At 42.1% G+C, this 144,179-nt stretch overlaps 1 protein-coding gene across 40 annotated transcripts; it reads right to left on the minus strand.

The window, feature by feature from the left end:
• Positions 1–27,048: 27,048 nt before the first annotated feature.
• On the minus strand, positions 27,049–117,640 carry ZNF644 (zinc finger protein 644). 40 transcript variants are annotated; one of them, XM_075936471.1, is made up of 11 exons: positions 117,312–117,463; positions 116,624–116,735; positions 115,276–115,406; positions 75,950–75,999; positions 71,046–71,266; positions 68,726–68,872; positions 43,805–46,845; positions 43,011–43,613; positions 40,322–40,444; positions 29,205–29,307; positions 27,049–28,649 (listed from the first exon to the last, which is right to left on the minus strand). In XM_075936471.1, exons 6-11 carry the CDS (start codon positions 68,773–68,775, stop codon positions 28,457–28,459), a joined length of 4,113 nt encoding a protein of 1,370 aa, XP_075792586.1. In that variant the 5' UTR covers positions 68,776–68,872; positions 71,046–71,266; positions 75,950–75,999; positions 115,276–115,406; positions 116,624–116,735; positions 117,312–117,463; the 3' UTR covers positions 27,049–28,456. The 40 variants fall into 40 exon arrangements, with proteins under 40 accessions (XP_075792586.1, XP_075792570.1, XP_075792577.1 ...); XM_075936455.1 differs by lacking the exons at positions 68,726–68,872; positions 71,046–71,266 and adding exons at positions 74,739–74,803; positions 113,450–113,536; XM_075936462.1 differs by lacking the exons at positions 68,726–68,872; positions 71,046–71,266; positions 115,276–115,406; positions 117,312–117,463 and adding exons at positions 74,739–74,803; positions 113,450–113,536; positions 117,557–117,638.
• Positions 117,641–144,179: the final 26,539 nt, after the last annotated feature.

The raw sequence follows: 144,179 nt of genomic DNA on the forward strand, positions 1-144,179 counted from the left end.
CAAGCGAGAACATTCCGGTTGCAGGCTGACAGAGCGGAATCCATTGATTTCAACGGATAAAAGGATTATAAAAGCAGGGTGCTTTGCTAGGAAACTTTGGGTTCATCTTGCCACTCCAGGAGCATCGGATCAATTGACCGACAGAGCCTGGCTCCCCCTCTGTGTTCGATTTAGCTGGCCACTAGATCGATACAGACTTTGGACTGGTAACTATAACATCGTTTGGCAAGACTGTGTGTGTGTGTGTGAGAGACTGAAACGCATATGCAACTGTTGTATTCTCAATAAATGCGGTGTACTGCCGTTTCCCCTATAAAAAGGTCTCGTGTGCTTCGTTTAAGCAGATAACACTAGGGTCCATCCTGTAAGGTATTGACTAAATGAGAATTAAGGGTACTCAGCAGCTTGCAAATGAGCCATTAGGATCTGATCCTGCAAATCTTACTCATGTGAGTGTTCCTCACTGAGAGGGAGAATGTCTCACTCCAGCAAGTGCTTAAGACTAGGTGTAACTACTCATGTGAGTAGCCCCATTGAGTAAATGCTTAAGTGTTTGTAAAAGAATAGTGCTATATATAGTATTGTCCACCTAGCATCTTCCCTAAAAATCATGACTTAAGGAAAATCTAATTAATGATTATCTGGCTTAAGATTGCCTTATTTTAAAATCAAACCACAATTATTCCTTTATAAACTGAGTAAATCCTTCATTTTATGAAGGAATGTAGAGTAACGAGTCCCCTTTAGTTTCTTGTTGGCTGAACACAGGTATCACATAAACTTGCATAAATCAGGAGAGTCAGTGGAGATACAGCCAGGCAGTACATAGGGCAGACTAGAATCAGGAAGGTTGTGGCTGGGGGCTACCACATAACTTTTTGCAGAAAGGATTTAAAGGCTTTTGCAAGGGCCAGAATTTTACTTGTTTCTGCTAAATGAAGCTCCCTTTAAAGAGAGAGAGAGAGAGAAAATCAGAAATATTGATCTTGCAGATAAGCTTAATTCAGCACCTAATAACAGTTGTGACTTGAATAGCTTTGTAATCCTGGTAAATAATTAATGTATCCTTGAGAAGGAAATTTCTTCTGCAATAATTTCTCAGTCATCTGCTGTAATTTCTCCTTACTGGCCTTCCTTACTGGCCTCCCATTCTGTAGTCTTTGTTCCATCCACACAAAGGCTGCTCCCAATATTATCTTTAGCTACAACCTTTGTGACAATGAACCTAGCCCAGCAATCTGCTTAGCACCCTCAATCAAGGAGAGGAAGCACTCAGCATTTGGCAATATCATGGCTGTCTTGCCCCACTTTTTCAATTCTTTCCTATCTTCTTTCTATATTATTAAAACTTATATTCCACCTTAGACAGCTCCAGAACACTGGTTCTGCCAGCACCCAAACCCTGACTTCTCCATTCATCTCCATCCTCTGTTCATTCCCTCAATCCTGATCTCTTTACGTCTTGTCTTCACTACATGGTGGCTCGACACTGCAGTGATTGATCCATTGAGGATTAATTTATCCTGTTTGCTTAGACACGATAAATTGAGCTGAGCGCTCTCCTGTTGACTCCGGATACTGCACCAGGATGAAAAGAGTAGCCAGAGTCGATGGGAGAGCAGCTCCCACCAATCTTACCGCATGGAAAACACCATAGTGAGTATGTTGACTTAAATTATGCTATTCATGTTGCTGAAGTTGGGTTGGGTGGTGGTAGTGTAAACTAGGCTTCACAGTGTTCCTTTTTGGGCCTGATACTGCAAGGTTAGGTATGTAGCACCTGAGAACTGCTGAGTGCGTCAACTCCCAATATAGGCCTTAAGAGTACATCTAATGTGCTCAGGTTCACATCTTTTGACAATCTCTCTTACTATGAATTTAGTCATACTGGCCCCCAATCTTGCAAACACCTCCCAATTATGTACTCAATACCTTTTCCTTCTCCTTGCTTCTGTTAAGCCAACCAGTGATCACATTTATTCACTGCTCTCTGTTTAAGTGCAGTGTACCCACACTAGGGATGTAACATTTCAATTAATTGGCTAATCGAATAGTTGATGCAAATTGCATTAACTATAGTAATTCCTCATTTAACACTACAGATGTTTCAGAAAATGATTAAGGGAAAACGTGTTATGCGGGGTTAATTTCCCCATTGAAAATAATGGAAAAGGTGGGGGTCGCGTTTCAAGCAGTGGTGTCTGTTGGGACCAGGACATAAGATTGGGGGAGAAAGGGGACAAGGTTAGAGCAGGGAGGAGAGGTGTTTGGCTCTGGGGGAGGGAAGGGGGATTGGGCTGGGAGTATGCCCCTGGGACGGGTCTGCTGGGACCCACACTGTGTCTGGTGGGGGGAGTCAGTGGGGAACGGCGCAGCGAGCGGTGAACTCTGCCACTTTGCAGGGAAGCAGGGGAAGCCCTGCGCAGCCACTGGCCTGCAAGCAGAGGCAGAGGAAAAGGGGGCAAGGTGTCCGGCGAGGGGGAGTCAGTGGGGAATGGCGTGGTGAGCTTTATAGGGAGGCGGAAGAAGCCCCGCGCAGCCTCCAGCGATGGGCTGGCTGGGAAAATCGTGTTGTTCCGGGGACGGTCCTGTAATTCAAAAAACAATCATGCTATTGCAAAAACGTGTTAAATGGGCACGTGTTAAACGCGGAATCACTGTATTCGATTAGTTGATAAGGGCGCCTCCACCTTTGAAGTGTAACAGCCTCAGGGCTGACCCTAGGCTGCATGCGGCGTTTCAAAGCGGCAGCACTGCATGGTGCCCGGGGTCAGTGGGGGAGTCCCCAGCTGATGCTGGGCTGCATGCAGCATTTTGAAGCAGCATACCCCGGGCTCCACACAGCGCTGCTGCTTTGAAATGCCTCATGCAGCCTGGGCCAGCTGGGGGCCCTGGGGTCTGGCCTCATTCTCCACACGGCACTGCTGCTTTGAAGCACTCCCTCCTCTTCTTCCCCCTTCTTGTCTCTTTCTGATAGAGGCAGCAAGGCAAGAGTGGGAGGGGCAGGGGGAGAGAAGAGAGTGACTGGCCAACTAGCATGTTGACTATCCAATAAGCATTATTGCTTACTGGATAGTCAACTAGTCGTTCATATCCCTAACCCACAAGTCTTTTAGGGTATGTCTACACTACCCCGCTAGTTCGAACTAGCGGGGTAATGTATGCATACCGCACTTGCTAATGAAGCCCGGGATTTGAATTTTCCGGGCTTCATTAGCATAAGCGGGGAGCCGCCATTTTTAAATCCCCGCTGCTTCGAACCCCGTGCAGCGCGGCTACACGGGGCTCGAGCTAGGTAGTTCGGACTAGGTTCCTATTCCGAACTACCGTTACTCCTCGTGAAACCGTTACTCCTCGTGAAATTTGTTATTTAAAACTGACGACATGCCAACCACCAGAACTGGAAAAAAAAAAAACCAAAACCCTACATTCTGAACATTTTAAAATACAGCAAATTAACAGGAGCCCAGTCCATGACTCACCTTTACTTAAGTAGTGCATTCATTATGGTCTTCAGTAGTTTTGTCTCCTGGCTTTTGACCATCTCTTCCCCTAAGACACCTTTTTCTCATTCAATGATTTTAATTTAGTAGTTTTACTGCCACGTGACAAATCCAGCAACAGTGAAAGCACCTAAGTGCAGTAATTATAAGAAGAAAAACATTGTGTATTCTTGTGTCCCTTGTGTGTTCTTGTAGCATTTGACTTTTCTATGCTGAAGCAAATCTTAACTCAAACAGTAATCTCTTTTCTAGTCACCTCACACACTACAGAATTTAAAACTGCTCAGTTAAGAAACTGGCTGCAAATACTTGCTAAAATTAATCATTGAAAGTTTGCTTCAAATCACTAGAACTTTTAGATAAATGAAAATCTGATTTACAACTAAATCCCTCTGCAAAAGTATTCAGTATGAAATCAATCACCTTCCTAATTTCTATTAAAGAAATTAATAGAATACTGTCTTTCATTTAGCTTCAAATTAGTTTAAATAGATATTATACATTGAGCCCGGCAAATTCAGGGATATCTGCTTAATATCTGTGGGTATCCATAGCTTCACAGTCATGCTGAAAGGGCATAAGTGAGGGTATGTCTACACTACAGACTTTTTTGGGGGAAAAACAGCTGTTTTCCCCCCCAAAAACTTCACTTATGTCCACACTGCAATCACGTTCTTTTGAAAGATAATCGAAAGTACAGAGGGGGTTTTCCAGCATTGGTAATCCTCTTTCTACGAGGAAGAAGCCTCTTTCTGAAAGAGCTCTTTTGGAAAAAGGTATGTGTGGATAGGGAAGAGGGAGCTCTTTCAGAAGAAAAGGGGAAAAAGCACAAGTGCCCTGGTGGCCACTCTGTTCACAGTAATCACAGTTTAAATGAGAGAGAGAATCCAGACTGAATGGACACTATCTTTCGAAAAAGCAGATTGCTTTCTTGATGAGCTTTGGCAGTGTGGATGTGCTCTTTTGGAAGAAGTTTTTTCAGAAGATCTCTTCTGCAAAAGCTTCTTCCGAAAGAAGTCTGCAATCTAGATGTAGCCTGAGATTCCATAGGGGTCTGTTTTGGGATTGGTTCTATTCAACATCTTCATCAATGATTTAGATGATGGTATAGAGAACACGGTTGTTAAGTTTGCAGATGATATCAAGCTTGAGAAGGGTTGCAAGTGCTTTGGAGGACAGGGTCATAATTCAAAATGATCTGGACAAACTAGAGAAATGGTCTAAGGTAAATCGGGTGAAGTTCAATAAGGACAAATGCAAAGTACTCCACTTAAGAAGGAACAATCAGTTTCTGCACATACAGAATGGGAAGTGACTGTGTAGGAAGGAGTACTGCTGAAAGGGATCTAGGGGTCATAGTGGACCACAAGCTAAATATGAGTCAACAGTGTGACACTGCTGCAAAATAAGCAAACGAGATTCTGGGATACATTAACAGGAGTGTTGTGAGCAAGACACAAGGGCTGCATCTAGATTGGCAAGATTTTCCGGAAATGCTTTTAACGGAAAAGTTTTCCGTTAAAAGCATTTTCGGAACAGAGCGTTTAGATTGGCACGGAAGCTTTTCCGCAAAAGCACTTTTGCGGAAAAGTGTCCATGCCAATCTAGATATGCTTTTCCGCAAAAAAGCCCCAATCGCCATTTTTGCAAAAGCTTTGCACAAAAGGGACTTTTGCCTGAATGGGAGCAGAATAGTATTTCCGCAAGAAGCACTGATTTCTTACAGTAGGAAGTCAGTGTTTTTGCGGAAATTCAAGTGGCCAGTGTAGATAGCTGGCAAGCTTTTCCGGAAAAGCAGCTGATTTTCTGGAAAAACTGGCCAGTCTAGACACAGCCAAGAAGTAATTCTTCTGCTCTACTCTGTGCTGATTAGGCCTCAATTGGAGTATTATGTCCAGTTCTGGGCTCCACATTTCAAGAAAGATGTGGAGAAATTGGAGAAGGTCCAGAGAAGAGCAATATAAATGATTAAAGGTTTAGAAAACATGATCTATGAGGGAAGATTGAAAAAACTGGGCTTGTTTAGTTTAGAAAAGAGAAGACAAAGGGGACATGACAGCAGTTTTCAAGTTTTTAAAAGGGTATTACAAGGAGAAGGAAGAAAATTATTCTCCTTGGACTCTGATGATAGGACAAGAAGCAATGGGCTTAAATTGCAGCAAAGGAAGTTTAGGATGGACATTAGGAAAAACTTCCTGTCAGGGTGGTTAAACACTGGAATAAATTACCTAGGGAAGTTGTGGACTCTTCATCATTGAAGATATTTAAGAGTAGGTTGGATAGACCTCTATCAGGGATGATTTAGACTGTACTTAGTCCTGCCATGAGGGCAGGGGACTGGACTTGATCTCTTGAGGTTACCTCCAGTTCTAGAATTCTATGATTCTATATTCTGTGGCTGCAAATGTGGATATCCATGGCTCATTTTTACAATATGGACACATACAAATGTATCTAGAACCCTACAAATGTGCGGATAGCCATTTTATATCCATGGATGTGAATGTAGATATCCACAGCTCATTTTGCAGATGTGGATACACATTTTCTATCTAGAACCCTTCAAATTGGTGGATATCTGCTCTATATCCACAGGTAGCATATCTGCAGATCATTTTTGCAGATGCGGATACACATTTTGCATCTACACAGGGCTCTAACCATACAAAAACCAGTATTTTGGACAGGAGTTTGCCAATTAAACATGAGTTATACATTTAATTGTCATAGGTCCCCATCCTTGCAACTGCTCCCATGCAGGAAGACTCCTGTGCCCAGGGAGAGCTTAATGAGGATCCTTCCATTGAATGCAGTTGCAGGACTGAAGCCTAATTTTGTAGAGATCTTTCCTCTTACAAAGCCCAGGATTTTTTCTTTGCAAGTGGCTATGAGTACTACAAACACAAATCCCACTTAATCTTTATAAACACATTTTGGTCTTTACCTCAATTACTCATCTGATCAGTTGTTGTCTATCTAAACTTCCTAAGACTTTTAGTAGAATTTCCTATGCTTGGTAATTACTTTATCCTTCCTATAACTTTTAAATATGATATGGCACAAAAGACTCATTTACTTCCTGACCAATTTGTTAGATTTGGGAGTAACTAATCCCAAATCTATTAATCTTAAATTGTATAGTGTTAAATATTAAACAAATATGATCAAATTACCAATTCTATACTTTCCACTGAAAAAGAAGGTAAGCATGGTTTTCAAATTATGGTTAACACTCACTATTCTCCAACTGAGATTAGCACTAAAGAGACAAATTAAAATCCTTTTCTAATGTTAGAAAATTTGGCACTTTCTGCAACTTTGCATTTCTTGTTCTATTTTAGAATTATTCTCTATTACATCTTTCTTTACAGAGCAAAGTCCTTCTTAATTCAATCCTTGATCTGCTGTTCCTAGAAGGCAAATTTATTATCAAGCATTGCTAATAAACACACTTTCATTACAATATGAATTCAAGTGTTTCTAGGCATTTGATAACTGTTTGTTAGAGCCAACCTCAAAGGAAATCCTAGACCAGTGGCCACCTGAAGTCCCAATTTGAGAAGGGGGCTTATTAATTTAAGAGTGCTATGTGCTCATTTGTAATCAACATTTTTAAAATCCCTATTTTTGTCTAGCTTTAAACAGCCTCTGGCACAACATATGTGGAATAAGAATTTTGGCTTGTAGGCCTTTTATGCTGATACTCAGGCTTCAGCAGAGATCAAGGATGCATAGGGATTGCAGCAGCAGAACACTAAGCAATATTTTTCACCTTAAAAAGTTTACAATCTAAATATACAAAGGGTTGAAGGAAGGAATGCAATATATATGTAGAGTGATCAGAGTGCCAATCATCAAAGTCTTAGGAAGAGAATAGTATTTATTTCTGGATCTTTAATTTCAGCTCAACTTTACAATGTTATTTTAAAAGGGGAAACAGCACTATCTATAAAGTTAGATTAAACTACTGAAAATAATTAATTGTGATGTAATTTCTTGTTCTAGGGAATAAAAAATTGTCAGTCAAGATACAATTTGATATTCTCCTCAAAGGAAGAAAGCATCTACTTTTTATACTCATGTAACTCAAGGGAAGAATGTAGTTGCTAATATGAGTTTCTTATAGATGTTTTTCTGTTCACATTTTCACAAGGTTTTATTAATCTCTCAGAGAGAGAGAGAGATGGGCTGAAATGGGAAGAGATCAGTTCTTCCCAGGGTATTTTCATTCTTGAATAGTAGAAGATCCATAGGAAGGGCAGTTCTCATGTTATTTTGACTCCACAAATGGTTCTATGCTTATGAAAGCTCATGGTTAGAATTTGTGTTTGCACTTATCAGGTTTATTCAGGTTCCAAGGATTCCAAATGCACAGTAGCTCAGAGAGGTTACGTAATTTATACACCATAATTGTACCTCAGTGGAATAGCAAAACCCAAACCTACAGACCCATTCCTTGCAACACTATGGCTTTTTTGTACCATTCAACTATACAGAGGCCTCTGAAGCTGGCTAAATCAGTCCCTTCAAGAATCTTCTTAAGCAAGAAAACCCACATGATGCACCACCACTGTTGCACTCTGTACCAGCATCCTTCTCAGGCCTTGGCATAGGCAGCATGACTAGTGTGCCCCAGCCCTTTGGTACTGTTGGGTTCTGTACATAAAATAGCCTTGAGTTTACATTTAAAGCCTTGCATAAAGTTGCACCAGAGAACAAGCCTGGCTGGGAAGGAAAGAGAAGGGTGTAAAAGTGACATTTTTCCACGCTCAGAATACAGCTCTGGCATGGCTCAGGATCAGGGGCTAGGAGTCTTAACTACAAACTGTGCCACACTAAGTTAGTGATATCTGACTGGCATCCTTTGAAGTGAAGTATAAAATATAAAAGCTTTTATTGGTTAGTTCAAATCCCTGCTAAGAACTCTCCTATTTTTTACCCCATATGGGGCACTCTTAATTTAGTCTCACTGGGAGCACCAGATGCTCTAATTACATCATCCTTGTATTTTATAAGTTCTCTTAGACAACAAATGGGAACATTTTAATTTAACATTGACAAGTATTATACTTTAATAGATCAACATTTTTTATATCACAACTCAAAAATCATCCTCAGCAGGAATATTTTATAATTTAACACTACCCAAGAGCAGTAGTGAGGAATTCTGAGGATGCACACACTTGTATCTGTTTTGAAAAGACTGAGGCACATAATGCCATGAATATTTCTTGCCTATCTGCTCCATATATTTTTCTGTAAGGCTTCTTTGTAGAAAACTGTAAATGAGTTATACTTGGGTCAGCTGTTTCTTCCCATTTTTGTTGCAGTTACTTAATCTGTTGCAAATAGAACCCATTTCTGCATCAGCCTGTTTGATTTCCTTTACATTTAAATGAAATGGTTAGACAGGGCATCTGAATTACTGTGTGTGTCATCTCTTAATTATTCATTTATTTTAGTAATATTTACAGCTGCCTGGAAAGGATCCATGACGCTGTTGCATATTATTATCCTATAACATTATATAAAGGGAAGTTTTCCCCCAATCAGATGTCTAAAATACAATATAAGTTTAAAATAATAAGCTGGGTAGAATGATGGTTGCACTCTTATCCATACTTTTCACCACTTATTGAGGCTACCATTGTTTTGTCTTCAGAATTGAAAAATGTTCCTTTTCTATTCTCTTCTATACCCTCTGAAGGTATGAGAGCTCATCTTAAAGATTTGGATTAAGTGCCATCAGGAATAGCAGACAACAGGGTGCATGGCTGTTATGAGATAAGCATACATCTCAAGTGGGTGCTGAACTGTTAGACTGAAGGCCAAATGCCTTTAGAATCTGAGAAGTGCAGTTTTCTCACAACCATTTAAAATCCTGAAATGTGTTTTTTTTTTTTTTTTAAGGTATGTAAAGGAATAAGTGGCTTTAACATGAGGAAGGGAACTGCTAAGCCCCTGTTCCAAGAAGTGTGGCTGTTGTCACGTATCATGCAGGCTAAGAGCTTAGGTAGCCAATCTGATGTCTTGGTTTGGCCTGTTCTACAACATTTGTTATGCTAGGGAAGGGAGATGACAAACAATGAAATATTCTGGAGAAGGGACAAAATATAACCTAAAGACCAGGGAGTTAACTCTGATTTCAGAATGGAGTCAGCACTTCCAGCCTTCCCCTCACCACCATACACAAAGATGCTTAACCTCAGCAAAACATTTTATAAACTGGATTTAGGGCAAATAAAAGGAACAAGAATAAGCTTATGTGCCTTCTGACTCTACAAACAGTGCCAGCCTCGGAGGACTAGACTGCTCTTTGAGTGCTACGCTGAAGGAATACGCTGCTTGTTTTAGCATAGAAACTGGTAAGGATAGAAGAGGCTCCAGTGCTTTCTCCCCCCCACTAATTCATTTGTACAGCAAAGATCAAGCCCTTAGGCTGTGTCTACACTGGGCCACTTATTCTGGAAAATCAGCCGCTTTTCCGGAATAAGCTGCAAGCTGTCTACACTGGCCCTTGAATTTCCGGAAAAGCAACAATGCTCTACTGTACAAAATCAGCCACTATTCCAAAAAACTATTCTGCTCCTGCTCGGGCTTTTCCGGAAAAGCAGCCTGCCAATGTAGACGCTCCTTTTCCAGAAAAACTGAAAACGGAATAGTATTCCGTTTTAAGCATTTCCGGAAATTCATGCCAGTGTAGACACAGCCTTACTGTATTTCTCTGTTTCAATCTTCTGGCCAGAGACTTTGTTTAATGATTTAGTCTGAGTATCTTGTTCTGGCTATCACTTGTAACTGACACTCACTGTCATCAAGAAATGCACATGGTAAATCTTTTGCCCAACTGGGTACAGATCTAGTTTTAGGAGTGAGCAAAGGAAAACTTCTATGTTAAAAAAATACTTGGCTTGCAAAACCACTCTGAGTACTGACTAGTATACAGGGGAAAAGATCATTTAAGTCTCTATTGTCATGTTTTGGCATTTATCTTGAATTATTTCTGAAAGGTTAATTTTCTATAATTCATTTGTTTTACTCCTTTTAAATTTTTTTCACTTTACTCTTGCAACAATGATTAATCAATGTGATCTTACTTATTAAGGACAAGATTGCCAGAATCTATTTCTTTAATCATTTAAAAAAATATGTAGCGTTAAAGGGTCCCATTATTCTTGAAGGCATTTTGCAACTATTAAAACCAGTGCATCAGAATTAGTATTGAAAATAAGTCCAGATCCTGGGAGGCCTGAGTTCATGTCCTAGCTTTGCCACAGACATCCTATGTCAATGATTCTCAACGGAGGTAAACGTACCCCAGAACTCTTCCAGGGGGTGAGTCAACACATCTAGATATTTGCCTAGCTTTAACAGAAGGCTACATAAAAAGCACTAGAAGTCAGTACAGACTAAAATTTCATTCAATTACATTTATATTACAATTGCTTTATTTTATATGGTAAAAATGAGACAGTAAGCAATTGTCCAGTAAGAGTGTGATACTTTTATATCTGTTTTTGTAAGCAAGTAATTTTTAAGTGAAGTGAAACTTGAGGGCATGAGACAAAAATCAGACTCCTGAAAGGGGCACAGTAGTCTGGAATGGTTGAGCGCCACTGTCTTATGTTACCTTGAATAAGTCATTTAATCTCGCTATGCTTTATTTCCCCATCTGTAAAATGGGGATATTTCTTATAACACCTCACAGGAGGTTGATGTAAGGCTAAATACAATAAAAATTGGGAAGCACTGAAATACTACAGAATGGGGCCAGATCAATCACTTTACAAAGATACCAAGAAAAGAAAAGAATGTGCCAACAGGCTTGATCTCCATAACTAGGACACTCACTTTCTTGAAATCAAGGATTGGTAGTTGGGATGAGATTTCTGAAAGAGTAGACTGCTGTTTCTGTTTAAGGAGGGGTGTGCAGTATATCTATATAAATCCACAGTGTGTACACACAACCCAAACTTAATTTGAAAGCATTCAGATGTATGGTGGGTCAGGTTAAGATGAAACATAACTAAAACACCTTAGCATTCCATTAATGAACTAATAGTTTCACTATGGGTAGTGGGGAGAATCAGAACCCCAGGAATTACTCTTAATTTGATTTTATTCAAGATGCAAAGTACAGGCAGTCCCCGGGTTACATGGATCCAACTTACATCGGATCCCTACTTACAAACTTTGAAGTAGGAATAAGATCCTCCGGTTACATGGATCCAACTTACGGGTTACATGGATCCAACTTACATCGGATCCCTACTTACAAACTTTGAAGTAGGAATAAGATCCTCCGGAAAAGGGCGCTTTTTCCGGAGGATCGGGGCCAGTGTAGACGCTCTTTTCCGGCTTTTCTAAAAGCCGGAAAAAAGCGGCGGACAATTTTATTTAAATGCCGCGGGGGATATTTAAATCCCCTGCGGATTTCCCTATTACGATCTCTGAAATTAACATGCCCCTTTCGGAAAAGGGGCCAATGTAGACGAGCCCTAGCTGTTTCCCCCCAGATGACCAGGGAGACGCGAAGCTAGCACCCCCCCCCCCCCCCCCCAGCAGACCAGGGAGACGCGGAGCGGCTTTTCTCAGCAGACACCTCATCTTGAGAATAAAGGACTGAGGGAAGTGAGGTGTGGGAGAATAAAACTGAGCTCTGGAGAAATGTTTGGCTAGAGTTTCCCCTACAATATGTACCAGTTCCAACTTACATACAAATTCAGCTTAAGAACAAACCTACAGTCCCTATCTTGTACGTAACCCGGGGACTGCCTGTACAAGGAAATCTTGAGCTCATGAAACTATTAGTATATTTTCAAAAACCTATAATGGAAGTTATCTTTGACTATCTTCCTCATAAGGGTGAAACCTTTCTATGAAATCTACATAATTAGTAAATGTAATTTTTTCAGGTACAACTGTAAACAAGTGTAATGAACAAAAGGCTTAAAAAGCATGCATCAAGGAGACATTGTCCTTTAATTTTTTTATGACGTACTTCCATATAATATAAAATTAAGGCCATATCAAGCTTTTGTTATGAGATGGTGTGCCTATATTTAAGCAAATTTGGTACATCCCCTTGGGTTATGTGTCATTCATTGAGCTGTGCTTAGAGTCTGAGCCAGATGGCTGATGCAGAAGTCTTTTGGAAGAACACATCTCTATAGAGGATGATGTCGCACTGTACGTGGTGGCCAGGCTGTCACTGAATGCAACTCCGTCATGGTATTTAAATCACATTAAAGCTTTCTTTTATTTATGTATCCCCTTGTGATTTTGTCTGGATATATTCTAATTGCTAGCCTCGTTGCACTGTACTGATGTCCCTTTTTATTCTAGGGAAAAGAGCTTCCATCTCCTGCACAATGTTCACAATTCTGTTGAAGATACTATGATCATATAACACACTTCTGTAGAAAGGCAAAGGAAGTCCAGTTTCCTTTGCTTTCAAACACACATGTGCATTTGTTATGTTTTAAATTATCTAGTCCTTCTCACTAATGGAAAGCACAATTTATTAGCTAGACGGATGGTTGAAAATAAGATGTGTGGTTCATTTACTTCTGATGACTGATTTTATAAGAAAGTGCAGCAAAATTAGAGAGAGATAAATAGTGCAGCACTATTCTATCTACTTACCCACTTCCCTGCACAGAGTGAATAGGGAAGGGCCACTAAAGTTTAACATGGAGAACTTAAAGATCATGAAATCAAGAGACATGAATCAGTTGTCCAGTCACTCATACATCTCTTCAATCAAAGCCTGAAACAGCCATTCCAGTCTCAGATCTCTTCCTGAGTATTATGTCACTAGGAAACAGCATGGCAATTCCATAATCTGTCCATCACTCAATAGCTGTCTATGTGAAGGAGATACCAGTCCAAATTAGTGTGGGTAAGCAAAGTAAAACTCTAGGGTGGTGAAAAGCCAAGTGTATATTTAAATGTCTCAGGCTTTTTCCTTAAGAATAAAATTGAAGTGGACAATGAGAATGAACCAAAGCATATGGGAATTTCAATCTGGAAAGTAAAAAGTTCAGACCTACTTAGACAAAGAGAGGAACAAGTATCCAATCTCAGCTACACAGCTGTATCTGCATCAAAACCTAGACTTTTCATGAGAACCATCTTCATTAACATTCACACAACTAATACCTCTTGCAGGAGTCCTAGAATCCTAGAACTGGAAGAGACCTCGAGAGATCATCAAGTCCAGTCCCCTGCCCTGCCCTCATGGCAGGATCAAGTACAGTCTAGATCATCCCTGATAGATGTCTGTCTAACCTGCTCTTAAATATCTCTAGTGATGGAGATTCCACAACCTCCCTAGGCAATTTATTCCAGTGTTTTACCACCCTGACTGTTAGAAAGTTTTTCCTAATGTCCAACCTAAACCTCCATTGCTGCAGTGTAAGCCCATTGCTTCTTGTCCGATCATCAGAGGCTAAAGAGCACAATTTCCCCCCTCTTCTCTGGCTACGTCTAGACTACAAGCCTCTTTTGAAAGAGAGAGTGTTTAGACTGCAACCACTTCTTTCGATAAAGCACCCAGGCAGTCTGGATGCTCTCTTTCAAAGAAGCCCTGTTTGCATTAAAGAACACCTTTTTTCGAAAGAGCACTTTCGAAAAAAGGCGTTCTTCCTCGTAAAATGAGGTTTACTGCAGTTGAATAAAAACACTGCGTTCTTTCGATTTAATTTCGAAAGAACGCAGGGGAAGTTTTTTAGAAAAAAAAAGACCACTTTTTTCGAAAAAACCCTGTAGTCTAGACACACTCTAGGTGACACCATTTTAGATACCTGAAAACCGCTACCATGTCCCCTCTCAGTCTTCTGTTTTCCAAACTAAATAAGCACATTACTTTCAGTCTTCCCTCACAGATCATGTTTTCTAAACCTTTAATCATTTTTGTTGATCTTCTCTGGACCTTCTCCAATATCTCCACATCTTTCTTGAAATGTGGTGCCCAGAACTTGACACTATACTCCAGGGCTACGTCTACACTGGCATGATTTTCCGTTAAAAGCATTTTTGGAAAATCGCGTCTAGATTGGCAGGATGCTTTTCCACAAAAGGACTTTTTGCGGAAAAGCATCCGTGGCCAATCTAGACGCGGTTTTGCACAAAAAAGCCCCGATTGCCATTTTAGCCATCGGTTTTTTTTTGCGCAAAACAGTACTATGCTGTTTACACTGGCCCTCTTGCGCAAATGATTTGCGCAAGAGGGCTTTTGCTCGAACGGGAGTAGCACAGTATTTCCGCAAGAACACTGACGATCTTACATGAGATAGTCAGTGTTCTTATGGAAATTCAAGCGGCCAGTGTAGACAGCTGGCAAGTTTTTCCGCAAAAATCAGATGATTTTGCGGAAAAACTTGCCAGTCTAGACACAGCTGAGCTGAGGGAAGGGGCAGAGGCATAGCTCAGTGGTTTGAGCATTGGCCTGCTAAACCCAGGATTGTGAGTTCAACCCTTGCAGAGGCCATTTGGGGCAAAAATTTGTCAGGGATGGTACTTGATCCTGCTATGAAGGCAGGGGACTGGACTCATAGACCTTCCAAGGTCCCCTCCAGTTCTAGGAGACAGGCAATCTCCATTATTAAAAATTGACTTCTTGGGTCTTGCTCAACACTCCTGTTAATGCATCCTAGAATCCTGTTTGCTTTTTTTGCAACAGTGTCACACTTTTAACTCATATTTAGACTGTGGTCCTCTATGACCCCTAGATCCCTTTCAGCACACTCTTTCCTAGATAGTCACTTCCCATTCTGTATGTGTGAAACGGATTGTTCCTTCCTAAGTGGAAAGGAGCTAGCAGAGAAAATACTGGCTCTGTGATGAGTTTCATAGTGGTGGCAAATTGAGATCTTTGTGGGATAGTAATCAATACAAAGCATTGACTGTATACAGATAACATGTGTCGTTCCCAGACAGCTGCGATATGGAACAGTTGATGCTGAATATACCTGCTTTAATGTTCACTCAGTACTGGGAAACTCAGACTATTCTATCTACGTATAGACATAACAGGATCACCACTGAAGGCTTGTGATAGAAATGTAGCCGTGTTAGTCTGGGGTAGTTGAAGCAAAATGCAGGACAATGTAGCACTTTAAAGACTAACAAGGGGGTTTATTAGATGATGAGCTTTCGTGGGCCAGACCCACTTCTTTTGTCCTTTTCATATTTGTTCATTTTTTTAATTGTATCCTTTGGTATATATGGTTGTGACTATTTTCTTCCACTATTTGATCTGAGGAAGTGGGTCTGGCCCACGAAAGCTCATCATCTAATAAACCATCTTGTTAGTCTTTAAAGTGCTACATTGTCCTGCATTTTGCTTCACTGAAGGCTTGTACAATTAGGCCAAAATTTTCAGATGTTGGGAGTCTGAAATGAGATACCTAAGTTGTCTGATTTTCAGAGATCCTGAGCCCTCATCAGCCATTAATGTGTCTCTGAAAAATCAGGACACTTGAGGTAGCTAACATTTAGACATCATCTGTGATCAAAGAAGTTTGGAAAAGTTAATAAGTTATAAACTTATGAAAGCTGAGACAGCAATATAGGAAAATATTATGCTTCAAATGGGAACATGTAAGAATCTGCCTATTGTAGGTGTGGGCTGCTATGGCAGTAAATCCTGTGTACATCTATATAAAGATATAAATAGCCTTCCTTTTCAATATGCTAACTACTTTACATTTCTAAGGCTACACAAACTGCATTTCTTTCACATCACGCCATTCATAAAACAATCCAATGCCCAACACATTACAGCAAATGCAGCCTTAAAGTCAGTGCTCCCTCTGCCCTTTATTAAATTATGTGCCAGCTGTTATGTATTGCAAAGAAATTATGTTAAACTGCAGGCTGCTGATTTTGTTTGCTGCTAGCAGTGGGGGGTTCAGGTACTTCTGGCACATTTCCAGGTAAAATCTGAAATCACAATTTAATTTTGTATGGAGAGTTTCATGACAGCTACAGCATTCATTTTTAACAGGTAAGGTGTCATTATTCAGGTTCTTCAGTATGTTTGTATGCAGCATATCTGCCTGTGAAGTTATCAGTACTACCTTGCTTAAAAAGCTAATCATCTGCTTGCTCGCAAACAAGCATTCAAGTAAAATACTTAATTTCCCAGTTTCCCCTGTTTTAAAATTATACTTGTCAGCAAATAATTTTACAGTTACGTTAGGAAACCAGAACCATAGCACAGGAAAAAGAGAATATTCCATTCAGACAGACTCAGCTTATTATACATAAAATAATTCAAGAAGAGGTATCTTGATCACAAAACTGAATAGAAACAAAAGTGGCTTTTGACTAGCAAGATTTGGGAGAAATTGTTATAGCTCTAGCCTCGTTATTCCTTGTTTCTCTCATATGCTCAAAAACATTTTTAAACATTAACAAAGACACCTGGGGTCTATTTATAGGGGAGACACCAACTTTGACTTATAGAAACTCCAGATCATGAGTGTGAGAAAATATGTACCTACTATTAAGTTACAGGTATTCACACAACACATTCTGCCAATCTTTTCCAGTACAATTAGGAAGCAAAGCTGGAGCTCTGAGGTGGCAGAGGTAAAACAAGACACAATGGCTACGTCTAGACTGGCATGATTTTCCACAAATGTTTTTAACTGAAAAGTTTTCCGTTAAAAGCATTTGCGGAAAAGAGCGTCTAGATTGGCGTCTAGATGCTTTTCTGCAAAAGCACTTTTTGAGGAAAGCGTCCGTGCCAAACTAGATGCACTTTTCCGAAAAAAAAAAAGCCCCGATCGCCATTTTCACGATCGGGGCTTTTTTGCGCAAAACAAATCTGAGCTATCTACACTGGCCCTTTTGCGCAAAAGCTTTGCGCAAAAGGACTTTTGCCCAAACGGGAGCAGAATAGTATTTCCGCAAGAATCACTGATTTCAGACAGTAGGAAGTCAGTGTTCTTGTGGAAATTCAAGCGGCCAGTGTAGACAGCTGGCAAGTTTTTCCCACAAAAGCAGCTGCTTTTGCGAAAAAACTTGCCAGTCTAGACACAGCCAATGGCTGTGTCTACACTGGGCCACTTATTCCGGAAAATCAGCCGCTTTTCCGGAATAAGCTGCGAGCTGTCTACACTGGCCCTTGAATTTCCGGAAAAGCAACGATGCTCTACTGTACAAAATCAGCCGCTATTCCGGAAAAACTATTCTGCTCCCGCTCGGGCATAAGTCCTTATTCCGGAACACTGTTCCGGAAAAGGGCCAGTGTAGACAGCCCAGTAGTCTTTTCCGGAAAAAAGCCCCGATCGTGAAAGTGGCGATCGGGGCTCTTCTCCGGAAAAGCGCATCTACATTGGCCACAGACGGTTTTCCGGAAAAAGGACTTTTCCGGAAAAGCAGCCTGCCAATGTAGACGCTCCTTTTCCGGAAAAACTGAAAACTGAATAGTATTCCGTTTTAAGCATTTCCGGAAATTCATGCCAGGGTAGACACAGCCAAGAGGTATGGACCTACCAAATTCACAGTCCATTTTGGTCAATTTTATGGACATAGGGTTTTAAAAATTATACATTTCATGATTTCAACTATTTAAGTCTGAAATTAATGGAGTTGTAACTGTAGCGGTCCTGATCCAAAAAGGAGTTGGGATCTGTGAAATCTCAAGGTTATTGAGGGGGGGGGGAAGAGCAGGAACAGCAGCTGCAGGCCAGAAGCCCAGCTCTGAAGGCAGAACCACCACCAGCAACAGAGCAGACATAAGGATGTCATGGTATAGTATTGTTACCCTTACTGCTGCCTGAAGAGCTGGGCTCTCAGCAGCTATCACTATCTTCTGCCACCCTTACTTCTGTATAGTTGCTGGCAGGGTACTGCCTTCTGAGCTGGGCACCCAGCCAACAGCCACTTAGCTCCAAAGTCAGCGCAGAAGGGGGGCAATACTGCAACACCTCTAAAATAACACTGAGATCCCTCTGCAACTACCTTTGGGACAATGGAATCTCCCATAAAATCTGTACAGTACAGGACAGAAACACAAACCAGATTTCATAGTCCATTATGCATTTTTCATGTCTGTGAAATTGATAGGGCCCTTGCCATAGGACAGGAAGAGCAGAAAGGTCAAACACTGTAGAAAAAAGAAAAATGACCAGAATTAGCCCTTAAGAACATAGTGGGCCACGTGGTAAGAGAGGGAGATAAGCTAGTGAAGGAAGAGTGAAAAAGGATATATGAAGACAATGAAAGGGAGGGAGCAGGTGAAAGGACTGGAAAAAGAATGAGAAAAGTGAAGAATAAAGGATGAGGAAAGGAAAACCTAGAGAAAGAGGAATGGAAAAAAGATGTTCAGGAAATAAGTGATAGCCAGATTGGCCTGGTGAAAGCACATAACAGTTGTGTGTCCTGGACTTGAGAATTAAGAGAATCTTTATTTCTGGAGACTTTGGCTACATGGGAATATAGCATGCAGTAGCAATGTCTTCTGCTGGCTAGATCACTCAAGAACCCCCTTGTCTTTTATAGGAAGGCCTGCCTCTATAGTTTCAGTTGGAGAAAAGGTCACAAAATGGCAGATATGTGAAAGACCATTAAGAAGGAAAATAGACTTAATAGGAAGAGGAGCTAGAAAGTTATCAGTAACAGGCTTGTGATTGAGGCTAAATATGGTTGAGACACAATTCATTATATGACTAATCATTCATGTGTGCAGATTGAACCATCATATTAAAAACTGACAGTGAAATTAGTTCAGGTGGCAAAGTAGAATGGTAGCTTTTCAATTTATGGTAATTTGGATTCAAAGCCCATATTCATTCCTGCAACAAACCTATGTCCTTTTATATATTTTATCTGGACAATCAGATGGACCACATTAGTGATCCTTGTCTTGTAAAGGTATTTGGAGAAGATCTGAAGTATCTGGGAAATTCAGTAATCAGATTTCATGGAATACAATCAAAGTAGTAACAATTATAGGGTATTTTCTGCTATTTCTCAGAAGCTGGGAAAACTTAGGAAATCTTTTCTGTGTCCTATCAAGGACACTAAACTATTTTACATTCTGTAATTGGCTCAGAAAAGAGGAAGATGAAAGTCTTGTTTACAGTGAGCAGAGTTTATACCTAATTGTCATGCATTCTCATATTCAGTTAATATATAACTTAATCGTAACTCACACCACTTTGTCAGGTGTTCCTCTTATACCAAACAAATGCAAGAAATCATCACTTCAGCATTCATTTCTGCAGTGACTTATACAGGCAGTCTCGGGGTTATGTACAAGATAGGGACTGTAGGTTTGTTCTTAAGTTGAATCTGTATGTAAGTCGGAACTGGCGTCAGCCGCTGCTGACACTGATCAGTTTCAACCGCGGCTGAATCTGGACGCCAGTTCTGACTTACATACAGATTCAACTTAAGAAACCCAGGGGCCCCCAAGTCAGCTGCTACTGAAACTGATCAGCGGCTGATTCCAGGAAGCCTGGGGCAGAGGAACTCTGCCTCGGGCTTCCTTTAATCAGCCGCTGGTCAGTTTCAGCAGCGGCTGACTTGGGGACGCCTGGGGCAGAGCAGCTGGGGTGCTGCTGGGTTGCTCCAGTAGCGCGGCTCCTTGGCGCTACTGGAGCAACCCAGCAGCACCCCAGCTGCTCTGCCCCAGGCGTCCTGATTCAGCCGCTGCTGAAACTGACAAGCAGCGGCTGAATCAGGACGCCTGGGGCAGAGCAGCTGGGGTGCTGCCGGGTTGGTCCGGAGCGGCGCTGCGGGACCAACCCGGCAGCCCCCCCCCAGCTGCTCTACCCCAGGGGTAGGCAAGAAAAGCCTGGTCTGCTGGAGGGGGGGGGGGGGCACTAGCTGCACCCCCGCCTCCCCAGTAAACCAGGGAGACGGGGGTGGCGGGACCGCCCAAGTCCTCCACGGCTTTGTTCTGTCTCCCTGGTCTGCTGACTTGGGAGACGCGGAGCAAAGCTGCGGAGTACGCCCGCAGCCGGACAGCCCAGGCGCGCTTGGGCTGTCCCACTGCTGGCGTGCTCCGAGGCTTCGCTCCCCATCTCCCTGGTCTCCCTGGTCTGCAGGGAGACGGAGAGCAAAGCTGTAGAGCACGCCCGCAGCGGGACAGCCCAAGCGCGCCTGGGCTGTTCCGCTGCCGGCGTGCTCCGCGGCTTTGCTCCTGTCCCCCTGGTCTGCTGGGGGGGGGTCCAGCAAAGCCGCTGGACCCCCCCCCAGCAGACCAGGGACGCCAGAGCAAAGCCACCGCCTGGGCGGCTTTGCTCGGGTGTCCCTGGTCTGCTGGGGGGGTCCAGCGGCTTTGCTGGACCCCCCCAGCAGACCAGGGAGACCGGGAGAAGCTTCTCGCCCCAGAGGACACGGGCGGTGAGTCGCCGCCCGTGAGCTCCGGGGCGAGAAAAGCCCCGTTCGTAAGTGCGGATCCGACATAAGTCGGATCCGCGTAAGTCGGGGACTGCCTGTATTACGCTGAATTTGAATGTTTCACAAAGACACACATTAACTGGCTTGTAGCTGTAGATATCTAAAAGATCCATTATCAACACTACCTTGTATAGATACCCCATGAAATTCCAAAGACCACAAATCATTACAAAAATATACAAGAACAAAGATCATATTTTTGTTTTTGAATTGGATGTTTCAGGTCACTCCACTTCAAAATACTGCATTCAATAAGATACAATTAGTCAGGTAACTTGTTATAAAGATCCAGTTTTCAGAGATTAAAAACTTATCTTGCTAGTCTTGGTTACAGGATGCTGATGCACATTAAATGCTATGGGATTGGTTCAAGTGTAATGGAGTTTTCCAGCATTTTGCTATCCTTCAAGTTTCACTCACAACAAAGCTGTTCCTAAAAAAGCAATTCCAAGATGCAATCCTACAATCATCAGGAATACTTAGGAAAATTTACCATGATCTTGTGAGAGTCTCCCTACCACACCTGTAACCTCTCTTCTATACTAGTGCTGCTAGTGATGTGTATCCATGCCAAACATCTTTTGAAATAGACATGTCTCAAGGCATGTTAAGCACTGTGTCAGTCTCCTTTGCCACCATGGACATAATCTGCCACTGTAACAACACACATGGTGCAAATAGTTCTCTTCCATCCCAGAGCATTCTGGTGGCCTGTCTGGTTTAGGTTCTGTGCTCCACTGAGTAGAAATCAAGATGATCAGACACCACTTACCTGTACAAATTTGCAAAAACACATGGACTACAGATGCAAATTACTTAAGACTTCAAGTATCCTGTGCTCCAAGCACTTGAATATTATCTGTATGTCACAGAGGAAGTCTTCGCACAAATGGCCTGCCATCTGGTTTGAGGTCAATGTTCAGGCCCTGGTTTCAGTCTGGGGAGAGGTGGCTATGAAAGGTAAGAAAGGTAACCTAATTAGAATTACCCTGTTTTATGGACAGGTGGCAGAGTTTAAGATAACCAAGACTAGCAAGTAATGCTGGGGAATTAAAGGTCTTAAATTACAATATAGCAAGGCTGAGAAAAAAATAACAATTGGTGGAAAACATGCTTATTTTAGCATGAACTAGATTGGCTCCTGGGCATTTGCTTCCCTAGTGAGCCTTAAAAGTTCTCGGGGTCAGCAATGAATCCCTTTGTGATATAGTTGTGAGGGCTCAGAACTGCCAGCAGGGAGGATCAAGAGGCTAAGGAGATGCACCGAGAGATGCCTGTTATACTGGTAGAATCTAAGGATCATAGGATCTATTTCAGGTGGACTCAGGATCCAAATGTATCTGGTTACCCAAAGGCCAAGCCAGTTCTGTGACAGAGGAGTTAGGCGATCTGGGACCTCTCTACAGGAGATAGGTAGCTTCTTATGATAAAGGTACCAATGAGATTGAATTTGGCAGGCTTAGGGGAAAAGTTTTCCAAATTCTTATGAACAGTACCATTATTATTTGTGAAAGGATGGACAAAGCCTGTCCATACACTCTCCCTGCTCTACCAGTTTCATAAAAACATAAGAATGACCATACAGAGTCAGATTAAAGGTCCATCTAGCTCAGTATCCTGTCTTCTGACAGTGGCAAATGCCAGGTGCCCTAGAGGAAATAAACAGAATAGATAATCCTCAAGTGATCCTTCCTCTGTTGCCCATTCCCCGCCTCTGACAAACAGAGGCTAGGGACACCATTCCCGCCCCATCTTGGCTAACAGCCATTGATGGACCTATCCTGCATGTACCTGTCTAGTTCTTTTTTAACCCTGTTAAAGTATGCCCCATTCCCCAATTACACCACTGTGGCACAAGATCTGGCTGGACTCTTCCTAGCATACCCAATTCAGGCCCCTCAGAATTTCCTAGACCTTGTAATTCTCTTGCTCCCCTTCATCTGCATAGGGCATTGCTCCCAGTGGAAGCAGAAGGGCCTGGTTTGTCATGTATAGCAGCTAACTGAACCAAGTCACTGACTGAACTTGGAAAGGAGAACCACTTAGGAAAATTTTTCAAGAAGTCACACAAACTGCAGTGTTAAAAGGCAAAACATATAAATATTTTATTGCAAGAAGTTACATATTGGGCACTATGGCTAAAATATATCCATTACATCGACTTTGCTAGCCCATGTGCCAGGCAATGACATCTACATCACATGCTGAGCTTATACACCTGAAATCACATAAAATTAATCTGAGTTTCTATGAAAAACTACCCTAAGCATATTCTTTCCTGCTGGTTAGGCAATGCCTTTAAAATGGTATAAAACACAATTCTGGAATGTAACTGATGTGCAAGTAACAGGTCACTCAGTCTAGTGGATAATTCTATTAACTACAGCCCTTATTTCATCCCAATTGCTAATTACGGTTTCCAAAAACTGTTCATAAAAGCAAATACTCGCTATTCATCATTACTATTCTGCTCAGTGCACAGCTGAATTTTCTTTTATATATGTTTGTGTATGCAGGAAAGGGGTTAATTATGAACACACCTTGGAAGATAACAGCAGATCACAGTGGAATTACAAACGCCATTAATGTCAACATAATTTGGTGGATTCTACACTACTCACTCTTCCAAAGTTTTGAAAATCCTGGAATTATGCATGTTTCAAGCCCCCAAAGTAAATATACACGAACTTCTCATTAAGACCCAAGAAGGCCTGCACCACAATGGAGAATAGCTCTTCCAGTTAAGCGTATTCCTGAACTTGTTGGGAAGATGGTAGGTAGCATACTGAATGGCTACATGGGTTCTTCCATCAATAGCTCACAAAATCCAACTGCCTAAAATACCTTGATAAGCACACATTCCTACACTATTTTATCTTGCACATTTTCACTTCCACTATTCTGTTTTAACCAAAACAGTGGACTACCACTGGCCTCAGACTGACTCTCTCCAGATGACTGGCAATGAGGATTCCACAGGATGACCGCTACTCTTTTCCACAGAAGTCTTGCACTGCTGTATTGGGACAAAGTTAGCACAAGAGTTCCAGAACTGTTTCTTTTTTCATCCCAGGGTTCTGGCCATCCCAAGTCACCTCAACTACTCTGTCCCACAAGCTTGTAGTCATAGTTCATTGGGTGCAATTCAGTAAAGAGTTAAAGCAGCAGTAATTGCCTGATATGTGTATTTATATAATCCTGTCTTTCTGCAGGTATTATCTGAACCATTCCATCACTCTAGAGCAGCTTACTTAGATGCGTTCTAACACCTTTTTTAAAATTTGACTTTTCCCATAATTCTCCTGGCCCTTCCACAATCTTCCAGAAGCAGCTGCTTGCAAGAGCTGTATCAGAAACTAGGATAGTTATTGGGAGATCAGTACAACTACAGTGCTGTAGAAGAGCGTAATATAAAGAGACAGTAAAACTACAACAGTCTTTTAGCCTGAAACATGGCCATTGTGGGGACACTGCACCACTGATGGTCATGTAAGTGCAATCTGAATGGTTCAACTTCCTAGTGAAGACACTGCTTAAAGCCTCTGAAACACAAAAAACATCCAAAGATTCAACATTTCTATACTTAGAGGATTGCACCTTAGAATTTTGTCATTTGTCAGCTCCAGGAAAAGTGACTAACAAAAGACAAACATTTTGGAAAATGCGTGGCCTGATTTTCAGAGGTGTTGAGTACTTGCAACTAGATTTCATGGATTTCCATGGCAAAGCTAGCACCTCTGATAAAAGTCAGATCATCCTTATTGCTTGACATCCATGATAAATGATCCACTCTTATCCACTATAAAACTGTCTTGTACTTCATAAAACTCCCTATACACTACCCCTCTCTTTGGTGTTCCTGTCAGATCTTTCCAACTTTATGGAAAGCTGAAATTCTTCTTTTACATATAATATATTTACATAAAAAGTCTAATAAACGCTTTTAAACAACAACAAAATTCAGCCTTATCAGTTCAGGCTGAGCATGGTCACTTAAACTGGCCACAAAACAACATCTTTAAATACGTATAAAGTAGTAGAATGATTTATGTTAAGTCCGTCATCTCCATTCAGCTTCTAATGGAAAAGTGTCTACAACAGGCCCAGCATGAAGGGTGAAAATCCATATTTTAGAATCTACATAAAGTGGGCTTAGAAGATCTGAGCAACTTTGAGTCAATGGAAGCACTGAAGTCAATGAGAGGTGAACAGGTTGCGAATGCTAAAGCACTTCTGAAAATCAGGCCTCTTATCCAGATGCTTAAACATGGAATTAGATGCCCAGTTTTAAAATTCTAAGTGATTTAACTAAGCCCATTCAATCAGATTTTACATTACCTCAATAATACTGGAAATTGGGATTTATGGAATTTAAGAGCAAACACTGATGGGGATCAAGACTCGCAGCAACACTTCCACGAGGAGACTAGAGAAATCCTAAAATCTTGGGTCAAACAGGGTTATTTTAAAGACATAGGAATAGACAATTTAATGAGCAGCCTTTCAATAATTCATTTCAAATTCAACGTAGGACCCACATGCAATGAGTTTAACTATTCAAAGAATGCTACGGTTGGCCTATATTTAAAAAAATATTGGCAGGAATTCAAGACAAGCATAGCAGGATGTCATATTTTAAGACAGATACGGAGTAACAGTGAGGGTATATTTGAAACATTGTGCACCTCTGGCTCACACTACGCTGAATTCTAGCCATTAAAAGCAATCAATTTTCTCAAAATTTAAGGCCTGATCCTAGAAGTCGCAGAATTCCTCCTTCACAGATTATAGAATTAGATCCATATGCTCTACAAACTTGACTTTACAAATGAAGATGTCACAAAATGGATTCACTCAGCAATATTACACACTACATGGTTTGCATGAATTAAAGTTATTTATTTTGTTGTTAGATTTTTCTACTACTGTTAAATTCTGTGGGGTATGGTTTTAACTATCAGAGTATTCAGCAATGTTAGATAAATATCAGTGTATCTTCACCGAGTTTATCATTAGCTAAACAGCATAGAATATAGTTGTGAAAAGAAAAAATATTCTAATAAAACATTATGAACTTTTAAAGCAATGTCACTTATCTAATTTACATAACTTTCTCATGAAAGTTTTTTCTAATCCTCCAGCTTCACTTACAAAGCAAGTTTTCTATCATAAGAGCTCAAAATCCCAGAGGTTGCTTGCAAAGACCTAGTTATTTTTCAGTATCCATAATAAAATACCATTCCTATGCAGACAGAGTAAGGCTCTGGTACCACACTGTCTAGTGTGTGGGTGTACTGCAGCACTCAAGCAAAGCCCAACTGATGTAGCTGGAGCTCTGCATGGGCACAGCAGTGCACCTGTGTGCTATACAATGTAGGATCAGTTCCTAAATCATAAAAAAAACACCTTAGTTTTATGATAGATTAAAAAAACCAAGATTCAGTTTTAGTATATCAAACCAAAAATCTGTAAAGAAATGCTCAGGTGTATTGCTGAAAGTACCAGGAGGCAGCATTCTTTCTAAACAACAAGAGAAGCCCTATAACATTATAGTAGGATATTTTTGTACTACCCAGACATATTTCATTTACCCTATTTTAATTTTTTTTTCCCGCAGCCAAAAATTCTATAAATATTTTGAAGTATATTTTTGATTCAGAAAGGTAACAATATAATTGGACATGTTAAAACTTCAAGTTATCCACAGGAGTTACATAAAGAATACATTACAATGCCTCTTTAATTACATTAGCCTAGACATACAAACACTACTTTTGCAAGGTATTAGCAAGCCCTAGTATAGATATTATTTCAATTTTATATAAAAAAAATCCTGACATTTACACCAATCAGATATTATGCATCTTGTGTACAAACCACATTACGTTGTGAGTAAATGTATTCCACTCTGACTCACTAACGAGAAGATTCTAATCTCAAGCAAGACAAATCAACTTCTCATGAACTGTTACTTCATACATAATACAAATAAGAAATGCTTCACATTATAGAGACATTTAGATTTTCTTTAAACCTTTTTATTTAGAGATTTTTCTGGTAAAGAGATATACCATAGGAAAGCAATTTCACTGGCAGTGAGGTATGTATATACTCTACCAAAATACTCTTGGTTTTAACTGCTTTTAACTTTATTTACATATAAAGAAAATATCAATGCATATTCTTGATTTAACTACAGTTTTAGTTACCCTACATGAATAAAATGTTACTTGCATACAAAACTGATTTGCAAAGGAATCTGATTTACTGATTAAGAAATTAAATCACGTTTGGATGACAATTTTAAATGAATAAACACAATTAATCATGATCAAGACACCTGCACCATATATTCCATCCTCACAGCACATTTATTTCAGTAATTCTGTAAGTAGGTCCTTAGCATGAGCATAGTGTTACACAGTTTTCATACATATAATCACATCCAAAAGAAGTTCTAAAATTTAAATTGTAAACATTCTCTTCATATGTAGAAACATTTCAATCTGTGTTCAAATTTGTTAAAATGATCAAAATATTTTAAACAGAATTATAAATGAAAATTCTAGTCCTAAACCGTGTAGTGAGCAATTCTTATTAGTACATTTCTACGGTGTTAAATAAAGTAGTAGAGGCAAACTGTTCTGTGAGCATGTGAGACTAAGTAAAACATCGTAAGGAAACAAACTTTAACAAAAAATGCTTTGCAATAAAGAAAGTTAGATCTGAATCTACTATGATACAAAATGTAAAGGGTAAATACCATCTTTGTTGACAAAGTAGGAGGTAGCATGGATGCACCACATTATTGTCAGTGAGAAATGCAACTGAAGTAAAGAATACTTTCTTACCACAAATAATTTCCAGTACTATGTACATATTTCTCTTACAAATATTTGTTTAAACAAGTTTCCCTCCACTTTTTAGTACAAAAAGCCTCATGTAATTAAAAACAAAACAAAACAAAACACGTACACACATAGATAAGAATAGTACTAATTGCCCTATTTGAATGAAACAGTTTCTTGAACTATGAAGTACATGATATTTAATGCCCTAAGTTGAGTAAGTTGTATTAGCGGTTCTTGTATTATACAAAACACTACATACATACAAACAAAATATATCTTATTTTACTATGCAAGTGTTTTTGTGGGTTTTTTTTTCAAATAAACAAAGCCTTGATTCTGGTAACACTGCAGAGGGCATGATTTGTTATTAATAAAATCTAAGTACCCATGTGCAACAATTTAAAAATGGCTGCTTACATGTAATGATTTTGTATTGATAGTGAACACAGTAACTGACAAAAACATAGTAAACCTTAAAAACACATCTCTCACCTTATATAAAATATAAAGACTACTTACTGTAACTGTTAAGTACTCAATTTGTTTTGATGTTCCTGTAATTCACTTTCCCTACTTCTCTTGCTTTAGGATTTATAAACATAATTTAGTGTAGCAATATTTTTTAAAAAAATGACAAAGTATTTTAAATTTACATCCAATTCAAATTTAAAATGTTTCATTGTTCTATGATGCTGCTTCTGCCATCAGTAAAGAAAATGAAGTTTCAGTAATTGAAGCAGGCTTTTTAAGTAGTGATGTGACTTCAACCATGCCAGCCCCAGTCCGTGGAAGATTTGCATTGACGATGTGTCTCTGCAAGTGCTTTATCCAGTCTTCCTGAACAGACAATGGTCCTCGAAAGACCAGACCACAAAACCTGTGCAAATTTTAAAATCATGCCATCAAGAAGATATATTTATGAAATAGAGCACAAGTCAGCAGACATTGCTAAGGGTAAACAATTCTACAGACAGTACATTTTTCTCTTAAAAGCTCATCTTAATAAAATTCTAATGGTTTCATGGTTAGTTCAACAATACTCAATAACTGTTTCAAACATATAAACATAAGATTAAGTTTATACAATAAATTATACCTTCACATTTGTAATGCTATAGATAATGGCCCATTTCCATTAACAGGCTTTTGTTGTTTTCTGTAGGGGAAGAACATTGCCAAAATAGGAAACACAGAAAACACATTTTAATCCAGGAGAGGGGGAAAAAAAATCTGTTCAAAATAAAATACTATTTTATGTTTTATTTTGTTTATGTTACTGTAATATTTAACTTAGTTTTTTTTGCTCAACATTGATTTTAAGATCAAATCCAGTTACAAAATATTCTTATGTAATAGCAACTATTTATAAATTTTTATTAAAACAATCCAGACACTAATTTAAATTAATCAATTATAAAAACACTGCGCGTACCTGCATCGGAGAATGTAAACTTCATCAGCACTATGAGGTAATGGCAGCAATTTTTTCTTGCTTCCAGATCTCGATCTTGACTTTTTTTGCTTACAATCTAAGGCTAAGGAGGAAGGAGAACATTTTCCATATATAAAAGTGAACAATTAAAGGTAGTCCTAAACCAAAGCAGAAATATTCTAACCTTCATTTATTATAACCACCCTGAAAAAGCCATTTAATTTCTCTTACTCTGCCCTGTTAAATTACAATCTAAATTCCAAAACTTTCAATTACCCAAACTCTAAAGAACAATTTGCAAAGAAGCAAATATATAGTCTTTCCTTACTTTTTTGTATTAATCTTTGTTCTCTTCTAAAAACCACAGGACAAGCATTAAGCTATATACATTATTGTTCTGGCAAGCATTAGCAACTGTTATTGTAGAATTATCTGAACTTCTCAATGACAGTTTGAAATTACCTTTCATTCTTAAAATTTTCAGTCTTCAAAAATTTATTGATAACTATAACTCAAATTATGTCACAAAAATACAGTTATATTTCAAAATGTTGACGCATTCAAGGTAATTTGATATATTAAAAATATGAATGAGAATTTCTATCTTCTACCACAGTGAGGAATTCACAGTCATCTGTTCACACCATACAAGTGCCAAACAAAAACAAAAGTTTTACTCCTGTCCTGTCTCTTGGACCCCCTACTGAAGCTTCTTTACCATTTCTGTCTAGTCAATGGTTAAAAAGTAATAAGAAAACAATGATAATGAACCTCTTGTAATAGATTGACAGACTTTATGACAATGCCTAGAGATGCAGAGCCATTTAACTGAATTACTGTCTTATCAGGTGTTTAAACTATTCATGAAGGTACAGCATAATTACCACTGAAATATACTAACAGGTGGATTTGATTAGGATTAAGAAGAGCTGAGCCCTCTAGGAGCAGAAGAAACTCAAGTTTGCAACAAAGAAGCTTTACAGGGAAAAACTCTACATCAGCTATGGTTGGGAAATAAGTTTAAACTGTACTTTACATACATTGTGCAATGATTTAGACTTACCATGAAGCTAAACCAGAAGGAGAGTCTGGAGGTAGGTGAAAACTTCCAACTATTGCTAAACGTGAACACTAAACACTAACTACCTAGTGCAGGGGTTGGCAACCTTTCTGAATTGGCGTGCCAAGATTTAACCCTCTTGCCCTGGACTGTGCCGCTCTCTCCACCACTTGGTCTCCTTTCCTAGGCTCCATTCTGGCTTTCCCTGTGGGAAAAGGTAGAGCAGCACACACGCATTTCTCCACAAGTTGGATCCGGTGTGAAGCCTCGGCTTCCCACTCCAGGAAGCTAGCTTTGCTAGCACAGGCTCCCCATTGTGGGTTAGAGGGAGTGAGGGGGAGCCTGTTCATTGTGTGTGCCGCTGAAAATCATCTTGCATGCCACTTATGGCAAGCATGCTGTATGTTGCCGACCCCTGACCTAGTGTTACAATAATAAAGGAAAAGGCATTAGCAGCACTAGGGAAGGTCCCTGTACACCAGAAGTTCTAAAACAATAAGGCACAGGGGTTGCCTGCCTTTTGGCTAGGAGTTAAGCACACTCTGAGCAGAACCAGAGCTCTGTTCTGCCTGGGGGCAGGGCAGAAAGAACAAGAGCTCCATCCAGAGGGAAGTGCTGGGACAAGAGCCAGTCAAAGGTGTGTGGACACTAGGGATATAAAAACTGTATAATACCAATACCATGTAATGATCAAAAATTCTGTCAATTACACGGTTAAATGTTTATCTGGGAATACAGGGGAAAGATGCTGGAGGATGCCCCTGCACCCAGGGTTCTGGCTGCTGTCTCATGCCTTTGGTTCTGCTACTGGCAGGAATCCCAGCATGCACGGGTTCCCAACTGCTGGCCCCACTTCTGGGATGCCACCGAGGAGCAGGGCTGACAGCCTGGAGAGACCTTGAGGTTCCAGGATGGTAGGCAACATCAGGACTTCAAGGTGTGATGGCAGCAGAGCCTCAGATACTAGGCCGGGCACAAGGAAGAATCCTGGGCACAGATCCAGTAGGCAAGACTCAAGAAGCGTTTAACTATTAACAGAAACCTATAAGCATCAGCTTTTAAGTTAAACGATTACAGTTATACATTTCTAAAGGACACCAGGGAAGCAGCTTGCAGGGGCTCCCCTGTGCCACTCCCAACTTATCCCTGCCTGCAGCAACACAGAGATTCCCCTGATTCCCCACCTTTCCTGCAATAACACAAGGCGTCCCATACCCTCCCCCTATCTTCCTCCTATGCTCTGCTCACCAGCTCAGCTAAGGCTCCTCCATCTCCCAGGACTCTCCTCTTTGACTGACGCACCCCTGCAGTATCCCCAGGGCTCTCTTCTATGCTCATTCAACTAGCTCAGTTGTGCAATATACCCAGGGCTCCGCTTGTCCCCTGTCTTAGCCTTGTAATATCTCCTCCATTTGCTACCAAGCTGCTGCTCATCCCTGGCTTGTGATGCTGGATGAATTGGGCTTAGCAAAAGGATTCTCATTCTGATCTGCTGCAGCTGTCATCTCCAGCTGGTGTCTGTATTATGGCAGCAGCTCTTGTTCAAAGAGGGCTCTTAGCTATGCAGAACCTATTCGGCACTGTCTTCCTTTCCATCCCTGGTGTTGGAGCTTCACTGCTTGCAACAGTGATAAGCCACCATGGGCATGGAGTGAATCTGTGTGGCAGTGGGGAGCCAGGACCCTGCCTGGTTACTGCCTGAGGTGATACACCACCTTCCCAAAGACACCAGTGCATCTAGACAGTAACCACCTTGTTCTTGCCAACAGCAACCCAGCTCAGTCCCAGCTATCAGGTAAGTACTCTGATGAACTTCCTGCTGCACCAGACTTATGCGGAATTCACAGTACTGGAGTACATCTGATTGCCATGATCTGACCATCCAAGGATCCCGCTACCTAGATTAAATGGGGGACCATGTTCCCTGCCCATAAGCCAAAGACCCATGAGCCCAGAGGATGCTGGGGAAGATTACGATCAATGGTGTTATGATTTCCTAAAATGTTTGTGCAGTTTTATTTTAGCTGCCACAGTTTGCAATCTTTTGAAACTACTGAGATAGCACCGAGAAAGATAATTTATGCAATAAAATTAGTGCTTTTGATACCCACAGCACATTTTAATTATATTGAGCAAACTCTTCTACAATATTATTCATATTCTTGCAAAGTATAGGATTTTCAGCTCTTTATATATTGCTACATGGGGAGGTGCAATTTTTTCTCTCCCTAAGCTGAGGGATGTTCACTGTGGCAAAGTTTGAGAATCCCTGTTGTAGACTGGTGTTTCTGAGATGCATAAACATTAGGATGTAAAATCATATTGTTTCAATTCTCAGACATACCAGGCAAGAATGAAGGATAATGACACAAAAACAACTGCTCTCAGCACTGAAAGCCCCTTCTGCTTTGGCATTTATGTTAAGAGAAATGAAGGAGCATCACATTGCACCTTTGAATTTTTATTCTGCTGTAGGTGAGTGCTCTGGGGAGCAGATGAATATTTGATCTACAGGTTTTAATCCATTGGGCCAAACTTATTTTTAGAGGCCTTGATTCTGTCACATAGAATAACTATTTACAGATTTCTGTTCCTCTAATTATTTCCAGATAGAACCTCAAGGCCATAGTGTTCAGAGGCTGCCACATAAACCAGCTCCTGACTTAGTACCAAGATGTTCCCTCTATCATTTTATTGTTGTGGAAAGACAACAAAGGAGAGGAAATAAAAGAGACAACTGCCAATTTTCTGATCCCTTTTATGGAAATATAGGCTCTAGAAAAATGACAAAAAAAACCCAACAGAAAACTCAGATGCTTCCACGGCTTCAAGATGAGAGGAATAAATTCAGACTCCAAATGGGTACAAAACAGGCTTATTTACACAAAGTTGAAGGAAGTCTCATATTAGCATAAGGCCCCAATCAGATAAGGCTCAATGGTGTTCTCTTTGACAGCAGTGAATAAAGGGATCTGGACACAAAAGGTGCTGACAGCAAGGACTTTGTCAAGATCCTCTTGGAGAAAGTGAAGGATGAGATAAAGGGAACAGGAAGTGGCCCTTGTTTCATGCCAACATACAAAGAACAGGTTTCATTTTCTCTAATGGAGTAAAGATCACTTCTTACAAGCTTTAGGAAAGTACGGATTAATAGAGCAGAAACCATTAATTTGGTGGCTTGACCTTTCCCACACCAGTGGCATCTTATCTTCAGGGAGGATCTTAGGATATGGAACTGGAAAGGATCTCCTGGGTCATTACATATTGCAAGCAACCAATTTTCCCTCGTTTTTTCCTCATCCATGTCCAGAATAAATTGTATGTACACCAAGGTATGTGCAGAAGTGTGCCACCAATAGAAACACATGCTATCGGCTGTGGGCACTCTGCTAATCAGCTGGCAGCCCCTAAATATCTCCTGGTTGGCTGTCCAAACACTCATCATACAGGCAGCATTGCAGGCAACCCCATTATATAATCCCATTCACAAATCCCATTCACTGCTCTGCTAAGGAGCTTTGAGATCCTCAAGTGAAAGGTGCCTAAAGCACAAGGTACTAATTTTCACTACTTTGTGTCTTCTAAAAGGCATCAAAGATCCCTTTTCAGCCTTATTTATCTATATAGTATTTTATGCAACTGTCATAAATGCAACATCTGAGCACCTTCCATAATTATGGAGTGGATCTCTGTGCACAATCTTTCTTCCCAATAAGAACTGGGCTTAATTCATGTTGCATTTTTCATCCTTTTAAATCTAGTATTACTGATGGATATCTTGATCAAAGAAGTGAGGTTTGCATTTTGCTTGGAAGATAATGAAATTTATGGCTATTTCTTCTCACTGTACAACAGCCTTCTGAGAGACGAGATACGGTACATGAAATCTGGTTAACAGTGTGCCTTTGGAGAGCTATTAGCACAAAAGCAGATCCATCTGTCCAGGTGAAAATGATGGTCACAACAATGGCTTTGCTCTGTGGAACCTACAGAAGACCCCATGAAGGAAAACTGGAGGAAACGCAAACAATAGATCCATTACATTGCAAAGGCAACCATGTGAAGTTCTTTCAAGATCAGTTAGCACTTACAAAATCAATTACATTAAAAAATATGAAAAAAGGTCTACGAAGTAGCAGCCCTATTTGTACAGCTGTCTTCAAAACACAGAAGGATGTTTTACAAGCACTTACTCTTGTGAGATAAATGCTTTGTGGCTCAGAATTTCTTAGATCAGCTTTCTTTGGATATGGACTTCAAGGCTAGAATCCCCACATCCCCCATCAAGAAATTGGGATTCTTCTAGGCAAATACTCCAAGATTTCAGGGAGGCTATACTGTCACTTGCATCCTAATTCTAGCTTTTCTAATAAAAAGTTCCTGAAGGCTAGTAAATCTAGGACACTGATGTGCAATCTTCTGAGAAAAAAAACTTCCTGGTCATTCCATGCTTAACTGAGCACTAACACAGGAAAATGGAATTTGGCACAGTGCACCAATAAAGGCGACTTTGCAATAGTTAGTCAGGGATTTTACAGGGGTGAAAGAAAAGGACAGATAGAAATGGCAACAATTTTTCTGTTGTGGCTAGTACATAGACTCTAGATAGAACTGTAAAACATAGGACCGAAGAACTCATCACAAGAGTTCCAGTGTATGCAGCCCCTCTCATATAGGATAACAGGACTCAGATTAGAACACAAGGATCAGTTTACATGAAGCAATAGTAACAGTAGACTTAGAAAAATTTGATAGCAATCCAAATGTTAAAACTTGCATGAGTTGAAGTAGCATTCCACACAACACATTTGTCCTTTTTTCTTGTTTTTTTTTTTTTTTACTTTGAATACATCTCTTTACTTTGAAAGGCATAAACCAACATGAATGTGCTTTCAAGTCACTACAGGAGAGAAGGTAAGGTCAAAACTTTTGGTAAAATTTGACTGAAGCTTTTATCAACATTCAGATGTATAATTCTCCAAACAGATTGGTATAAGTGTAACTGCAAAATTGTCATCGAATTACTAACATTCAGGAGCAGTAAACTAACTTAAAATAAAGCCGGGTATGCACAAATACTTCTGATGCTTATATATAGTACTGACAGAATACTAAAGTAAGCAGTACTGACTAAAGAATAACACAGTCTCATCTCTAGATTATTTGTTCCAGCCAAGCACCTGTTATGACCAAATATGGCTATTTAATAACATCAGTATGGCGGATTCAACCTAATTTCTAGTGGATAGTTCCCACCTGACAAAATATCACCCCCACAAGCAGCAGGCTCACTAAAACTCAGCAAAGAGACCTAAATCCCATCTAGCTTCATGAGCTTTAAGATTAGGGTGAGGCACATCGTTTAAGGGTATGTAAGCTCAGATGGACACTACCTAGATATGGGGCGGACAATAATTTTCTCAAGGGGGCACTTAATGAATTTTGGTATGTAGTCATGGGCTGGCTCCACCTCCCCCTCCTCAGAAGAGGCAGGGTCTGGGACAAAAGTGGTGGGGTTGGGGACTAGCCTCGCCTGAAAGTTGTCTGGGCTGAAGACTTTGAATTAAAAAAAAAATCCACACACAGCAAAGGGCTCACAGTTCCTGGCCTTGCCACTACCGCTTTGCCTGGCCGCTGACCACAGTTGCTGCAGATATTTAAAAGGCTTGTGGCTCTAGCCCCTGCTAGAGTAGCGCTGCGACCAGGAGCCATGAGCCATTTAAACAGGATCTTACTGCCTTAGCTACCACCTGAAAATTTGCTGGCAAAGGCAGCAGGATATAAATAGAAAGCAGACAGATGTAGTCCATGGGCCAGATACAGCCCCCAGGCCGCATCTTGCCCAGCCCTGACCTAGATCCATATTGTAGATAAGAAGGTGTCAGTCCCCACAGCTGTCAATTACCACCTTTTATGAACACTATATTCAATACAAAAGTCTCTATGAAAGATAACTTTTCCCTTAAATCTTGACTACTTGCTGTCTGCTTAGTTGCTGCTTCTGAAAGCTGTGTGTGACTGACTGGGTTTACCACTCATCAAAAGCTCTAATTCAGCATGGCAGAGAAGAGGAACCACCCATTGAAAATAGAAGATTGAAAAATCTTTGGAAAGAACACTTTGAGGAGCTCAGATTCCATTGAAAACACACTATTTACGAAGTATACATGCTTTAGATACATAGGCTGCATATACACAATTTTACAGCACAGTGATTGCATGTTGGGAAATACCCCAGTCTCATGGAAGAGGCAGATTAAAATGTATGCCCAGTATGTGTGTGCAGCAGCGCAGATTATGTTGGAAACTGTAATCAACAGTTCTTTGCTGCATGTCTTTAGGTCCAACCCAGGCTCTGAAATAAGTATGTATGTGCACTCCGACTTAAATTTGTGTTTTCTGCTAATCCACCATTCCCAAAACAGGAACACTCTTTACTTCAAGTGCTGAAGCAAGGTGTGTTTTTATTAGGACTTCATTATTTCTGCTACAGAACGTTTACTAGTACACTAAACTCAGGCAATACAACAGTTAAGAGATATATGATTATCTTTAACAGTATTTGTTTGCTTACTTGCTAACTGGCCACAATAATTTGTCACCTGTTTCACAATCATTAATGCCCATGTGTCAGGTTTAGCTATACCTCAAAATATTTTCCTCTACACTATTCTTGAAGATATTAATATATTTGCATAAGGTCTGCTGGTTGATCAGTTATGGATGTAAGACAGCATAGAAAAAAAGACTTCTCAGCTATATCGCTTGCTCCTCCTAGCTTCAAGGCCACTTCCCTTGTTATGTGCAGCACAATAGTGAGCAGCAGCTGAGAAAGCACATGGATCCTCATTTATAGGGGAACAAAAGAAAGGATAGAATGGTAAAAGCAAAAGAAAGCAGGAATGCCAGGGTGCAAGAGAGATCAAAGAAGCCCAAAGGAAAAAGAGAAAGTTGGAGAGGTCAAAGATAGAAATGGATTCTGGAATACAAGACCTCAATAGGGAAAAACCAAGAGGAGCAAGATGTATTTTGCAGATAGTGGGGAGGTCAGTCTATAAAGTGACAGGGTGAAAGAACAAGCCTCTCATCAGCTCTGCAAAACCTCAGAAGTGAACAGTAGTTCATTAAATCTTTCACCAAAACAAGAAGGAAGAAAACTAGCATCTGTTGGACACAGGGGATTAAAACAATTGTGCAAATGGGCATTATACAGCCTGAAAACTTGCACCAAATTCTGGAACCAGCCTTCTAAAGTTAGACGTGTAATTTCACAAGCAAAACTGTGGGTAACTGTGCACACAAATGTACGTAGTTGGTCATTTATGCATATAGTGACAGTGAACAGTAGACCCATATTGTATAAATTAAGTTTGTCATTATATATTAAATGTGGCATAGCCAATGGCCAACAGAATCTTGCCTTTGCTTGAAAATGTGTTCCTTGAACTGTTATTCAAATATTGGCAACTACATTTCATTTTTTTTCTTGCTAAATCATAACACGTGACAGCATAACTCTCCTGTATTGCTCAGCGTGCAAAATTTGACTGGAAGTTATTTCTTGTAAACAAGCATGGATTCTACTAGAAAGTAATGTTGTAACAGTTAATACTGAAAATACACACAGTAAATGTAGTGGGGGAAAATAATTACCTAAAAGAAGGATACTTCAGCTAATGCAGCCTGAGAAAGCTTTCATTTCTGCTTCAATTACTTGCATAGATGATTTTATTTCTTGTATAAATAGTTCCCATAGCAATTGCCACATCATATAAGAATTACAGCAATCACATATGCATACAATTATGTAATTAGAGAAAGGAGCTAGAATGAGTACTGAACTGAAAGAATTACCTATTTCTTTACAAAGATAGAAGGAAGTAAAAGAGTAAGTTGAGGGCTTTTGTAAAACAGCAAAAGTTAACAGATACTCAACGCCTCTACACAGTTCAGAAATGGAGGCCAATGAATTTCAGGGCTGAAGACCTCATATCATAATTTCACTAAACAATGGCCGTCTTCATCTAACAAGACAAGAAGAACTGGGATTTTCCCAATGTGGGAGATGCTCATTAATATCTGTACTCACACAAAGACATCTCTTCTCACTTCTCAGAAAAATAATACGAGCTCATAATTATCACTAAGACCTTATCCTACATTTTTACAAAATGTCTAGTAGGGTGTGTGTGTCCCCCGCTTCTCCCCCGCCTCTTTCTCATATATATATATATAAAAATAAGAATTCCACCTAGCTTTCATATAACACTTTTCATAGTAATCTGAAAGGACTTTAAGACATTAGTATAATCTGTTTTACAGATTGGGAAATGGAGGCACAGAGTGCCTTGCCCAAGATTACCAAATTCAGGTCTCAGGAATTGCAGACAAGTGTTCTATACACTAAGCCCCACTGCCTCCCTCTGTTAACTTTTGAGTCTAATGAAAATATTTAAAAAGCAATAATTTCCAATAGATGCACAATTGCATTTGTTAGTTATCTGGCACAATCATAACTGTGTGCATAAACTGAATAAATAAATTAGCAAAGGGGCCAAATACCCCCAAAACAGCAACGACAGTACCAAACCCCCGTGAATCATCTTTTCCTCACTAAGTGATACTGCAAACAGTAACCTTATGAAGTGGTTCAGAGGGGTAGCTGAGTTGTAACAGGACAAACTTAAACAACAAATAGTCTTGCACCACCTTAAAGACTAACAAAACATGTATATGGTATCATGAGCTTTTGTGGGCACAACCCACTTCTTCAGATGATAGGAGTATTAGAAGTCTTTATGAAGTGGGTTTTACCTATGAAAGCTCAGGATATATTTGTTAGTGTATAAGGTGCCACAGGACTGCTCATTATTTTTAAAGTTACAGATTAAGGGCTACCTCTCTGGGAATTCTTAACAACAAAGTTAATTATTAGGTTAAGAATCATAGTCTATCATTCACAGTCCTTGTCCTAATCTCCAATTGTTATTAATGGGTGATCCACTGTGAATCAAGGTTTATATGCAACCCAACCTTCATAGACTCTACCCATAAACTTGAATTAAAATAATATTTTAACTCACTTTGCAGAAAGTTTGAGACCCCTGCTTTACCTATGAGTTGTACTTTATATAACCAATAAGTTCTACAGCTAAGAAAAAGGAACACTACTTTTACCAAAGTAATATGTAGATTTCCTGTACTTGTTCCTTTATGTAGTGACAAGACAGCTTCACTCCCGTTACCTACTATGTCTATTCCAGGCTCTCCACCTTCCAACTGTCTTGATATGTCCCCCTTCTGCTCTCCACCCCTCATTCTGCCTACTACTATAGACCATACAGAGTCAGATCACACTTACATCAGTGATACTTTATGCAGCTACTGGGGGATGCATGCAGAGACCCAGCTACAGAATGAAGGCCTGGGATCTGATTTCAGATTACAGCATAAAATGGTAAGGGATGCCAACCTGAAATCTAGTTTATTTTAATACAAATGAGTTAAAAGTTGTGGTGAGTGTGGTACAATCCTGACACTTAGTCCCACTACCAAATTATAGTCGTCTTGTAAATCACCAACACACAGAGCCATGAAATAAGACTATACACAAAGTGCTGTCAGATGCATAAGCTGAAAAATTAGTTATTTTTGCTCATTTATTTAAACTATAGTACTTTTAAGGGTTATTTGTAATAGTAAGTAGGTAAAAAGTGTTTGGACAGGCATGATTTTTTAAAGTGGTCATTTCCCTTTCATAAAAAATAAATAGCTATTTTTATTTTGGGGGTGAAGAATGAAAGTTGCTCAGTTTGCAGCTTTGTTTACATACCTGAAATGCTGGATCAAAATGAGTGAGTAAGTATGAAAAACAAACATGAAAAATGGACAACAGCAACGCCTATATTTTTACAAGTTGCTGAAGTTCAATCTCTTACTTCAACTTGTCTATCAGAGAAAGTGTCAAAATTCATTTGGATTAACATATAAGTTTGTGCAGTTTGATGAGGAAATGCATCATACACAAACTTGCTTTTACATCTGTAACAAAACATACCTGTCCCAGTCAAAAGTCCAGCACTCTTCTTTCGTGCATAAGCGCGTAAGTGGTTGGACAGACTAACAGCACTTGTAAACGTCGTATTGCAATGCACACACGTTCTAAGCTTCACAGGCATACCTATCATTCAAAAGAAAACTATAATCCAGTTCTCTCTTCAAAAAATGAAATTCTCAAAGCGTTGTAAAAAGTTTTCTGTAATAAAGATGTTTAAAATATATTCACTGTATTGATGCAATCGTTTAGTATAGTAGAAGGATCCAAATTAACCATTATTAGCTTTGCATGTAGAGTTCAGAGCCAAACCATGTTATTTTGAAAAAGGGGAGTAAAGCTTGAACCCCCAAGCTTCTCTGGATTTAACACCTATTATCACTTTCCTGCAGATCTCCACAGTATGCAGATCTTTTCCTAACCCCAAAATACAATCCTGTGATTTGAATAGCACAATTCTGTTGAGAAGTTTCAAAGCCTGCAACATTCCCAATAAAGAGAATTAAAAAGTCTAGTTGACAAAGTGGTAATTAAAGTGTTTTACCCACAAGACTGTAAAAGGCTCAATACTAAATTAGGCTGCTGATGAAGGCTGGGAGAAAAGGTGGTAAAACACACCACTGAACAGCTGTTAGACAAAACATTTTATTCAGTGCATTTTATGTTCATTACTTTGGATGCGCAATCAATAATGAAAGTTAATGATTTGAAGTTTTTTGCTAAAATCTTTGTGCTAAATAAATGATCAACAAACTAACATCTTATTTATCACAGGAAAAAACACATAGTGAAACAATAACTAAACTCCTCACTTACCAGAGAAACCATTATAATTGGTTTCTTCTCAAATCTGCTGTGATACCACATCAAAGTGCTTCCCTTCCCTGCGTTACACATACATTATCTTGCTCAATGATGTCCACTAATATTATAGAAAACTTAAAATACGTTAGTTTAAACATTTCTACAGCTATTATGTTGGAAAACTTCTATTTGCAGGATAGAAAGAATCCTATTTTCCAGCAGCCCGCAGAAGAAAGGCTACTTTTCAGGCAAATTACAGAACAAGACTGACTGGTTGATAGACACCTTTTTTAATTGAAATTGTATTAAATATATTTGGAGTATCTTAATTTTTGCTTAATAAGCAACTTACAGAGATTTTTTTTTAACTCAACAGTCATACTGAGTTAGTTGTCATATTCTATTCCGTTAGCCACCTTAGCTAAAAGGGATTTGTTTATAGCTATCAGTATTATGCAAGTATAAGTTATTTTCACTTGATATTTTAGTACAGCCAAATAGATATGACCTAACATTCAGAAGTAAATGTATTAAATACAAAGAAATACACATGGTCAGGTTTGGCAAGATATACTTCAGCATGTTTTTCCAAACACAGTGAAATCTGTCAAAGAGACACTTCCCTTACTAGGCAACTTCTTGTTTGAAGGGACCACCAAAAATACCCCAATGCACTGAATACAATACTATTCCACTTTTGTTAGTCCAAATTAGAAAAATCACCTTAGTTAAACTGAGTTTTGTCAGACAACTGAGTAGTCACTTAAGACAGATTTTACTTCACAGGCAAGATTTTTAAAAAAAGGCAAAAACACAGGTGAACAAGTACTGAGCACTGCCAAATATGGTCTACTGCACTTGGAATATTGACAAGAAAACCAGGAAAAACAAAACAAAAAAACTGTTACAGGACTAAAATAAGATCATGTACTTCCGCATCTAGGTAATTGCAGTACCAGAAACCAGTGTACAAACTATGAGCAAAAACATACTAGCTATAATTCTCTTTACACAAGGGTGTTATCAAAGGGTACTAGTAGAGAGTTTCCCTGACCAACAGAAATACTTTTTTTTTTTTTTTGGCAAGAGCTGCATTAAGAACATCATTCTAAAATTGGGCTAGAGACTATGACAGAATTATTTTAACAGCACAGTTCTCAGGGAAAAAAAAAAATCTTTGCCCACATCAGTTCAGGGACTGTGTTAGAATCCTGCTGGCAACCACTGCGTTCAAATAGTGCTGTAACTAGCACAGTTCTTCTCCCAGAGTAGACAGGGCTAAAAGGAGAACAGCAGTTACCCATATCAGCCACAATTATACAACAAACATGCATTAATTTATGCTGAAGAAGCATGTTTGCCTAAAACGTTGGAATTATTCAATAGTTGTTCATAGTTTTAAATATTATGCCTTTATAACACTGAGAATAGTTCTGTCATCTTGAGTCAATGCTGCTTCTGCACATGTTGGATTATGTTTTAGCAGGTCTAAGATTGTACCCAGACACTATTTTCATTGAGGAACTGCATATTTTGCTATCAGAGGTTGTGCTTTGGTCTAACTTTTTCCTTATTTTCCTTAGCTCCTTCTAAATCACACCACAACCACATGCTGAAAAAGTGTTATATTTTGTGCAAGATAATTCACTGCTGATGGACGTTAATGTTGGGCAAGTTACATAAGTTTATTGCACTCTCTTTCCCCACTCAGGAATATTTGCACTCTCTTTCCCCACTCAGGAATATTTGCACTCTCTTTCTCTTTGCAAAGAGAACAAGGGGTAAATGAACTGTATTCTAGAAAATATATTCTACTCTGCTGTAATGTTTCTAACAAATGAAAGAATTATTTGGAATCATAGTCAGACATCTATAAACAGCCTCTTACCTGACTGCATAGTCAAGTCCATTCTTTGCGGCTGAAACATCAATGGACTGTCTTCATTTAATGGAAGAACACATTTCTGAACAAACCTCTTTCTTGCAGTTTGATTATGGATCTTTTGAGGAGAAATATCAGGATTTCTTTCTTCTCCTAACCTTTTATTTTTCAGAAGTTCTATCAGTGTAAGTGACTGATTTTTTTTTTCATGTAGTACTGTTTTTGTTTCATCACATTCATTTAGGAAACTCAGACCATCTTCTTCCGATGCAGACACTGATATATCTTCAGTCTTTAGGCCATTATGGTATGCTTCAAGAGGTATTACATTTTGAGATAAAAAGTCATCATTTGAAGCAAGTTTCTGAGCAACAAATGGTCTGGGAATAATACGGCGGCTGTTCAATGCTTTTAGGATTTTTTCATATTTTTCTTCATTTTGCATCATCTCATTTAGAACACAAATTGGAGACTTGTGTGCATCCCACTTGGTTTTACCAAGCCTTTTCAGGTGTCCTCGCACATGATTAGATAATCCAATTTTTGTATCAAACCAACCACCACAAAGCTGGCACGTGTGTTCAGAAGACGTTTCAGATTTCTCAATAGCTAAAAAAGAAAAAATAATGATTTATCTATTTTCCCAAATATTTTTGAAATCTTAACTTGTGTTTAACTCTATAAACTTGTAATCAAACAACCTTTCGTAAAGGCAAGAAAACATTATTTACCTTCTTTTAATGATTAACAATTACATCCTCCCCTATCCCCCATTATACACCCAAATTAAAAAATCATACCTTTTCTAACTCGCTTAACAGGGGTTCCTGTTACAGTTCTTTTGAAATGTTGCATTTTGTCACTTGTCGCTATCTGCTCTGGTGAAACAACATGGCGGGCTTCATAGCTTAATCCAGCTCTGTGAAGATGCCCTCGGACATGATTAGACAATCCAACTCCTGTTTCAAATGTTGCTGGACAGTACGGACAGGACTTCTTCTCAAGTGATAAATCAGTCCAATGGAAAACCGAGCTATGCTTTGGCAATGCTGTTCCTACATTTTCTAAATTTTGAGGATCATGTAATTCATGCAGGAAGTTATTACTCTCTGCATCTTCATAATACTCAAAATAAAAACCATCATTCTGCTCATAATGAAGAGAGGATTTATCACCAGCTTCTTGATCCTCTATTTTACCTTTGAATAAAGGGAAGAGGTTTACATGATCCTGATTAATATCAGTGTAAGAATCATCCTCCATAGATTGTGCAGTGTAATCACATAGTTCAACATTATCCCATGAACTTTCGTCCTCCGTTTCATAGCTGTCTTTTTTTTCAGCAGAGTTAAGTTTCTGTAAAACAACAACAGTCATTTTATGTAGAAAATCTGGATAGCAATCCAAATCATCTCCTGTAACAGAGCCTTCCCTCTTAGACTCTTTAACCACTCTTTTTACAGCTACACGCCTATGGTCTTTATAGCCTTCTGACCTTTTGGAATCAAGATTAGGAGAATCCATGATAAAACAATTATTATGGGGACTATTTGATGATGAAAATAAATGTAAAGAACTAACAGAGCTGGACTCTTCCTTTTTAAAATGTAAAGGATAAGGATCACTAGATTTTTTAATCATTCTGTAGTTTTCATATTTGTGTCTATATAAATAATTACTGCTTGTTTTGACACTAGCTTTTTGTTTTGCTGTTTGATGGAAATATTTAGGTTTTTGGTCAATGCTATTTTTAATCAAAATAGTCTTGTTTGGAGATTTTAGATTGCACACACTTACAGCTGACTGTGAAACGCTTTTCCGAGCCTTCTGTATCCTGTGGGGTCTCTTGTGAAGTTTTGCAAAGTTACTGGATTGTGAAGCTGAGCCAAATGATCTTTTTACATCTTGCTTTAAAACAGAATTCTTTGGAAATGTAGATGATTGTTTGATCAATTGTTTAGTTCTGCTGCCAAAATCTAAAGGTTCTTCAATTATGCTACTTTTCCTTTTTTCTAATCTAAGATGGCTACTAAATGGACTAATACATGATGTTGGATGTAAGTATTCCATGTGTTTTTTTAAAATGCTTCTGGCTGATGTAGTAAATGGACACATTTTGCACATATATGTGGTTGACTTTTTTGATGACCCTATATATGGATCTTTCACTGAAGTCTTTTTCTGTGTTTTTCTCTGGGACATATCACTACTGATAATTGAACACTTCACCATTGCTCCATGAGCAATCCCTCTATGGCATTCCAGTTCATTTTCTGTTACAGCCATGAAATTGCATTCCTCACAACAGTAATATCTTTTATCCTTTTCATGGGTTTTAGCATGCTGCACAAATGTTTTGGGACAATTGGTACCAAAAACACATTGTGGACACTGTAATCGTGCACTTCTACCCTCATCCTGAAGTTCTTTCAGCTCTCGGATTTCTTCCATCAGTTTCTGCCTTCTTTCCTGGTGAATTATCATATGTTTAAGAAGTGAATTACGATCTCGAAATGTCCGTCCACATTCCCTACATGCATAGGGCCTTGGGACATTGAGATGACGGAAGTGACTATTCCCATCCAAATGATACATCATATGTCTATGCAGATGTTTCTTCTCCCTAAAATTCACATTGCACTTAGTACAAGGATAAAATGATGGCTCATCAGTACTAAAAGTAGATGGTGATTCTGAATCATTCTGTTCACATTTGCTTTTTAAAGTACTAGAAAGAAAAGTGCTAGTGTGAACCGGAGAAGTATCTTCTGCACATTTGTTAGTAGGACTATAAATCAATTGTTGGATAGCATCAACAGCTTCTAACTCCTCATCCATTGATTCAGGCTTCACTTTTGTTAATGCATATTTATGTGGTTCTACTATTTCTAGATCCTCACTCTGCTCTAAATAGTCAACATTTAGTAATTTTGATTTACTGGGAATATAATCTGTATCATAACAGTCCTCTGTATAACGTGTTATCTTGCTAACATCCATTTTTCTTTTTCGCTTTTTCTCTAGACCTACTTTACAGTGAACTGGAGACGTCTCTATTGTTTCTTCATTTGTCATAAGAAACTGTATGAACTCTTTTTGTGGATCCCAGTTTGTATCATTTCCTGATCTGAAACCACCTGTACCTGAGGAAATTCCTGTTAATGTATTAACACAATCTTCATCTACTAGTAAACTTTTGCTATCCTCACACACTTCTACTTGGTTTATTAAAGTGCTATCTGATTTCACACTATTTCCTATAGATTTCTGTGTATCACAACCAACTGAAGCAGAGGTAGGTAGATTTTTAATGGAATGAGTCAGGTTCTTAGCCTGTGCTACATCAGGTAACAAAAATAACACTTGGTGTTGACTTGATTTCTGTGTTGTACTCTTTGCGGGCAGCTGAAGATCATGCATGACTGGCAATGTTGAGCAGGAATCTGTATGACTCACAGGTTGTCCAGTAGTTAATGAAACATTGCCTTTATTCATAATGGAAGTTTTAGTTAAGGTGGAGTGTGAAACTGGTCCATTAACAGCAGTTCCTGTAGGCAAGATAAAGTTTTCCGTAGAAACAGTAGGAGCACCAGTATGTATAAATAGAGACTGCTGGCCTCCACTTAAGGCTTTTTCGGATCTGTCCCTTGACAGGTCTTCTGACAGAGTCAATATATTGTTTTTCTGAAATGAGGTTTCACTTTCTTGTGATTTAGGAATGCCTCCTTTTCCCTCAGAGATGAAATTGCTGTCATCTAGGAGTCCTTCTTTAGCACCAGTAATCTCAGTATTTATCTTTGAACCATCCATATTGCTGGTCTGTCTATTGAGCACATTTATACTAAAAATAAAAAGAAATACAGTAGTTAGACATTCACTAACATAGCTGAAAAAAGCAGCTTTAAATTGATATTATTTCTGAAGAAAAGTACTGTATTATGATCAGTGGTTTAAAGCTGAAAACATTATTTTAAATGTGTTAATACAGTTAAGTCTTTTCATATAGGAAACTTAGGGCAGACTCTTTCCATGCATACAATTACATCTCCCTAATTTGTGCAACATTAAGAGTTTAAGAGAAAGCATTAAAAACAAACTAAAAGTTCAAAAGGTTGTTTGATAACAATAGTAATGTAGCCACATTGAATAGCCTGTGTACTTTAGGATGTACATTAACACATTTCAAGGAAAAGATATAACAAATACTATCTTAACTTTATCTTAACAGTAATCTTAACTTTTGGAAATTACACAAGTGCTTTTAACCTGATCTTGCATCCTTGATATCATTTCCCCCCTTCTAATATCCTACAGTTTATATTTGTTTAAAAGGGTAAAAACATGGGAAATGAGAAGTAATTGGCTTGATCAGCCAAAAAGTTCCAGCAGAACTTTTTAAGGTCCCAAATCTTATGCAAACACATTCTTAACTTTACTATGGTGAGGAGTTCCACTGATTCTAGTGGAACTACTCATAGTACTCAAGAGATTTCAGAATCAAGGCCTAAATACCATGTTCCACATCAGTTGGGTGTGCACACCTTACAAACTCTATTGGCTTTACCCATGTCAAGCTGACAAATATTCTATTATATTCAGTATATAGTTTTAGATCCTACCAACTTGAAAACAAAGAACAACAGAGATCAATGATAATATTTACAGGTAATTAAAAAAAAAAAAGATAGAAAAAAGGATCTTCCTAGTTTGATTTTTCACCCTCTCCACATTGTCCATCAGTCATCCATTTACACAATATTTAATTTCACAATTAAAAAATGAACTAGTACATGTAGGTAAAAAGGGTAGGAAAGTATCATTAACAAATAAAATGTATTTTCAGTATTTTAAGTACCTTCATGTGGATTACAAACCCGCCAGAGTTCATCTTTAGCTGTTTACTATAAACATTTAATCTACACATTCGTTATTAGATATAAAACTACAGTTGGAAAAGAATAAAGGATTCCAAGATTATTATGTTAGAATAATCTCAATGAGCATGCGTCATCAGAAGTCAAAACCCTCCATTTCGGATCTGTAGAGTTAATCCAGAGAATTTTTTTTCTGTACCTCAAAGCATCACTTATTCCAAGGTGTTTGCCACATCAGGGCTGACACTTACTATAGAACAACTTATTACAACTTTGTTCTGATGGTAAAGGAACTCCCCAGCACCAGAAAGAACAACCCTCCCCCCTAATTTCTAGTCTATGAGCATAGAGGTAAACATGGCAAAGCACACTGGGTATATAGACAGACCTGGGTTATTTAAATCAGTTAATGAATTTAAATGTGCCCTGCAAGAAAGAGGAAAAGTTGAAAGTCTGCTTTTCACTACTTCCTTATACTATATAAACGTGGCCTGAAGGATTTTCCTTCTCCTTCCTCCGCACCCTCCTCATCAACTCCAAAAAGATTTTCTTCTTCTGCTTGGTTTTACATTAGGATTTCCAGTCCCATTTAGAATGGAACACTATGTCAACTGAGAGCAAATGTACTGTGACATCTCAACAGTGCAAAAAGTGAAAGTTAAGCAACTGAATGTGCGAGAGAATTGTAAAGGTGCATCTAACTGGGAAACCAAAACTTGAGGCAGCACAAATCACTAAGCACTTCTGAAAAAATTGATCTTTGTTATGTTTGTTAACACCTCTTTAACTTCAATTACTAATTAACATTTTGAATAAATATCCTCTTAAAAAATCATCACCTACACTCCTTCAATTAAAGTGTCACAACAAACACCCTTGGCTCCTCCTAATGGTCCTTCAACAAAACCAAGGAAGACCGCACTTAACATTCCTTTTTCATAAAATTAAAATTAGAAATCAAGCAATAAGTCAAAAAATGCATTTTCAGCTAATGAACATATTATAAAGTAGTAAAACGGGCTCATATTGTCTTTTTAAAAAACCCTTTATACTTGACTGTAAAGAATCTCCCCCAACACAGATCTAGCAAATGTCAGGCCTCATGGAAATGCAGCTGCTATACTGCTTATACTGGAGCCAATTTACAGAGACAGAAAAGCACAGATTTACCAAGCCACACTTAATTTTCTCCCTCTTCCTTCCTAACACATTTGTACTATCTTATTTTCCTGGCATAGTTATTCTGTATCACTCTATAAAAACTAAACTGAGCTAAAGAGTCTGCAGAAATGATAATACAAATACAGTACTGTTTTATAATGAAAATAGCTTTTCATTACAAGCAATATATAAAAAAATGCTTTTCTTCACTATCAATATTCAGAACAATTACATTTCAGTAATATAGTATTTACTTAGTGTGCTGTCACAAATACATTGTTTAAAGAATGCCTTTAATGTATATTAAAGTAAGACAAATCTAGTTTAAATTGATTTATGCCATATTCTTAAATTAATCTAACTAGACAAAACATCCATTTTAATTCTTCTATTTCTTCAATTTCCAAAATTCTATTAAATATTGAGATTAACAAATTTTCACAGTAATTAAAAGACTAATAATAAGATCATATTCACTGTTATCACCCTAAAATGGCGATAATGCAGCACCCAGCAGGAGTCTTTACCTCACGTACACAAGTTAAAAATGGGTAGCACAAACATGCACTAAAGCAGTAGTGCAAATGTCAGTTAAAAGAAAAGCAATCTCTATGGATGTACCACAGTTTCCCTGTTAAATTTCTCATTGAATAAGTATAAAATATTGAACTCTCAGAGTATTCAATCATTCTGAAATAGAATTTAGGATTTTGTCATTTTAAGTTATTTATTCTTAAAATATTTGCTTTTTTTCCCATTTTACTATATTCACAGAGGTAGACAAATGTATGCTCAGTCAATTTGAGAGCCTATATTAGTTTTTCTCAACAGGAAGCAATGTTGCTAACGAAGTGGTAAATTCAGTGTTAATGAGTGGCTTCACTGTTACCACCTCTTGAGGTAAAACCTTCCATGTTCCATGTTCCATCCATCTGTTCTGGTGTTAGGGGTTCAGAGGAAGAACAGACGCTTCCCATTTAAAGCAACTTCATTGGTACCCCCTGAACAGCAGGGTGGCAAACTGAGAATATCATGTCGGCTTGGAGATTGCAATCCTCATTATCAAAATGGCTTCATGAAACTTTCCACAAGTTCACATGAAGAGACAAAATTATACTGTTGCACATGTGAAATTGTAAATGCATTAAAACTGTAGTAATATATAGAGTATTTAATTGTATTCAAATTATGGAACATGGAAATATTACACTCCAACCATCTCCAACTAGAAATTTACTTTAATGCTATGATGAACAGCAGTTTAATATCAGATTTTTTTATTTTTCATAAATTACTTCAGGTATTATAGGTTTATGAAAACGGAAAATGAGCCAGAGAGGTCTCCTCAAGACTACTGAAATTGACATAATTCTTTCCACACAGACTTCAGCAGACTTTGGATCAGGTCCCTAATGCACCACTCCAACTAAGATATATCAGATCATTTTAAGCTAGTTGTAGCATTCTCCCACCTATGAACAAAGTGTTGGAGCCAATTAGCTGGCACAAAAAGATGAAGTAATTTTATGTTCACAATGATTTTAAATGTCTTTTTGTGAGTGTATTAGGAGGCAGAGATTTGAGGCTGAAATTCGATAAGTACAATCCAATAGGTTTATGTAAGTGCTACAACATACAAATAATCTGCTCAGATATCCTTCAATTTATGCAATAAAACAATAAGCAGGGTTAGATGGTTTTAATAATGTTTTACCCTGAGCTTTGAATGTTCTTATTTTTAAGAGAATGTTTATGCTTGAACCTCAAGATGAATGATCTATTAAAGTGTAATCAGTTTCAGAAGGCACTTTCATAAGGCATTTTCAAAATAGTACAGTAGTTAAGATTGTATATTATTCTTAATGTGCAAATATAGCACACATGTAAAAGCTTAATGCTGTACATTGTACCATTAAAGCATATAATACAAACTGATCCAAATGCACAGTAGTAACCTTTAAAGATACTGTACTTACACAGCATCAGCCACTTCACTGTCAGGGTTTAAGTTAACAATTTCTTTGTAAATGCTGAATGTATATAGTATTCCTTCCTCATGTTAAGCATCATTTCTCTTTCTAAAATAGATACTTTTAAAAATAAGTTACGACTCCTGTCCTGGTTAAAAACTAGTATAACAAGGCATTTAGATTGTACGATAATAGCATATTTCAGGCACTACTGCAAACACAGAACGAAAGTCCCTGCCTTGAACAGCTTGCACAATATATACCTATAATATCTGGCTAATAAATACTGATAGCACTACTGTGATGAATTATCATCCAAGTGTATACAAGTAAGGGCCAAATTCATTTACACCAGGAATAATTCCACTGCTAGTATCAATATTACACCTGCACACACTATTTATTGTATTGAATTACTCAAGAGTGCACCAGTACAATCAAAACACAGTTTGCCCCCTCTATTTATAAATGGACATTAAAACCCCCTCCCCCCACACTAATTCTTCATAAACATCTTATTTGAAATATTTAACATAGAACATCTTATTTTCTAAAGAATCCTAATGAGTTCTGCAGCTATAACTGCCTGTAGCTAGATACTATAAGCCTTAAAAAGGTGCAAAGGTCAGATCTGTCTTCAAGATGACAGATCATCACTTAAATGCCTCAAGCTAATCTTATTGTCTCAGAAATCTCAAACATCAGTATTTCTGCAAACTATCAGCACTTGCTATAACACCCTTACTACACTACATCTTGAGGTTACTACAGAAGAAATGAGGTGATAATTGCATATTAACATAATTATTCTGTAATCCCTCTAAGCAAGCTTCCTAGGTCACTCAGTAATTCAGATTAGATGCAACCTTCCTGTCATCAAATCTATGCTGTCCACTTTCTGTTCATTAATAATTCTTTTTGATAGAAAAAGCACTAAATTTCATTCTTTTATGTAGATTATTAATTGTATTTATTACAAGTAGGTTAATATTTCTTGCCTACTTATTTCATAATGACAACCTTTGCCATGTAATACTGACAAACCAAATGATAATATTGCTCTCATTCTAGGCTAGTTCACTACAGAACTAAATATATGATACTGTTGCTTGCTAGTACTGTTATAGTTAGAGGATTGTAATTTTTTGTTATAACCCCTTTCTTTCTCAGGCATTTGCAATTTAAAAAAAACCTGGAAAGTCAGAGTAATAGGATTTAAACAAATTTGTCAAGAGCATAAAATGCTTTCCCACAGCCAATATAAATGTTCAAGCAAAAGCTGCAAGTACAAACTCAAATGAGCTGAAACCATGCATATTAAAGTAATATTAACATGAGACATTTTTGATAAGGCTATAGAGATTTGTTATTTTCTGAAACCCTGATTAAAAAGGACACTGGGAAGTAGGTGACAAACATTTTAACCAATGTAAAGGTGAGCTAATTTTACTCATCCTGTTTCTACAATATCAAAGAGAGAAAACAAGCCTTTAAGCAGAGTTTTAACCCTATATAAAACCAGCACCTCTGATTTTTTTAAACAGACACATTAATGATTTTAGACAGGAAATATGGATCCAACATTCAGCACCAACCTGTTCACTTGTACTTCTGCTGTCACCCAAAATGTGAAGCCTTGAAGACAAAAGATTGCTGCTACTAATATATCAATTGACAATTTTGAATGTACTTACTAAAATGCATATTTTACATACATAAGCTTTCATAGAGTAATTGCCCCTCACGTACACAACCCATATGTAATTGGGAGAAGAGACTGAACTAAAGCATAGTTTTTCAAGAAAGGGCAGTAACAGAAAATCCAGTCTGCTGGCTCTTTGATTCTTGTATGAGACATGACCAAAAAGTCAGGCTAACAGATTGGTTTAGTAGCCATGCAGAAAGAGGGGCTCTATAAAGTCACAACAAAGACAGAAAAGTAAAGGTGGTGAGTGATAGAAGAGAAAGAATGACCAAGAGATAAGGAGACATCGCTCCATTCTGGAAGCTCTTTTTTCTCTAAAGAAAAAAGTATACAGGAGAACTGGGGAGAAAGGAAGAGCCACAGCAGGCAAGAAATCATGTTGTTTGAGGGGGGTTGTTTTAATGAAGCAAATTGCCACATCATGTTTAAGCACTGGTTTAGAACATGTCTGAAAGTTTAAGACCTTCCAAAAAAAATGAAAGGAACAGAAAGGAGCAGAGATGATAATAAATTGGTACTAACTTGCCAACAGTCAGCCTGGAGGGAGATAGCCTGCTCTACCATCACAAACAATGCTAGCAGAAGCCAGACAGTCACCCAACAAAATATCCAAATGTGGTTCAAGCAAGGTCACCACCTTTTTTTAGTAGATTATGTTGTCACTCATGAAAGCTTATGCTCTAATACCAAGTCCACCAGTCTCCTTCTTGTTTTTGCTGAAACAGACTAACACAGCTTTCTCTCTGAAATTTAGCAGTTCTGGTTCTCTGCCTGTTAGAGCCATTCTGACCACTCTTTGAGACAGAGATACTTTATGTAAAGCTTCAAAGTGGTTTCCCCCATATTGCTGCTTGTATTTACAAAACAGATTGTTGAGACTGTCCTCCTATACTTGTGGCATAACACTATTGATCATGACATCTCCACTATTACGGGCTTGCCTTGTTTAGAAATCCACAATTTACAGAAATCCAGTAAATGCAGACATAACTGTTTAGCACATGGTCTGACCCCTTTCTCCTTTGGCTACTCCTGTTGAATTTAATTAAATACATACAGAGCATCCTATAAAATTTAGTAAAAGAGTAATGGAGGAAGGCTCCATTAAGCCTTTACCAAAGTAAGGATGTTAAGAAGCAGGTAATTGGCTAATCATGTAGTTAATACAATTTGTATAGGGGGTAGTCCCTGGAGCCAGGACTGTGCAGTCCTGGCTCACACTGACTCCAGGACTGTTGCAGCTCTGCCTCCCCCCCATGGGAAAGGTGCTGGGAAGAAAACGGCTTTTAAGCCAGCTCCCTCCAGCACTGGCTCCTGCTCCCCCCTTCCACGCTGCCTCTGATACAGAGGCAACAAAGTGGGGGGGGGGGGGGGGATACACGAGTAGTCGACCCAACTACCTGATAAGCCTATCAGGTAGTCGACTACTTTACTAGTTGCTTACATCCCTATACCAAAGCTCTCTTTTTAAAAGGAAAGAGAAAGCTGGAGTGCCACTGGTTCTGTGTGATATCTACATGGTTCAACTATTTTGAGTATGTGTACTAAAATACATCATCTGACACTCAAATTTACTTTTATTAATTCACGAGTGTAGGGTTTTGAAACAATTATGATTACTGGTTTGTAAACAATTCCAACCTAACTACCACTATAATGAATTGCTAAAATTAAGTTTGATAGGTGGTCTTGTGTAGCACTACTCAAATCAGAGAACAGAATCTAAGTCCTTGTATATGAGTCAAGCGCTCCATGAGTACGCTCAAGAAGCAACAGCCACAGAAAGAAGGAAAATGGACAACTGATTTGTTAACAAGTGACTCTGAAGACTGACATATTGTACAGTGACTTCCATTAAATGGTTTGGAATCAGTTTCATTCAGTTCTAATATAACAGCATCATATAAAACTTTGGCTTTTTCCTGAAGAAACAATCAAACTCATTGGCATCTTTCATTGTGTTTGGTCTGCAATTCACATAGACAATCTCCTCTCCATATTTTTCATTAGGTTAGATCGTATACAAACAACCTTCTTAGCACTCACTGGTGTTGCAGTTTTGCAACTTTCTTTAATTTTCTCAACTTGAGCACGGATCGTGCGCACACTAGACTCATGCATATTCAAAGCGTGGGAGATATCACAATTGCGTTCACCTTTTTCAATTCACTTAATCACTTCAAGTTTCTCTTCTAATGTAAACGATTTTCTATGCTTCTTGCTTGCAGAAGCAGATGTATCACTTTCCTTACGCTTTCCACCCATGATAAGGGATAACACACAGCAAGATATCTAGCAACACAGGTCGCCGTGGTTTGTTAAAACACAAGATAAACACATGAGTGAGCGGAGGAGCTCTGTGACCAGATGTATGCATCCGCTCATACGCATTACCATTGTTTTCACCAATAATCAAATGGTGAAGTAGTCCACCACTTCATTATTTTCATGTTATTTCAGGGACAGTAGTGTTAGTCGAAAAAAGTTCCCCACAAAAATCGTGCTATTGCAAAAACGTGTTAAGCGGGCACGTGTTAAACGAGTACAGTGGTTGTACACTGTACAGTGGTTGTAACTTGGGTCCTTAAAGACATATTCTGGCTTGCTGGAGGCAAAGTTTCCACCAGACAGGAGGCTGTAGTGATGCAAAGTATTCACACTATTCTTTCTGTTGGGAGTGTGATCACAGCCCACAGAGTGGGTAGTATAGTCATTGCATGGATTTTGGCATGGCAACCAGAAAATGTGTCAATTTAGTATACTACCATGACTGCCTCAATTAGCAGAGCTTGTGAGATCCAACACTAAGCACAAAATAAAGCTGGGCCTGATCAAACTTGGGATGCTAGAATGTAGTAGTACACACGATTAACTGATAAGCCTGGGCTTATTGGTTACTCATAACTACACACACCCTCCCCCTTACTGCGAGGGGGGAAGAAAGGGGCAGGTGGGAGCCATTATACATGGGGAATTGGCTTTAAAGCCAGCTCTCCATGAGCACCAGCTCCTACCTCCTCACCCCTAGTGTGTAAATGTGTGTGCGCTGAAAATTTCAGTGGATACATGTTTACACAAATAAATTTATTCTTACATCCCAAGATCAAACCATGACCAATATTCAAAATGCTCCTGACCAGTGGACTCCTCCCAAGATCTAAGGTGGAAATAATGTTTATCCTCTTTAGATGTTAATCCTCGGTTATGTGCAGTGGGTCTTGCTAAAGATGGAGAAGTGTAATTTAGACCTATATCCAATAATTAGAATATATCCAGCACACTTTTCAATGTGTGATCTCAGATTCAAATAAGCATACCAAATGCATTTATTTGAATATGCACTCCTTCATACCTGGTGCCATGCGAACTCTCACACTACATTTAAGTAGAGAAGAGGCTTTGGTCTTCTTTAACATTAATTACCCCTGACAGAAAAATTACTTTACACCTGATTTGATTATAGAAATCCAAATTTCTACCAAAACTTTTTCTAGAACATGTCACCTTCTTATCCAATTCTGAAACAACTTAATGCATTAAGATGTGCTGCATTTAACAGAAAATTATCATCTCAAATCACTTTTCAGACAGTGTATTAAGATAGCACTCTTATGAGGTACAAATATTATTCTCATTTACAGAAAAGTGAACAGATTGTGTCATGGCCAAGGGGAGAGGAGGGGTCAAGGAAGGAGAGGAGACTGCAACTAGCTACAATTTGGTAACCAAAATTCTTCGAACAAGACAGAAGGCATTAAAAGTCATACAATTCAAGAAACAGAAAAAGTAAGAGGGTGCAAAAAACCACACACACCCGAGCAAGTTTCTGAACTGGTAAAATATATCAGTGATTTACAAAGTACTGGGTTGCGACCCAGTACTGGGTTGAAGAAAGCCAGGCACTGGGTCACTTTGCTGTAGGGTGACACGGAGACCAGCAGGGGTGCTACGGCCAGCTTCCTGCCTGTTCTGGCACTGTGGATTGCCCTGTACCCTGGAAGCAGTCAGCAACAGGTCCAGCTAATAGGTGGAAGTGAGCAGCCAACTCTCAATATAAAATAGCAAAACAAGCCCAAAAAAAAAAAAAAGAAGCCAATCCCATTTCAAAACAAGTCCAAAATGAGCTCCGTCCATTTTGGTTCAGCAATGCCTGGGGACAAATCAAGAACCAATCAATGGGAGCCTGAAACCAAAGCTTGGGGCTGGGACAGCCTGTGGAGCTGTCCTGCTGCTGGCCACTTCCAGGGTTCAGTGCAGTCCACTATGCCAGGACAGGCAGGAAGCATGCCTTGCTGGCCCACTGTATCACTGACTGGGAGCTGCTGGAGATAAGCCTGTGCCCCAATAATCCCCTATCCCAGCCCTGAGCCTCACATATCCAGAAATCCCTCCTGTAGCCCAGACACCTCTTCCCATCCCATAGTCTGCACCCCTAGACCGAGCCCACACTCCCGGTTATCCCGCCCCCATGCCTTAAGCCCAGAGTTCCCATCCACATACTGAACCCCTCTACTCCCACCCTACACTGCACCCCAAAGTCCTCATTTCTGGCCCCACCTCAGAGACCACACCCCTAGATATAGCCTTCACCCCCTGCACCTCCCCTCACCCAAAACCCATCATCCCTGCAGCCCACCCTGGAGCCTGCACTCTAGTCAAAAAATATAATTATGCTGAATCATGGGCATCAACAATTTTCTTCAACTACATCGCAAGAAAAAAAAGTTTGAAAGCCACTGAAATATACCACATCCTCAGGCTCAGATCCTTCAGGAATGGCAAAGTGGTTTTTTACTAACCAAATAACAAAAGAAATTCACCTTTCAGTGAGAATATTTATGAGAAATTTAAAGCCCAAAACAATGATATTTTCAGAAAGTTTTAAGTATTGGAAAATAGGTGCTTATATTTGAGGAGGCAGTTTCATTATAACTCTCAGAATAATGTATATTTTCTTCTGAGAGTGACGGAATTGAACAATTTGCCACAAGTACATTTCTGAACTTCCATTTTCACTCAGGATGAGGTTGTGAGATTTTTACCATCTATTACCCTGAAAGAAAAGCAGATTCATCTTAGGTCAGAGTTGAAGCATGCTTATCATATAGTTATAGAAGTCAATACATATGAATTCAAGATTCCTGATAACACTCTTCTCTTGATTTTTGGAAGCAACAATTGATTAGATAAATAAAAAAGCGTCATGAATTTTTATCTGGTCGTTTAATTTTAAAATTCAAGTTTTTCTCCATGCATTATTTGTATTATGTTAGCATATAGGAACAGTAGTCACAGATCAGGAATCCATTGGGCTATTAAAAACAGGATGATTTCATTATGAACGATAAGTTTTTTATAGTGATTTTAGTACCTATTAAAGATTCCTAAATGACAACACTGGAATCTGAATTCCTATTTGACTACAGCTTGGATGGCAACAGTGCAAGTTTCCGAAGCCACAGAGCAGGGGTGGGCAATAATTTGACCGGGGGAAGGGGGGCACTCCAAGATTTTAGGAAGTGGGTGAGGCCACATTCTTCCATGATATTAGTGGAGGAGGTGTGAGGTCTGGATGGAGGTTGGGTGCAGAAGGGAGTTTGAGATAAGGGACTGTGGTGCAAGAGGGAGAGTAGGGTCTGGGAGGGAGTTTGGGTGAAGGAGGCAGTTGTGACCTAGGGCAGGGGACTGGGGTGCAGGGATTTGGTTTGTGATCTAGGAGAGGGAACTGGGGTGCAAGAGTCTGGGTTGTGACCTAGGGTAAGAGGGGATTGTAATCTGGGGCAAAGGATTGGGGTGCCATATCTGCAAGGGGACATGGGTACAGGAGGGGGGCAGAGGGTTTGGGTATGTTTAAGGGGTGGGCAGTAGTCTGGGGAAGGGAGGGGCCAGGGTGCCAGAGGCAGGCTCTTGCCAGGAGACTTACCAGTCAACAGCTCAACCAGCCTGCTTGCCTGCAGAGCTAAATGCTTGCAGAGCTTAAAACGTTTCTCAGCCAGCCTGCCTGCCCCGGGCCTGCACACGCTGAAATGCCATGTGCATGTGTGAATAACTGAGCTGGAGGGGAGGAGGTCATGGTTCTTTAAACAGGCAGCTCCCATTGGCCACTTTCTGACCAGAAACCAGCCAATGGCATTGTGCTGAGGGCGGGGGCAGTGGCCTGAAAATCTTGATATTTGAATACATAGGATTGGTAACACTGAAGAGCATATCCCCATCCTGTTGGGACCATAAACTGATAACCAAATTAGCTGTAACACAAACAACTATTTCTAAAGGTTTGAAAAGACAAAATCTAGCTAAGTCCAGCTAAAGCAACTTTTCACAATAAGTACAATTGCTCCCATCTCAACAAAGTCAGAACCTTTATCGTTTTACTGTAAAAACAACAAATTATTTGTAACTTAAAGATGTCTTGTGTATGCCCCATTAAAAAAAATCAAATTATTTGTAAAGGTAAGAGAGCCTCAAGGTAATCAATACTATGGATTCAGTTTCAAATAGTGAAACTTCAGAAACAGGAAATTTGCTTCTCTGCACTGAAACTTGTTTAGTACTCACCTTTGTCACATGACTATCTTTAAAATGAATATATTTTTGCAGTGGAAAATAACCAGCAGTTTCCTCTAGCTGTGATTCAACACTCATTAAAGCTGTTAAGTTTTTGCTTATTACATACTCAGTTTCAGAGTTCCATTTACTATTGCAGAGACATCCGTTTAGTATAAATTTCAATAATTTAAAAGCCACATTAATGTATTACAGAACACAGAGCCAGGAATCTTCCATTCCTCCTATTTTTTTTAATTACCAATGTGAGCTGTATTTTTGTGTGGTATTTGTCAGAAACTGATAAAACACCACACACTAGCAAAAACCCTCAAGTTCTCTCAAGAAAACAATTTGTCCAGTACAGGTATAATGCAGACCATCTAAGGCCATGGTTCCAACATGCTAGCCACTAGCCACGTGAAGCTATTTGGCCAGTTTAGTGTGGCTAGTTCTTCACTATAGTGGCTACTGTTTCAGAACCAGTTGGACATCATGAATCTAAGGTGTACAGAGGTAGTGTACATTTGAGGGAGAAGTGATAAAGGAGATATACATATGCATTTGATACGGTCTCGTATGATCTTATCAATAAACTAAGGAAATACAACCTAGATGGGGCTACTATAAGGTGGGTGCATAAGGAAGGAACAATCAGTTTCATGCATACAGAATGGGAAGGGATTGTCTAGGAAGGAGTACTGATGAAAGGGATTTACAGGTCTTAATGGACGACAAGTTAAACACGAGTCAACAATGTGACACTGTTGGGAAAAAAAGCAAACATGATTCTGGGATGCTCACAACACTCTTGTTACTGTAAGACATGAGAAGTGATTCCTTCACTCTCCTCTGCACATATTAGGCCTCAATTGGAGTACTGTGTCGAGTTCCGGGCACCACATTTCAAGAAAGACGTGAAGAAATTGGAGAAGGTCCAGAGAAGAGCAACAAGAATGATTAAAGGTCTAGAGAACATGACCTATGAACGAAGAACGAAAGAACTGGGCTTGTTTAGTTTAGAAAAGAGAAGACTGAGAGGGGACATGATAGCGGTTTTCAAGTATCTAAAAGGGTGTTATAAGGAGGGGGAGAAAAATTGTTCTCCTTGGCGTATGAGGACAGGACAAGCAGCAATGGGGTTAAATTGCAACAAGTGAGGTTTAGGCTGGACAGCAGGAAACACTTCCTGCCTGTCAGGGTGGTTAAACACTGGAATAAATTGCCTAGGGGGGTTGTGGAATCTCTATCACTGGAGATATTTAAGAGCAGGTTAGACAGACACCTGTTAGGGATGATACAGATCATGGCTACTCAACTTCGGAAGCCCTGGGGCCACAATAATACTCAGAGCACATGCTGAGGCCCGCAACTTAAGTGTGGGTGCATATATACACAAATATATGCATATAGCTCCTTTCACACTGACAGTCATGAATACAAAGATTAAGGCAAGACTACATAACACACAGGCCCCATTTAAGTCAGCTCTACTAACATTAATAACATCCAATATTTATCCAATTTCCACCCATATGACAGCACTTTTAATGAGCCAGGAATTCAACTACTAAAGCACATATCAACCCAAACCTCACAGTAAACCCAAACCACACCATGGGCCTCAAACAAATGGGCTTGGGCTGCATGTGGCCCACGGGACACGTGTTGAGTAGTCCTGATCAAGACAGTGCTTGGTCCTGCCATGAGGGTAGGGGACTGGACTCAATGACCTCTTGAGGTCCCTTCCAGTTCTAATGTTCTATGATATTTTAGTTTGTTTTTTCACTTTTAAAATAAAGTTCTATTTTCCAGAAAAGACAGCTCTGCAATATAAATCAGCCATACTTCCACCTGCTCTATGTAAACATTCCCTCCCCAAGATGTCTTTTCTTCAGTCATGTCTATGCTACCATTTATGTTGGCAAAACTTATGCCACTCAGAAGTGTGGGGGAAAAACCACATTCTCCTAAACAACAAACGTTTCACCAGCATAAGTGGCAGTGTGAACTATGCTATATTGGCAGAAGAGTTTCTCCCAAGGACATAACTACTTCTACTTGTTGAGGTGGTTTTATAATGTAAATGGGAGAGCTCTCTCTTGTTGTCATAACAGCTACCCAAGCGAACTCTGTAGGCTCACCAGCATAGACCAGTCTGATCTCTTGTTCTGGTTCATGTGTTCCTGTCAGATGTCGGGCCAAGCAGGATAGATAGCCTCAGTGGAAATCTCAGTCACCAAGAACCTATCCTAATCCTTTATACTTTGCATCTTCTATGATATCATTGATTTACTATCTTCTTTGATAGAAACTGGAATCCTACCCACTGTAATCCAATCCTATCAGCTCATACGTCTGAGTCTTCCAGGTATTACACTAAAAAAATGAGAGCATGTTACAGTGCAGAACCAAACACTATGGATATCGAAGTATTAGGGGACTGATTAATGTATCTCCTGCTTCAGTCCTCTCATTCTAATTCCTTAATCTAAAAATATTTTATTTGGGTTGACAGCTGCGCTGCCCAAGATATTTTTTTCTAAAGTTAAAAAAGGACTCCTTTATGGAGCAACACTAAATTGAAAAACAGCTTTTAAAAACATTTCCTATGTATTTCATTGCTACTGAATATGCTGCACAACTCACTTCTTGACAAACTATTCTTCCAAATCTAAGTTTTCATCTAAATGAAGTTTTGTTCCTAGCTTTCATGATAGCAGGCAGTCTGAAGAGTCTAAGATAGATGAGAACAGTCTCCATTTAGCTTTATGGAGTACATTATAATCACAGAAGTGTAGGGCTGAAAGGGACCTTAAGGAGCCATCAAGTCCAGCCTCTTGTGTTGAAGCAGAGCCAAGTAAACCTAGACCATCCCTGAAATGTTTCTCTAATCCAGCGGTTCCCAACCTTTTCCAGAAGGGGACCCATTTTGACAATTCAGAAAGACTTGGTAACCTAAGGCAATCCAAAAATGGGGAGAGTGGGGGAGGGCAGAGCCACCTGGGGAGACACTTGGTGACCCTTTTGAAATGTAATAGATTGGGAAACCCTGCACTAATCTGTTCTTAAAAGCCTGCATTGGTTCAACTTCCTCATTTGATTTCAGAATCAAAGGTCAGCATTTTTAACCATTACTGGTAATCATTTCAATATAAACATCCAGCCAATATGTTTATCCCAGCAACCCAAACCACCCAAATCTTCTCTATCCAGCTGCTAAAACATCTAGTTTCCCAATGATCCCCACTGAAATTACATGGAAACTCACAAATTTTGTGGAGAGTGTTATGTGTATCAAACAAATTAAATGCTAACCAAATGATTAATACAGAGGCTGAAGGTTTTGAGAGCAATATTCTAAATTCATGGTGTCCAACATGCTAGCCACTAGCCTCAAGTGGCTAATTCGCTATAGCAGAATATTTACAACAACCATGGTGTCCAAGCCGTTTTGAAGCAGTAGCCACCACACACACACACACACACACACACACACACACACAGAGAGAGCGTGCCCGAGCATGCGCCAGGGCTCAACAATCAATGTAATCTACTTGCCTGTGGCGAGTAGATTACAAGCCGGCACCAGCAACGCAGCGCGGTTAGCGCATGCGCAGTGTGGTCTGCACATGTGCAGCGCCCCGAACCGAGCGGCTGGCGAGCAGGGCTCCCCGCGGCTTGGTGAACCCTGTATATAGCTATATAGTTATACATAACTACAGTGGCTACTGCATCAGAACTAGTTGGACACCATAGTTCTAAAATATATAAAGATGTAAAGATGTGTACAAAATACATTTAAAGTACTGTTGAGACTGAGGCCACGTCCCTACTTGTCGCGCAGGATATCAGTCTTCTGGCATTCTGAGTTAGAGGGTCTAGTAAAGACTCGCTAAACTGAACGCTGAGGGTGGCCCCGGTCAACGCCATTACTCCTCACATTTGCAAGGAGTAAGAGAAGCCGAAGGGATCATTTGCTCCTGCTGACATCCCACTGCGAAGATGGTGTGAAGCTTGGTTTAAGGACACCAACTACATTATTTTGTTCAGCCTTAGGTAAGGTCTAAAGCATTGAACCGGAGACAATGTTAAAGAATTGTGAAAGTCTCCCCCTGCTTTCTTGTCCATTCAAATACTAAGTAGCACTAATTTTAACAAAAATAACATCTTATTGGCAGAAAAGAAATTTTTTTCAGTATTTATAATGAAGATTTGTAAGAATTTTCAGCAACCAACAGTGCCCACTGAAGAAAATAGGAATTCAACACTTCTGAAAAATCTGGCCACTTTATTTAGGTGCCTAATCCTTCTCTTGACATTTTGGTTCAAATAGGGGGTGTAAAGTGCTTTTTCAAAATTCAGCCTCTTTTACATAAAAATGTGGATTTTTAAAAATATTGCTTTTATTTAATTATGAAGCAGTTTCAAATGTTCTATGTCAATGTCACACAAAGAATAAAGATGATTTATTTTCTATGTATCAAAAATGTTTAGTCTATTCAAGGTTTACTTTCTACCTCAACCGACCCCCCCCCCACGAAAGATTGATCATTCTTAAATGGTTTGGGGCTGGTTTGTGTTTAAGTTTAGTTCTCATCTCCATCAACTCTGACACTTCCAAAATAAAGTCTTATTCTCTTCACTATATATTTAATAGACTTACAGATTTTTCAGGCCAAAAGAGGCAATCACAATTCAGTACGATCCCTCCTCCCATCTAAACACAGACATTGAATTTCAACCAATTTTTCCTGTATTGAGCACAATAACTTGTGATTGAACTAGAACATATCTCCTAGAAAGACGTTTAGTCTTTATTTAAATATTCCACGGGATAGAGAATTTATCAAGAACCTTAACAATCTGTTGGTTAATCAACCCTTTTTGTACCTTCTTTCCTGTAGGCATTTGTCCAATTTCAACTTCCTGCCACTGGATCTTGTTATGTTTGTCTGCCAAATCCTCTAGTATCAGACATCTTCTTTCCGTGTATGTACTAAGCATGATCAAGTTGTATCAAATATTTTTTCAATATCCTAAATACACCAAGCTCCTTAATCTCCCACTAGAAGGCTTCACAGCCCATGATTCATTTTGGACAATTCTGACTTCAGTCCTTCATAGCTCTTCTTTATTCGTACACTTGATTTATCCTCCAAACCTCTCTTCTGTTCTCCTCTGCCTATGTAAATTCCTTTCCTTCACTTTGGCTGTGTCCAGACTCAGGGGTTTTTTCGAAAAAAGTAGCCTTTTTTCGAAAAAACTTCCCCTGCGTCTAGACTGCAGCCACGTTCTTTCGAAATTAAATCGAAAGAACGCGGCTTTTCTTTCGATGGCGGTAAACCTCATTTCACGAGGAAGAACGCCTTCTTTCGAAAGTTCCTCTTTCGAAAGAAGGCGTTCTTGAATGTAAATAGGGCTTCTTCGAAAGAGAGCATCCAGACTCACTGGGTGCTTTCTTTCGAAAAAGCAAGCCGCTTTTTCGAAAGTTCCACGTGCAGTCTAGACGCTCTCTTTCGAAAGAGGCTCTTTCGAAAGTATCTTTCGAAAGAGCCTCTTTCGAAAGAGGCTTGCAGTCTAGACATAGCCTTTGAGATTCTGAAGCATCCTCTTTCTTAATATACCATGTAGTCTGTCTTTCCTCATTATAACCTAGCTCCTTGCATTCACACTTCCAATATTTTTATTTTACTTATGTCTAGAGTAACTGGCAGACAGATCAGTATTGTGGCTACAAGTGACTTTTTATCATTACAATTCAATTTTATTAAGTATTTGCATTTCAAACAAAAATTACATTCTTTTGTTGCTGTCAATTCTTTCCTTCCTGTAAAATTCTCACCCTTTTCAACTTTTTTTAATTAAAACTCTGCATTTTATCAATTCCTAGAAAATTCTAGGTTCACACACACCACTCCTAACATTGGCAATATACAAATGAAGGAATTTTACTAAAAAATTTCCACTGATGCTATCACCAGATGCAGCTGCAGTTAAGCCTCCTGAGCATATTAATCACTCCCCCCCCCCCCGTGAACAAAATATTATAGGTGTATGGAGATAACTATTTTATCTTCTCCATTATGCATATGTCACTATGAACATCACACCTATTATGCTGCTCACCACCTTCTTTAGACCTCTTTTAGTATTAGTATTTTCCAGATGTATCTCATTAAATTGCTCTTTTTGGGATTACTCCTCCTCCAGTGTATTAACTTGCATTTTTCTATGTTGCAATTTGACATTTTCTATTAATATTTCTAATATTCATGTTTTCCATTATTACTCAATTTCATGGATTTAAGATCTGTAAATTTCACTATTGTTCTGTGGCTTTTACCTTCCTCTAGGGCAAGACAGCTTGCCTGGACTGCCTTCTGATTTATCATGCTTCAAAGGAGTCTACCCAATGTATTGTTTGGATTTTTGGGGGGTTGAGGAGACAAAGAGGTAGCCATTTCAGCTCCTGTTACAAGGGATGAGAATTCTCCCCACAGGAGGCACCTTTGTAAGGATGCTGCAAAGGGTGTGTCCTCTATCCCTGCAGACCTCAACCCTACAAACACAGTCTTCATGGAACAAGCAATTCTGAAAGCAGTTTTCCCTTAAAGCCAAAAAGTACTGCAATTACACCAGTGTGAGGGGATATCCTTAGGAAAGTAGTCCTTGTCCTGCTGTCTGGAGCCATAGTCTCCAAAATACAAAATAAATTGTGCTCTTTCAATTGAAGTGACTGAATAAAAAGAAATATTATAGATGAACAAGTGATCACAAGACTAAAGATTCCCTTAGTGACTAGCTATATAAACAGAGGCACGCACATTTCTCTAAATGTACAATGTCATCATTTAGCAAAATTAACAAAATTACAGTGTGTTAGAATTCATTAAGTATGCCATTCCCAATACAAGTAAAACATTAAGGTAATCAATAGGTTATTATACAATGAAAAGAATACCAGTTATTAAGCTTTATAGTTAAAATATTGCTCAAAGCCAACACTTAAAAAAAAAATCACATCTTTTTAAGTATACATTTTAAATATTCTAACTTCTCCATAAAATGGTCTTTGGGACATAAAAATGAAAAGCTTTTCTGTACGTTAAATAAAAGCCTCTTGCAGATCAGTCTTTCCCTATTTTAAAATAAAATACATACAATTCCCTGTATACTCTCTAATTTTAAAGAGAATTAAAGCCATTTTCCTTTTGAAGCCAAGTACTGCCACCAAGTGGTGGTCAAATTCTTTAACCAACAATTTGTTGGAATAGACCAAAAAAACCAACAACAACAACAAAACAGAGGACTGAAAACTTTTTTTCCCCCAAAACCAGCATGAAAAACTATTAAAACTATTCAATTACCACAGACACAGTGGATTTGTTAAGTGTTTCAGAACTAAACTTTCCTTTCAGTCTCAACTAAAGCTTTTTTTCTAATACTAATTTTAAATACAGTATTGTTTACTGTAGCTTTTAACCAGTATTCAAAGCCATGAACAAACATTTTTTTAAACTCTTATATTTATACTGAAAATTAATAATATGATAGAATAGTTATATCCTGCAAAGGTTAGAGTAAATTTAATTTTAGAACTAGGAATGTGAAAGTTTAAATTGGTAAGAACCGGTTCCAATTAACTGTTAGCTGGTAGGGGCTGGCACAGCTCCCCAATTGCCATGGGCAGCAGGCAGCTTTAGCTTCACTGGGGGGCCTGCTGCGGACCAGTCCAGCATCCGGAGAAGCCTTTGTCTGTGGTGGACCCACGCCACTGTGGACAGGCTGCTCTGGCAGGGGCTGGCATCCAGCAGCCCTGTGGGCAGGGGGCTGCTCCCAGCTAGGTTGAAGTGGTCCCCCACCCAGATCCTGCTTAATTAGTTCAATGTTAGGTTAGCTTAACGTTTAACCAGAATTTTACAACCCTATTTAGAACAGCAGTAACAGTTTGGTGAATTTTGATTTCTGTAAGAATTTACATGTTAAGCTAATGGGACGGACGCTGTCTTCCTCTGATCTGTGCTAAGGATGTTAAGTATCAGGTAATTGACTAATCCAATAGCCAATGCATTTTTGCATCAACTATTCGATTAATCTATAGGGTACCTCCGCCCCTGAAGTTTATCAACAGCCCCTATGGCTGTTACTATACTTCAAAGGCAAAAGCGCCAAAGTCTGGGGTCAGCTGGGGAATCACCAGCTGATCCCCTGCTCCACATAGCGCTGACCCTGGGCTCTGTGCAGCACTGCCACTTTGAAGCACCCCTCTCACTGCCTCCATCTGATAGGAGCAGCAAGGCAGGGGGGAAGCATTTGCTTATTGGACAGTTGACTAGTCCTTCACATCCCTAATCTGTGTAGCCCAACCTGGATATTGTCAAAGTTTAAATAGTAAAAAGGCTTAGAATCCTCTAGCAACTCTAAGGGTACGTCTAGACTACATGCTTCTGTCGCCAGAGGCATGTAGATTAGGCTACCAGACATAGGAAAATGAAGCGGCGATTTAAATAATCGCCGCTTCATTTAAATTTACATGGCTGCCGCGCGATAGTCTGGACAGGTGGGTGTCGATATCAAAGGTATTTGTCGACCACTCAGGTATACCTCATCCCAGGAGGCATACCTGGGTGGTCGACAAATACCTTTGATGTCAACACCCGCGCGTCCAGACTATCGCGCTGAGCCAACAAACAGCTGATCAGCTGTTTGTCAGCTCAGCGCGGCAGCCATGTAAATTTAAATGAAGCAGCGATTATTTAAATCGCCGCTTCCTATTCCTATGTCTGGTAGCCTAATCTACATGCCTCTGCCGACAGAGGCATGTAGTCTAGACGTACCCTAAGAAAGAACAAGATTTTCCTAGAACAATCCAGGCAGGGCTTGCTTACATATAAAGCTAGCACTCAGCCATTACTGAAACTGTTTTAAAAGTATTGTGTTTATATATCATCCTCTCCTGTAACTTGTACATCAAAGTTTTATGGTTCTTTTCAGTAGTTATTATTACATGATTTCTCTTCAAGTTGCTTGATCATGCTGCTGCAATCAACAGGCAGTCACACATAAGGCTTATTCTCACAGTGGTTACAGATTTTTATTGGCAGTATGAAATTGAGTTTTCACAGTGCAAATCATTAATACTCAAAATTCCTAAGAGTTTTTTGTTTACTGAAAAATTAATCAAATAGAATTTAAGTTATTTTATATATTATAGTGCCTAAAGGTCACAACCCTGTTGGTCAGGAAATGGAAGAAATCAGTTCATTTTGATTACTGACCAAAACATCTTAGATTTGTCAAACTTTGACATCAGCTTGTGCATTAGTACAAGAGTACAAATTCTGAAATTCACAGAAAATCAGGAGCATAAAGACAGAGAATTTCCACATCCATAGCATGTTGCCTCAGTATGAACTTAAAGTCCAGCTTCCCTACAGTCAACTTAAGAAATTTTTAACTCACTTTAGCTGACGTTTGTCATGTTTTTGGGATTTTTCAAAGGGACGTTCCATTAAGCTCCAAACGAAAATTCTTTCTTCAGTTCATATTGACACATATCTAGTAACTTGATACTTTCTTTGGTTGATACTGGAGTTATGCCATTTTGCTCTTTGAAAACAGATTTTTCAAAATGAAAAAATACAGCTCTAGTAATGTGGTCCATTAAATATTTTATAGGTAACTTAATATTGTAGGTACAATTTATAAACTTAAAGCACAATGAAGTATAACTGAGGAAACCATCCACCCTATCTCCCCAAAATCCATCTTCTCTAGATTAGCAAGACTTTCTAATCTTCAAAGGAAAATGGCAATGATCAGCACTTTTATTTTCTTCTATGGCTCCTCACACACTACCAGAGGCTATCCTTTCTAGTTTCCTGATGCATCTTTCAAACTTTAAGGGCAAGCCCTCCCTTCTCTACCCAACTCTACTATACTGGTCAGTGATTGACATTTAGGGAAGTTCTTTGCACCTGTCCTGGGGCCTGCGTCTTATGCTCCTAATTCAATAGCTATGCTCTCCAATGATCACATGTATTTTTAAATTATAAACAATAAAAGCCAATTCTAGGCCATGCCAAGGAAATAAAGACTGGGAGCTAAGAATCTGGCTGTTTGGGATGTGGAGAGAGAGGATTCTCTTTTCGAATATTAGCCAACATACTGAATGACAGGAAAGGAACCAAATTTTTTTTTCCAGAATAAGAGAGAGAGCTACCACACGTCCAATGTGCAAATTACAGTAAAAGAAGAATACCAGGCTGTAAAAGTGGAATAGGATACAAAACACATAACACCTAATTTTTCTTTTCATTGCCCAATAGGCATCTGGACTATATTTAGTCTAATGTGAAATTAACTGCATAAATCAGTTTATTTGTAAAACTATTTAAATTCTCTCTCACTCTCACACACACACACACACACACACAATCTAGTTGGAATCTTCCAGAGGAAACAAAAACACACTTAAAGTTTTTTTTACTGTTCAAGTAAAAGAAAAGTTGGAAATTCAGAATTCTACATCAAATTACAACGATCACGACTTTAGGATACATGAATGCGCAGAACAAAAACTGAAAAAACAAGAAATAGTCTAGTAGCACATTAAAGACTAACAAAACATGTTGATGGTATCATGAGCTTTCGTGGGCAAAACCCACTTCCTCAGATGACTGGAGTATAAGCAGCCCAGATCCAAAAATAAATAAGGGGGAGGGGGAGAGGGGAGTAAGGAAGGAAAAAGGGGAGGTGAGGAGGAAAAAGGAAAGACAGTGAGTAGATAGTTCAAATAGTTATAAGAGGCTGTTAAGAACCATTAGCACCTCCATTGGTTGGTTAGTTGGTTGGTTAAGTCATTAAAAGGTGGAAGATAGTGTATGAGCCATCCTATATCCCGGTTCAGAGCATTTGCATAAGAATTAAACTTGTGAATGAGGTTGAGTTCCAAGCCTTCTCTCCAATCAAAGGCTCATTTAACTGCACATCCACTAATGTGATCTATGCCATCAAATGCCAGCAATGCTCCACTGCAATGTGTACTGGCCAAACTGGACAATCTCAACAGGAAAGAATTAATGGGCACAAACCAGATATCTGACAAGGCAATACAGAAAAACCTGTTGGAGAACACTTTAATCTTCCTGGACTTTCATTCATGGATTTCCAAGTCACCGTTTTGTTTCAGACAAATTCCACAAGCCAAATACACAGAGAAGGATTGGAACTTAACTTCATTCACAAGTTTAATTCTTATGCAAATGGTCTGAACTGGGATATAGAATGGCTCCAACACTTCCACTTTTTAATGACTTAACCAACCAAACAAACAATGGAGGTGCTAATGATTCTTAACAGCCTCTTGTAACTATTTGAACTATCTACTCAATGTTTCCCTTTTTCTTCCTCGCCTCCCCTTTTTCCTTCTCCCCCTCCCCCTCCCCTTATTTATTCTTGGATATGGGCTTATTATACTCTGGTTATCTGAAGTTGTGAGGTTAGCCCACAAATGCTCATGGTACCATCTACATGTTTTGTTAGTCTAGTATCACCTTAAAGACTATTTCTAGTTTTCAGTTTTTCATGTTACAGATTAACTTGACTACCACTCTGAAGCTTCAGAACAAAAACTCTTCACCAAGTCCATCCTCTGCTTTCCAGTAAATATATCTTGCAATTTGACAAATATACCAAACTAAGTAATTTATGTGTCATAATTATACACTGCATTAGGTAAGCCAAATCCGAGAGACAGATCTAGAAAACAATGGTTACTTACCTTTAACAGCAATGGCTCTTTAAGATGTCTTATCCATATTTGATTCCACCTCTGGTGCACACAAATTATGTGCACAAGAGCCAATTTTTTTTTTTTGACTAGCCGTGTCTCCTGGAGTCCCACCAGTTTTACAGATGTCCTCACAGTCGCTCCTCAACTCCTTCAAGGCTCCCCATGAGTATTCACTCCCATGGAGCCACCTGCTCCCTGCAATGCTGCCTCTTCACCAGAGGCAGCATGGGTAAAGAAGTGGGGAAGATATGACCCAACTATTTCTCATTTCCTTTAAGGATACAGAATTCTGTGGCTATGAGGCATGAAAGCAGGGAAGGTAGACAGTTTGTGGAACTCTATGTAGACACAGGCACTCAATAGGCAGTGAGCCACTACATAAACTGGCCCTGACCCACAATAACCAATAAGGAGCATGACTGCGGAGCTCTGTCTGTACAGCAAAGGATCCTTCACAGAGACCCATGCCAGTCCCAAGAACATACCTTCAGATCTTGTGTGTTTGGTTTTGGGATTTTTGCAGTCTCATTCATCTGCCACTAAACCATGGTACTCATCACACCCCTCCTCTCCATGCTATCACCCATCCTCATCCTCTTGCCTCTTCCCTACCCCTCCCACTGGCTCCATCTTCCTTTCCTAGTTATCTTAACCAGGGATGTCAGCATGTAGTCAATTACATGATTATAATGTAATTATATCAACTGCATGCAACTCCCCCTTTGGTGACTCTGATACAGAAGCAACAATGGGGCGGGGGTGGAGTGGGAGCTGGTGCCCATGGGGAGCCAGCTTTCAAGCCGGATCCTGAAGAGCCACCTGCCCCCCCTTCTGCCTTCCAGAGATGCAGCAGTGCGGGGGGGGAGGGGTTGATGTGTGAAGAGCCCACCTGTCCCCTTCCAACTGTCCCCCCCACGCTGCTGCCTCTATGGGAGGTGGGGGGGAAGCAGGCAGCTCTTCAGAGAGCCGGCATGTGCAGGGAGCCAAATTAAAAGCTGCTGGGGAGTCAGCTTAAAAGCCAGTTACCCACGAACACCAGTTCCTGCAGAACTGCCTCTCTCTCCCACCCTGCCACCTGTGCTGATAGATACACAGCAGTGTGGAGGGTTAGTGGGGCTGGCAGGAGCTAGTACACATGGGAAGGAGGTTTCAAGCCAGCTCCCCAGGCGGATTGGCTCTCATGGAGCCACCTGACCCCTGCAATGCTGCCTCTTCATAAGAGACAGCGGAGGTGGGGAGGGAGAGAAGGCAGGAGCCGGTGCTCGCAGGGAGCCAGCTTAAAAGCCAGCTCCCCCAGAGCACTGACTCCTGCCTGCCATCCCTGTGTGTAAATGTGTAGCCACTAGAATTTCCAGCAGTTACACGTTTACACAAATAAACAATAGTTAACATCCCTAATGTTGACCCCTCTACAATACTGCCTACACATCTATCCCTGCTCTTTTCTTCTCCAACCCCAACCTGCTCCCCTCCTCCTGCCTGCACAAATCTAGGTCTCTCATACAAATCCTCATCATCTTTGGTGACATTTGCCCCAACTCTGACCTTCCCTCCACTCCTCATCTCCACCCGTCTTGCATTACCATCCCCAACCTCACACCTGCCCCCTTCCTCCTCTTGCTGTGATTTCTAAAAAGAAGAGTCATTCAGGATCTCTTCCTCTGTCACTCGTTCTAGCTCCTGGCTCTCTCAGACCTCATTCCCTTTGTCTGCCTCTGCCTCTGTAGATGCCCTGATATGGAGGCCCATCCTTCTTTCACATACTCTCAGACCATGGTAAGGGTGGTAGGATTCTCTTCTTCTGATCCTGATGCCATTTTCAGCAACTTTTATCCCTTTCCAACTTCTTCCTTCTTTTGACCAAAACTATCTGTCTCCTCTTCTCTCCCCCTCATGTTGCTGCCAGCTGCCATCAATTTAACTCCTTCACATCAGTCTTCTCCTCTGATTTCAACTCCTAGCTCTCTCTTCTTTTCCTCTCAGACTCCCACATTCATATATAGTGACTCCAACTTCTGTATTGACAACACATCCCACTGGGACCTACTCACGTCTTTATTCTGACCTCTTCATTTGGCCTGCAGCCCTAATTTACTCTTCCTTTCACCAAAAGGACCACTTACTTGTCATGCCTCCAGGCAGTGGTCTCTCTGTTGCTGAATTCTCCCTCCCTAACAATCATCTATTCTCTTTCAGCACACCCAACAGCTTCCATGCCTTTTCTTCTCCTGCCCCGCCTTTCTGAATAATTGCCTACAAACACAAATTCAACTCTATTATGAGGTTTCATGAATCTACCTTTTGCAGACCTGTCTCCTTCCACCCAAACTAAAACCCCAGGCCCTATCTCTGATATCTCCCCATGGATGGCTAGCCATCAGTCCTAACTAAACATGGCTAAAATGATTTGTCACCGTTCTGTCTTTGTCACTGTGGACAACAGCACCTTCCTGCCTGCCACTCAGCCCCATAATGTGGGTATCATCTTCAACGGAGGCCTCTCTCCAAGTCCTCACATCCAGGCTGTGTCTAAATATTGGAAATTCTTTCTGCATAACATCTGTAAGATATAGCCTTTTGCGCCCATCCAAACAGCTAGAACGATTGCTCAGTCTCTTGTCATCTCAATTATTACATGTTTTCTGAGGCCTTGAAAAGTACAGTTTTACCCTACTCTGATCCATTCAGAGTGCTACTGCAAAGATCATTCTCTAAGCCCATTACTTTGGTCATGTCACCCCCTCTTTGAATCCTTCCACTGATTTCTCCCTTTTTCTTTTGCATCAAACATTAGCTACTTTTCTTTGCTTTCTAGACCTTTTACAGCCTACCCCTAAACTGCCCACTATCTTACTCATCACAACAACCACCACTTCACACTTGGGAAAGAGCTCTCTGTAAATGTCATTATCCTCCTTCAAATACCTGCTTTTGTCACAAGACATACAAAATACTTGACAATACTTAAACTGCCAGTATGCTGAAAACTCTATCACACTGACCAATATTGTTTCATTGTTTCCTTTTAATTCCATCTATATCTGTTTACTGTCTTATTGCCTCGATAGTAACTATAGAAGCTATTTGTTCAGTGCTTATACAAAACCTAGAACAATGGAATCTGGGTCTGTGAATGGGGCTTCTGAATACTATGGTAACACAAATTAATAATAATCTCACAGAACCACAGTTACTGAATGCAATAAAACATTCTTTCATCTTTGAGTGACTGTTCATATGGATCCATTTCTGTTAAAGTAGTGATCTCAGTTACAGTTGGGTGCTAGGAGTCTTATTTCAAAAAGGATCGTCAGATAGCTCTACCAATGTGGACATGTGATCCTGAGGTCTCAGCTAAGAAGCAGTTCTAGTAAATGTGTGGACTGATACCCACACAACCACCATACACATTTCTGAAATAGGGATGCTGTTTGGAGAAGTCACAGAAGCGGCGTGAGACCAAATAAAATGGGTTCTAATTTGCATGGAGGGATAGAATTTAGCAATCTTGTAACATGATTTAATTCAGATGGATGCTCCTATAGACAGCTTTTGATTAGTTATGTCTTGACATGTAATCTCATCTGCAGAGACTTGACTCTTGTTTGGCCCAGCAGTAATCTTCAGTTAAAAAAAAAAAAAAAAAAAAAAGAGTCAACCTGCTTGTATGCTGCATTTTACCATGAGATTTCCCACTTGCTGCATAGCCAGATCAGGTTCACTCTGAAGCAGCATTTCATTCCAGCCTGTTTCAAAAAACAAATGGTCCTGGTCATGCCCTTGGTAAAAAAAAGCTTATCTAACACAAGTCTTGGCCAAACTCCTACTGCTCAACTCCACTGCCTTAGACTCACTTGTTTAGTCCTTTAATTCATATCAGGCTATCAGTCAGTTTCAAAAGCCAAAGCAGCACTCAAGCAAGAAATTAATGCTAGTGAGAACACCTTTGACTGCAAACTCCTGAACAGCTAAAAATGTAGAAAGGAATGCCCAGTGATAACCAAAAGACATTTAAAAAAATCTGACTACATGAATTATTTGTTCTTCAATGTTAAATTTGCTTAATACACTTTAATAGGAAATAGAAGAAAAACAGAGGTTTTCTGACTGCAGAAACAGTTGGAAGTCCTCCACAAACAGAATGTCAAGCAATAAAGAGAAGACTAGAATTCAGTTTCAGTTAGAATTTCCTTGATCTGAAAACATTGTGAATTGTTCCTTTTTGGCAATGCTGCAGTGAAAAAAAAAATCTCCTAGAGAATATATATTTTGCAGTTGTCTGAGAATGCCCATGTAATACTCTGAAGAATATCAATGTTTTATAGTAATAATGTCTTTACTAGCTTGTCAGTCAATCTCATGCCATCTGATACAGTTCCTGAGGACAGCAAAGCCAAAGAATATAGATAAACATCATATCCTCTGGCACTCCATGTTGTAAAATGTTAAACATTCTTGTGGCCATTCACATATTGTACATAACAGTTAAGATAGCTATGAACTGAATTAAATCTGAAATACAAATCTAAATAATACTTCAGTGGCACAGAAAACTACAATTTTCAGCCTTTCATAATCATGTGGTTCAATTTGCAGAACTGTTTTGGGCTTTCTGCAGCTAGCAGAAGTGCAAGTTACTTTCTTGGTGATGGATCTTTGTAGACAGATTTGTCATCATAATGTTACACGCACACAAACACAAATAAAAAAACAGCATAAGAATTTCATTTTTAGATATCAGGAAGAGAAAATATAAAGTATTACAAACAAGTAAATATTCACTCTACTTCATTCCAATTTCTGTAAACCAGTGTTACTAGTTATTTATAAATAGTATTAACAGATGAAAAGATCTGCCACATCCCATGTTTATAAGCTGGCATTCTACTTACCTTTGTCTGTTTTATTTGTATCAAGCTAGGAGGTCTGACTTAAAGCAAACCTGGAAAATAAGAAATAAAAAACTATGTTAATCTTAGAGCTATTATCCTGCTCCCAGCTCAGGATGCTATATCCATTTGGTGAGATAAGTGAAGCACTAATTGAGGCATTGATACACATGTAAATATTTTATCTTGCCTCAAGTTTTAAAGATCAAAACTCAAAGTCACTTTCCTTTTCACATGCACAGATATTAATATAAGAGGGTGACAATTGTTATGATTAAAGGAGTGGGAAGACACCATGAGTATCTACAGACCTGATATAGTAACAAAAGGGTTCACAAATTATTTCTTGGGTGAACTTATTGAGTGAGCGGAGCAGGAGAATCATTAAAAAAAATTAGGGAAAACCCCTTGATAACATCTTCAAAGCTTGCTAAGCTATTGCCTTTGATTGCAACAAGCAGCTAAGTGAAAGAATGAGTTCATACCTGGACATAAATGGAAAATGGGATGATATGCAACTTGGATTTTCCAAAGGTAGATTCATGTCAAACTAAATTGATATCTTTCTTGGATAAGACCTGATTTTTGTAGACAAAAATGAAGCAGATCTAATCCAGGGGTGGGCAATAATTTTTTATGGGGGCTACTCCCAAGATTTTGGAAAGTGGTTGAGGGCCGCACTCTTCTGTGGTATTAATGGAGGAGGTGCAGGGTCAGAGGTGGAGGTTGGATGCAGAAGGGAGCATGGGGTAAAGGATTGGGATGCAGGAGGGAGAATGGAGTCTGGGAGGGAGTTTGGGTGAAGGGGGTAGTTGTGACCTCAAGTAGGGAACTGGGGTGCAGGATTTTGGGATGTGACCTAGGATAGGAGGGGATTGTGATCTCGGGCAGGAGACTGGGGTGCCAGACCTAGAAGGAGGCATAGGTGCATGTGGAGTAGCAGGGCAGGAGCGTGGGGTAGAGGGTTGGGGAAGGGAGGGGCTGAGGTGCTAGAGGCAGGTTTCTCGCAAGGAGCCTTACCAGCCTGCTTGCCTGCAGAGCTTAAAATGTTTCTGCCTGCTCGGCCATGTGCTCGAATGAGCAAGCAGTAGGGTTGTGCTTTGTGGCTGCCAGTTATTCAAACAGGCAGCTCCCATTGGCCATTGTCTGCCCAGAAACGAGCCAATGGGATCGTGCTGGGGGTGGGAGCAGTGACTGAAACTTCCCTCCTCCCCTCCAGACTCAAAGAGAAAGCGCCCCACAGATGCATCTCTGAGCAGTGTGTAGGGCAAGCAGGAGAACCTGGTTGGGGCTGGTGGCTTGGATCCAGTCCACGGGCTGTATTTTGCCCAGGCCTGATCTAATCTATCTGGACTTCAGTAAAGCATTTGATACTGGGGATGTTAAAAAGCAGTTAGGTAACCGTGTAATCACTGAAAATCTTAGCAGTTACATGCTGCGGGCTCAGCAGTATAAAGCTTCTGCTGCAGAGTCTACAGAGCAGCCGGCTCTGTGGGAGCAAGACCAGTAACCAGTGTGTGTGGGGAGCTGGCTCCCGGGGGCACTCTCAGGGAAGCCAACGCACACCAGAGCAGGGCTTTGGAGCGGAGCCCAGAGCTGGAGTGCAGAGCAGTGGAGCTGCAGGTTTTTGCCCGGAGCTGAAGCGAAGCCAGAGCACAGAAAATCTTGACTGCTCCACTGCTCCAGTTTTTTTCCCCCTCATTTTCAATCCAAAATGAATGATTTTTTTAGCAAGAAAGTCCTAAAGGTGCCAAAAAGTTTCAAATTGGATAACAACTGATATTAACATCTACTTTACCACTTTATGTAATATGTCAGTTATTCTCACTTCGGCCAAAATCAAGATTTAACGTACAGATACAAAATTACAAAGTTTTTTGGAGATATGTTTTATTAAAGAATCAGATAATTATTAGACATCCGGCAACACTGCAGACTGCTCTCACCTTTGTGCCAAGGATAGGCGAGTACGTACTCGTGTAGATTAGTTAGATAGTTAGATTAGTATGTGTTTATTTTCAACCTTGTAACATGTAGGCTCGTTACTTCCCAACAATTAATGTTGTAGAACAGCGACAGCACGTACTAATACTATGGCACATACCAAATTTCATTGCTATATCTATATTAAAGCATTTTTGAGATATTAATTAAAAACTTGGAAAATATTTCAAATATTTTTATGCAAAATTTCATAAGAAAAACTAACTTGCAATTTATAAATAAAAATGTATATTATTATGTATATTAAAAATACTTCTTACTTCATTAAAACTGCAAGAAACAAGTTAAAATATACTTTAATAATAATTTTGTGTAAAAAGAAAATGTGATTATTTTTGTCCAGAAAATCCAAAATAAATTCAAAGTACCTTAAGTGGTTAAGATATCACAAGCAGGTAAATTATAAAAAAATGTAATGCTTTTGTTCATTGCTTTTTGAAGATCATCACAAGAAACATCTGGATGCCGTAGCAGCAAAAGATGATTTGGCCATGGCTTCAACAAAAAAATCAAATCTGCCCCCCATGACTGATAGCCGATTTACAGAAAAGGATCTCAACAACATCTTTACTTTTGAATTTGAAAAGCCCAAATTTGGGCTTTTGGGAAAATCAAAGAAGAAATTGGCAATGTGCAAGGTGGAAAAGGAAGTGAATGGCGAGCTCAAACCATGCAGCTTCAAGACAAGTGAAGCTAGTGCCGTAAAAAGTTTCAACCTTTGGTGGCATATAAAACGTAACCCCTCTGAAAACTATGCAGCTCTGGTTACAAAAAAGGACCAGGAAGATGAGGCAAAAGAGAAAGCTGACGCGGCTAAATGACGTTCATCTGGCTCTTTGAAAACTCCTGGAGAAAAGATTTTTTGCAGAGCTTCATCTGAAAAGAAACCCAAAATTGAACAAACAAAACTTGACACACATTTGAAGTCCTCAAAAGTTACAGTTATCATGGATGCCAATACTTTCCCTTAAGGGATGATGGAAATGGTTTGCTTGAGTTCAACACCGCTCACTACCTTCAGGCTAAAGAACAAAGGATTCCAAAAAATTGCAGGTGAAATGGGTCGGCAGCTTGGTGTTTCGATGGAGCACGATGCGGTTCACCATTTAGTTGTCAGCACAGCTGAGTCTGGTCATGAAGAGCTCAAGAAAGTTTTGGAGCAAAAATTGTGCTACCTGAAAATAGATGCAGCAACCCATGGAAACAAATTTCCTTGCAATCAAAGCTTAGTACTACAAAGAAGGAAAAGATAAAGCTGTGGTAAAAACCTTGGACATAATCGACACTGAAGGGCATCAATTCTTCCTACGTGAAAAGTCAAGTAAAAGCTATTTTAGAAAAATTTGGCATCAATGAAATGCAAGTGCTGAGCATCTGCGTAGACAATGCAGCAAACGTGACATGTGCTGTCAAAAATTTCAGCGAGGACAATGAAACCATTTCCACCTCTGAGAACAGGGATGTGGACAGAACTGAAGCTATTTTGCCTGATGAAGGAATTAAAGGAATGGATTAAATCGAACTCAACATGGATGCTGCTGCGCAATGGGTTAATGACCCTAGCCTCATACTTCCAACATGGCTTCATGAGGATGACTCAAAAGTACAACTGATGAGGTGTGGTATTCACATTTCAGTTGGCAATCTGGGATGGACTGAAGAAAGAACATGTGAAGAAATATCTAGCAAAAATTCAACAAGTCGTTGTCAAACTACGAACCCCAAGTATTCAAAGTGTTCTGCTTGATCTACATGGGGTAACTCAATCATTGGATACCATGACTCGCTGGGGTTCAACATTTGCGATGAATGATCGGCTTCTCCTTTTTCAATCTTACTGTGAACAAGTGGCTGCTGCTGGAACAAGAGAACTCAAGTTAACAAAAGCTGAATGGGACAAAGTGAAGAACCTGTGAGACCTCTTGGCAAAGCCAAACCAAACAACCGTGAATCTTCAAGCTGTCAATGTAACCCCGGGAGTTTTAATGAAAGAATGGCGAAAACTCAAAATTCTTGCAAGAAAATGGTGGACAAATTGCAGAAGGAATTCTATTCTCCATGCAGAAACGTGAAGAGAAGCTTTTTGACAATATTCATTTCCTTGCTGGAGTTTATGTTGACTCAAGGTATCGGATTCTTCTTACCTCAAGGGAAATACCAAAGGCAAAGGAAGGGCTCCTTGATATTGCTCGACGACTCGAAAAACAAAATATATTGCTACATTTGAACTCGGTTAAAGAAAACGAAACACAACAAGAGGAGTCATAAACAATCGAATTTGCAGTTTTGGAAAGTTCACATCCTTCAGAAATAGCAGGCTGTTCTCAAACTTCTGTCTCCACTCTGAACTTGTTCGAACGTCCATCCGAGATGTCTTCAACCATCACAGGGAAATGGAGATAATTCAAGCACCAATTCTACAGAAGATGACGACTTTGAAAAGGAATTGGATAAACAAGACAGACGCCAGAGAGTTTCTGCGATTCTTAATTGTAATGAAGCATTATTCAAGAGAAACTTTCCGGAAGATTGAGAGGCGATGGAGTCTACTGGTTGGCTAAAAATTAAGACTGTTTTTGAGGCCATTCACAGCTACTCACACTGCATTCACGCTACCTGTAGAATTGCTTTGAGCATGCCAACAACTCAAGCTAGTGTACAGCAACTGTTTTCGGCTTTAAAGTTAATTTTAAATGATCTGCGGCAGGCTTGAAAGACGACTTGATTGCTGCAATAATTTTTGACAGATTGACTTATGAATGATTCTAGTTAGTATCATTGTTGACGACATTTAAATTATTTTAAAACTCTGAATAAAAATGTTTTCAAAATTACAGTATGCACTTTTTTATTTAGTTAAAAATTAATTTGACTCGGAGCACGGAGCGGAGTTGGAGCGGGGCTGGAGCAGTCACTATTGGTGCCGGAGCGGAGCAATTCAAAAAGAGCCAGCTTTCTGAGACGGCTCCTGGTGTGTACTGGCTCTTGCCTGCAGCCCTGCTCTCAAGGAGCCAGCTGCCACCCCGTGCTGATACAGAGGCGACAGTGTTACACAGCAGCTGGCTCCCCAGGAGCGGGACTGGGAGCCAGCATGTAACCATTATGGTAACCAATGAGCTCATGCTTAGAGTTAACCGTTTAAACCATTATTCTATTATATCCCTATTTGATACCGAACCACCTGGGATATAATTAGTTAAATTGGAGGAGATGATTAGTACAAGAATTCCAAGAATTTTAAAATAGGAAATGAGCTGGCTAAAGTGGAAAATAAAAGTTGTGCCTAAAGGAGAATACTGAGCTGGAGGATGGTTTCTAGTGGAGTTCCTCAAGGTCAGTTTTGGGAGTGATCTTAACCTTTTGTAATAACATCATTAATAAAAAACAGGAACCTGTAAATGGAATTTGCTGATAACAGGATTGGGAGGCACTGTCAAGATAGGAGGAGGACCAGAATGTAATAGAAGAAGAACTTGGATAACCTAGAATACCGAAGTATTAGAAAAGTTATGAAGTTTAAAATACAAAGTGCAAAGGCATGCACTGGAACTATCACGAGAATCTACTATGTATTTTAGACAGTCTGCATGCTTGTTCAAGAACTCCTCCAAACAGTAAGGGCTAGGACCACCAAATTTGGTATACAGCTTCCTCTTATCATAACTTAAAGCAGTATAAGGGTTTGGTTGTGCCCAGAAAATGGGATGTGCGTGGAATGGGGTTGCTTCTCATAAAATCAAACAGAAGAGAGACAGAACCACCAAGCAGGTGAAAGGGACTGTCTGGGGGTGCACTCCTCTATATGGAACTGTCCTACCCCTGAGCCTCTTACCTCCAGGCGCCTATTAGGGAGGGTGAAGCCCCTCATCCAGATTTGTAAGGGGATGCTGATGGTTGTTCCCCTTTGTCACTGTCAGGGAGTACAGGGAAAGAGCAGTTTGCTGCATTCCTGACTCTCACTGGGGAGTGCAGTGGGTAGATGAGCTGTGCACCTTTCTCTTACTCCCTGAGGCTACATCTAGACTGTAAGCCTCTTTGGAAAGAGGCTTTTCCAGAAAATACTTTTGAAAAAGCAAGTCACTTTTTCAAAGAAGAGCACCCAGGCAGTCTGGATGCTCCGAAAAAGCACAGTTTGCATTACATAGCACCTTTTTTCAAAAGAGCACTTTCGAAAAAAGGAATTATTACGCGTAAAATGAGGTTTTCCTCAGTTGAAAAAACTGCCGCATTCTTTTGATTTACTTTCGAAAGAACACGGCAGCAGTCTAGATGTAGGGGAAGTTTTTTTTGAAAAAAGGCCACTTTTTTTCCCCTAAAAAACCCTGTAGTCGAGACACACCCTAATAGAGACAAGAAGGGGAAGAGCAAGCAGCCCTGTTACAAATCTCAGGGAGGCCCTTTTGGCTCCCTGCATGTCTCTATACACACACACACAAGCTGCTGCCCTGGGCCCTCCTCATCTCTCAATAGAGATGTTAAATCCCAATTAATCAGTTAAATATTAAGTTAGTCTAACATTTAACCAGTCAATCGACTAAGCAGGACGCCAGGCTACTCCAACATGGCTGGCTGCTGGCTCCCAGCCCCATAAAGGGCTGGCTGTCAGTATGGAGCAGGCTGTGGGCAGGGGGCTGCTTCCGAGTAACCAGATAACTGGGTACTCATTCACATCCCTGCCCCCAAACCTACTCTTGCACCCTCACATAAACCAACCCCCTGGCCTAAGCCCCACTTTACCTTCCAACCCAGACTCCTGCACCCTGCACACACCAGGCCATTGCCCTGAGCCGCTCCTCACACTCAACCCTGATACTTGCACCTCACACCCGCAGCCGAGCCTCCCACATCCCCCAAGCCCAACTGCCTGCCCTGAGCCCCTCCTCACCTCCCTGACTCGTGCAAACCCCCATGCCCTTTGTCCTGAGCCTCCCCACATCCCCAAGTCCCTGCCCTGACTCCTGTACCCCCAAACTCCAACCCCCTGCACTCCACCCCACACTTAAATTTCTTACAGGCACTGTTGTATCACAACCCACTCCCCCATCCTCAGATGACAGTACCTGTAAAAAATTTAAGTTACTTTCACCCCTGGACTGAACCATGATGAGCAAAAAGATGAATCTGCAATAGGGCTGCTTCTCAATAACCTTACAGAAAAGAGGTAAAAATGGAGAAATTTGGAGTCATGTTCTGTTTTGGCACAGCTATATGAATGCTTAAGGTTTGAAAACTATAAGACAATATTATTGCAAACTACATTGATTATAGCCCTTTTTTGTTATAACACAGCAAATAATAAGATTTCATAGGGATGAACAAAAAATACACTTGATGGAATTCCCATTTAAAAAAATTACTAAAAAACAATTACATGTTAACATTTTAAACAATTTTGAAATCTGAAATGCGGTACAGTAAACTTCCGATAATCCGGCACCTTTGGGACCCAGGGGGTGCCGGATTATCAGATATGCCGGACTATCGGAAGGGGGGGCTATGAGGGGTCTGGGGTGGGGGGGATGCCCCCCCTTCCGATAGTCCAGCTCTGCCCCAGGTGTCTCCGATTCAGCCGCTGCTGAAACTGACCAGCAGCGCCTGAATCGGAGACACCTGGGGCAGAGCAGCTGGAGTGCTGCCGGGTTGGTCGGGGTAACGCCGACCCTTGGAGCGGCGAGACCAACCAGGCAGCACCCCAGCTGCTCTTGGGGACGCCTGGGGCAGAGCAGCTGGGGTGCTGCTGGGTTGGTCCCACAGCGCTGCTCCTTGGCGCTACTGGATCAACCTGGCAGCACCCTAGCTGCTCTGCCTCAGGCGTCCCCAAGTCAGACGTTGCTGATACTGATCAGCAGCTGACTCCAGGAAGCCCGCTTCCTGGAGTCAGCTCTTGGTCAATTTCAGCAGCGGCTGACTTGGGGACACCTGGGGCAGAGCAGCTGGGGTGCTGCCGGGTTGATCCAGTAGCGCCGAGCAGCGGCGGTGCGGGACCGACCCAGCAGCACCCCAGCTGCTCTGCCCCAGGCGTCCCCAAGTCAGCTGCTGCTGAAATTGACCAAGAGCTGACTCCAGGAAGCCTGAGGCAGAGCAGCTCTGCCTCAGGCTTCCTGGAATCAGCCGCTGGTCAATTTCAGCAGCAGCTCAATCAGGACGATCCCTGGCTGGTGTGGAAAAAGTCAATAAGGAAGTTATTTACTTGTTCCCACAATATAAAAACTAGGGGTCATCAAATTAAATTAATAGGCAGCAGGTTTAAAACAAACAAAAGGAGCTAGATAATTTCATGGAGGTTAGGTCCATAAAAGACTATTAGCCAGGGGATAAAATGGTGTCCTTGGCCTGTTTGTCAGAGGCTGGAGAGGGATGGCAGGAGACAAATCGCTTGATCATTGTCTTCGGTCCACCCTCTCTGGGGCACCTGGTGCTGGCCACTCTCGGCAGACAGGCTACTGGGCTAGATGGACCTTTGGTCTCACCCAGTACGGCCGTTCTTATGTTCTTAGACCCGAGCTAGATAGATTCATGGAGGTTAGGTCCATCAATGGCTATTAGCTAGAATAGGTAGGAATGATGTCGCTAGCCTCAGTTTGTCTGGAGGTGGGTGACAGGAGAGGGATCACGTGAGGATTACCTGTTGTGTTCCCTCCCTCTGGGGCATCTGGTGTTGGCCACTGTTGGCAGACAGGATACTGGGCTAGATGGACCTTTAGTCTGACCCAGTACGGCCGTTCTTATGTACACCAGCTTCATCAGCATCCTGAACCTATGCTGGTGCAGCCAGACTAGTGCAATGAGGATGACCGTCGCCTTGTCCCTCTTGACCTTCTGCAAGTCCTGGCCAATGAGGGGAAACTGAGGGAAGGCGTAGATGGGACCGTCTGACCACCAGTATAGGAATGAGTCTGGAAAAGAGCCCCAATCGAGGGCTAATCGGGAACAGAACCAGTTGCACATCATATGTTGTTTCTCGTTGCAAAGAGATCCACTAGGAGAGAGCTCCAGCTGTGGAAGAGGGAGGTAGCTACCCTAGGGTGGCGAGCCCACTCGTGGTGAGAGGAGAACTCTCTGTTGAGATGATCTGCAATCTTGTTTCGAACCACTGGGAGCAACGAGCTTCCAGCACAATGTCATGCAGGATGCAAAACTCCCAAAGCCTCATAGCCTCTCTGAAGAGCTCTGGAGAGCAGGCTCCTTCTTATCTGTTTATGCAGTACATGGTGGTGGTGTTGTCTAAGGCTGCGAACCACCCTGCCAACCAGGAGATGAGGAAGAAACACCTTGCATGCATTCCTGATCACTCTTAGCCCTTTATGTTTACGTGTAGCGATCTCTCGAGTGGACCAAAGACCTGAGTGTGAAGGGTATCCTGGGTGGGCTCCCCAACCACAGTCCAAAGTGTTGGTTACCAGCTCTCTCAAGTGCCGCTGAAGATGGTATGGAACACCCAACATGACCTGGTTCGGGCTCATCCACCAGCCCAGGGCAGACAGAATCTCAGGTGGGACCATCTCCACCCTTTTTAGTGAGCGTTTTACCGGTGCATGTATCAAAGACAACCACAGTTGGAGGGGCCTCATTCTGAGCCTGGCCAGGGGCACTACATATGTGCCAGCCACCATATATCCCAGGATCCACAGACACACTCATGCTGTGGTCATGGGAACGACAGAGTTGTTGAATGGGGGCTGAAAGGGCCTCAAATCTCTCTTGAGGAAGCAATTCTCTGGATGTAGCTGAGTCCTGAACTGCTCCTATGAACTCTATCCTCTGGGCACGTGCCATGAGGGACTTTTTCTCATTCATGAGCAGGCCGAGCTAGTGGCACATGTGCTGGAGTGGGGACAGTGTGCTGGGCCTTTGATGAGCCAGTTGTCCAGATTAGGGTACGCTTTTACACCCTGATGCTTCAGGTATGCCACAACCACCAACATGCACTTGGTGAAAATCCTGGGGACCATATACAGGCAAAGGAGCAGGATAGTGAATTGGTAGTGGTTCCTTTCAACTACAAATCCCAGGAAGCACTTTTGACCCTCAAAGATGGTGATAAGAAAGTACACATACTTGAGGTTGAGGGAGGTATGCCAGTCCCCAGGATCCAGGTAGGCAATGACAGTGGCCAGGAACACCATACGGAACTTGAAATGGACCAGATATTTGTTAAAGCCTCAAGTCCAATATAGGCTGTAGGCCCCCTTTTGCCTAGGGGATTAAAAAGTAGTGGGAATAGAACCCTTTGTTCTTGAACTCCGGGTGGCACCTTCTCCATTGCTCCCACCTCGAGCAACTGGGATAGCTTCTGCTCAAGAAGTTGCTTGTGTGGGAGGGAGGGTGGGTGGGTGGGGGGAGTTCCCTGAAGAGGGACAGGTGCAGAGGGCAGTGTAGAGGAGACCTGGAGGGTGTAGCCACATTGGACAGCCTGTTTTTTTTTGGGGGGGGGAGGGGAGAGAAGATGAGGCCCTGGCAGCACCAAAGGGCCTGCGACACTCTGGAAACTGAGCGGGTAAGTGGGGCTGTACCAGAAAGCCCCAGTGTGTCCATGGGCACCATTGCACCTGTCACTGAGATGGTGGCCATGGTGTGTCCCAGGACTGTGCTGATGTTGATGGTACTGGCAGCTGTACCAACTGCTGAGCTGGGGTAGTGGGAGGAGGGTAGAGGCTACATCTGAGGCCATGCTGCAGGAATGGACACTCACCGACGCCCAAGATGAGGAACAGGAATGACAGGTCTTCCGGTGCTGGGACTCTGGTACCAATGGAGACCAGGAATGTCTGGAGTGTCCGCAGGAGCTGCGATGGACCAAAGAACCACTCCTCAAGTCTGGAGAGAGGTGTCAGAGAAGCTCCATGATGCTGGGATGGGGAGAAGCAGGACGTGCCTTGCCACCAACTATCTATGGTATGGTGAACATTGTTGGTGGTATGTAAAGAGGTCCCAACGATGGCATAGCAAATAGTGAGAATCACTATAACCTCACGAAAGCTCATCATCTAATAAACCATCTTGTTAGTCTTTAAAGTGCTATATAACCTCAGTGCCTCTGGTGCCGGGGAGGGGGAAGGCAGTGGGGGTGTGTGCCTGCATAGGTCTGTGTACCAGTTCCAGAGACACAGAAAATCACATATCGTGCCCTGGTCCCTCACATGAAGACCTATGGGGATTTCAGAGCGCTCTCCTCTCGGACACTAGAGGAGAGCATGATCAGACCATGCCAGGAGATCAGGGGCTTAGCAGTGGTTTATTCTGTGCCAGGGCCCTGTCAGTGTCGGGGGCAGTATCAGCATGGCACTTATGTCCTGGGCAGCCTGGAAGGCTTCCAGTGTGGAGGGGAGACAGATCTTCAACTCCAGTGAGGGTGATCCAGAGAAAGAGCTCAATGCCTTCTGGAGCTTTTCCAGCTTGGCTGCTGGCTGGCTGGCCACCTTTCTTCCCCTTATCTTTACAAGGGGACTTGTCTCTTCCCAACTTCCTAGCAGGCCTAACCAGGGCTGTGGGCAACAAGTGGTGCCACACCATTGATGCTGCATTCCAAAGCATCAGCACGCAGTGCTGAGTCTAACTGCTGATCTTGCAGGGCCAGCATGGACTCCATTAAGAGCGCTTTAAGATGCATGTTCCACTCTTTAATAGTTCAGGAATAGAAGGACCTAACAAATGTGACACTTATCCAAGATGTGTCCTTTCTCCAGGCAACGCAGTCAGTCAGCATGCAGATCCCTGACTGTCATGGGCCTGTGAGGGGACACACTGCCCAGTCTTTGAAGCCAGGAGAGCAGGGCATGCCCTGTTCCCCAGGCAGAGTCTCTTCAATGGGTTGAAGACTAAACGGTTCACAGGTACTTCGCAATTCATTAAGGAGTATTACAATACAAAGGGAGTGCTTGCTACTGCTCAGGTTGGAGTATGCTCTTCCAAGCACCTTATCACAGGCGGTGAAAACGGAGGAGAGAGTGGTACCCTATATAGTGCAGTGTGTGTGTGCCACTCCAGAGGATGCTGGGGACCCAAGTCCCTATGGGTAATGCTTAAGGAAAAACTTCCAGCACTGATGCATGTGGCAGGCACACACACCTATGTTGAAGCACTTGAAGAATTACTTTATTCACATCCAATACCTGAAAGTAAAAGTAGCTCCCAGGGTGGATCAACTTAAATCACCGATTTACATCATGAGCTGCACAGGAGTTTTAAAAAATTGATTTAAATCAGGTTGAGACTGTAAAACTAATGTGATAACCTGTGCTACTGAAATTTAAAATTTATGAAGAGCTAAATTATAAATGCTGTTTTATTTAAAATTTACACAAGCTAGATTACTTGTGGCATTTACAGAACTGCTAGAGGCAAACAAACATTGAAACAAACTGATCCTGCAAATACTGAAGAGGGTATGTAACTTTATTCATATAATAAATCAATTGACTTAAATTGCACTACTTGAGCTTAAAGGCAAACATGCACAATAGCATTTGCAAGTATCAGAGGGGTAGCCGTGTTAGTCTGAATCTGCAAAAGTGACGAGGAGTCCTGTGGCACCTTATAGAATAACTGAAGTGTAGGAGCATAAGCTTTCGTGGGCAAAGACCCACTTCGTCAGATGCAAATAGCATTTGCAGTATCAGGAGCTAAATTTTTTTTCCTAGAGGCCTTTGATCTCTACGTTTGCTTAAAAAAAATCCCTTACACTAAGAAGAAAATCAATACAGACCTGGGTCAACACTATAACCTTACACTGTTATACCAACGTCACTTAGCAGCGTGAAAATTCAAACCCCTGACCGACAAAGATATCCTCACCTACACAATGTCAGCTATGGCAATGAGAAAAGTCCTCCCATCAGCATAGACAGTGTCTTCATTGAAGCATTTAAGTGCAGATCTGCCTGTAGCTTCCTAAATTTCCTGCTCAATTTTTAAAAACATCCAACAGTCTTTAAAGTGCTACCAGACTAACACCACATGTAGACGGTATCATGAGCTTTTGTGGGCACAGCCCACTTCTTCAGATACCAGTCATCTGAAGAAATGAGCTGTGCCCACGAAAGCTCATGATACCGTCTATATGTTTTGTTAGTCTTTAAAGTGCTACCAGACTATGTTGTTGTTGTTTACGTTTTTCCTGTTACACACTAACTCCTCTGAAAACCGCTCGATTTTGTTAGTCATATGAACTTTTGAGTCTAGAAAATAATTCTCTCAGAATAGTTGCATTTATTCCTCTGTCCACTGACCTTAATTGAAGAACCAACAGTACACATGTAAGCCTGAGCGTGTTTTGGGGAGCAGCTCTGCAATCTCTCAATTTTTTGGTCTTAGAGAAGATTTTTGTTTGCTGACAGTCCTAATCATTCAGTGGTAGTTCAAAGAAATGCTTGACAAGCACAGAAAACAGAACTAATGGTAAAGAAAATTAAATAACCACCACCTTATTTCACAGCGTAATATATTTGTCTGGGCTGTATATAAGTCCATAAATGTCAAAAAAACCCACCAAAAACCCACACACCACACACCAAACAAAAAAACAGTAATGAATTCTCTCTCAGTGAGAGGGGGAAAACATAGTTAAGAGCTAAAATTAGGAGCAATGAAGAGATACGGAACAATAACATGCTTCACCAACTAAGGTAAGGATATTTATTCCAAACTAACTAAAAAAATGCTCTCCCTCATGTTATTACCATTACAAATAGAAACATTTCTGTTTTTTCCTTCCCAGCGCTAAACAAGGATATTCAATTTAAAGAAGTTTCTGTTAGAGAGGATGGAGGGAAGAAAGCAGCATCCAAATGCTTTAAAAAACAAAAAACCCAGACTATACACAGTTAAAGCAATGAACAATTAGATGACTGGACTTTTAAGTGTACATATGAAAACTGCAGTTTTGAAAACATTTTAAGGCCTCAAATCCTTAAAAGATTATTTACGTATATTTGTTACTTGGAAGTTTACTTACTCTGCAAAAGAAAAATTGCGGTAATTGATGGTAATATGCCACACAGTTAACACAATATTTAATAAAAATGTGATTGCCACCTTTCTCTCTATCAGCATCTGGTGTCTCTTACAATAAGAAATCCAATTTAGTAGGATAATGTCAAAGATTATTGCATTTCAATTCCTTACATCTATATCAGACTGCTACTTGGCTGTACATCTTTCAGCCCCAGTTATATCTTAGTTCCACTTTAGTTATCTTGACCAAGTAACCTAGCTGTCTCAGTCTTCTTAATCTGTATCTTTCAAAGCTAACATCTTCTCTTGAACAAGGAAAGCTACCAAGCACAATTCAAGTCTCTCTCTCCATTTCACTCCAATCCACAAATTGCTTCCAACAATATATAAATTTGGCATAATCCTTCTTCACCTTAAATTTTTTAGATCTATATGTTAGCAAAATTGCTCCAATACATTAGTAGTATATGAAACAGGCTTGACATACAACATGCTGAAATCCTCCTGTTTGAATTATAAAAGATTCCTTTTTTTGATGGTACCTGAATCACAAAGTCAAAGCTATAATCTTCAGTTTGCACAATTACAGCAACCTACCACCTCACATTTACAAAGCTGCATGAACACAAACTCAACTCAAAGAACTTACACACACACACACACACACACACACACACACACACACACACACACACACAACCCAGAGATCCTAATTTATTTCATTGACTTTCCTCCATAGCAACAGGTATTAGGGTACCCTGTTTCCATTTCAATCCCCCATTTTCAGTTGCTCACAATGTCTTCAAACTTCTCAGAGGCTCAACATTTTTAAACTTGACCTCTGCCCCAATGGGAATATTTCTGAAAGTTTTAGCATGAACAGCTCAGCTATTTTTGAAGAAAAGACATTTCTTCTATTACAAAAAATATTGTAAGCATTTCTCTTAAGATATTAAAATCTGAAAACAGAACATCCTTTATGGAGAAGTGATTGTTTATGAAACAGTACATATGAAAAGGTACGATCCAAGGGGACAATCTGTTGCCCACCCAATTTCTGCTCTCCACTCTTACTCAGTTTTTGGCTGTTTATATAAACTGAGGTGGCAGGGCAGGACAGGGTCTTATTGATTATCCCAAAGCTGCAGCTGGTAGGCTATAGACAGCATATTAAAGTGACAGTACCCTTTTCTCATGCTCTCTCTCTCTCTCATATATATTGTTCCAGTGGAAAATTTTTTATTTGAAAACTTCATGCTTTGTTTTTTAAAAACAGAAGTGCGTAAGTCAAGCTTAACTTTTCCATTTCCTGAACTGTGAAGTATGCAAGCCAACTTTATAAATATGAACTTTTTTTCCAAAAAGGGAAAATGCATTTTACTTATAACAGTTTGAGAACAGTTATTACTTCATCAGGAACTATAACTTTCACCAAGTGCTTTCCCAATACATTTCAATCCATTCTGTCCCAACTATGCAAGAAGACATGAACAGTTCTACCTGAATGTGTTTCAGTTGCAGGATTTAGCTTTTAAAAATAATCACTACATATTTCTATATTATTATAATTTCAACAATGAAGGCTTTTTTGCACTAAAACTCACAGATGGCTCTGTTTTTGCCAAGTAGGATTATATGCTAGGTACTGATACAGATTTTTCCCCCCAATATTATTGAAATATTTTTATTTTGGATGCTCTTTTGACCCATCATTTTACAATGTGGAATTAGAAATAACTGCTTTTTTTAACCATAGAATGAATGATTGATTTTCTAAAAGAATATATTAACAGTCAAAAAGTGGGATCTCATTGGGGCTGCCAGTTAATCAGTTACCTATTCACTTACCTATAAATAACGATTTGGGAACATACAATTCCATTAAGCATCTCTTTTTCCTTTTACAAAACATTTCAAATGATATATGAAAATGTACATTAGAAGTCAAGCTATGTTGTTGCTGTAGCAGCAACGATTTCCAGTGGGCATTTTCTTTTCAGTTCTAATACTGTGACAATTCCAACACTTTTTGCTGCAATCTCTGTTTAAACACAAAGGTGGCAACTGCTTTACGGCATGCTCCCTCCAACTATGTGTACTAAAATCCTTTCCTCCGCATTTTCTTAAACCTAATGTACATTCTTACTAGCATTCCTAATCACATATTACATGTTTTTCACATACAAAAAGTAGTGGCATTGCTACAACAAATTGAATTTAATAAAGCTATAAGCTCTATATTCTCTTTCCACTTGTTAGGGTCCTTATATAACCACTTCCTGTCATAAGAACAGCCATACTGGGTCAGACCAAAGGTCCACCTAGCTCAGTATCCTGTCTGCCAACAGTGGCCAATACCAGATGCCCCAGAGGGAGGGATCACAACAGGTAATCCTCACATGATCCCTCTCCTGTCACCCACCTCCAGAGAAACAGAGGCTAGGGATACCATTGCTACCTATCCTGACTAATAGCCATTGATGAACCTAAACTCCATGAATCTATCTAGCTCTTTTTTGAATGTTCTAGCCTTCACTGCATCCTCTGGCAAGGAGTTCCACAGGTTGACTGTGCACTGAATGAAGAAAAACTTTCTTTTGTTTGTTTTAAACCTGCTGCCTATTAATTTCATTTGGTGACTCCTACTTCTTTTATTGTGTCCAAACATCAGAGTAGCTGAAGGTCAGCAAAGACAAAGAAAAGTAAGATAGTAATGATTTTTAATTAAATGTTTATCGCACTTGTTTTTATGGGCAAAAGATTTTTAGCACACCAATTTATATATGTGCATCACAGCACTACCATAGCAAGAAGTGGCTATTAGATAAAATACATCCACACCAATCCAAAATAGTGCCAAGAGAACTTGTCACGGTAGATTGTAAATGATTGAGATTGAAGCTATTATAGTTCAGTAATCCAATATATACAACAAACTGAAGGTGTAGAAGAAATAAGAATATTTAAGTAACATTCACTTAAGAGCACATAATGGTATCTTCAGTGAGGTAACTGTTTTAATAATAAGAATGTATAATATTTGGCTTCCATTGTACTTTTTAAAGAAAACTGGTAAATAAAAGGCATATCTACATGTATAGCACTACAGCAGCACAGAAATACCAGTATAGCTGTGCCACTGCAGCACATCTGGTAAAGACACTTAGTTTATGCCAACGGCAGAGAGATCTACTGGCATAAAAAGTTCCACATCCACTAGTCTCCAACTGACACAGTATGCTGGTGTAATGTATGTCACTTATAGGAGTGGAATATTCACACTCATGATCAACATTAAGTTTTGCCAACACAGGCTGTAATGGAGACACAGCCTAAGACTCTCTATGCAACTCTTGTAGACCTGACTTCTAAATATTACAACTGTTTTGTCCAAATATAGAAAGCAAAGATATTTGTATAGGATTCAATTACTGGTCTATCAACCGTTTTAAAAATGGCCTGCAAAAGATTTTTTAAAATACTGGACTTGTATACATTTGGTTTCTTTATAATTTATTAAGAAATCTAAGTAGTTTTTGACTGTGGAAATACTGGGAATATCTAGTCAAGCCACTGCGAGGGGGGAGTGCACATTGACTAGTCTTCTTCCCACAGCCAGCCCAGGTTGGAAGGGGGAAGCTGCTGTCCGTCTGCTGGCTTCTCCCTGACACTGGACTGCGGTGAGAAGATGCTGCCCGATCACTGGCTTCTCCCTGAGACCAACCCGGGGAGGGGCACTGCTGTCCACCAGGGGTAGAGGGTTGCTGCTCATTACCATCTTCCCATGACTGACCTGGAGACGGCAGGGCCGTACAGTACAATAACCCAAGGGCAGACGGCAGTTGCTCCCTTGTGGCAGCTGCCAGGATGGTAGAGGCCATGCTGATGTCCAGCAGTTGCTCCCCAGGATTGGGGCATTTGCTGCCCCCCGGGGCCATTCATGAAGATAACTGTCTCTCTTATGACATCCCTCCCTTTCTGTTTGATGAGAAACCATCATATTCCACACAAATCCCATTGTCCTGGCATAAAACCCTGACCTTGCTTTAAATAATAAGAGGAAGCTGTATACCGAATTTGGTGGTCCTAGCTGATACCATTTTGGAGGAGTTCTTGAACAAACAGACTCACTGACAGATGCACAAAGCTTCTAAAATATATAGTAAGATTTAGAACACAAAAAACCATAGAGAAGTAATTGGTTACAAGGTGCTGGGTCCTTTTGTTTCCCATTAATGTGCATCAAAATAAGCTAAAAACATATTTAAGATTTGCCTAATACTAATTTTCTATAGATCATTGCTGTACTCACTAGAGGCAGGTCTATACTTCGAGAGAAGGTCAAATCTAATATGGTTGATTTCGGGGCACCTGATTCTGAGAAGTCAAAGGTCCATGTGCTCACTGTGGGAAAGAATTGACTGTTGTCTGAAGAAGTGTGTTCCCACTACGGAGCCTTCTGTTGATTGGGAGCAAGACGCCCTGAGCAGCTTTGCATTTAGGACTATGATTGTGGTGTCTGCTGGGTCCAAAATTCTGTAGTGGGTGTAAAGGGGCTCATGTTGGAACCATCCCATAAGGCATAAAGGGGAAGCAGTGTGCTTGTGCCTTGTAGTACCCTGGTCACTCGCGCAGATGCCAGAGCACCATGAGCATGGAGCCCAGTTGGCACGAAAGCACAGATATGCTCACTTGCACCATGGTGCACCTCATGGCATAGTTCATGGAGAGCGTACCATGGTACTCCACCAGGAAAAGGATGAGGACAAAGCTTGGCGTGGCATGGAGGCCCTCTTCAGGCAAGGCCTAGTGCTCATGCTAGTTCACCCACCAGTCAAGCCTCTGGATACAGTAAAACACTGGTTCTGGCATTGTGAGGCAAACTCAGACTGGTGGGACTGCATTTTGATCCGGGGATAGGATCTGCAGAGCCTGCACAACTTCCAAATGCACAAGGCCAGGTTCCTGAAACTGTGCTGACTTTCCCTGTCCTGAGGCGCGAGAATATCCACCTAAGACCCACTCTGACTGTGGAGAAGTGTGTTGGAATTGCCCTATGGAAGCTTGTCATGCCAGACAGCTACGGGTCAGTCAGGAATCTGTTGGGATTGGGGAAATCTATAGTAGGGGCTATTGTCGTACAAGTAACCAAGGTGATCAACACCCTTCTGCTAAGGAGGATTGTAACTCTGGGGAATGTGGACAACATAGTGGATGGCTTTGCCACAATGGGATTCCCTAACTGCAGTGGGGCCATAGATGGAACGCACATCCCCATCTTGGCTCCTAACCACTGTGTCTTTGAGTACATCAACCACAAGGGGTACATCTCTATGGTGCTGCAGGCGCTGGTGGATCACACAGGCCGTTTCACTGACATCAATGTGTGATGGTTGAGAAAAGTGCATGACACCTGTATCTTTAGAAACTCCAGTCTCTTCCAAGAGATGCACATCGAGATTTCCCCCCCCAGACAGAAAAATCACAAATCAGAGAGATGAAGATGCCCACTGTGTTCCTAGGTGACCCAGTCTACTCCTTGCTCCCATGATTCATGAAGCTGTTTACAGGCTAACCCTTGCCTGGACCCCAGCAAGGAGGAGTTCAACAATAGGCTGAGCAGGTGCAGAATGGTGGTGGAATGTGCATTTGGTCGTTTAAAAGGTAGGTTTAGGAGTATCCTAACCTGGTTGGACCTCAGCAAACAACATTCCCTTTGTGGTATCGGGCCTGTTGTGTGCTCCATAATCTGTGCAAGAACAAGGGGGGGAGGGAAGAGGGACTGGCAAGGTGAGGTGCTGAGGCAGAGCGCTTAACTAGAGTGTTTGAGCAACCAGATACCAGTACCATAAGGACAGCACAGTAAGGGGCAGCGCAAATCAGAGGTGCCTTGAAGGAGTTATGCAAGGCCAATTTTGAGACACTTTCACATGGCTCTCCATAAGGTGCCCGGCGTTCCTTGTGTTTACCCTTTAATCCCCAACCCCACTCCTGAAGTACAAGCAATAAAAAGACGGCTGTACAAAAAATAGGAGTTTTTATTTGGGGGGTGGGGGTGGAGAACAACAGAATTGGAAAACCAAAGGGCAGGAGGGCCTCTGAAATGTGGGTGGGATGGCCTTCTGCCTCTCAAGGCCCTGGAGGGTACAGTTCCCCTTGAGTTACCCCACCCCCTCGTGCTGGGGCCCTGGCAGCCCTTGGCGATCCTGGAAGTGGAAGCTATGGGGTGGGAGGAGAAGAGACCAGGAGTGTCACTGGGGCAGGCAGGATCCTGGGAGGAGGCTCTTTCTAGACAGGATGCCACGTGCTCCATGACAGCCGCCAGGGAGTCAAATATCGTTTTATGCTACATCATCAGCTGCTCCCTAGCAGCTCGCCTCTCCTTCTCCTCCACAATCCAGTCCAGGCGCTCAGCTCAGTTCTCCTGCACAAGGGAGTGCATGCAGTCCATTTGCTTGTGGAACACGCCCTGCCTTTTCCACTTTTGCCTACAGATCTGAGCCAGGTGGGCAGATGCTGTAGAAGGAGGACGCACTGAGCTGGCTGCTGGCCCAGCTGCAAAGAAAAGTTACAAAGGCAGACATTGTGTTAAGCCTAACCCCAACCTTAGTGTATGCTGAAGGTTTCTGTAGACAATGGAAAAGTGTTCTGGGCAAGACCAAGTGTTTGTTTTAAAGTGGGCACTTTACAGCAGGTGCCCAGACATCCTAGGGGAACATTAAGACACACTTGGTCTGGAGGCAGGGAGGTATGGGAAGGGACCTGCTATGCCAGGAGCTTGCAGACGGGAGCGGGTTGGCATAAGAGGGCGGCTTCCTTGTGTCTGGCACACGTAGCCTCCTGGGGAACCACTGCTACTTTCCCAGCTAGGGCAGAAGCCTGCAGGGGAGGAGGGGAAAGGGGATAGAGTGCAGGGGAAGGGCTGGGGTGGCTTCCTGCTATGTCCAGCACATATGGCCTCCTGGGGACAATGCTGCTTTTCTTGCCTGCGGAGAAGGGGAGAATGTGTGCATAGCACATACAGCTTGCCAGGGAGTGTGCTACTTTTCCAGCCTGCAGCAGGAGAAGATGTGTGAGGGGAACATACACAGTCTCCTGGAGAGAGTACTAATAGGTTCCCTTCCTCCTCTCTCCAGGCTGCGAGGTGAGGTATCAGTCTTCCTCGAATCATACTGAGTGATCAGGAGCATATGCTGACTGAATGTGGCCAGAAACCTGGGCCTTATGCTGCACTGCTTTAAGAACATAAGAACAGCTGTACTGGGTCAGACCAAAGGTCCATCTAGCCCAGTAGCCTGTCTGCCGAGAGTGGCCAGCACCAGGTGCCCCAGAGAGGGTGGACCGAAGACAATGATCAAGCGATTTGTCTCCTGCCATCCCTCTCCAGCCTCTGACAAACAGAAGTCAAGGACACCATTTTATCCCCTGGCTAATAGCCTTTTATGGACCTAATCTCCATGAAATTATCTAGCTTCTCTTTAAACTCTGTTATAGTTCTAGCCTTCACAGCCTCCTCTGGCAAGGAGTTCCACAGGTTGACTACACGCTGTGTGAAGAAGAACTTTCTTTTATTCCTTTTAAACCTGCTCCCCATTAATTTCATTTGGTGTCCTCTAGTTCTTCTATTATGGGAACTAATAAATAACTTTTCTTTATCCGCCCTCTCCACACCACTTATGATTTTATATACCTCTATCATATCCCCCCTCAGTCTCCTCTTTTCTAAACTGAAAAGTCCCAGTCGCTTTAACCTCTCCTCATATGGGACCCGTTCCAAACCCCTAATCATTTTAGTTGCCCTTTTCTGAACCCTTTCCAAGGCCAAAATATCTTTTTTGAGGTTCAATGACACCAGACCACTTACTGGTGGCTTGATGTGGGAAGATGTCTTATTGTGGTGGACAGAATCAGGCTGGCCTCCCCCAAAACCTTGTGAGAAGGAGCAAAGAGTTCCTATCTGAGAGCTTCATGAAGTTATGCAGACAAGACTCCTGCTCCATCTGTGGACACATTAACAAGCTGTTCCATGCCCCCTGCACTGTGTAGGCAGAAAGAGCATGCCACACCTCACAGTCCATTGCCTTAACCTGCTAGTAAGAAAAAGTCTGTGAACTCACTGCAAGTGCCCTCCCTTGTGCTGGTGGTAGACTGGGAGACATCCTGAGGGGGACAAGAGGGAACCAGCTCCAGTGTCATGACCAGCTCCTTACTCTCAGGGATCGGCAGCTAGCTAGTTTCTTCCTCCTCCCTCCTGCCCCTACGCTACCCTGCTTTCCTTCAGGCTGATGCCCAACATGTCTTGGGTGGACTCTATGACCACAATGGGGGAGCTGCCCTCATAAATGTAGTCATTCCTTTGGTTGGCTCTGAGCTCTGTGAGGATGGCTTCATCTCCCTACACCTCGATGAGGTCCAAAATCTCCTAGACATTCCAAGCTGATGCTCTTCTGTGTTCCTGGGAACTAAAGCTCATGGGAGCAGAAGTACTCGCAGTTGTTGCAGTGTCCATTGGAATGCTTGAAGTCATGTCCACGTGTGCAGCTCACTCAGAATGGGCTCTCAACATTGGCCACATGGGACAGGCCATTCTACTGTTCCCGGGCCTTTTTGAGGTTAGCAGGAGAGCAGTAGAGGTGCATGTTCTGGCTAGAGTGGTCAGAGCAGAAGCTGAGGTATGCCTCCCGGAAGCCAATAGCCTTGCCTTCTGGCAACACTGCTTCTACATTAGCATAACTTTGACCATGCAAGTTCAGGAATAGTGTTACTCCTTGTGAAAAGCAGGAGTACAGAAATCAATGTCAGTGTTCCCTAAGGGTGACAGGACAGGCTTGGAATGTGGATGCATCACTTGGAAATTGATGATGTGCAATTACAGTTGATTTAAAGTCCTAGTGTAGACCAGGTCTAGATGGGATTGGAAATTGGAGCTGATTCATGCAGCAATTGTTGTATTCAAAGAACATCCACATTTTAATATTTGGAAACCCTTACACTACATCATTGAATCCATCTCCTTATAAATCTAGGTTGTTCTATAGAATACATTTTCCAATGTTTTGTCCAGAATTGTTTTAGAAGTCTTGAAGAAATGAGCTTTTACTACTTCCTTTGGAAATGTATTCTACGGTAAAACTCCAGTGGTCCGGCATCCAAAGGTCCGGCACCATCTGGAACCCAGAAGTGCTCCGGGAAGCTGGACAATTGGAGATGCTCTGCCCCCAGCTTCCCCGAGTCAGTCGCTGCTGAAACTGACCAGCGGCTCACTCGGGGAAGCCCGGGGTAGAGCAGTGGCTGACTTGGGGAAGTCTGGGGCAGAGCAGCTGGGGTGCTGTCGGGTTGGTCCTGCAGAGCCAAGGGGCGCATCCTCCCCACTCCATCCCAGACCCCTCATAGCCCCCCCTTCCGATAGTCCAGCATATCTGATACTCCGGCACCCCCTGGGTCCTAAAGGTGCCGGATTATCGGAAGTTTACTGTACTCCCTATACATCTCACCATCTGGTAGATGTTCCCATTCTTTTCATGTCATCCTAATTCACCCCTCCTCTGCAAACTGCTCTGGAAGTGAAAGGGGAAGACCAAACTGGACCCATATCTGGATACCTGCCCCGCAACTGTAGGATGATGTCTGAGACTGAGCAGCAGCATGATGTTCCTGCAACTGGAGGAGTCTTGTTGAGTTAAATTGTGTCTTCCCTGTGCTGCTGGGAAATAGGGATGTAAGCGAGTAGTTGACTAATAGCATTTCCCCTCCCCATTGCTGCCTTTTTGGCAGCAAGTGGGTGGGGGGGGATGGGAAATAGGAGCTGGTGCACGGGAGACCATCTCCACAGTGCCGCCTGCCCTCCCTTCCGCTGCTGCCTCTATCAGAGGCAGCAGGGTGGGAGCAGGAGAGGTCCCCACAAAGCAGTCTCCACCTGCAGGGGGCCCAGGCTGGCAGTGAGCAGAGGCTGTTCTGCATCTCACGGAGTAACCCCTGTCCACGTGGGGGTCCCAGCTCCCTCTGGGACCCACTGCAGACAGGGGCTGCTGGACCCGGCACAAGCTGGGATAGAGCAAGCTCGACTCAGTCCCGGCTCACGGCGGGTACGGGACCTACCCCCATTGGGGCTCTACAATATACATGTAGGAGGAGACGGGCTGCTTGCACACCCAGCTCCTACTACATTTAAACTGCAGAGCTGCAGCACGTGTAGCTTCTGGACCTGGGCCAGCTCTTACTACATTTAAAATACAGAGCCGCAGCAGTCCCGGACCCGGCATGAGTTGGGACTGAGCCGAGCTTCCTCAGTCCATGCTCGCTCTGCTCTGGGACCTACCCCCGCTGTGGCTCTGCATTTTAAATGCAGTTCCTACTACATTTAAATTGCAGAGCTGCATCAGGGGTAGGTTCTGGACTCAGTGTGAGCCAGAACAAAGCACCTTCCTGTATTGACTAATCATGTAGTTGATACACACTGTATTGACTACACGATTAGCCAATTACTTACCGCTTAACATCTTTACTGGGAAGGCCCCATCACAGAGGGCTTCTTAACTGTGATTGAACAGGGGAAGGCCAGGGGCAAGAAGTCCCAGGGGCAAGAAGTGTGAGGTAGGAGGTGCACAGCTTTCTGCAACTGTGCAGAGAGCAAGTATTGTCCCTCCCAAGTTGGCCAGCACTAGAAGCCCCTAGCTGAGATGCTCCCAGCAGCATAGGGGAGAGCAGACCCTTTTCTACATATTGGAACCGCCTGTGGCTAAAGCATGTTCTAAAAGCAGCACAAAAGTGAGGATGGTAATCCCATGACTCCCCCCTTCCCCATCTCCTTTTGAGTCAGAATCTGACAGTTAAAACACTGTGAAATTTCTGGTTTAAACAGGTGAAAATGTGAAATTTACCAATCAGCAATCTTAAGGCTGTGAATTGGCTATAATGGACTATGAATTTTGATAGGGCCCTATTCATATATATATAAATAATATCACATAATAGTGAAAGTTTCTTATTCCTGAGGTGAGCTTCAGAGGCAGATCCCTCTGCCCACATAGAGTCTCTATGACTTCAGTGATGCTACATGTAGGGCAGAGATCTTTCAGAGAAGAGCTCATTGGAAGATCACAGCTTAAATAATTCTCCTCCCTTTTTAGTTTACATCTTTCAAATATTTGTAACCACTATCCCCTTTTGCTTAATAATCACATATATAAGAAATTTACAAAAGATGTTTTAAAGAGTTCATCAAGATAGGATAGATAAAAAACACATTTCCACATATTTCTGGCTAAGAGATATTACCAGAAGGCAATCTAAAGGGGGAGGGAGGAGGGAAAAATCAGTGAATAAGCGAAGAGAATCTTGTCACCTATTGGATTATGGGGGAGATAGAAACAGATACCAAAAGAACTCTGCTAGAAGAATGTTTTAAATCTCCTTGAGCTAAGATTGATGAAAATCCAGAACAGATGGGGAAAGTCATACATTTTGCACTTTCTTTTAGCTGTTCCCAGAATAACCCAATTAACTTTTGAATACAGACCCCATGCCAGATTTTTAACTGGAGGGAAAATGACTCGAAATATTTAGGTAGAAAATATCCCACTGTCTGGTGGAGAGTACCTTGTCCGACCAAGATACAGCTTATGTAACCTGTGCCAAATGGCCCAGAACTAAGAATCTTCTTGAAACAAACCAAAATGAACGCTCAGATTAAGAGAAAAGATCCATCTGCCAATCAGATGACTGTGCCAATTAATTTATGCAGAGGCATTATCTGAAATCTCCACAGTCTGTACTCCTGAAGTGAACTCAATATTTGCAGGACACACCAGGACCCATAAAGAAGGAGAGTTCGTGGGAGCACTAATATAGCAAACACTTTGAGTGACAGAAAGAAAGGAAATTTCCCATCTTTTTAGTAAAATATCTGAATAGCTTCCCTTTAGGATAGGAATAGCAAAGCCAGCTCCTTTCTAGTAAGAGAAGAAATGCCTCTCCTTGTTCAGACAATCAGGGATGTGAAAGTGTAAACGTTTACACAGTTAACCAATGAACCTGGGCTAATCAGTTAACGTGTGTGGTTACATGCAGCCTCCCCTCCCCCCATTTCCGTACTGCTGCCTAACATTTAACTGGTTAACTGACTAAAGTGGCATGTAGGCTGGGGATAGCAACACCCAGCCTGTGGGGTTCCCATCCACATCTGGGGATGGTTGCTGGCTCCCAGGCCCCACTCTGTGGCTGGCACCAGCTCCCTGCCCCCGCCGGAGCAGCCACTGACTACTCTGGGATGGTCTGCCAGTTGGCAGACCCCCACAGGGGCTTGGCAGGGCTGGAGCAGCCCACCATCCATGGCATGCCACTGACAGGGGGCTGCTGTTGCGGGAGCAAGTTAAGTGTTACCCAGTAAGGTTGATGCTTACCTGGTAACCAGTTAACTGTTCACTGGTTAACCATTCACATCTCTACTCTGAACGACCTGCCAGGGAATGAAAGGCAGGGAACCTGCTGGGCTGATGGTCAAAAGTCCTCCACCAAAAAGTATTGCCTACCCCTGCTCTACAGTGAAAAAGAGAACTCTCTCTGAATGAGTAGCGCTGTACCTACATTAGTCTTTATAGTGCTACATAGTCCTGTATTTTGTACCTACATGACATTCAAGTGATACTGAATTTGAGCAAAGAATGTCACTGACAAATGCTTACATATTTCGTAGCACCACTTTGATTTCTCAATACCCTCCAATTAAGTTGTTCCTTAACAGCAAATATTTTTCTTAAGTACAGGCAGTCCCCGGGTTACGTACAAGATAGGGACTGTAGGTTTGTTCTTAAGTTGAATCTGTATGTAAGTCGGAACTGGCGTCCAGATTCAGACACTGCTGAAACTGACCGCCAGTTCTGACTTACATACAGAATCAACTTAAGAACCCCAGGCGTCCCCAAGTCAGCTGCTGCTGAAACTGATCAGCAGCTGATTCCAGGAAGCCCGGGGCAGAGCAACTCTGCCTGGGGCTTCCTGTAGTCAGCGCTGGTCAGTTTCAGCAGAAGCTGACTTGGGGACGCCTGGGGCAGAGCAGCTGGGGTGCTGCCGGGTTGGTCCAGTAGTGCCCAGAGCGGGCGCTGCAGGACCAATCGGCAGCGCCCCAGCTGCTCTGCCCCAGAGTCCAAAACAAAAGCCTGGTCTGCTGGGGGGGAGGGGCCACAGAGCAAAGCCTCAGAGGCGCGGGACCCCCCCGCGGCTGCAGCTTCAGTCCGGGAGCCTGTGGTCTGCTGGGGACCGTCCCCAGCAGACCACAGGCACCCAGACTGAAGCGGCAGCAGCGGCGGTTCCCCGCGCCTCTGAGGCTTTGCTCTCGCAAAGCCTCAGATGTGTGGGAACCCGCCCGGTGCCCCTGGTCTGCTGGAGACGGTCTCCAGCAGACCAGGGCACCGGAGCAGCTTACGAACGGGGCTTTCTCGCCCCGACCTCCGGGGCGAGAAAGCCCTGTTTGTAAGTGCGGATCCGACATAAGTCGGATCTGCGTAAGTCGGGGACTGCCTGTAGATGCTTTGGATGACAATCTAGTTGAAAATTAAGAATTTTGGCTAAATTAAGCTTTATGACTCAGATACAGGGCAACCCAAGCATATGTGATTTCAGTTTAATTTGCAGGTGCTTTGAATTTGTTGTAAACAGCAGCTTTCTGAAAATGTTCCCTGGAACAACAGAAAAGTTTCTGAAATTTTTGAACACAGCCCAGTCTCAGATAACAAGGAAACTTTATTGAAACAGCTCCTCTCAAAGCTATTTCAATTTTCTCATAGATTAGCTAGAACCTTGTTCCATCTCCAGCATTTTGAAAAAGCTCAACTTCAGGTGCCTACAACACTGACAGACTACTTTCAAAAGCCTTCCAGCTCTACCTGCATTAGGCTTAAAACCAAGTTAAAATACAAGGCATAAATAAGGTTCCACTTGAACAACATTCCAACGGTTTGGCCACCCAATGTTAAAAACCATATTAGATCCCACAACTATTTTTAAAACAAGGATTTAACAGCTGAACTTATCAACTAAACCACATTAAAAAAAAAAGCTGAAACAGTGTTTAAACAGTTTCACTTTTTCAGTTTAACTATATTATGTCTTAATACTTCCTGACAATAGTTCATCTAATCTGTTCGTCAATTTACTGCACCTTTCCAAATTCTTACTAGTTTCAAATATGAAGTGCTCAAAAATGAACACTTTTGACTATGCATAAATAATTTAAGGTTTGTCTATATTAAACAGTTAAAACACATTAAAAGTGTGACATCAATATGCATAAATTATAACTTATTAAAACTCTGTATCGGGGTCAGCAACCTATGGCTTGCGAGCCATAGATGGCTCACTTGGAGCCAAATATGGCTCTCAGCTGGAGCTCAGCCCTCCCTCACTCCTCCCCTCTGCAAAGGGGAGTCTGCACTGGCGAGACAGCCTCAGGACCCTCATAAGATTGGAGCCAGCGCCAGCTTCCTGCAGGTGAAGGTGTGGAGAAAACACTTAGCCTTGCTGTGCTAGCGGGGATCCAGCCTCACGCCCCTCACAAGACTGAAGACAGAGCCAGCTTCCTGCAGGGGAAGGTGTAGAAAAAGCCCTTAGCCTTGCTGTGCTATCAGTGAAGAAGCCACAAATAACTCCGCATGCACTCTCCTTCAGTCTTCCCTCTCTGGAGGAACAAAGCAGCGACAGACACATTGCCTGGAGACTTTCCCCTGCTGCTCCATCGGCCAGAATCCGGCCAATAGAGCAGCAGGAAGCCATGCCTGGGACAAGGAGCCTGAGAACAGCACAGGGTTGAAAAGCAGACCCAGCCACCATCTTGCCAGCAAAGGACCCGCTGCTGCCATGGCCAGGTCTCCTCTGCTCTGCGCACTGCTCCGCCCCCCCTATGCACCATACACTCGCACCTGCCCGAGAGCCCCGTGGGGCCGCTGGAGTCGGTCATCAGCCTGAGCACCTTCTTCCTGGATTTCTTGGTGCCGGTGTGACCGAGCAGGCCGGTTCCCATCCATGCCCGAATCCCTGCGTGCTCCTGGTGAGGCATGGCCTCCATTCCACACTCGACCCTTGGGATGCTAACTTATTCCATCTCCCGTATGGAGCAGGAGCTAGCTGCCACGTGGGAATGACTTGCATCTGTTGCTCCTTTTACAGACTAGAGATTTAAGCGACTAATCAACTAATCTTCCCCGCCCCCTCGCTGCCTCTATCAGAAAGAGGCAGCAAGAGAGTGGGGGGAAACGGGAAGGGGCAGGGCATAGCAGCGGCATTCCACCTTTGAAATGTACAAGACCCCCCCCAGGAGGGTCTCTTGTGCATTTCAAAGGCAGACCACCACGTGGCACTTCTGCCTTTGAAACGTAGCAACAGCTGAGCAGGCTCTTGCTACATTTCAAAGCAAAAGTGCCGTTATCGACTAATTGAAAAGTCAATGGAATTTCCATCGACTATTTGATTAGTTGATTGATCTAATTTTAACATCTCTATTACAGACACTGGGGAAAACAGTGCCACCCCCAGCCTGCTCCTATCCCCTCCTACTGGCCAGTCACCTGAACCTTGCACCTGTCCCCTCTCCTTGACCAGACACCTAACCCCAGTCTGCCCCGACCCCTCTTCTCTGGCTAGATACCCTTCTCCTAGCCTGCTCCTGCACCCTACCTCCCACCCAGATCCTGCACTCCCATTCCTATACCAATCCCGCTCACTAGCAGCTCTGTCCCATACAATGGAATCCTCATTTTTGGCCTCACCCCAGAGCCTGGGGGGAGGGAGGAGGAGCACAAAATCCACTAACCCTGGAACTCCAAAAGAGTTAATCTGTTTTAAGGCCTTGAAACTCAGTCCTCCCTGTCCCTCCCCCCACCCCCGCATGGGGCTGGAGTGCCAATGGAATGAGGTGTCTCAGCTGGAGGCCACATCGGTTAGGGTTGGGTTTTTCTGGAGGGTTTTTTGCTTCTCACTTGGGTGGTCCATGACTGATTTTTCTATGAGTCAGTGGCCCCGACCCAAAAAAGGTTCCCCACCCCTGTCATAAGCATTGTTGAAACCTTTTGTGTTAGACCTATTTTACTTTATTTCAAAATTAAGCCTGGTCAACAAGCCCCCAATTGGGGCCCAGCCCCCATCTGGCTGCAGCATCATAATACTCCAGCACCACCCACTCCAGCCCATCATACGCCTGAACCCTCTGCCCTGAGCCCCTCATATCCCCAAACTCTGGCACCCCCACATCCTCAGTCCCATCAGAACACTCCTGCACCCCCACATAATCTAACCCTGTGCCTTGAATCCATCCTATGCCCAAACTCCCTGCCTTGAGTCCCCCATAGACTCCAACCCAAGACCCCTGTCATACCCATATCTCCAGCCCCTGCTATAAGATTGACAGAAGCTAGCCTGAACATATACACAAAGATGGAGTTGACCAGTTATGATGTCAACTTCAAAGAAATTGGCAAAAAGATGCAGCAGCAGAAGTCCCATTAAATAAAGTCTGGGAAGACAATGTTTATTTATGCTATTATGCTATTATTAGTTATGTCAATTATCAATAATATTAAGCTGTGTATTTTCAGTCATGCAAATGGCATTCTTATACGGCTCTTTGTTGATAACTTGTTCTGAATTTTGATGTAGTCTGGCTCTTTGATTTGAAAAGGTTGCCAACTCCTGTTCTATATGGATGTTCTCATCGTTTAAATCTCAAGGAAGATTCATTGGTAACTTAATGATGCTTCCCCAACACCCTCCAGCATAGTTTATAAAATAAATCAATCTCTGCTGGGATCAATCACTGCCCACCGATCTGCTAATGGACCCTGAGAGAACCCAGAGTCCATCAGCAAAGGGGGGGGAGGGGCAAACCTCCTCTGGTCCAGCAAACTTCCTCAAGTTCTGAGAGTGCTGGATCAGAGTGGTCCAGCCATACTTTAGCTCAGCTGGTATCTTCTAAATTCGTTTCCATTACTGATTCTGTCTCTTGAACAGATCTGTGTGCATATTGCTAGTGATGCAATGATGGAAAACAGTGATAACCTTACACGTTACAATTGAGTGACTGTGATAAGAAATGAATTTTTATATTTTGTAATTGAACACTACTTCTTTCGCTTCAGCAGCAGTGGAACCCACAGTGTACTTACCAGGTAACAGAAAACCAATGGGTATTATTTCCTGGGAAAATTAAATTTAAGGCCTTTATGGAGGGGTGGCTAATTCCACTTTGTCAGCCAAATTACAACCAACCAATCATGTTCTTTCTTTCTACCACTCCCCATTATGAGATTTGCCTAATAGGAAGTAGTGCTAAGGCTACTCCTTGAGATGTCTGCCAATTCCACACACGCATTATTTATGCTGCTATAGTATCCAAAACATCTTAGGGCAGTGGTCACCAACGAGTAGATCAGGATCTACTGGTAGACCTTGGAGCCTCTGAAAAGTGATCCTGACTGGTTTGGCCAAGAGTCTATTATCGAGGGCAGCACTTAATCTGCCCCTTCCCGCAGTGCTGTGCATCTCCTGTCCTTTGCCTTAAAGCTGCAAGCAGGTACAGAGCAGGGAGAGGAGGGGGCACTGATGTCAGGGTGCCCCCTCTCCCATCCTGTATTCTATCTCCACAAAACAGAGGGTGGGGGCACAACAGAGCTTGGGATGGAGGGAGTTTGCTGGCTGTTTTGGAGTGTGGTGCAGGGCCAGAGCAGGGGTGAGGCTGCCTTAGCCTCACAGCCCCACTACCCAGGACCCACCTGAGATAAGCAGTGTCCAGCCAGAGCCAGCTCCAATCCCCTGCCCGTCATAAACCTCCCATCTGTACCCCAACTTCTGTCATAGCCCTGAGCCCCCTTGACCCAAACTCCCTTACAGAGCCTGTACCCCCCTCCTACACACTAACCCTTGCCCCAGACTCAGCTCAGCCCCCTCACACTCCAAATCCCCAAAACCCCAACCCTCTGCCCCAGCCCAGTTAAAGGGACGGAAGATGAGGGAGGAAGGGAGGATGAAGTGAGCAGGGGCAGGGCCTCAGAAGTGGTGGGAAGGAGGTGGGACACAGGTATTTGGATTTGAGGTAAATCCTGGATTGCACTTAAATTGAAAAAGTGATCTTGTGCTTAAAAAGGTTGGAGACCACTGTCTTACGGCTTTTGTACAGACATACAGGAAGGCACTTCCTGACCTAAAAGATTTATCATCTACCCAACCAATTTTAAAAAGCAAACAAAAAGTTGTGGAAAAGACAATACACAGTCAAAATCTTCAAGGTGGTGATTAGCATTAATTGATCACACACAGAAAAACATGGAACTATCATCAACTGTCCGTTAGGTCAAGTTTGATTTAGATTTCAAATATACAAAATACCTCCAAACTACAGTTATATCTATTGCTATGGAATATGATTAGATTAAGCTCATAAGGAGGGTAATCAACTGGCTGAATTGTAGAATCACAGAATACTAGAACTGGAAGGGACCTTGAGAGGTCACTAAGTCCAGTCTTCTGCCCTCACAGCAGGACCGTACACCATCTATATCATCTCTGACAGATTTCTATCCAATCTGCTCTTAAATATCTCCAGTAATGGAGATTCCACAACCTCCCTAGGCAATTTATTCCAGTGTTTAACCACCCTGACAGGCAGGATTTTTTTTCCTAATGTCCAACCTAAACCTCCCTGGCTGCAATTTAAGCCCTTTGCTTCTTGTCCTATCATCAGAGACCAAGGAGAACACTTTTTCTCCCTCCTCCTTTTAGATACTTGAAAACTGCTGTCATGTCCCCTCTCAGTCTTCTCTTTTCCAAACTAAACAAACCCAATTCTTTCATTCTTCTCTCATAAGTCTAGACTTTTAATCCTTTTGTTGCTCTTCTCTGGACCTTCTCCAATTTCTCCACATCTTTCTCGCAATGTAGTGCCCAGAACTAGACACAATATTCCAACTGAGGCCTAATCAGCGTAGAGTGGAAGAATTACTTTTCATGTCTTGATCACTCCTATTAATGTATCCCAGAATTAGTTTTGCTTTTTTTTTTTTGCAACAGTGTCACCTTGTTGACTCATATTTAGCTTGTGGGCTACTATGACCTCTAGACACCTTACCTTTCTGCAATACTCCTACCTAGACAGTCATTTCCCATTCTGTATATGTAAAACTGATTGTTTCTTCCTAAGCAAAGTACTTTGCATTTGTCCTTATTAAACTTCATCATATTTACCTCACAGACCATTTCTCCAGATCATTTTGAATTATGACCCTATCTTCCAAAGCACTTGCAAACATACTAAGGCCATACTAAGAAGTTTTCAGTAGTTCACTGTCAAACTGGAAGGACTTGTAAATTGAGGCCTCTTAAGGAGTCACCTTAGGTCTAATTGTAATTCAGTATTTTCATTAATGACTTGGATGGTGGAATGGAGAGTACGGATGTGAAGGTTTAACCAATTAACCGGTGGGACTGGAGCAGCTCCCCGCCTGCCATGGGCAAGGGGCTGCTCCAGCCCAGTGGGGGCGTGCCACAGACAGGAGCTGCTCCAGCATGGCCTCTGCCTGAGGCATGCCCAAACATTCTTCAGGCAGGGGTTGCTCCGATCGGAACACCAAAGTAGCCCCTGCCTGTGAGGCACCCTGGCCCTCTGTAGGAAAGGGCTGCTCTGGCCGGGCTACAGGAGCCCCTGCCTGTGGTGGGGGATGGAAGGCACAGCTCCTTGCTCACCCCCTTTGAATTGTTTCACCAATTAAACAATGTTTAACCGGTTAGCCAATTATACAAAATTTTACATCCCTAATGGAGGGTATGCTTACAAAGTTTCAGATGACACGTAACTAGGAGGGGTTGCAAGCACTCTTGAGGATGTGATTAGAATTTAGAACAATCTTGATAAATTAAGAAATAATAAAATGTACAAACACAAGTGAAAGGTATTGGACTTACAAAGGAAAATTCCAATACACAAATGTCAAATATGAAGTAAGTGGCTGGGAAGCAAAACTGCAAAGAAGGATCCAAGTTAAGAGTTAGGAATATAGAATCCCATTTAAAATGTTAACCAGTTAAATTGTATGTTTAACCAGTTAACTGGCTTACCACATGGCACCACAGGCAGGAGGCCGCTGGAGCAGACAACTCCCACAGCGCAGCATGGCAAGCCCAACCAGGCTGCTCTAGCCACACTACGCGCTGGTTAACCAGTTACCTTGATAGGCATGCTGGTAACACAATGCTTTACCAGGTAACAAGTTAACCCTTTACATTCCTAAGAGTAGATCACAATTTGTACAAGTCAACACTCAGATACTGTGACAAAAAATAATTATTGTTCTGGAATATATTAACAGGAGATGTAAGAAGTGGGAAATAACTGTTATGCTCTGTTCGGCACTGAGGATGCCTCCGCTGAAGCAACATCAATTTTGGGGCACCACACTTTAGCAAGGTGAACAACTTGGATAGTCCAGAGGAAAGCAACAAAAATGGTAAGAGGTTTAGTAAATATGACATGAGGAAAATTGCAAAGAAGTGGGCATATTTAGAAGAGAACTCTGAAGAGGGAATGTGATAACATTCTTTCAAATACATAAACAGTTGTGATAAAGAGCACAGACATCCTCTATTCTGTAGTTCCACCAATGATAGGACAAGAAGTAACTGACTTAGTTTGCATCAAGGAGATTCAGATTAGATACCTTATAGTTTTTCCTAACTATAAGGTTACCTAGGGAAGTTGTGGAATTCTGGTTATGGAAGGTTTCTAAGCTTAGGTGAGATGAACACTTTCCAAACAACAGTCTCAGGGATGGTCATGTTAATCTGTAACTAACTAATCTGTAACTAACTAACTAACTCACTCACACACGTATATTTTTTTTAAAAAAAGAGTGGTCCTGTAGCATTTTAGAGACTAACAAAAAATAGATAGTATCATGAGCTTTCGTAAGCACAAACTACTGCTTCAGATGATAAAAAGTAATCTGAAGAAGTGGGTTGCACCACAAAAACTCATGGTACTATCTATATTTTTTCTTAGTCTCTAAGGGTATGTCTACACTACCACCCTAGTTTGAACTAGGGTGGTTAATGTAGGCATTCGAAGTTGCAAATGAAGCCCGGGATTTAAATATCCCGGGCTTCATTTGCATCTTGCCGGGCGCCGCCATTTTTAAATCCCCGTTAGTGCGGACTCCGTGCCCGCGGCTACACGCGGCACAGAGTGGTAGTTGGAATTAGAAAGCCTAATTCAAACTACCTCCTCAGTGCCACGTGTAGCCGCGGGCACGGAGTCCGCACTAATGGGGATTTAAAAATGGCGACGCCCGGCAAGATGCAAATGAAGCCAGGGATATTTAAATCCCGGGCTTCATTTGCAACTTCGAATGCCTACATTAACCACCCTAGTTCGAACTAGGGTGGTAGTGTAGACATACCCTAAGGTGCTACAGGACCACTCGTTTTTTCATCTTTCGGATAGGTTAGGTATATTTAATTCTGCTTCAGTTTAGGGGAGTGGACTTCAAGCCCTATATTTCTATGATTTTTCATCTCTAAAACACCCATTCTTTGTAACTAATCTGTGCTAATTCACCAATGCCTTCTTTCTAATTCTGTTAAGTAGTCAGTATACAATATCAATCTCTTGCCGACTAGTTTTTCTAAAAACACAGTGTATCTTGTGATTTATTTTTATTTCACAGAAGACAAGACAGAGTTTACAAAACAAGTTTATAATTTGTCAGCTTCACTACAATGTTTTTATAAATGTATTAAATCCATTTTATTGGATTATACAACTTTGTAAAGCTCTACTCAGGCACAGCAAAAAGCAACTTAGCATATTGATTGAGGCCAACCTAATTAAACAGAATAAGGGAAACAGGAGTTGCTAAATGCAGAAGGACAAAGCACATATATATGGGATAAATGTGTGATAGAAATGGGAAGAAACACATTAGTAACCATTGTTGTCATCCACAGATTCAGTGCACCAAAGTGCAGTGCAAAAAGCACAGATGGGGACATAACCTGGGGAACAAGAAGATGCATTCAGATCAGTACTGGCCATGTTTACACAATACAAAAGGTGAGGACACAAACATGTTTTTAAATATTTCCCACTATGCCCAGCACTGGTCTTAGTTACATTAGGACAAAGTTTCATTGATTTGGTAGCATGAATACGTCCAGCCGTGTAAGAACCTTGTCTATAAAAGGGTTCTTCTAACAGCGGTAATACTGGACATACAATTTTTGGTAAAATGCGCTGAAGTACACAAAGCCTAAAAACAGTGAATTATTCTCACAAGTCAGGCTCTGTCCTGAAGTTTGAATAAGGGTAACTACATGCAAGCTGTGAGTAGGAAGCTTTTGAATACAAGAATAAAAAGTCATCTCTCTTTCAGCTTTTATTCTTCACTTTTCAAATCCTGAAGATTAGAAACTTCTTAAAGAAACTTTCAAATATGAAATGAACATACAGCAATTCATTTTTGAGCCTACAACAGAGCTCCAAAGTTGCTGTCCATTGTGGCATTCTAAAATGCCACAAAATGCAACACTGAGTAGTTACCTTTCCCTTCCAACATCTACAGCAGAAAGAACTTAAAATTTAACACCCTCTACATAAAAGACAGTCCTCAAAAAGGTCAGGCCAGCCTTCATGTCAGCTCAAATTGTTGACTAGGAGAGCAGTGTGTTTTGGACAGCTCCTGGATAGAAATTCCAGCATCCTCCTTTCCCAGGAGATGAACACCACAAAGTAGGTACACTTTTCACCAAACAACTTAAGGATCATCTTTTCAGTTTGCCACGTAATTATTTTAACACTGACACACAGGTCTGTAAAGTGCACTTGATATATTTCGCATTTGGAAATCCTGTAACATTATCCAATAGTAGCTTAGTACAAATGAACTGAAGAGTGGTAATTTCAATTATTTAAAAAATAAGCGTGTGTCAGCATAATCTGGCAGCATATATTATAGGTTATAAAGTCAATTTGCATTACTTCCCTTATTAAAACAAATAAGGATGCAAGTTTGAACTGCAAGGTTAAATTTAAAGAGTTGTAATGCCATTTTTAGAAAATTTGAACTTTTTCAAAGTCAGACAACTAGCTAATTAGCTTCAGAGGGGTAGCCGAGTTAACTAGCTAATTAGTTGTTGTAGAAACAGTCACCCATACATAGATACTATTATAGACGTTCTAGCAATCTTAACTTTATTATGATTTAAACCTAATATTAACCTTGTCTTGACCTCATGAATTTCGAAGAAATGCTGAAAGACTAAATATATCACCATTCATTTGGTCAATGAGAAATTGCAACAACTGCTCAACATTAAAAAATATAAATAATTCATACAGCTATCATTTACAGATGGAGCTTGTGAATTTCATCATTTCTCAAGTACTTACGCCCATTCCATACATATTAGCATCATACTTATGCTAGTTTAAAAGGGAATTTTAATCAAGTTCACTAAAACAGTAAGCAAGCTATTTAACACTGGATGTAGAAGAAAATAAATATCAATACTCACTGTTAAGCCAGTTTCTTCCCCCTTTAAGATAACTGGCAAGTTAAATGCATTGCTGCAGTGTTTATTCATCACAACAGCTGCTGTATACTGTTAAACAGACAAAGTGCACACAACTACTCATTTGTCTTAAACTTATAAGTGTATTTCTCTTATTCAAAGACTGACTTTATTTTTCCTGTTACAGACTAACTCGGCTACCCCTCTGAAGTTATATTGATATTATTTGAATATTGTCCAGTTCTCAAACACAAACCTATACCAAATTTGAGGATGATTCCTACAAACTAAATAGCAAGTAACATTACTCCTCCTAAATAAGAACACACACTCATTTCAGCAATCTGGAAATCTTATATTAAAATCTAGCCAAAGTCACCAATCGGCATCTTTTCTTGACAAGCAGCTGTTATCTGAGAAATTAACCAAATGTTACTGTACCTTTGGTCTAATTCATGGAATTTTAAAGCGGTGAAGGAAACTATATTAAATATGTCCGTGCCCTTGGATAGCAAAGACGGGGGGGGTTGTTTCTATAGCCTATGAATGATACAAGTGTGAAGCAATGATGTAAGTAACACACACACACACAAATGGAACAGCAAACATTTAAAAGTTTTGATTTTTAAGAGGAACGGGGAACAAGCTTGTTTAAGTAAAGAAGTGCATGAAAAAGGATGCCACCTTCTCCCCTGACCTTTTTTTTTTTTAATAGGGAAAAGGCATTCCTCCAAGGATACTTCATGTGATCTGCATCCTTTTAAATTCATTTTTGGGACTTCCTAGCCTAGTAGGGTTCATGTGAAAAACAGCTCGTATACAAAACATTCATCATCTTTCTATGTAATTTTAACTATTGACTCAAAATTTTACATATTTGACCAATAACCTGAAGTACATCTGTATAACTAGGACATTCCTGCAAGAGAAATTAGAGTTTCACATTTTAATTATTTAAATGGGAATGGTTATTTTGGCTCAAAATGACTTTTTATGCTAAATCAAAATAAGCAGCTCTTAATGTGCCACAGATTTCTACCAGTCCACATCAATTTAAAAATCAATTTTAACTAAACCAATCAAAATGTTCTTATTGAGATAATGCCTAAACTTTTTCAAAGTTCCATGCCTTTGAAAAAATAGTATTGAATTTCTACAGTAGACTACAAAGCAACCTGTCTCATGTTAAATTTCATTTAGCTCTTTAAAAACATAAAGTTAATAATGGATATTCTATCTTCAGTTACTAGATAGCAAAAATCTTAGATGCCCTCTTCTAAGAGCACTACTTACTCTGCTTATTGTTGAAGACAAGCAATTCTTTTCTTCTTTAAAACCCAATGAGGGATGGGGAGGGGAAATCTGAGTTCCACAGAATCCACATACTCTTGTGCTATAATCAATAACTCCCCCCTCTGGTTATTGCATCAGAGCCCAACTTATTTTCACTGAATCCAATTAACTGTGAAAATGATTTCATGAATCTGTAAAGCGAATTATGTAGCCACTACATTTTTTCCAATTTTCAACCTAAACAGCTTTTGTAAGTTTATAAGTAAGCCTGTCAGTGTTCAAAATTTAAAACCTACAAATCAATAACTATATAATACTGGCAAATACTTTACCATTTTTAAAGTATGTATTTTCTAGAAGTGATTTTGAGAAACTTGAAGCAAAAATGCATATGCATTAGTAGGTTTACAGTTTATACATACAGCTAGCTATAAACCCAAATCTTCTGATAAAATCCAATCATCCATTAAATTAAAGAAATAGCCATAAATAAATTCAGAATACATTGTTATTTCAAAATGGAAAAATATTACTACCATTGTTCAATATCCTGTTTATTGAACTGCTGATACTAGTACTTTGGCACATGTTCCAATCAACTGATACATCGCTAAAGACAGGTAGGATGTTTAAAGTCGTCATCATCTCTTCTGACAACTCAGATCAGCTAAACAGAAACAGCAGAGATAAGTTTCAAGATAATACTACAAGAAAACATTGCTGTCCCAAAAACTTTATAAGTATTTTGTTTTGTGATTAGTATCTAGCACTATAGGATCTAAAGATTTATAGATACTCCATATTCTGGAGAGAATTTGGAAAGTGGGTGGAAAAGGGGAAAGAGGAAAAGCGCTGAAACAGTTTTTATATTTCAAATGTATGAAAGTAATATATACAGTATTCTGGCTTTCCTTTAATTACTTCCAGTAAAGAGCAAGGGGGTTTTTGGGGTGAAATTAGTGTAAAATTTATTTTGTACCCATCCTCTCATAAATGTTTAAGAGACAAACAGAATACTTTCTGAGGCAAGACAAACATCCAACTTTAAAAAAGCTTTTCAATTATAACTGTGGAAATAATACATAAATTATGAAGCTGATTGCAAATTCTGGTTATAATTCACAAACACTGCTATGTCACACCACTTTGCTACCTAATTGACGGGTTTGCAACAACAGCTGATTATATGTCAGTGTAACAGCATTGTCACACAGCACTGCTCTTTCTTGCACTCTGCTTAAACTCTTCTCCAGTAATGCAATTGCTCCATTCTCTCTCCATCCTGATCCAAACCAGTACTTTGAATCTACTCTTAATGGAAAAAATATTATGAAGAATTACTGATAAAAAGCTACACACAGCTATAATGCCATCATGGAATTTGAAAGACATAACTATGCAAGAGTTATTCTTGTTTGTTAGGCCCTCACTGCACTACTTCAAGATGAAATGGTTGCCTTGGTTGGGTGTATATGGTTTTGAATATGCTTGTAACTGCTAAATTCCATGGCATAGCCTTTATAAGTAAGTTAACTGCAGCAAATCAGAATATCCCTTTTCAGTATTGTAAATGAAATTTTGCTTGAAGTGTTATTTTTGTGCAAAGCTAATGAGAACCTATTTGGGCACATGTCTATTCATGTCTTGTCAGTTTACAGCCCATAGGGCCACAATGCATGCCTTTTCAACTGACCTTATATATAAAGGCATTCAAAGGAAAAAAATGTATTTTGAACAAGTGGCATAGTGGCAAAAGGGCTTCTACTTCAAATAAAATCGGAGCCCACAGATACAATTCTAACACCTGAACCACTATTTTTTCTTAGCTATTGTGAGTCATTTGCATATTGTGCACCATGTGTCCAGAAGGCAGTGACTACCCACCAGATCATAGCACCGGCTTCTTAGACTCCACAACGGGCCTCGGGCTTGCCAGCTTCAGTAACAATGACATACGTTTTGCTGACCTGCCTGTTTCATGTGAACGGGACAAACGCTAGAAGAGATTTAACACAACACCCAGATGCGGACGCCACTCTCTGATATCAAGCACCCAGTTAGACATCACGCGTGGCCAGCCCCACTACTCCACATGGGCACTATACCTGGCAGAACCCACCAGGCTGATTTCCACTCCCAGGGCACCGGGCCTGTCAGCCCCACCAGGGTGACCCCGGCTGCACTACAGCTTCCTATCCCAGTCCTGCTGTAGGTGCCCCAGCGGGCAGCAGCACAGCCGGCCGGGGCCTCGGCACCACAGGTCAGGGCTTTACCTCCACTCCCTGCGCCTCTCGGCCCTGCCGGCCGGCAATCCCGCGCCCTGAGGCGACACCGGGTTCCCCCAGCTCCTCAGCGCCTGGCAATGGCGGCGGCCCCGCTCCCCCTCCTAGCTCCTCGCTCACTGGCTGCGCCGCTTCATGTGACCGAACAAAACCCTCCTCGGCACAGCCCTTTGTGTCCGGCCCGGCCGGGGCAGCGGAGAAGCCGCCCGCCGGCCCGCGGCTCCGGAAAAGCCCGCTCAGCCCAGCCGCAGCGCCGCCGCCTGCGCTCGCCTCCCCGCCTCACCACCTACCCTGCGAGAGCGGCCGGGGCCGAGTCCCTTTGCCGCACCAGCTCGGCGACGGCGGCGGCCATATTCCCTGATGCGGCAGGATGGAGGGGACACCCCGCGCCGCTAGGGCAGCCGGTTCGTCCCCGCTTGGGTCCTCCCGCCACTGCCCAAGCACGCGAGTTCGGCGCGCCCCTCCCGTGCAGAGCAACCCGCCCCTCCCCCCACTGTCAGTGCCGGGGGAAAAAAATCCATAACGGGAAACTCACGGGCTCGCCAGGGTGTGCGTCACACCGCGATTACGTCACACGCTCTGCGTAATGACGTCACCCGCAGCCCCACCCCAGCCTGTGCTGAAGAAACACGCATGCGTTTAACTTTCCCGCTTCCGCGCATTGTAGAGTCCCCGCCTCCCAAAGGCGACAAGCGCTTCTATGTGCGAAGTGGCAGCGCACAGGCGCCGCTATTCGAAACGGCTGGCGGGGCGGGGCGGGGCGGGGCGGGGGCTGCTGGAGCGGGTTCCGTTAGCTACAGTTCAGCTCAATGACTTTCAGATTTTTCCCCCGCCCATAGCAGGCGAGCGAGTCACCAGCCAGCCGGGGAGGCAGAGCACGCCCTAGGCACAGTGACTTCTGTGTGAGGGGGCTAAAGTGGACCAGGGACTGTACGGGCGTGTGGGCGGATTACACACCTGCCTGAGGCTTGCAGGGGGGCAGCATTCCCTCTTCTCCCGCCCCCCACCAGCTACACCCATGGAGCTCTCACAGTTCTCGTCCTTCCCCCAGGCTGAGGAGCACTTTTAGGAATATCTGCCACACTTAGGCAGTGTCACAGGGACGTTTTTAAGAGTGGGGGTGCTGACACCCTCCTTACATTGGATTCCTCACACCCAGAGGAGGCCGAGCCTGGGAACAAAGTTCTGGCACACAGTTACAGCCAGGATCCGGGGAGAGAGCTAGCAGCAGGGCTCCCAGAGCCTGGAGTGGCAGCAGAACCACCCCCAAAGCATGGGGCAACAGCAAGAGAGCCCACAGAGTGCAGACAGGACACTGAACTCTGGGCCAGGAACTGGGGAGGGGTGGGATGGCTGCAGCACCTCCCATGCCTGTGGCGTATATGCCTTGCCTGTATCCAGTGTCTCCTCACTTGTACTGGTGAAAACTAGCTACATCAGCCATACAACCTGAAGAACTGAAGTTGGAGCAAGAGTTAAGACATTGGGCTAAGTCCTTCAGCACATTGTTTCCTACTTGAGTCATTTTTTGTGTCCCTCATTTTGGCTTGTAGGGTGATCCTATGTCCCGCATTGGTTGGGCCCATTCCTTTTTTTAAGCCCTGGCCCAGCTGTCCTGACATTTTTTTTTTTTTTTTGCAAACATGGACAATTATCTTGTTTGATTTTTCTGACTTGACCAGTTAGCAAGAACAAACAGGATTAATGTGCACCTTTGTCAAACATTTGACAAATTTTCATTCCCCACTCCTGTTAAAGAAACAGCTCTCTCTCTTTTTTTCCTTTCCTCGACCAATTTTCCTGTCTGGGGTTCCTCAAAATTCTAAAAGGGTTCTGTGGCCAAAAAAAAATTGGGAAACACTGATGTAAAAGGCTAACGCCCTGTGTACATCCAGAGTGCAGTCTACTTTCTTAGTGGGAGACGTGTGTCTTAGGGTAGAATGTTGGAAAGACAATGGACTCATTAATGTGGAACTCTGAATTTATCTTTGGTAAAAAGGCCAGCTGAGGTCGAAGTACCACCTCATGAGTCATAATAACACCATATAGGGAGGCGCAGCCAAAAGAGTAGCAAGCTCACCTATTCTGTGTGCAGACATTATTGCTAGTAAAAAGGCCATCTTGGTGTTTAGTATCATTAGTGGGCAGGTTGCCAATGGCTCAAGGGGGTTCCACATCAGAGCATCCAGGACCAAGAGCATCCAGGACCAGCTCCAAGTTCCATGGATGAGGTGGGTGTCTATGAGATGGGTAAAGATTTGCCAACCTCTTCATAAATCATTTGGTGATTGAGTGAGAGAAAACAGAATAACCATCCACAGTATGCTGGAAAGCTGTAATCAATGCAAGGTGGACCTTGAGGGAGGACAGGGCTAGACTGGAATGTTTTAACCCTAATATGTAATAAAGTATGCAAGGAATCGAGGTAGAGGATGATTGTAAGTTGTTGACCGTGCACCAAAAGCAAAATCTGCACCACTTATGTAAGTAAGTAGATCGGGTAGTAGGCCTTCTGCTCTGTAAGAGAACTTGTTTCACATCCTGGAAGCAGCGCATCTCTATGTCCTGGAACCAGTCAAGAACCATGCTGTGAGCGGAAGATGCTCGGGTCGAGGATGCAGTATGGCTTCGTGATCCTGGGTGAGGCAGTCATGGAGTATTGGTAGTAGATAGTGTAGATGAGGAGCAGAAGAGATAGGGCAATCACATTTGCCGGGGCCAGAGCTGGACTAAGGGGTGGGCGAGCCGGACAGCTGCCCGGGGTGCCAACCGATGGGGGGCGCCTGATGGCAGCTGTAAGGGGCGCGTGGCGTCCCTTATAGCTGCCATCAGGCGCCGTGCACCCAGCTCCCACAGCACCGGCCCCCCCATCTCCGCAGCGCTGGCCAGCAGCGCCCTTCCCCCCACGGCCACAGGGCCCTGCATGGCCAGGCACGGCCTGCCCGTGGCTGCGAGCCTGCAACGGTGGCTGGGCCGGGCTGGGCACTGCATGCACTGTGCACCCTGGGGCGGGCCTACGCCCCAGGAGTGGGCCCGCGCATGCGCCATGCGCCCAGGGAAGGCGCCGTGCGCCTGGGTTCAGGGCGCCAAAATGGTTCGGAATGGCCCTGGCTGGGGCCAAAATGGAGCTATTAGAATCACTGTGGCCCTATCTCTGGCAATTTTCTCCACAACTCCCTGGGAATCAGAGGAGTTGTAGGAAATGCATATAGCAATTGATGGCCCCAGTTGAGGAGAAAGGAATCTCGCAGTGTTCACCCTTGAACAGTAAAAATGGCACTTCATGTTGTGACATTTGGCAAATAAATCTATGGTGGGGAACCCCCAAATATGAAAGGTGTCTCACAGAACTTGGGGGTGTATTTACCTCTTGTGGTCCCTGATGAAGTATCTGCTGAGGGCTTTGGCTGTAATGTTGTCCTTGCCAGGGAGGGTCAAGATGATGCCAGGATGATGACGTCATAGCAGATGCACCAGTTCCATAGGCACACTGCCTCTGCACAGAGGGAACGTGATCAGGCTCCTCCCTGGCAGTTTATGTAGAAGACTGTAGTCATATTGTTGGTTAGTACCCAAATGGTGTGACCGTGGATAATATTGAGAAAGTGCTTGTATGCACTGAAAACCGCTTTTAACTCTAAGAGGTTGATGTGATAAGCTGTCTCTTTCATGGACCAGTGGTTCTGAACACAATGGTCATTGAGATGTGCTCCCCAGCCTACCAAGGATGCACCTGTGGTAATCTGTATTGTCGGTTGAGGTCGGTGGAAGGGAACCCCAACTAACATATTTGTAGGGATAGTCCACCACTTCAAGGACCACACTACCGTCGGAGACACGCTTGTGGAAGTCATGCATCCCCAGAATGTAGATGGAAGCTACCCAGTGTTGGAAACAGCACAGATGGAGTCTTGCGTGATCTACCACATATGTCGTAGCCACCATGTGTCCTAGGAGCTGTAAGGAGGTAACTATCTTGGAATCTGTGCAGTGGTAAATATGCACGGGCAATGGAGGCATCCAACCTTGTGTTGATGAATTCTAGAGATTGTTGCAGTGTAATCAATGACTTTGGAATGTTGATTAAAAGGCCGAGTGCTTCAAAACCATCTTTTGTTATGATGATGGAGTAGAGTGTATCGGTGAAGGACAGACCTTTGATTAAACAATCGTCCAGATATGGAAATATGATTGCACTGGCTCATCGTAGGTGTGTTGTAACAACTGCAAGTGTCTTTGAAAACACCCTTGGTGCTGATTATAGGCCAAAGGGGAGTACTCGATACTGGAAATGTTGGCTCCCTACTACAAATCTCAGGAAGCGCCTGTGTGCTGGATGAATCATGACGTGGAAATAGGTGTCTTGCAGGTCGAGGGACACAAACCAACCCCCTTTGTCAAGAGCGGAGATAATTGACGCTAGGGTCACCATACGCAATCTATGTTTTCAGATGTGTTGGTTGAGTTGATGTAGATCTAGAATAGGGCACCATCCCCATGATTTCTTCTGTGTGAATAATGGGAATAAAATCCTCTGTCCTCGAACTCTTCGGGAACTCTCTCTACTGCACCGATAGTGAGCAGGGGCAGGATCTCTTGTTTCAAGAGAGCCTCGTGAGAAGGGTCTCTGAAGAGGGATGAGGAGGGGGGAGAAGGAGGAGAAGTGAAGGGGATTGAGTAGCTTGATGCTATCAACTCAAGCACCCATTGATCGGTGGTGATGACAGCCCACCGTCGTTGAAATGGTCTCAGGTGGGGATGGAACAAAGGAGATTCTTCGTGTTGGTGACTGAGGCATGGAATGGTTTGTAGACCCTCGATCAGCGCATCATGCTTGCTGTTTGTTGTTTTGATGGTTTGTTGCGCAGTTGTGTTGGGGACGCCTCTTCTGCGGGCACTGTCTGGGCTGGTTCTGGTCCAGGCCTCTGTGTTGTGGTGTGTAGGAGAAGGGTTGGCATCTTTGATAGCGCATATATTGTGTACACATGTAAGGGGGCGTATACATGCCCAGTGTTCTCAGGGTGGTCCTAGAATCCTTGCTGGTATGGAGGACCTCATACATTTTCTTGGAGAACAGCTTCTGCTTGTCAAAGGGAAGATTCTCCACCTTCAATTGCAGCTCTTTGGGCACTTGCGCAGAGTGGAGACATGATGCCCTGCGCATCACCACAGATGTTGTTGTGGTACGAGCAGCTGTGTCCATGATGTCTAAAGCGACCTGAAGGGTGATATGAGCAGACGTGTAGCCCTCCTGTACCACTGATTTTTAAATCTGTCGCTTGTTGTCTGGAAGATGTTCGATGAGGGCAGATAACTTAGTATAGTTATCAAAATCATGATTGGCCAGGAGGGCCGCATAATTAGCAATCCTTAATGACAGTGTGGCAGATGAATAGATTTTTCTTCCAAAGAGATCCATCCTTTTAATGTCTCTATCATTGGCATTGTTTCTGTATTGCGGAGCCATGGCCCTCTGCTGTGCCACATCTACCACAAGCTAGCTAGCTGGGGGATGCGTAAAGAAAAAATCTATTCCCTTGGCTGGCACAAAATACTTTTTGTCCACCTTCTTACTAGTCATGGAATCCGATGCAGGCATCTGTCATATGTCATCCACTACCTCCAGTATAGCTTCATCAAGGGGCAGGATTTGGATTTTTGGGCAGGTAGTAGACTCTTCAACAGATGATGTTGTTTCTGTTGTATCTCTTAGAGTTGGACCTCTTGAGTAGTGGCGATGCTCTTAAAGAGGTCCTGGAACTGACGGAAGTTGTCCTCTGGGGATGAGTCACCAGTAAGGACTGCCTCATCAGGGAAAGATGACGAGGGATCCATGGGGGAAACCCCTTGTTGCTGATCATGGTCAGAGAGTTGACCCTCCTCCAGATCAGAGAGTTGAGGCTGTGATGGAATTTATGCGGGGGTCTGAGCTTGTGTGTCCACTGGGATTGGGGATGGTGCACGGCTCTGCGGAACATCTGATTGGTGGTAGGATGAGCAGCATCGGGACCGATGTGATGAAATTGAGTGTATTGGACAGTGATGGTTGTAATGGCTATAGCTGTGGTGGCACCCATAGTAACAACTGGTAGGCGATGAATGCCTGGGAGAGCAGATATTTCCGTGATCGTCATGATAGTGGCTTTGTAACGTGTATACAGTGATAATGTGGATCATCTGGACCTGTAGGAAATCGGAGATGCATGGCAGTGTCATTTATGGTATAGATCATGGCGTCGATCACGGTATCAAGGAGAAAGGGAGCACCGTGTTGTTGGGCTGTGATATTCCCTTGAGGTGTGGTGTTCTTGACCGCTCCTGAGCCCCAAGTGAGGGAGAGACAGGTCCAGGGAAAAAGGTGATTGATTCTGGGCTAGAAGAAGGAGTAGTAACCCTGTGTGATTTGCGTTGAGCCTTGGTAGATACCGATGCATCAGCCAAAGGCTGCGAAGGGGAGGCTCTAACCGGGGCTGCAGAGTGTGTCGGTACTGATCTAGGTGAAGAGAGTACTGCCGGTGCAGAATGAGTAATCTGTGCAGGGAGTGCTACCGGTGCCAGCTGTGGTGTCAGTGCCAGCTGAGCCATTGGTGCCGGTGGCAGTGCCAACGGTGTTGTTGGTGCAGCGTAATCTGGTTCCAGCAATCTCGGTGCTGGGCTAGGCTGCGATGCTGACGTTTCGCGATCAGGCTTAGTCTTGTTTGAATGGCTCGTAGAGGCCATGCCAGAAGTGCCTGGCTTATCACCAACGCTGACTCAGGTTGGTAGTAGAGATCTAGCTGGGGACAGCTTCTTTTTCGGTAAATGTGTGGCGCCCGATGAAGACTGCTTATCAAGGGTAGCAGAGTCTGATCTGGGTGGAGAGAGCTCCACTTGTGAGGGATGGAATGCCTTGTCCAATAGAAGCATTTGGAGCCTCATTTCTTGGTCCCTTCATGTTCGAGCAGTCAGCTTCAAGCAACGGGCCCATTTCTGTGGTATATGGCCCTCTCCTAAACAGCGAATGCAGTGGGAGTGGCCATCTGAAGCAAGCATTGGGTCACAACAAGTGCTACATTTCTTGAACCCCGGTGAACCAGGCATAATAGCCGTTTGTTCTGGTCTTCACTACTTCTTTATTTAATTGTATATTTATTTATTTATTTATTTTTACATTAACGTCTGAATGAACAGTAAGTAAATATTAACTAGGATTAGGAACTATTTACAAGGAAAAACTAACTAACTATTTCTATTCTGCCAAGAATTGAGAAGTGCGAGAGGGAGCTCACTTAGTCTGTGACAGAGGACGGTTACAAGGAACTGGCGGGAGCTGGACTGCACGCTACAGAAATGGCGCGAATGGCATGAGGCACCCAATGTGCATGCATGCTCTGGTGGATGACTGCTGACAAGTCTCCAATCTGCGGTGCCGGGACCAACCCGACACCAACAGTGGAGCACCCACGGGGACGCCACTCGAAGAAATGGTGGATTCTCTATAATTTATTGTCTTGAAATCATGATTTGAGGACTTTTGTAACTTAGTTAGCTGTTAAGGAGTGGGTTGGTGAGGTTCTATGGTCTATAATGTGCTGGCAGTCAGAGTAGATGATGATGATGTTTCCTTCTAAATTTAGTCTTTAAGCCTAAAACAAATTAATCTCATTTATGGGGGCAGAAAAATGCAATTAAACTAATTTTAATTTTTTAATGTATTCATTGTAAATGGAGCACTGAGGGAGAGTTGAAACAGGTCTAAGATGAAGCATTTTGAATGAAAGAAGATTGTAATTGTATCCTTCTAGCACACACAGCAAAATCCCTTATGTCTAGAGGGAGAAACTTTATAATGATAATTTTTTACATTTATATAGCACCTTTGATTCCCATAGGATCTGAAACACTTCATTAACTATGTGCAAACAGCTTCCCCACTGTATTGCAGCTGTTCACTGCATCATTCTTTGACAGTGGTTAATACATTTCTTTCAATAACAAAATATTCTGCTGCTTCTGTATATATGCACATAGAGAAAAGACAGATTCAAACAAGTTTGTCAGATAAACAATTTAAGCAGATGTAACTTTCAAAATAGGATACATTCTTGTAAAATGGACAACTTGTAGAAATCTCTGTGCCCTCCTCCCCATTCATTCCTTAGGGTACGTCTACACTAGCCACCCTAGTTCGAACGAGGGTGGCTAATGTAGTCATTCAAATTTGCAAATGAAGCCCGGGCTAGGCAGTTCGAACTAAAGCCCCTAATTCAGACTACCATTACTCCTCATTGCAGGAGGAGTAATGGTAGTCCGAATTAGGGACTTTAGTTCGAACTACCTAGCCCGTGCCGCATGTAGATGCGGGCAGGGAGTCCGAACTACCGGGCATTTAAAAATGGCGGCGCCCGGGAACATGCAAATAAAGCCCAGGATATTTTAATCCCGGGCTTCATTTTCAAGTTCAAATGACTACATTAGCCACCCTCGTTTGAACTAGGGTGGCTAGTGTAGACATACCCTTAGAGATTATCTTTATCACCATCTTGGTACATTAAGTAACTTCTGCTATACAATTTTCAAAACAGAACATACCACCATTTTGCAATGATATCTGGATGGTGAATGCATAAAAATGTATGCAGGAGGGATGTAATAGTGCAGCTGGTTAAACAATTAAGTGACAAGCAGATGCTTATCGGTTAAGGCTACCAGCTACACTCAGCCTCTCCCCACCCCCAAGGCTGTGCCAGTAAATTTTTTAGTGGACTGGCTGGCAAGCTGGCTCAGTCCTGACTTGTGCCCACTCCCAAAAGCTAGCCCTGCTGCGGCTCTACAGGAAAAGTATGTTAGGAGCTGGCGGGCAGCAACCTGGGTAAGTCCCAGCATGAGTTAAAATTTTCCTGCACAGGGAGAAAACTGGTCTTTTCAAAGAAGCTGTAATAGACCAGAGTGTTGACCTGAGGTTTTCTTAATGATATTTCCTTCACAGACTTATCTTCATAGGTGCGTATCGTATATTTTATCATCTTTCAAAATTAACAAAACCTTTTTGATAGCATTTTCACTTCTAGTTATTAGTTTCTAAGCAAGAATGAATTCAAACTTCCATTTTCTCCCTGCTAGTTCCTGCCGCCTGCTCTCTCATTCATATTTTGGTATAGTGATTATTAAATCAGCTGGACATGTGTCCTATTATCTTGATGTTTATTCTTTGAAGCATGCAAACTATAATAATTATAGCTGCCTACCAGGCCATGAAAGCAAAATACATTTTTATTACTATTAATACTGAAGTACTGATGTGCTTGTTTTTTCTTCAGGTAAGATCACAGCAGCAGAAAATCTGTTTGATATGCCACTATCTTCTGTTTTGTTTCTTAATTGTAAGGAGTTTGTTTTTGATCAAGACAATTAATTATGAATATAGCTGAATTTTTAACAGAGATAAAGCTTAGAAAAGCTATAAGATATTTTATAATATACAATATGCATATATCTACAATATATGAAAAGCAACACCTTTGTAATGGAAATTTGAAAAGGAAAACTTAAAAGAAAAATCACACATTTTTTAAAAAATGTTAGCATATATAATATGCATATACATCATTTCAATATATTGGTCATTATAAAAATCTATGAAGAGAAATAGGTCAAAGATATTAGGAGTGTAATGTGGAATTCAAGCATTGACAGAGTAGAGATCCTCAAAAATACCCAAAAGATTGAAAAGGTAGTCATTATATGGAAATGTTATTATCAGAAGATTTTCCTTCTGGGACTAATCTCTGTTCCAGCCCACACTATTTGGTTTGTACCTTTCTGTTCAAATAGAAGGGACATGTCAGACTTCTTCAGGACTCCTGAGCTTGGCCATACCCTTAAACCTACATGCTAGAAGACTCTACAATGGCTGTAACCAAAGCTGAATTAAAACAACTCTATTTGTAAAGCAATCTAAAGTTCTGACAATATAAACAGTCCAGTGCTTGTTTTCACTGATAGCGAATCCCAAGGAATATATGTGATGGGGCAGATTGGAAGAATGGAAGTAATCAGGATAATAAATGTTCCATTTTGGATATTGACTTTCCCCTCAGTTTAGGCTATTTGGGAGGTAGCAAGAGCAGCAACAGCAGAGAAAAGCAGTAGAGACAGAGAAGTAAGATAGATATAAGAAAATAAATCTTCCCCGTTCTGTAGAGATTGTTAGCAATACATATTTTTAAAGGGACATGCTTGTAGCATGTTTATACTGAAGGAATTTTCAGCAAAGGGCAGCAGGTCAAGTCTGTGCTATTTGATAAGGGTATGAATGAAATACCAACGAGAAGCATAGGAGTTCTGCAGATGGTGCTGATCGAGGAACATGATCCTTCAGAAAATTTCCACAGAAATAGAGAAAGTTGGAAATCATGGTGGGAAAATGGAGGGAAAAGGAGTAGATCAACTTCATCTTACATAATTTAAAATGTAAAAGCTGTTAAGTAAAAATAGGAATGCTGCTTGCACCACCAATTCTGGTAGGAGAGTAGAAAGGGCTTGGTCAAGTTCTAAAGCTCCTGGGCTAAGACTGAATTATAGAGGGACATTTAGCCCAAATAGTCCACAGAAGCAGGTATCAGTATCCAGGATAAACCTTTTCAGTAACCAGCAACAAGAGTGAAATATCTGCTGAAAGGGGTGGGGGGAAAGGCCAGACACCAAAATTAGCATCACTAATAGGTAGCCACAACATTCATAAATATGCAGTATCATGTTTTGGAGCCCTTTCCTGCTGAAGATAAAGCCCATTTCCCTCTCTCCCCAGTTTAACATGTTCTGATGACCCCCTCTAATCTATGCTGAAAAATTCTCTTTCATATTATGCCATTTCACAGCGAGAGTTCCTTTTTTCAGTAAGTTATAATTGTAAGACGTCCTGACTCTATCACCAGTTTATAACGGCCCCTCCGTCACCTTTATAACTCCCAACAATATAGGTTCCATCCGATTTTTATTTGACCATTATACACAATGGATAATCACCCTGGCCTGAGTGCCAATATTCAACCTCCGACGGCGGAGGAGGGGGACCCAGGCCCACCCACTCTCCCAAGTCCCGGCCCAGGGCCCTAAGGTAGGGAGCCTGACTCCCTAACCTAGCAAACAGGAGAGAAGCCCCTAAACTTGTTTGCTCATGGGCTTCGCAGCCCCGCCTTGGGCTACTTCCGACCTCTGCCGTCCGAGTTGCTTACTCTCTTTCCCTTGAGAAGGGGGGGACGTCTCCTCGCCGCCCTGGCGACCTTTCTCCTCCTGTTCCTCCCCCTCTCATCAGCACCGGCGTCCTCTTATACCTGCCTCGGCGCTTGGCAGGTGACGTCATGCCAGCTCCCACACACCTCTTTTCCCCCTCGCTCACTCTCCAGTGCCGGTTTGATGTCACGCCGCATTGGTGTGTGATGTTATCCCCCGGCGCTGCATTTGTGGCCACTCCCGGGGCTCTTGCTCTCCGCGCGGCCCCTTCCCCATCGCCGAGCGGGGTTTCAAAGTTTGTACCCACCGCTTCCAGACCATGGTGGGTGCTGGCCCACCTTTGCTCCAGAGATTCCTCCGGCCCCAGGTGAGAGCAGGGTTGCTTCACCCCACCACAATAATGATATCATCTTTGCTTCTCTCTGGTTCATCCCAGATTTCCAGGCAAACAGCCTAACTGTGCTTTATGAGGATTGTAGGTTTTAGTGCTATAAACAAGTTGATATCATCGCATATAGAAAGTGTCTTGTGTTTAGAATTTAAAGGCAAATTTTATGCAATATTTTCAGCATGGGACTTCAGCAGGGACTCCCTGGAAGCAAAGTTCTGGGAGCAGCAGCCAATGGTAGAGCCCTTGAACTGAGGCTAGCTGGGAGCCAATGCCCATGCACTAGGCCTCCAAGCAGATGGCCCTGGCCTCTCCAGCTCTCAAGCAAACTTCAAGTGGAGTGGCTGAAAGGCCTGCTGCTTCCATTGGGCCCAAGGGACACTCCTCACTTCAGTGGAAATGTTTGACTGAATCTCCATTAAAAAAAAACTTGTGAGTTTCCTATTATCTGGTTGGCAACAGCCCATGTAGTTGATAATTTAGGCCTTGGAGAAGAAGCAATAAAATCATAAGTACTAAGAGTGGTTTCAATAATGTTTTTAACTAAATCAGAACAGATACTGATCTGGGTAAATCAGTGCAACACAATGTGTAGACACTCAAAAATCAGTTTACCTTATATCGACTATAAATCAAGGTAAATAGATACAGGGCACTCATATACCAATTTAAGAGTGTATTTGATTTAATTATGTCAATTTCTGTACTGTTTTAGTCAATATTATACTCTTTGTGTGTAAACAAAGCCCAAGTATCAAGAGTAATTCAAAGTTTATTGAAGTCAATGGGAGATTTGCAGTTCATTTCACTAAGCCGTTGAACAGATTCCATGAGCTAAAAGAATAAAACTACACATGCTGAATTGGACACCTGGAAATTGCCTAGCACAATGGGGATTATTGCAATAAAATAATTAATTGGTGCCATAAAACTGCTGTTGTTTAAAATATATTGTAGTTAAAGCTGGCCAGACACGTTCCCCATTAGTATGTACCCAGCTGAACACCCCCACCCTGTTTCCCCCTTCCTCCTCATCTGCCCTCTCAGCTATAGTTTGAGCAAGTCTCCTGTTATGTTGAGTAGTTGCGGTCTAGACAGTTACTGTTCAGAAAGTCCCCAATAATATTAGATGCTTGTTAAAACCATATTGCTGTAATAAGATAAATTGTATTCATACTTATGAATATGTAACCTGTCAGTGTATGCATGAGGAAGTATGAGTGAGAAACTGTCAATCATGAAGCAGCTCAGCATGCATTACCTTTTATGGCTAAGGAAAACTCCTGCAAAGTGCATAAATTGACGTGACAGGTGGCCAGAGGGGGTCTTCCCTTGGAAAGATGTAACAGCATGCCAAGCTCAGAACTGGACCCGAAGCAGTAGAGCCCTCCCATGGATCTGAAGGGACTTTGGGGACTCTCCGTCACCTTGTGGCCAATCTCTGGGGAAGCTGTGGCCTAGCCAGTCTCAGCCATCTGTGAAATTTAAACTAACTCTCGTTGCCTGCATTCTGCCACCAAACTGTCAGCATAAATGTGATAAGTGTGTGAGTATTGCTGTACCATTAAAAATCTGTCCCAACAAACAAGTTTTAGTGCTGCTCCAGTTCACCCTTTGTCTCAGTTTTTTTTCCCCTTGGCTGGTCCAAGGACAGGTAACAAAGTTATTTCTGGTTTTAAGACAATATTCTTGTGCTAAATATTTCTACAAGTTCTAAAATCAGAAACAGTCTGGAAGAGTCTGCAAACTCTACAGATTATCATGAAACCAAGATTTGTCAAAACAGAATCAGCAACAGTAAAAACAAACAAACCAAAAAGGATACAGGAGCAGGGTGGAGTTGAAGGTTCTGTGCATTAGTGCATTCACCTTGGTGCAGTAACGATGGTTCTTTTAGATGTGTGTCCCCGTGAGTGCTCCATGACCAACCCTCATTACCGCTCCAGAATCTTGGTTCCTTTTCCTCTCATTGCAGGAGACCAATTGGGTGAGAGGAACTGGCGGGAGCCAGACCATGCGTGATAGGCAAAAGGTGTGAATGGCGCGAGACGCTGCTGCACATGCGTGGTCTGGCTGACTACAGCTCTTGAAAAATCTCCAATCTGCAGTGCCGGGTTGAGCCTGACACCTACAGTGGAGCACCAACGGGGACACATATCTTGAAGAACCATCGTTACTGCACCAAGGTGAGTAACAACTTCTTCTTCTTCTTCTTTGTCTTCTTCTTTGAGTAGTGTCCCTGTGGGTGCTGCACTGTAGGTGACTCCATAGCAGTCCTCAATGTGTCCAGCTGGTGGGCTCCGGAATCATGGTATATTTCAATATGAGAGTTCCACCGTGGCAACCAATGATTCTGTTGCACGGTGATGCACGATTCCTCAGTGTTTAGCGAACATAGTATTGGATGACAAATATCCCAGAGTGGAACTCCTTAAAAAAAAGCAGTAGATGCGGCCATCGCCCTGATTGAATGGGCCTTTGCTTGAGATGGTAATGGTTTGTTGTGAATGGAGTAACAGGTGGTGATGCATGAGGTTATAAGCTTGGTGATATGTTGGGAAGATAGCGCCTGGTCTTTGGACTGTTGTGCAAGAGATATAAGCAGGCAGTCAGTTTTCCGCCAGTCCCGTGTCTGTTCAATATAAAAAGCCAGTGTTTGGTGCACATCTAGGATATGAAGATATGCTTCCTTAGGTAAATAATAATAGAGATGTAGCTGTGTTAGTCTGATCTTGCTGAAACAAAAGAAAGGACTATGCAGCACTTTAAAGACTAACAAGATGGTTTTTTAGGTGATGAGCTTTCGTGGGCCAGACCCACGAGGGTACCATGGCTGACATGGCCAGGAAAGCGCTCTGAGAGTGACCTGGGATCCGTCAACATTGATCTTTTCCAAAACTCTGGATATTAGTACAACTGGAGGGAATGCAGAGAGAAGGGAATTCCCCCAGTGGAGAAGAAAGGCGTCCCCCAAGGACCCTTGGCCCATGCCGGCTCTGTAGCAATAACGGCGACATTTCGTGTTCTTGTGTGTGGTGAAAAGCTCTACAGAGGGGCACCCCCAACATCAGAAGATGTGTTGGAGAGCGTTAGTCCATATTTCCCATTCGTGGTCATGTGGGAAGTGTGTGCTCAAAGAGTCTGCTTTGGCGTTGTTCGTGCCTGGTAAATAAGATGCTACTAGCATGATCTTGTGGCGGATGCACCAGTTCCATAGATGGACTGTCTCCGTGCACAGAGATTGGTATCGTGCACCCCCTTGATGACTTATATAATACATAGTTGCAATGTTGTTGGTAAGTATTCTGATAGTTGTACCGGATATGAGGTTTTTAAAGTGAGTGCACGCATTGTGGACTGCTCTGAGTTTGAGAAGATTTATATGCAAGGTTGCTTCTGATGTGGACCATTGGCCCTGCACTGTCCTGTCATTCATATGGGCTCCTCAGCCAGTGACGGAGGCATCCGTAGTTACCTGCCTTGACAATTGGGTTCGGTGGAACAGTACGCCCCGCCAGAAGGTTGTCTGGTTTGGTCCACCCTGAGAGAGACTTGTGGATGTGGAGCGAGGGGGGAAGCAGTTTACCAGTTTGTGGACCCTGTGTCTCATGGATACATATACCGTCGCTAGCCAGTGCTGGAGGCAGCGAAAGTGCAGTTGTGCGTGGTTGACAACAAAGGTGGTAGCGGCCATGCGATCCAATACCTGTAAACAGGTGAGTATCGAAACAGTTGGGGCATGACGCAGGACATGCAACAAGTCTTGCATAGTGTGAAAACACTCCATGGGTAAGTAGGCTTGTGCCGAGGGAGAATCCAGACGAGCACCTATAAAATTGAGAGTTTGGGTTGGTTTGATAGTTGATTTCTGCTTGTTTAAGATCAATCTGAGGGAGTCAAAGACCTGCTTTGCTCTTGCAACCCTACGACTCGTCTCCTCGTACCATCGACCATTTAGGAGGCAGTCGTCCAAGTAGGGAAAAATTATAATCCCCTCCTGACGTAGAGAGGCTGCCACTACCGCCAGGGTTTTTGAGAATACCCTGGGGGTGGGTGCAAGTCCAAATGGTAGGACTCGATACTGAAAATGCTTGTTGGCAACAGTGAAACAAAGGAATCGTCGGTGTGCTAGATGAATGGCAATATGAAAATAAGCATCCTGCAGGTCGAGGGCCGCAAACCAGTCTCCATTGTCTAAAGAAGGGATTATAGTAGCCAAGATAACCATCTTGAACCATTGCTTCCAGAGGTGTCGATTGAGCTTGCAGAGGTCGAGTATTGGCCTCCATCCCGGTCTTTTTTTGGGTGAGGAAATCATGGGAATAAAAGCCTTGTCCTTCAAATTCCACTGGTACTCTCTCTATGGCTCCAACATGCAGGAGGCGGTAGACCTCTAGTTTTAAAAGGTCTTCATGAGAGGGGTCCCTCAAGAGGGACGGGGTGGAAAGGGAGAGGGGAGGCAGGGAGTGAAAGGCGATGGTGAGGCCCTTTGCTACAATCTCCAATACCCAATAGTCCAAATAGTTGCCCACTGATGATAGAATAGATTCAAACGATGGAAAATAAGAAACTCTTGGCAATCTGGGTCGACAGCTCGTGAGGTCTGCATGCCCTTGACCGAGGAGTCAGATTCGCTGCTTTGGGGCAGCTTGGGTGGACATGCGATTAGGTTGAGATCGTCAATGCTACAGACGTTGCTTCGTATGCGGTTGGTCGAAAGTAGGATGCTGTTGTTGCTGCCGGAAGTAAGGCTGATCATAGCGCCTCTGTGGGGTGTAATGTTTATGCTTATACAGAGGCATATACACCCCCAGCGTATACACTGTGGTACGGGAGTCCTTCCCTGAATGAAGGACTTCATCTGTCTTCTCTGCAAACAGTTTTAGCTTCCTCCACTTTGCCCTGAAGCTCTTTTGGTACTTCGGCAGACACTAGTCACGATGACACCTTATGGCAATAGCTGTGGCCATGGACTGGGCCACAGTGTCTGCAACATTGAGTGCAAACTGGAGGCCAGCTCTGGTGGAGCAATAGCCCTTCTGCACAAGCGCCTTTAGGAGGGGCCTTTTGGCTTCCGGTAGGTGCTGCATCAATTCGGTGAACTTTGTGTAATTGTCAAAGTTGTGATTTGACATGAGTGCAGCATAATTGGTAATTCTGAGCAACAATGTGGCGGAGGAGTAAACTTTCCTGCCAAAAATGTCCAATTTCTTGTTCTTCTTATCAAATGCTGTGTTTCTGTACCACAGAATCTTGGCCCTCTGTTCTCTGCATCTATCACCAAGGAGTTTGGTTGCGGGTGATTAAACAGGAACTCCAAACTTTTAGATGGTACAAAATATTTCTTGTCCGCTCGTCTGTTGGTTGGTGGGGTGGACATTGGGGTTTGCCATATTTCCTCTGCTGCTTCCATGATTGTCTCATCAATCGGTATTGCAGTTTTTGCTCGATGCTGGGGATTGCAAGTTCTTTAAAAGTCAATATTATTTACCTTGTACCTCTGTCAACTGAACCTCTTGACTCTCTGCCACCCATTTAAACAACTCTTGGAATTGCTTGGCGTCGTCTGGTGGTGACATATCCCCTGGGATTAGTGCATCATCAGGGGATGACGACAATAGATCAGTGGGAGAAGTGTTGGGATGGTGGTCATCCGGCTCCGAGAACTGACCCTCTTTGGGTTCCAACGCGTGTGATTGTTGTGTCGGACTCTGCAGAGGAGTGGTGGCAGGTGTTGGTCCTATATTACAGTTGCGGGAGAATGGTGTCTAGACAAACGGTGACAGCATGGAAACTGTCTATGCCAGGGTTTCCCAACCTATGGGTTGGGACCCAAATATGGGTCGCCATTACATTTCAAAAGGGTTGCCAGGTGTCTCCTCAGGTAGCTCTTAAGGAGCCATTCACACATTTTTTGAATTGTCCTGGGTCACCAAGTCTTCCTGAATTGTAAAAATGAGTCCCTATCTGGAAAAGGTTGGGAACTGCTGGTCTATGCGAATATGATCGATGATAATAATAATACGGTCTGGAGAGATGATAATAAAAGTTGGACTGTGCTGTTGAGGAACGCCTGGAGGACTCCACATTCCTGAGATGCCTATGATGCATTGATCACAGAAATAGTGTTGGAGAGTGCGGGTACATTAGCGACAGTGGCGGTGAAGGAGATAGCTGCCTTCCATAATATCTGGTGTCTCTGCGTGATACCGTATGGTATGGAGAAGAGGATCTGTGCTGAGGTGAGTATGTAGCTGCTGTATGCTCCAGGTACACACTCAGCACCGGTGAGCTAAGCGGAAGTGTTCAGGTCAGTGCCAGGGAGAAGGTGGGTGAGGGAGAACACGAGACACTGCGTGCATTTGTTTTATCTGACGCCTTCCTCGATGTCGTAGCTGCCTTGGTGTGCTTAGCTGCTGGGGAACCTGGTGCCGGTTCTGAAGTTGGTGCCGGCCACGTAGGCGATGGTTCTGGGCGTCCCGGTGCTGGGTGCATCGGTGCTGGGATAGTAGAGACTTTGCAATCAGCACCATGGTCAGCACTCTCACTGTCAGCACCGAGGGCGGTAGCTTTTTCTGTTTGGCAACCACCTTAGTACTTGTGGAGGCTGTGCCAGATGTTCCCAGCTTATTGCCCAGGCTCACTCTGCGGACCAGTGCAGCAGGCAGGGAGTGCGTTGGGGACTCTTTGATTTTCTTTGTGGGGGCTGACCCTGGAGATGACACTCTCCGCTTCTGAAGTGCTGGAGAGTCTGAGGCCGTCTCCGGAGAGATGTTTGAGGGTTGTAGCAACTTATCGAAGACGATCATTCAGAGGTGCATCTCCCTGTCTCTGTGAGCCCTGGAAGTGAGTTTGGAGCAGTGCATACATTTCTGTGGAATGTGCACCTCCCCCTAACAGAATATGGATGATGAATGCCCGTCCGAGGCCGGCATGGCTTTACGGCAGACATCTCATTTTTTAAAACCTGGTGAACCAGGCATATTGAGAGATCCTTCTCTTTGACTTTTCTTTCTTCTTCTTCTTCTTCTTTTAAGGGGGAGGCATGAGCCACAGAACGAACTCGCAACTAACAGCTTTTTTTAAAATGAATGAACAACTATGAAGACTATGACTAATACTAACTATTTACATCAACAAACTAACACTAAACTAATCTATATATGAATGAATCTCTCTGACAGGAGGAACAAGATACAGGACTATGTAGCACTTTAAAGACTAACAAGATGGTTTATTAGATGATGAGCTTTCGTGGGCCAGACCCACTTCCTCAGATTTGTTCTGAGGAAGTGGGTCTGGCCCACGAAAGCTCATCATCTAATAAACCATCTTGTTAGTCTTTAAAGTGCTACATAGTCCTGTATTTTGTTTCAGCTACACCAGACTAACACGGCTACATTTCTATCACTATTCTGACAGGAGGGAGAGACACGGTGCTCCGTCTGCAACCGAGGATGGTTGAGAGGAACTGGCAGGAGCCGGACCATGCGTGATAGGCAAAAGGTGTGAATGGCGCGAGACGCTGCTGCACATGCGTGGTCTGGCTGACTACAGCTCTTGAAAAATCGCTGATCTGCGGCGCCGAGACAAGCCCGACACCTACTGTGGAGCACCCTCGGGAACACTATTCAAAGAAGAAGGAATGGTTCCATGCCCATCATTCCCAGGCACAGCTCTTCAATGCTCCCATTGGCCAGGATTCCGGCCAATGGGAGCAGCGGGGAAAGCCTCCAGGCAGTTTCATGTGCTGCTGTTTCCCCAGCCAGAAGGAGGAGAAGTGTCAGTGCATGGAGCTGCTTCCTGCCCCCATGATCTGAATCCAGCCCACAAAGCTCGGGGCTCCCCTGCCCATTAACGAAGCTGGCACTGATGCTCCAACCACGTGGGAGAGGTGTGGGGCTAGAGTACCAGCATAGGCTCCCTGCTGCAGGTTGGGGCAAGCTCCAAGCCAACAGCCCACCTGCAAGGCAGCCGTGGACCACTATTGGTCCACAGACCACACTTTGAGAGCCACTGTTATTGAAGGAAGACCGAAGTCGAAACACTAGGACCCTGACAATTGGGAAGGTCCCAGACCCCAAGATCCAACCCAGCCAAGACATCTACATAGCAATTAAACAGCCTCTTAGCCAGAGCGCTATAAGCTTCAGATATCTATTGCCAGCCTGGGTATTTACTGCAGTGAAAACATACCCACTGTGCCCTCCCCTGTGGGACTGCACTAGCATAACTGAGCACAGAATCTTACTGTTCATTGTGCACAAGAAGGAAAACATTCAATGTGACTTTCAGATTTTTGAGTTTGCAGATCTTAGGAAAAAAAACTTTGCTTCCTCACAGATAATTTGATACGAAGCCATGTTACAAGATTGCCAGGCATCTGGTTTTTGACTGGAATGCCTGGACCAAAAGGAATCCTGGAAGCTCTGGTTAGCACTGCTGGTCGGGCTGTTAAAAGTCCAGCCACACAGTGGGGCTAAGGGAGGCTTCCTGCCTCTCTTGGCTCCTCACAGCTCCTAGAAGTCAGCATTTTCCTCCAACTGCAAGGTGGTCAAGGCACACTGCTGCCCCCTTTCCCCCCAATGTCACCTCTGTGGCTCCCATTGGCAGGGAACCATGGTCAGTAGGAGGAGTGGGGGCAGTGCCTGTGAGCAGAGGCTACATGCAGCACCATGCTGAGCTGTCTAGGTCCAGAAATGCTGGTTGCTGCTGGGAACACCATGCGCCATTCTGAGCTGCCTCTGCCTAGGGGCTGGAAATGCTGGCTGCTGTTAAGAGCAGTGCAGAGGCAAGGTGGGCAAATAGACTGCCTTAGCTGCACTGCGCCGCCAACTGGGAGGCACCTGAGGTAAGAACTGCCTGGCAAGAACCCACACCCTGAATTTCCTACCCCAATTGGAACTCACACCCCAGCTCTTTCCTACATCTTGCATTTCTACTCTCAAGTCACCACAATCTCCTTCCACAGGTTGGAAACCCCTCCTAAACCCAAGCCTTCTTGGCCTCAGCTTGGAGTTTCCTCCCACACTCCAAGCCCTTTGACCCATGCCAGAGCCTGCACCCCCAGCTGGCGCCCTCACCTCTTCCTACATTCCAACCCGCCGCCCCAGCCCAGTGAAAGTGAGTGAGGGTGGGGGAGAGTGAGAAATTAAGGGAGGAGGGGAGTTAGTGGGGGCAGGACCTCAGAGAAGGGGCAGACATGGGGTTTGTAGTTTTGTGTAATTAGAAAGTTGGCAACTCTAAACCATTAGGACACAAACATGAAAACTCACAATGCAATTTTTGTAGACTTGTTATTCAGAAGAGAATTAAGATACAAGTGATTTCATTTGACTTTAATTGCATTTTAGATTCAACACTATAATCTTATCAAACTGCAAACTTCAGGTCATTTTTTACACTTTAAAAAGCATCATCTGTTCCCAGTGAACCAAACCCAGCCTGGCATAACACCATTGAAGTCTGCTGTTAACTTGAGGGCAGTTGTGCCTGGATGGATTTGACCCACTGTTTTAAATCACAGACTGTAGATGAAGAATTAATAATGTAGTTAACATGCTATATGCAAACACTCCCAAAGTCAGAAAGATGTGCATTTCATTAATATTTTATATGAACTTCGTGTGTACATGAAAAATGAGTAAATGGAGGGACACCAAGTGGTGTGTAGAACATGTGTATCGTGAAAATTGCAATGGAATCCTAGTTAAAAAGAAAAAGGCATAAAACCAGTGACAGAGGTGCTGTGCAAGAGAGGCTCTGGAGATCTTAACACAGTTTGTGAAAATTATGTATTATACATACAAACCCAAGATACAGATTTTCAAACTCCATGCACAAACAGCATACCACCTGCAACCCTCCAGGTGCTTCTAGCTTTATATACCTACTGGTAATTTATGGTGTCTTCAGGTCAGCATCAGTTGTGATTGCTATATATTAGTTCTGGTGTATTTATAGATGTGCTGAGTAGTTATGTTTGGGAGAGTGCCCCCCCAAATACTCTTTGGGTTGTCTATGCTTGGAATGCTACAGAAGCACCGCTGCAGTTGTGTTGCTGTAGCACGCCAGTGTAAACACTACCAGCACCAACAGGAGGAGCTCTCCCATCCGCATAGATAATCCTCCTCCCCAAGGGGCAGCAGCTAAGTTGACATTTCTTAGCGCTCCCTGAATTCTCCCAGCCAAACAAGGGGTAGGAGAAAAGGAAAGACAAGGAACTAATGCCCCCCTCTCCATTAGTTATAAACCTATGGCCCAAGGGGAAAGAGGAAAAGTGTCTCTTAGTACTTCCTGATACACTAAACCAGCCTTTCCTGGGCCATTTTCTGCTTTTCTGTTCTCTTCAGGTTGGGGCATGGTCTCAATGCTGTCCCCCCACACACCCTTCCCAACCCCAGCAAAGAGTTCCCAGTCACTCTAAGTTGTTCAGCTAGTCTAATATGTACACTCCAGCTCACTTCTCAAGGTACAGTTATTCTCCCTTGACAGGGAAAAGGGTGAAGCCTCTGTGGGTCTTACCCACTGTCCAGGCCTTAGAATCTATAGGTGCCTTCTCTGAGTGCTCCAGCCCTGGAGTACGCATGGGGAAAAATCAGCAGGTGGTCAGCATCCACTGGCAGCCAAGCTTCCTCTGCCCCTCAGCATCTCCTGCTCACCAGTAGCCCCACTGATCTACTCCTCCCTCCCACCTCTAGCACTTAGGTGCTACAAACAACTGTTTCACAGTTTTCAGAGGCTCTGGGAGGGGAAGAGCAAAGGGAGGACGTGATGTACTTGGGGAAGGGATCTTAGGGGAAAGGGTGGGGCGGGGAGTTGAAGGAAGAGGTGGCATGGTGGTGAGGCCTGGGGAGGAGTTGAGCCCCCCATCTAGAGCAGCTGTTGGCACCTATATGTGGACCATTTTTCTCAGATGCTGCAAACTGGTTTTCTCCTTCCAGACACCAGACAAGACTCCTTCCCCATCCTCTTTTAAGCAAATCCTCCATTAAAGCATTGTCTGCAGCTGCTGAGGGGGAGGATCCTTTTGGCCTACTTCTGTTCCTTCACTCCCTTAGCCTTTGTGTGAGGGTCATAAATCCCATCAGAGAACTAAAAAACCACACATTTATACTTAGCTGGGGCACATGGTGCATTTGGGAGGATTTCCACATGTAAAGCCACTAAAAGATTTGTCCTATATCTTTATGAACATTGTCTAGATAGCTAGCAAGAAAAGTTTAGATAAGAAATAAAGTTGGTATACATGCAGTTGCCAGTACCCACACAGTCTGTCTTTTTATAATACATTTTTCTAGGTGATTGCTGAAAAAATAGAATTTTTTTTCCAAATTTGTTAACCAAAAACCCTGTCCTTATAATAAAAATGCATTTTATGTGAAAGCTAGTTCCCTTTCTAGCTATAAATCTCTCTTCTAAACAAAGAAAAAACATTTAAATTACCTTTAAAATTATATTAAATATCTTTTCTCTCTATAAAAAAATCATTACTTCTAAAAGTCAGCTCTCAGCCTCTTCCAAGGCTAGAAATGAGTGCTATACAGGAGTGGCCTGAGGCCAGCTGCAGGAGCTGGTGCCCCAGGTGGAATGCGCAATTGGCGCCCCCGCCTGCACGGCCATGAACTGAGTGACATCATCATCGGGCGCCCTATTGAAGGCAGCACCCTAGGCGACGGCCGAGTCAACCTATAGTCACGGACCACCCCTGGTGCTATATAATCCATTAGAAAACTGGTCATCACCATCTAGTGGTATAAGCTATCTCTTTTTTCTCTTTCTCTCTCCCTTCTTACTTTCTCTTTCCTGCTTTATAGGCCCAAGCCACTGTATTTTCTTGTGGTATGTCCATGGAAAATATAAGGCCTAATATTACTTGAGCCAAATGTTTTGAATTCTGCCCCAGCTAATGACTGTAAACTGCAGTGTGACCACGAAATAGTAAAAGGCTTCTTAATTGGTGGGAGGGGGAAGAATGCTCCATCCTGCTCTCAGAACAGCTCAGGAAGTAGCATAGGGAGAGCCAGTGAAACACTGGAGGAAAGGATGGTTGGGTATCAAGGAATTCTGAAGTGCAGTACAGAGTTAATAGCACTAGCTGTGGGAGACCATGACAGCTTGAACCCTTGCATCCTCTTCATCCTGGGCTCTCCAAGAGCCCCCACCATAACTGAGAAATCCTTGAGGATCAGTCTATATTACAGCAGCTCCCAGGGCTAGCCTAATTGCTGGAATTGTCCAGAATCTCTGCAGAGCTAAATGCTGTCCCCCCACACTGACATACCTCTCCAGTTCTCAGATTCAGCCCTACCATCAGTCTTTTATGCCAGAGCTTGCAAGAGGAGAGGAGTGAAGAGAGGCCTAAGGGAAGACACTCTTATGACTGTCTTCCACAGTGTCTATACTATGGACAGGGGTGGCCTGAGGCAGGCTGCGGCAGCTGGCGCCCCAGGCGGAACGCGCAATCGGCGCCCCGGCCTGCACTGCCGTCAATGGCATGACGTCATCATCGGGCACCTCATTGAAGGCGGTGCCCTAGGCGATAGCCAAGTTGGCCTATGCTCACGGGCCGCCCCTGACTCTGGAAGTCGCCCCGGGCCACATGCGGGATTTTTGGGGCCCTGCATATTGCTCTGGTCCTTTCACTCAACATAAAGGTTCAAAAGCAGGACTGAGATTCTCACCCAAGAGATCAGTCTTGAATCTTCTTAGTCCAGCACTTTGTGTAGTCATTTACACCAGTAAAAAAGGTGTAGAACTCCACTATATTAAAGTGATAGGCTATGTATAGACTGCCCCCTCATGCGCAAAAACTATACAAATAAGGCAAAGTGTGGACTATTGCTGTGCCTCATTTGCATAATTAAAGAGGCTCCATTTTTGCACAAGAGCCGTTTTTCCTGAAATCTGCCTTAGTGTTCAGATTCAGAGCAATGGAGGATTAAGTCCCTTGTTTCTTCCACTGACTTTCAATGTGACCTTGGTCAAACCATTTAAATGATCTCTTCTTCAGTTATCCCGCCTATAAACTCAGGATATATCTGAGCTTCACATAGGTGTTCTGAGGGGTAGGGTGTGTCTACAGTGCTGCAGTGTTGCTCTAGTGCAACAGTCCGGATGCTTCCCATATCACATCGATGGAAACTTGATTGTTTTGTTTGTTTTTCTCTTCCCACCACTACTTCAACTATTGGGTCACTCCCTTCTTTCCATATTAGATTGTGTTTATATTCTAGACTTTCCATATTTTTTTCAAAATGTAAAGTCACTTACACTTTAACATAAATGTAAATATTATATCGGTAAAAAAATATACCTTACACGAGTAGAAAGATCCTAGAGAGGATGTTAATTGTCTGCTACTTATCACTGACAGCTATTCTCAAAGACAACACTCCTGTTTAATCTTTAGCTTTCACCAATAGCCCTTCTCTCTTTTGGTCAAGTATTTAATTTTCTTGAAAGATTTCCTCTGACTTTAGTTATTATTGCAGGGGATTTTAACTTTACTCCAGCTCTTTAACAGCTAAAACTTGCATATCCTCTGTTTCAAATAGAGGTATTTCAGTTCATCTAAGTAAATAGTACAAGGATTTGATTTTGATAGGTAGCTGAAAATTTTCAAATCAAATCAAAATAAAACTGAAATAGCATTTTCTTTCCCATATCAGAATAGAGCTGTTAGTGTCAGAATGATCTGTAAGTGTATTGGGATAAGAAATTGATAATATTACAGAGACTATTCCAGGACCATTAAAGTTTTTAGCTGTCTAAGTGGCAGCATTGTATGTGAAATTAGTAACTGGTTATTTAATCTGCAAATGATCACTCATAAACAAGATTTAAGAAGCAAAACAAGGGGGTGTTTTGATATTAACTACATTATAACTTTTCTAGATTTCCCACTGAAAATAGATATCATTTCTAAATTCTCCTTTCTATGTTGGAATTTTAAGGGATAAGAGAAGAGTGAAAAGCAGTATCACTTCTGCAATTAGCAAAGCCACTCTCTGTTCTCCTATACCCCAAACTCTGGATGACTATCCTTTTTATAAGGATTAAGGAGTCCCAGACATTTCCCACTACTGTTGTGTCTCAAAAAAGAAAAAAAAGGAATTTTAGGTTAAGAACATAAGAACGGCCGTACTGGGTCAGACTAAAGGTCCATCTAGCCCAGTATCCTGTCTGCCGACAGTGGCCACCACTAGGTGCCCCAGAGAGGGTGGACCGAAGACAATGATCAAGCGATTTGTCTCCTGCCATCCCTCTCCAGCCTCTGACAAACAGGCCAAGGACACCATTTTATCCCCTGGCTAATAGTCTTTTATGGACCTAACCTCCATGAAATTATCTAGCTCCTCTTTAAACTCTGTTATAGTCCTAGCCTTCACAGCCTCCTCTGGCAAGGAGTTCCACAGGTTGACTACACGCTGTGTGAAGAAGAACTTTCTTTTATTAGTTTTAAACCTGCTCCCCATTAATTTCATTTGGTGTCCTCTAGTTCTTCTATTTAGGGAAATAATAAATAACTTTTCTTTATTTGCCCTCTCCACACTACTCATGATTTTATATACCTCTATCATATCCCCCCTCAGTCTCCTCTTTTCTAAACTGAAAAGTCCCAGTCGCTTTAACCTCTCCTCATATGGGACCCGTTCCAAACCCCTAATCATTTTAGTTGCCCTCTTCTGAACCCTTTCCAAGGCCAAAATATCTTTTTGGACAAATATTTCATGTATGGAGTCCTACAATCTGTTCAAAGTTATGAAGCCAATGGTATGTAGAGGGGCTCTTAACTTTGGCTTATCAACACTCTGCTCTGTATCCAAATGACAATTTATTCTTCTTTGAGTGATGTCCCCGTGGGTGCTCCACATTAGGTGCTAGGCGCTGCAAGATGGAGATCTTTAAAGCCGTAGTCAGCTGGAACGCGCATGCGCGGGGAGGGGCATCTCGCGTCATTCGTGCTCTCCCGCGCTGCATGATCCGGTCTCAACCAGTTCCTTTCAACCGCCTCAGGCTGCAGATGGAAGAATCATCTCTCCTTCTTGTCCAACCTTTGTGAGGAAATTTTTTTTTCAGCTTTACTTGTAGTTTTTAGTATTATACTAAGTTCCTTATTAAGTTCTTTGTTACTACTCGTTTACAAAAAAAAAAAACCTGTTCGTTGTTAGCTTCAAGTTCTCCCTTCCCATTACTGAGTACTTAGTTAAAAAAAAAAGAAGACAGAGAAAAAGAAATAACAACAGAAAATAACGGAAAAGAGAAATAAAAGAATAGCCGTGGCTATTAGAACCCTCAAGATGCCAGGCTTTCCTGGATTAAAAAAATGCTCCTCTTGCAAAGACCCCATGCCCGTCTCTGACAGCCATGTATACGATGTCTAGACGAGAGCCATGTTCCGCAAAAATGTGCACATTGCTCTAAGCTCACAGCACGGGCCCGCCGAGACCGCGAAATGAGGCTCTGTATGATTTTATTTGATAAGACCCTTCAACCGCCTGCACTAGCCTCCCCAACTCGGGACGTGCACCAACCTCAGAAAAGGAGCACCTCC

The sequence above is a fragment of the Pelodiscus sinensis genome, chromosome 9 (genome assembly GCF_049634645.1).
Source record: "Pelodiscus sinensis isolate JC-2024 chromosome 9, ASM4963464v1, whole genome shotgun sequence".
Classification (NCBI taxonomy): Eukaryota; Metazoa; Chordata; order Testudines; family Trionychidae; genus Pelodiscus; species Pelodiscus sinensis.

Coding starts and splice junctions, on each gene's coding strand:
- ZNF644 (XM_075936492.1), bottom strand. CDS start 48,807: ATGTTAAGTGCGGTCTTCCTTGGTTTTGTTGAAGGACCATTAGGAGGA. Junction 40,445..43,010: donor GGACTTGACTATGCAGTCAG/GTAAGAGGCTGT, acceptor TTTGAATGATAG/GTATGCCTGTGAAGCTTAGA. Junction 29,308..40,321: donor TGGACTTTTGACTGGGACAG/GTATGTTTTGTT, acceptor CTTCCTCCTTAG/CCTTAGATTGTAAGCAAAAA.